Source organism: Necator americanus, chromosome IV (assembly GCF_031761385.1).
Source record: "Necator americanus strain Aroian chromosome IV, whole genome shotgun sequence".
Classification (NCBI taxonomy): domain Eukaryota; kingdom Metazoa; phylum Nematoda; class Chromadorea; order Rhabditida; family Ancylostomatidae; genus Necator; species Necator americanus.
Window position 1 is genome coordinate 20560968 of NC_087374.1, and position 127828 is coordinate 20688795.

At 41.4% G+C, this 127828-nt stretch overlaps 21 protein-coding genes across 28 annotated transcripts; 10 read left to right on the plus strand and 11 right to left on the minus strand.

Annotated features, from left to right (window-relative positions):
- Positions 1-9774: 9774 nt before the first annotated feature.
- RB195_002098 (uncharacterized protein) lies at positions 9775-10143 on the plus strand (the record flags this gene model as incomplete). The annotated part of the gene is made up of 1 exon (XM_064199185.1): positions 9775-10143. The coding sequence occupies one exon, from the start codon at positions 9775-9777 to the stop codon at positions 10141-10143; it is 369 nt and encodes a 122-aa protein (XP_064055066.1).
- A 4696-nt stretch (positions 10144-14839) lies between these two features.
- RB195_002099 (uncharacterized protein) lies at positions 14840-15365 on the minus strand (the record flags this gene model as incomplete). Its single annotated transcript, XM_064199186.1, has 2 exons — positions 14840-15015; positions 15224-15365. The coding sequence occupies 2 exons, from the start codon at positions 15363-15365 to the stop codon at positions 14840-14842; spliced, it is 318 nt and encodes a 105-aa protein (XP_064055067.1).
- A 4507-nt stretch (positions 15366-19872) lies between these two features.
- RB195_002100 (uncharacterized protein) lies at positions 19873-20277 on the plus strand (the record flags this gene model as incomplete). Its single annotated transcript, XM_064199187.1, has 1 exon — positions 19873-20277. One exon carries the CDS (start codon positions 19873-19875, stop codon positions 20275-20277), a length of 405 nt encoding a protein of 134 aa, XP_064055068.1.
- Positions 20144-20590, plus strand: RB195_002101 (uncharacterized protein; the record flags this gene model as incomplete). The annotated part of the gene is made up of 1 exon (XM_064199188.1): positions 20144-20590. One exon carries the CDS (start codon positions 20144-20146, stop codon positions 20588-20590), a length of 447 nt encoding a protein of 148 aa, XP_064055069.1.
- A 23-nt stretch (positions 20591-20613) lies between these two features.
- RB195_002102 (uncharacterized protein) lies at positions 20614-21594 on the plus strand (the record flags this gene model as incomplete). The annotated part of the gene is made up of 1 exon (XM_064199189.1): positions 20614-21594. The coding sequence occupies one exon, from the start codon at positions 20614-20616 to the stop codon at positions 21592-21594; it is 981 nt and encodes a 326-aa protein (XP_064055070.1).
- Positions 21595-21733: 139 nt separating this feature from the next.
- On the plus strand, positions 21734-30343 carry RB195_002103 (uncharacterized protein; the record flags this gene model as incomplete). 2 transcript variants are annotated; one of them, XM_064199191.1, is made up of 17 exons in its annotated part: positions 21734-21769; positions 21832-22624; positions 24109-24225; positions 25893-26018; positions 26091-26189; positions 26345-26553; positions 26635-26772; positions 26901-27022; positions 28259-28376; positions 28466-28544; positions 28619-28727; positions 28936-29071; positions 29149-29317; positions 29406-29506; positions 29636-29750; positions 29840-29929; positions 30147-30343. In XM_064199191.1, the coding sequence occupies 17 exons, from the start codon at positions 21734-21736 to the stop codon at positions 30341-30343; spliced, it is 2754 nt and encodes a 917-aa protein (XP_064055071.1). The 2 variants fall into 2 exon arrangements, with proteins under 2 accessions (XP_064055071.1, XP_064055072.1); XM_064199190.1 differs by having other exon boundaries at positions 24157-24225.
- A 12272-nt stretch (positions 30344-42615) lies between these two features.
- On the minus strand, positions 42616-43545 carry RB195_002104 (uncharacterized protein; the record flags this gene model as incomplete). Its single annotated transcript, XM_064199192.1, has 1 exon — positions 42616-43545. One exon carries the CDS (start codon positions 43543-43545, stop codon positions 42616-42618), a length of 930 nt encoding a protein of 309 aa, XP_064055073.1.
- RB195_002105 (uncharacterized protein) lies at positions 42834-43545 on the minus strand (the record flags this gene model as incomplete). The annotated part of the gene is made up of 2 exons (XM_064199193.1): positions 42834-42843; positions 42926-43545. 2 exons carry the CDS (start codon positions 43543-43545, stop codon positions 42834-42836), a joined length of 630 nt encoding a protein of 209 aa, XP_064055074.1.
- A 2771-nt stretch (positions 43546-46316) lies between these two features.
- RB195_002106 (uncharacterized protein) lies at positions 46317-46742 on the minus strand (the record flags this gene model as incomplete). The annotated part of the gene is made up of 1 exon (XM_064199194.1): positions 46317-46742. One exon carries the CDS (start codon positions 46740-46742, stop codon positions 46317-46319), a length of 426 nt encoding a protein of 141 aa, XP_064055075.1.
- Positions 46743-50120: 3378 nt separating this feature from the next.
- On the minus strand, positions 50121-50543 carry RB195_002107 (uncharacterized protein; the record flags this gene model as incomplete). The annotated part of the gene is made up of 1 exon (XM_064199195.1): positions 50121-50543. The coding sequence occupies one exon, from the start codon at positions 50541-50543 to the stop codon at positions 50121-50123; it is 423 nt and encodes a 140-aa protein (XP_064055076.1).
- Positions 50544-50699: 156 nt separating this feature from the next.
- Positions 50700-66006, plus strand: RB195_002108 (uncharacterized protein; the record flags this gene model as incomplete). 3 transcript variants are annotated; one of them, XM_064199198.1, is made up of 10 exons in its annotated part: positions 50700-50855; positions 52587-52719; positions 55068-55091; positions 55533-55634; positions 56827-57017; positions 57093-57247; positions 57307-57424; positions 58526-58707; positions 65612-65815; positions 65961-66006. In XM_064199198.1, 10 exons carry the CDS (start codon positions 50700-50702, stop codon positions 66004-66006), a joined length of 1311 nt encoding a protein of 436 aa, XP_064055077.1. The 3 variants fall into 3 exon arrangements, with proteins under 3 accessions (XP_064055077.1, XP_064055078.1, XP_064055079.1); XM_064199196.1 differs by lacking the exons at positions 50700-50855; positions 52587-52719; positions 55068-55091 and adding an exon at positions 55377-55470; XM_064199197.1 differs by lacking the exons at positions 50700-50855; positions 52587-52719; positions 55068-55091 and adding an exon at positions 55377-55470 and having other exon boundaries at positions 65966-65993.
- Positions 62680-63024, plus strand: RB195_002109 (uncharacterized protein; the record flags this gene model as incomplete). Its single annotated transcript, XM_064199199.1, has 1 exon — positions 62680-63024. The coding sequence occupies one exon, from the start codon at positions 62680-62682 to the stop codon at positions 63022-63024; it is 345 nt and encodes a 114-aa protein (XP_064055080.1).
- RB195_002110 (uncharacterized protein) lies at positions 63585-64148 on the plus strand (the record flags this gene model as incomplete). The annotated part of the gene is made up of 1 exon (XM_064199200.1): positions 63585-64148. The coding sequence occupies one exon, from the start codon at positions 63585-63587 to the stop codon at positions 64146-64148; it is 564 nt and encodes a 187-aa protein (XP_064055081.1).
- A 3296-nt stretch (positions 66007-69302) lies between the features above and the next one.
- On the minus strand, positions 69303-69686 carry RB195_002111 (uncharacterized protein; the record flags this gene model as incomplete). Its single annotated transcript, XM_064199201.1, has 1 exon — positions 69303-69686. One exon carries the CDS (start codon positions 69684-69686, stop codon positions 69303-69305), a length of 384 nt encoding a protein of 127 aa, XP_064055082.1.
- A 341-nt stretch (positions 69687-70027) lies between these two features.
- RB195_002112 (uncharacterized protein) lies at positions 70028-70459 on the minus strand (the record flags this gene model as incomplete). The annotated part of the gene is made up of 1 exon (XM_064199202.1): positions 70028-70459. The coding sequence occupies one exon, from the start codon at positions 70457-70459 to the stop codon at positions 70028-70030; it is 432 nt and encodes a 143-aa protein (XP_064055083.1).
- Positions 70460-71074: 615 nt separating this feature from the next.
- On the minus strand, positions 71075-74439 carry RB195_002113 (uncharacterized protein; the record flags this gene model as incomplete). Its single annotated transcript, XM_064199203.1, has 3 exons — positions 71075-71166; positions 72193-72378; positions 74397-74439. 3 exons carry the CDS (start codon positions 74437-74439, stop codon positions 71075-71077), a joined length of 321 nt encoding a protein of 106 aa, XP_064055084.1.
- A 1028-nt stretch (positions 74440-75467) lies between these two features.
- Positions 75468-93003, minus strand: RB195_002114 (uncharacterized protein; the record flags this gene model as incomplete). Of its 2 annotated transcripts, none has more annotated exons than XM_064199204.1 (6): positions 75468-75517; positions 75585-75728; positions 77581-77706; positions 78144-78210; positions 82817-82896; positions 92853-93003. In XM_064199204.1, the coding sequence occupies 6 exons, from the start codon at positions 93001-93003 to the stop codon at positions 75468-75470; spliced, it is 618 nt and encodes a 205-aa protein (XP_064055085.1). The 2 variants fall into 2 exon arrangements, with proteins under 2 accessions (XP_064055085.1, XP_013309203.2); XM_013453749.2 differs by lacking the exon at positions 92853-93003 and adding an exon at positions 83829-83970.
- Positions 93004-94198: 1195 nt separating this feature from the next.
- RB195_002115 (uncharacterized protein) lies at positions 94199-101573 on the plus strand (the record flags this gene model as incomplete). 2 transcript variants are annotated; one of them, XM_064199206.1, is made up of 3 exons in its annotated part: positions 94199-94272; positions 97972-98074; positions 101538-101573. In XM_064199206.1, 3 exons carry the CDS (start codon positions 94199-94201, stop codon positions 101571-101573), a joined length of 213 nt encoding a protein of 70 aa, XP_064055086.1. The 2 variants fall into 2 exon arrangements, with proteins under 2 accessions (XP_064055086.1, XP_064055087.1); XM_064199205.1 differs by lacking the exon at positions 101538-101573 and adding an exon at positions 98279-98317.
- On the minus strand, positions 99166-107147 carry RB195_002116 (uncharacterized protein; the record flags this gene model as incomplete). 2 transcript variants are annotated; one of them, XM_064199207.1, is made up of 6 exons in its annotated part: positions 99166-99218; positions 101592-101690; positions 102777-102825; positions 104626-104695; positions 104764-104851; positions 107054-107147. In XM_064199207.1, 6 exons carry the CDS (start codon positions 107145-107147, stop codon positions 99166-99168), a joined length of 453 nt encoding a protein of 150 aa, XP_064055088.1. The 2 variants fall into 2 exon arrangements, with proteins under 2 accessions (XP_064055088.1, XP_013309207.2); XM_013453753.2 differs by lacking the exon at positions 99166-99218 and having other exon boundaries at positions 101584-101690.
- Positions 107148-113242: 6095 nt separating this feature from the next.
- RB195_002117 (uncharacterized protein) lies at positions 113243-115759 on the minus strand (the record flags this gene model as incomplete). 2 transcript variants are annotated; one of them, XM_064199208.1, is made up of 8 exons in its annotated part: positions 113243-113318; positions 113472-113569; positions 113729-113781; positions 114324-114352; positions 114405-114461; positions 114954-115006; positions 115547-115649; positions 115746-115759. In XM_064199208.1, 8 exons carry the CDS (start codon positions 115757-115759, stop codon positions 113243-113245), a joined length of 483 nt encoding a protein of 160 aa, XP_064055089.1. The 2 variants fall into 2 exon arrangements, with proteins under 2 accessions (XP_064055089.1, XP_013291524.2); XM_013436070.2 differs by lacking the exons at positions 114954-115006; positions 115547-115649; positions 115746-115759 and having other exon boundaries at positions 114324-114456.
- A 38-nt stretch (positions 115760-115797) lies between these two features.
- RB195_002118 (uncharacterized protein) lies at positions 115798-126640 on the plus strand (the record flags this gene model as incomplete). The annotated part of the gene is made up of 24 exons (XM_064199209.1): positions 115798-115878; positions 116354-116436; positions 116567-116687; positions 116766-116881; positions 116980-117088; positions 117150-117233; positions 117336-117479; positions 118328-118447; positions 118675-118754; positions 122257-122428; positions 122484-122639; positions 122697-122831; positions 122997-123116; positions 123611-123693; positions 123815-123917; positions 123990-124124; positions 124227-124372; positions 124548-124626; positions 124800-124934; positions 125105-125173; positions 125236-125335; positions 125393-125491; positions 126166-126362; positions 126437-126640. 24 exons carry the CDS (start codon positions 115798-115800, stop codon positions 126638-126640), a joined length of 2871 nt encoding a protein of 956 aa, XP_064055090.1.
- Positions 126641-127828: the final 1188 nt, after the last annotated feature.

Genomic DNA, 127828 nt, shown 5'->3' on the forward strand with positions numbered 1-127828 from the left:
CATCATCAGCCGTATTTGGTAGTTCATTCCCTAAAAAGCTGTAAAAAGGATAAAGTCACTGACGTATCAGTCCACTTGGGATGCTCCAAAGCGTTTACTGGAATTCGTAATCGTTGAGGTTTTGGAACGCATGTTAGCTTATACAATGACCTGCGGGGGCCAAGCGATGATCAAATCAGTGTTTTTATCCTCCAGACAAATCTGGCACCAATTTATCGACCTCGGAGGGATGAAAGGCTTGGTTTGCACTAGGGCGGGAAGGGTGTGGCGCAGTCGGTTAGACGTCCGTTGTAGCCACACGGTCGAGGGTTTGAAAAAGCTGGAAGCTGTGTACAGAAAGACAAATGAGGTGCTTGGACTTTTGTAAGTTCGAAGGGGTCAGATGACGACTTTCACCAAGCAGAATAAAATAAAAATTTGTTTGAAGTTTGGAGTAAAGCTAGTCTAACTTAAGCAGTCATTTGTTCGGACCAGGTCTGCGTTTCTATTTCTGCAGACAACTCCGATAGCGATTTATCAACATCAGAGGAATAAAAAGGTTGGTTAGCTTTATAGCAGTATCGAACCATCTTCTGTACAGTCGCTACCCAACCCCTTGCGATATAACTTGCTTAAAGAAGTTACTATGGTATCCCTATTCTTGCTGTAATGGGTATGCTCTGTTTGCGTCTTTCTGAAATTTATTGTTATTGTTATTTTAGGATAAGAAATCTGGAGAAAGCTTCCATGTATCTTGCAAATATTGTTAGACGGTGCTTTAGCATTGACTCGTTAAACCCGCTTGGAAGTGAAATAACTGAATTTGGTGCACTCTCAAAAACTGCAGCTTCACTCACGTACTGGATGGTAGTCGTCCGACAACTAATCAAATTCTTTTTTTTTTTGTCGAATTTTCTTGACTTTTTGCTTTGGCTTGCCGCTAACATGTTGTTGCTCTCTTCTGTTCTCTAACAAATCTGGGACCTTTTTGCAATTCTACCAGTTTTGCTGAAAGGCAATGTTTCAATTTACAGCTCTGAATTAATGGCGATCACTTGTTGGTACATAACGATTGATTAGGTTGGTGCATAAAAAGGGGTCCAATCTTTATAAGTACATCGTTTAGCGCTCGTTGCTGTGCCATGAACTCCCATGTTTTGTTCGCTGACACACTTTCATTATAGGAGGTTTAAATGGAGTAGATTTTGTTTTTCATAGTGCCGCTGTAAATTTCTTGTATTCTCTGGTTAAGTTTTGAAAGGAAAAGTGTTTGGTCTACTCGTTTTGATGTGGTCTTTCTCAATCCTCATTATGGCTGCTAAAACATATTCTTTCCACCTCAATAATCATTACTTTGTTAAAGAACTGTTTTTTTTTGCCTTCGGAAGTTGAACAAATCGACTTTCAGCAGAGTTTCTCTCCTTTTTTTTCCTCACACTAAGAAACGATTGGGAACTTACATTCTACTATTTCAACGTGCAAACCAATCAACAGGTGCGTAGTATCATGGAGAATACTCCCGAAAACCCGTTTCAGAATTTGCTTTGAAGTTCTTTGAATTTGAAGTTCTGAATTTAATGGAAATGCCTGTTAGAGGCTGGATACAACTCCAGCAAGTTCTTTGCTGAAATTGTGATATGCCTTGATAGAAATGCATGTTATTAGTTTCCCGCGCATGAAATCTCAACGTATAATGACATGATGAGAGAATGCGTTGTGTGCGTGGGAAGCAAGAAACACGCGGAACAATTCTCAAAGAAATTTCATTCGAACAGTCATAGCTGGAAAACTGAAGGATTTTGAAAAATTTTCTCATGAGCTTCTTTTGATAACTTCCGGGAATACTTGGAAAGTGTTATCATGTGGGAACTACTACAATCTGCAATCTTTTTCGTTCTCTTTAGTGAAACTCTCTCGGAAAAAAGTCAAGTTCCTTTTCATCCTTTTTGAAAACTTAGAGAAAAAGCAACAAATAAACTGTAATCTTTCATTCCAGTAAATATATAGGATCGAAAAGTATTTGAAAATAGAGGAATAACAGTATATGAAATACATGTTCTTAATCAGTTTGCAAGAATTTCCGAGAACTTTTTTTAAAGGCATCATTCCACGAAACAGGTAGTACGGATTTCAGGTGGAGTATTCATATACGGGATAGTAGATTATGAAGAGGGGTGTGGTTCCGTCCATTTCTTCCTAATTGGCGTAAAAAACGGCCCGGAAGAAGCGGCGCGTCCACAAGGGTGGTGCACTCCAATCGAACTCGTTGTAGAAAATAATGCGCCGGAACGCTCGAAGCCGTATCTTCCGGGCCGTTTCTGCGGCAATTAGGAAGAAATGAACGGAATCTTCCTTTTCTCAATAATCCCGTATACGAATACTCCACCGGAAATCCGTACCACCCCAGATTCGTGGGTGATGCCTTTAAAACCAATTCAGCAGACCTCTCCTCGGACCGTTCCTCCCCAATTTATTGGCATTGGATGTATTATGTGTACTGCTGATCACTATTTCTAACGTGGATTTTCATTTTCCTGATAAATAACTAGTGAATTGACATGATTTATCCAAAGAAAAAAAACTCGATCGTTTATTGCGGTTACATCCTATGTTTTCCTAATTTGCTTTTAACGTGAGTAGGCAGTATTGTTTCCGATCTATGTTGATTAAAATCACTTTAGATCTATGACCTACTAATGACTTCGCGACGATAGCACCTTTCAAAGACAGGTAATGAGAGGAATTGAGAGAGAATGCGAGGTTCTCCCTCTTGCAACAGTAACACTTAGCTGAGATCCTGTTTCCTTACACAAGAATATATTGTTCAAACATTAAACTCGGTTTCATCTACTTGAATTTCTTACGTTGAGAATTCTTGGAAAAGACACTGTAGCACACATAGTTTCTTCATTATAATTCTTCTATCCATAGCTTCTGGTATAATTCATTCTTTTTCTATTAATGTTTCTAAGAGCGTGAATATAAGGCCCTATTTTCCCGTTGTGACTCTTCTTTAATAGCCTTCAACGATAGATACTTCTTTTTCTATCCTCATGAAGCTAGCAGTTTCTCATTAGTCTGCCTATTTAATGCTTTAGAACGATGTGTTATCGATGTTGTATTGGACTGCTTTTCTTGTGCCGTACACCTCAATTACAGCAGCAGAACTCGCTAGCGTTCACCAACGCTTCGACGTTCTCGACTGCTTTCAATTTATCGCTGTAGGAAAAAGTGAATGAATACGCCGTTCCACAATACAGGGTTTTAGTTTTCTGCCATCAGATCTGCAATTTTTAGAGATAATTCTCTTGTTTGCCTCAACTGCCTGAATAGTCTCTTAAAATATCACTTATGTGTCTCAGATGAACTTTTTTATTCTTTAGGTTCTAGCTTCCAGCTATTTGATTCCAGACTCTAGCCAATTTTTCACTGTATTAGCGTCTCTAGAAGAAGCTGCATATTAATCTTATCAGTCATTCAAGAGTATCCTATTCCTATCCTATTCAAGAGTATCCTTCAAGAGTACCATTTCCAACTTTCCCAAATGCCATGGGAAATTCCAGGGATAGAAAGTAGGTGTTCCAGTTTTCAGAGTCTTACAAATCTCCTTGTGAGACTCTTCATTTTGTTTCATATCTCCTTAAGTTTTTCTTTTGGCTTATATTTCTCGTTTTGTACTCTTCAACATATAGTAACGACTGTATTTTTCGCGCGCTGATTTCGTGTGATGAATTTCGCCTAACTGCGTCCGATAAATTTTGCCGGCATTTAGATTTTCTGCTGCTAGTTGGACTGGGACATAACGAGGTGCTCTTTTTGTAAGCGTTGGTGCTCCTTCACCTTTATAAAAATACTCTATTGATTTATAATAGGAGTCCTCGAGTATGGGGCTTTCGGGTCATATTGTATGTCATGCGTTTCCAATTCCTCCTAGCTCTTTGAAAAATATATTTGTGGGTTCGTTCCTTAAACAAGATTGGCACCGTTAATTTCTTTCTTGTTGTTTTTATGCATCATTTATTTTGACTTCGCTGCGATCAAAGTGCAAGAGAACATCCCACATCACACCAAATTCCGATAATCGGAATTTTTTAGGGTTCATTTTGATGTTCTGAAACTAAACTAAGTGACTTTTCTCGTGTTCGATTCCTTATCAAAGGCTCATTCTTATGGTTGCGTGAAAGTGTTTGCTTTGCAAAACGCGTTGTGTACGCGTCCCGTAACTTTATCCGCATAGACAATTTGTTCGTACGCAGCAACAAAATGCATTTGATTTCACGAGCGTTTCTGCCTTAAAGTGCTTTTCGACTTTTGTCTTCGCAGCGATTGATGTAGTTATTGTGCTCAGGAGGTGCAGTGCCAACCAAGTTATGCAATTATTCCTCAGGTCTATTCGTTATGTTTTTTACAAATCTGCTTTTTTACAATTATTGTCATGATTTGTTGATTATCGTACTCTGGGATATGTTTTGCACCGTGGTAACTGCTATTTAGGGCTCTTCCATTGTTTACACTATTAAAATGCTCATTTCGTGTTTTTTTTTTGCTTGCGATGTAGGTTTCTGCTGTCAGGCAGAACATCAGCGTTTTTAGCTTTGGAACGTTGAATGAATACTGCATTTAATATTCTTCATCAGGGAAACCTCGCATTCCCATTCCCTTGTCCTGTCCTGCTTCTCGGGTGCGTTTAATCAATTCACTTTGTTATGTTCGGTGAGATTGTGGGAGGAGTGAGAAAGGGCCTCCCGTCATTACAGTAAATTATCCCCTTTAGTTATTCCGTAAATTCTAGTACAATGTCCGCGAACGTAGTGTTTTGTCTCGCTCGTTTCTGGATTGCTGTCCATATGTGGCGCTACAGTGTACTAATGTAAATTGCCTTGAAATGAGTTATTGACTGGTTTTCTTGCGGTTATACCAGTAGAATTGGGGCAAATGTCGTTTTTGACTGTGCATTGCAAGAATAATGATCATTTTTATGTACATGGGCGTTGTCCAATCTATCAATGTTTTCTACATAGAATTGCTTCTGTGGCAATTTTCATTTCCCAACTGCTATAAAGACTGGGAGTGATTTGGATTTAATGATTTAATTTCACGGTAACGAGCTATTTGTGATGTTTTACACTTTGTTCTCTAAGTGCAGCAGTGTTGTAAATGTTGTTAGTTGGGTTTGAGTTGAATATCTGGCATTTTTATACATACGCTTCATCTGCATTAGTTTACACAGTCTTTAACACATATCTTAGTCATGTCAGCCATATTAAATAATAATTAAGCACAACGATTTTCAGTCTACTGAAGACTGGTTTTCAAAAGAAAGAAAGAAGGAAATCTTTGTAGAATGAGTGGAGGTATTTTTAGTTAGATATCTACGCAGTTGTGCAGTAATCCAGTTTCCAATTCTTCGTCCTTTTTGCCGAATCCTCTTTCATGCTTCCAACGAGCTTCACTGGTGTCTGCAGCGCTGTGTAGGCGCACGTTTTCCACAAATACATACAAACCCTTGTGCGGAAGTCAGAGTGAACTTTTATGTTTTTGAACAATCACTCACTCATTGACCAGTCATCACTTGTCTTTCAGGTGACTCTCTGAATATGCATTGTTTTGTTGCCTGTTATGATTCAGCGGTAATTTACAGGTATTATTTGGACTCTCTTCTAATGTACCTAATTTTAGGAGATGTATTGATGTATTATAGTGTGATTTCGTTTTGCCTCATTGCTTAAGCTCTGATCTTTCTTTCATTTGCTTCGTAGTTAGCACTGAGAATTTGAAGTGTGTTTTTGTAGTACATTAGTTCCAGTGCCCTGTTTGAGTATTGTTTCAAGCACTCAGAAGAGTGCAACTAAGAAGATTTAGATCTCAGCCAAGCAACTATGAGAGTCACAGTTTTGGCAGTTCACTTTTGGCACTTTTGTCACATAGAATCTTTCCCTTTTGTTTCTTCATCGATTATATAAATTCCCTAGTAAATAGAGAAGTACCACTGCTTAGATGAATTTCACCTGCTCCTCTTAATTATAAAGATGTTGAACCTTTACCGTTAGGTTACCTACACCCTACGCGCATTTGTTAGCGTGTCCTTCTTGCTGTACGGTAACATCAGATCATAACATCATCAGAACACGCATCAATTACAAACTACCTGTGTATTTCTGAAGCAATTACAGACCACATAAGGGTTACTCTCTTACGTCATTGCTCAGTGTCGATTGATTGCAGTTTATGTGCTCTGCTGTGGTCCTGATTACACACCTGGTGACGCTAGGCTCGCTATGAAGTTTTCATTTGTGCTCTTGAGTGCAAGCAACATGCGACGTAATCTCTTTTCTGCCATAATTCACATAGCGAAGCTCTTCAAATAGGGGTTCTTGTTGATGCTTGGTAACTATACGAGCCGAAAAGTGCTCCACTGTTCATTCTCTGTTTTTGTTCTCGTTAAGTTGGCTTTCAGTTTTTGTATGCACGTAGAGGCGAATTCATGTCGCTGCGAAATATAAGTTAAACGAGCTTGTTTCGTGGATATTTTGTAGTGCTTCTGTTCCCATAAGGAGTACATTTCAGTTTTGAACAGTTTTACGGGTATTCTTTGCTCCGTTTTATTCACTCCCACGGAAAAATTGGCGTTCATTTTCACAAGTACTTGGAGTTCATTTCTATTTCCTTCCGCTATTTTGCTTCTATTTTCCCTTCAAAAAGACTGCTTTTTTATATGTTCTTCCATGACGTTTTGAACCCATAATGTTTCCTGAAATTTCTTCTTTTTGATGTCACTTTAGCATTGACTGCACAGTTTTGTTATGGATCCGGCACTCCTTGTATTCCAGTTAGTTGCGGGCATCGCTTTATGATTACTTTTGTGAAGCTGTTTTAAATTGCTTTCCCTGTCATTAAATTAAAATCTGTTTACCAGTGCTACATCTCGTATCTAAATTCGTTATGTTTGTGCACCATTCATGGCCAAAATCACAGAAGTAAATACTTTATCGATGTGGTAGAAAAATTACTTTCACCTTCACGTTTTAAGGGTTCTTTTTATTGCTTTTTCCTCTGAGCGTAACGAAGCATATTGGAACATTTGTGAGACTTGTGCGGTTGGTGAGATTCCTGCATGCAGGAACTCCTCGGATTACGTCGTACACTCGGCGTTTGGAACTTACTTAATCTTCCATAAATTGTTTAAAGGCATCACCTCACGAATCTGAGGTGGTACGGTTTCCAGGTGGAGTATTCGTATACGGGATAGTAGATTATGGAGAGGGGGTGATTCCATCCATTTCTTCCTAGTTGCCGTAAAAAACGGCCCGGAAGATGCGGCGCATGCACAAAGCTGGCGCGCTCCAATCGAACTCCTTGTAGAAAATAACGCGCCGGGACGCCCGAAGTCGTATCTTCCGGGCCGTTTTTTACGGCAATTAGGAAGAAATGGACGGGATCATCCCCCTCTCCATAATCTACGACCCAGTATACGAATACTCCACCTGAAATCCGTACCCCTTCAGATTCGTGGGGTGATGCCTTTAAGAGAGTCTTGTTCCGTTATTTCCCCAATGTGCAAGCTGACAACAGTAGTAAAGGTTGGGGTTGAGTTTTTGAGTGAGGTAGGTAATGTAGATAACAGGTTTCCGACGTTAGTCTAGACGTAGAAAGGGATCTTCACTGTAGATTACGGAGCTGTTGTATTCATTCATGTGTTCTCATGAAACATGATGATTTGTAGTTAGAAAAAATTTATTAAACTACTTGAGCAGAAAGAGAAGCTGCCAACACATATTGTTTCTCAAGTTTACTCGGAAACTCGACAAAATTCTACATTGAGGGAAGATATCTGACCTTTTGATTTGTAAGACTAACTGGTCATGAGATCTCCAAAATTAAAGAGAACTAGATTGGTAGTCACCAGAGTAGAAGAAAATCGTTCTCTCCACAGCCGTTTTGTTTTTCTTCTCCTCGCATTCTTCAACAATTCACCTCAAAAACCCTCTTTACAATTTGAAGAGTTCAGTGTCTAGTTTCCTTAGAGTGAAGTTTTAGACATTGGCCACACTTGTGCGTTGCTGTGTTTGAATTTAATGAATACTTTCTACTGCAAAACTCACATTCAAAATCGGAATCCAATTACAGCACCACTGCGATTATTTGGCCAACTTTTGTCCTCTTTATTTGTTGATTAAATGTCACGAAAAATGTCACAAATCCACTTGTCATTGATGTGGTACTGATGAAGTTAAGGAGTAGGTGTCGAGCAGAGAGTGGGAAACGTAGGAATTGCTGCAGTTCTTGTCATATGTGTTGTCGATGACAGCGTATCCTGCGTCATGCCGAGCATTTGAGTTGTCCTTGAATCCAGTAAACTACTGAAGACGAGCAGTATGTGTGCCTGCCTACGCCACCTTGAGTCATGCGCACCCTGAACTTTGGTTTGTGTTTATAGTCCATCGCAACAAAAAATCAACGAAAAATCTACAATCCCAGCTTGCTGAGACGATGACAACGGATTATTCGCGAGCTATTCACTGAGTCATGCGCAGTTTCCGTGCGAGATAATTTTAGTTTCTGTGATAATCGCAATTATCCACTCGATCAACGGTCACACGCATGATCACACTGACTTGAAATATCTCGACAGACGAATTCACAGTAGGAATTCGTTTGGACACCTTCAGTGATTTTTTGCCTTCCAAGGCATTTTGAAAACTGTACTTTAGACGCTCATAGAAAAATTCTTGAGCAGAATTGTTAGGTTATCAGCGCTTTTGTCCCCACAAAATTTTTCGGCAGAGGAAATTGTCCTAAAGAAGCGCACTCTAGCACTGTCGTCTGTTCGTCTCTTCTCTCTCACTTTGTCGAGCCTGCGGAGCTTTGCCTTTCAATCGGATTCATTAGTTGTTACAATTCACCCGGGGTTCGCTTCGTCGTGCTTACTTTCACCTGTCTACTTATGGGAATTTTTTTAAACTCAGTATTCTTAATAACAACGTCTAAAAGTTGGTTTAGGACAGTGAGAGATTGAAGGGCTCTTGTCGTTAATGACAGCTTAAATCCTTTGCGAGTTCTGTTCTCTATTAATTTCTTTCCCAATTCATTTTGAATGAATTATCGAATGAAATCTTCACCGAAATGAGATCCTTTTGCTCAAATATAACTGTTCATTCACCCCGACTATGCGCTCTTGGTTTTGAATGATTTCTCATCTTTATTACAAAGATTTCATTTTGTCTCTTAAGGGCGGAGTATCACGAAATTGGCAAGTGGTACAGAAACCGAAGGGAAAACGTAGAGTTTGAGCAGTAAATTGCGGAAACGACCAGATCAGACGCAACACACTGCATCCACGTTCAAGCGGGGCTTTTTCGTCAACCTTTTCAGTAAAACCAATAAACAGGCTGCTGATGGGACCATAGTGTGTACAAGTATGTGCGTTCTAACGTTCCTCTTAGGCAATAGAGCGGCTCCCACGCCGTTTTTTAGGACGTTTAAGGGAAATACCCATGCTTACCCAAGTGCTGAACTACGGACGGGTATGTAATTAATAGAACTTCACTTTTGTGAGTTTTAACGTGAGTTTAGGCGTCCCTTTTGAAACCGTGGTTGTTCTCATAACGCTTCTTTCCGCTGTAATAAGCCTAGTTTCTTATTACTCTTACTTCTTTTTGAGCCCTTTCTTCTAGTAGATTTCTAACCTAATCGATTCTGTTATTCTTTTGTCTGACAGTCAAAATTATTCTCACATCGTTATTTCTCAATTGTCACAGTCACGTCTTCTAGTGTTCTTCATCTGCACTGCTTCAGATGCATTCACAGTATCCGCGACAAGCACACCTGCATAGTGTTACCAAATGCCGACCGTCACCCCGAGCACTCATCACCTATGAGGTGGTCGAGGCCCCGCAGGACGAGATAATGACGACAAGACTATCAAGCACGTCTAGTGCACACAACTGTTCTCCGGTACTCGAAAGCAGCATGGATTCGTTTGACTCCGTAAAGACAACTCCACAAATCAACCCGCAACACCGGCGCCCTAGACGAACTCGGCCTCGCAAAGCCCCTGTTCGACAACTCGTCCTTGACGAGGAGGAAATGCTCAAAATACCCAGCCCCGATATGCTTAATAGTATGATACGCGGAACGGTGGAATTAAATGGTAGGTTCTGGTAGATTTTTTGAATGTATTTAATGACAAGTTCGACGTCGACGAATAGCAGCTTCAAACTTTCATCTTGAGATTAGCACTACTGCTTTGTAATTTGCCATCACTTTAGGGAAAAAATCAGACCATTTTGTGATTTCTAACTGCTCCAAAACGCTGATTGTACGTTCTGGTGCCTCGATTTTTTCCGTTGATTTCCGATTTTTCGTTAAGTTCTCCTGTTGGAGATCATATATTACTTGGACATACTGCGAAGTTGGCTAAATGGTCCTCTTATCGATCATTACTGTGCTTACTCACCCTCATCTTTTGTAATACCAGTCAGGGATTCCTTGGGTGGCATAAGCATATGGTGACATATGCATGGAGTTACTAGCTCGCGATATCTATCTGAGGCTTATGCCGAGGATATCCACTCATTGGTTAACAGCAGTGGGCAGGTAGTTGAGTTTGAGCTGGAAAAACTCTTGTCGATATTGAGAAAATTACACAGCAGACTAGAACGTAAGTAGAGTTGTAGTGGAGCTGATCATTAGGAGCACCCGTATACTGTATTATTTGGTCAAGCTAACCCAGGTCATGAAGTGTTCCAAAGAGCCTGAGGCTAATCCTGATTGCTTTGATTTTTGAGCCGCTCAAATCCACTTCCTTTCCAGGGTTGCTGACCACTCCTCTACTGCAAACAAACATCTTCTTTAATAATCTTGACGGTAAAAGTAAGATTTTAGCTTGCAGAATAAGAAAACTAGAATCAGGTTATTGCAAACACGTGATCAAATTCTACCACTTGTGCTATTTTATTACACTCTCACTTTTGAGACCTCAATTCGACATCGTGATCAAACGAACGTTTGTAAACTTTGTTTTTCTCGTCAGAAACCGACTTTGACAGGGACAATTTTGCTGGACTCGCTAAACAAACCGACGGCAGCAGTTTTCTTTAATCGTCAGTACACTGATCTCCTTCTTTTAGCAAAGATATTTATGTTTTCCACTTATTTCTTCATGCGCTTATACTATATAGGAGTTCGTGCTCAAATGGCATGAAAATTCTTACGATCTGTAGATAGTTCCATACCAGGATGTACTGATTTTGCACGTTTTTATGTGTTTTTTTTTTGGGTCGTTTAAAGAAAAATACTTTTTTAACATGAGGTATTGGTTACTGGAGTATCATAGGTCTCTCAAAAAGGCAGCTACGCGTACGCACGTGGATGTTTCATGCTTTTCTCTCACCTTTTATAACATTTGAACTGAAAATTTTGGCCAGAATCTTTTTTTTTTCAAAGCTTTCACTCCATTTAATTGCACATGTATCTGAAGCAATTGTTTATTTTCCTACCTATTTAATGTTTCATTTTATTTTTTTCTACAAATCTCGAAATAGGCTGTATTTTAGTTCTTCTTCTTTGCATCAAAAACGGAAATCAACAGAAGCTCGATTTTTTTTTGAGCCTACTTTTAAGCAATGTCGTTTCTACACAACATTTAGCTAACACTAATAAGCTAACTTAGCGCATGGAGATAGTTCAGGAATTCTTGTAAGTGAACTTCTCTTTTTGCTTTTATTTGCATTTAATTACACATGTATCTGAAGTAATTGTTTAGGTCGTCTTTACATCAAAAACGGAAATCAACATGCTTTTATTGCACTGATCAATTCCTCTTTTATAAAACCTCCCTTTGCAATGTGAAACCCATCACCTGAAAAGTTATTCTACTCTCCATGTTCTTTGAGTTTCGAAAAAGTAACGATGCAGCAAAGGCTATAAAAATATTTCTAAAGTTAATCCTTTACAGATATCTAATCATGACGTAAAAGAAGGAAGTGCGTTTCTGTAGAGAGGCAAGACAAGATTGCTTGTTATAGTTAAATTCTACGTTTTCTCGCGTGTTTGTCTTGTATTCTTCTGAGTTTTCCCGCTACGTTTGAATTTTCTACCTTAATCTGTTCATCTCTGGAAAACATTATCGGTGTAGGCAATTATTTTGCCGGTTTCGAAACATGCTGTGTGCAGTGGCTATTCATGCCTCATGGGAGAGTATGTCATCAAGTGCACTGAAGCATTATTGCGTCTCTGATATTTAGCAATGCGGTTCTCGCTGGAACAGAATTGAATTTGCTGAAGTGTCATTTTCCGTATATTTGCCGTTGAGTGTTTGCGGCTGTAAAATCGCATTGAAACCACATAATTTCCGGAAAATTGTCCAGCCATAAATCTTCTCTTTCCAACTTCTTCACTGCTTAAACGTTGATTGTCCTCGATTAAAAACCTTATGCTTCTTTTCATTATTAAACACTAGAGCAGTTCAAAGCAAATAAAAGCATCAAAAAGCTGATTTAATGAGGTACCATCGGATAATTTGGTAGAAACATATTTGATTAGCGGAATTTTTGCATGTTTTTTTTTTGACCGCAATGCAGACAAAGTGGGGACTTTCGAAATGTTCTGCAAATAGCGAATATATCTGCCACAGCTGTTCTTGCATTTCTCAGATTCGAGTGATTTGAAGGGATCACTTAGCAAAAATTGTTGGTAAGTTTAGATATCTTGCAAATTCCGTAGAAATCTGTTGTGAATACCATATGTTGTCATCACAGAATGATGTGTATATCTGTATCTTCCTATGCATCTGTGTGTTCTTGAACCCTACTATAAAGGATTGAAGATTTTCAAAAAAAAAGTTTTGGCGCCTGTTGGACGAATCATTGGCTGAATGATTCCTAAGGTGTGGAATTTGAACCGATGAAAAACTTTTGATATAAGATTTTAATCGTTATCAAAACACCGCAACACTAGCAACACACTTGACGTTGAGTTGCACCTGCATCGCACTTTTTACCTTAAAAATTCGATGCAGCCTATCCTGGCGTTTATTGTTTGTTACTCATCAGTGAGTTTCTTCGCAGGTGTTTTTGTTTTGCTAATGTGATGTAATTCCGAACATAGTGAAATGTGACTGGGCAAAAACTGATGATGCATGACAAATCAAGAGTCAAAACTCTTAAATCACTTTGAATAAAGTGAATCGTTCAAAGTCAGCAGTAAAAGTACACGGTGCATTCGCTACTATTTTTAACTGGACTGAATTGGTCTTGATTGGCGACCGGAATGTTGAAGTAGATAGTTACAGATATACTTGCAATTTTATGTCTAAAAATTAATTCGGGTTAAAGAAAGCCACTATGGCGACCTTTGGAACAATTAACTTGCGCGAAGAAGAAAGTAGTGTGGTGATAATCTTCTCGTGCGAATTCATCTACAAAATACGTCTCACTTCTCCTTCTTCTTGATTATTCTATTTATTCCTCACTCTCCGTTATATCAGTGAATTGGTAATTCCTCGAAGCAAATGATTTATTTTGATTCCAATTTAAATCTACTCTCATGTTTAGTTTCTTCAATTGATTAATGCAACTTATCAATAATTAATTTCTTGGAAAGTTCAAAATTTTAAAATGAATGTGAAAAAAAGTAGTAAATAATCTGAGGTTGTAACTAATGGTAAGTTTATTAGAAGTGATTCTAAGCATTTTCGTTTGGTCAGCGCTTAGCGAAGGTAGATCATAAAGTTTTCCTTAGTACGATAGGTCATGAGTATAGTACAAATATGCAAGATATCGTCACTTTATCTTTTCATCTCTTTTCTCAAAGCCATAGTTATGATGTTCCATAAATGTGGTAGAAAGCGCATTCATTATCTCCCATAACTCTATTATCTCGAGCAACCAAGAGGACATCAGTACCGTGCAATCTCATGCGTGGAGTTGCCCTTCCTCGTCGTGATGTTTTACGTAGCCAACTATAGATAGTCGAACTGTTGAGAAGTAGTTGCATAGCTGACTCGTTGATGTCAGAATATGCACATCTGCTGCACTTCCTTTGTATTGTTCTACAACTTTTGTCTTTTTGTATTGTTTAGAGATTTAATTTGTCCGTCATTCCTTTCTTCACTTGCTCTCATGCTCGAATGAGTTTGAATGTGGTCATTGTTGGGTATAACATTGATGACTTCTCTAGTTCTGAAATGATATTTGAATTTAGTTAAGAGTACCATGAGAACCATGCAAAAACCTCATTGTGGAACAAATACAATCACCTTGATCACCTTGACTCCCGTTTTTCTTCGAACTGGTCGAGCTGCCGCCAGTAATCCTTCTATTTCTCCCGATCGCGTGCCAGAGTCGCCTAATGGTTTCTCCCTTTACGTGGGAAACGGAGAGCTCTGATATTTTCTTTCAAGGACTTTGTGAAGAAGTCTGACCATCGGGTCGGCGGTCTTCCTGTGGTGCGCTTAATATCTAGAATCTCTAGAAATATCTAGAAAATCTAGAATCTAATATCTAGAATCTGGAATCTAGTCGTTCATGGCGCTGGTCCAACGGTTATCGTTGAAGCGCATTACGTGACCGGCCCACCTTATTTTGCTTTTCTTGGCAAACGCGGTGACGTCTCTAATCTTCGAGCGGTGACGTAGGATAGAACTTCGAAACACTTTCACTTGCGTGAAACGGGATACTCCTAGCATCACTCTCTCAATTGCGCGTTCAATGACGCTCCCCACATTTTCTTTCTGCTTGCGAAGTGTTCGGTTTGGTTTTTGAAGCATAGGTCAGAGCAGGAAGTACTGTGGTATTGAAGAGGTGAGCACAGAATTGGGTGTTCCTACTCTTCTTTCTTCTTCACTACATCCTCGATGCTCTTATACGCTCACCAAGCCGCTCGTCTCCTCCTGCCCAGGGTCATGTCGTTCATCATGTTCAATTCCCGACCCAGATAAACGTAGCCAGTGCATTCGGATATGTTCATTCCATTGGGCGCGAATGGGGCATCCGAGACCTATGTGATACGCATGAACATCGTCTATTGCAGATTCAACTGAAGACCGATGCATCCATATGTTTCGTTGAATTCCATCTGGATTCGTTCCGCTTGGCTGATGCATGTGTTATCAGAACGATATCATCAGCAAAGCGTAAGTGGTGTATCTGCCGACCATCAGCCTTAACTCCCATGTCATCCCATTCCTGCTTTCAAGTTGCGCTCTCAAGAGTAGCCGTGAATATTTTAGGTGAAATTGTATCACCCTCTTGGACCCCTCTCTTCACGTCAATGATGGCATTCTCATAGAATGTAGCTTGTACTCTCTTGATACCCCAGTGAGTTTCGAAATAGTGTGAACTCGGATAATCGTGTTGAATCCCCTTCGAAACCCTGCTTCCTCGCATGGCTGTCCCTCATCTAGCACTTCTTCAATCCTTCATCCTTTAAGCATCACTCTTTTGAAGAGCTTGTAGATGACGGATAGTAAGGCTGCTCGCAGAGTTCACAGCCGCGCGGGCGGGCCCGCTCGCGCGGTTTGCGTTTTGATGGTTAATGAGCGCACTTTTGTGAAGGCTCAATAACCATCAAGCACAGAGCCGCCTCTTCTTGTAGAACAACACGGTTTCGCTGGTCTTCCACTTTTTAGGGATCTTGCATTCCGAAAAATAACTTGTACGGGAGAACTTCTGGAATGTCCATCTTCCCTCAGATGGTGAGGAAGCAAATGGTCATGGCAGTCAAAGAATCAGTATAGAAGTCGTTGATGATTTGGTTATTCCATTTGGGTTCCGGAGAGCACATATCCTCATCTTTCGATTGACGAATTCTCGACGGACGTAGCGAATGAACTTTCCCGTCTCTGCAGCTTCAGCTAACACTTCTGCTCTTCTCACTTTGCGGTCTTTTATCGCCTCTTTGGAAAGCCTTGTGAGCTCGGACATGAGTTTTTGGTTGCCTGAGGCTTGTGCAGCTCCACTCCAACGTTATCAGCTCTAGAGTTTCCGGAGACAGACATCTTTTAGTAGTTTCAGAACTCTGAGCTTTCCTCGTGTGGTTATGAAAAAGTTCAACGAACCGACCGTACTCCTTGTTGATATTGCGTGAAGATCCCAGTTAATGATAGATCTGGGGTTTCGCCCTCTGAACTTTGGGAATTTCTGTTTTCTCCAGGCGAACGAAACCGGAGGAGGTGGTGGCCTGATCCTATATAAAACTGTGGCCCAACAGCGACATTCGTCCGGCAAAACCTTTTACTGAGTATGATTTGGTCAATTTCAGTGTGGTACCTTCTACCGTGTGACTCACGTCTAGGGTAGAGAGGAAGGCTTCTGGAATTGTGAGTTCCCATGAGTGGTCTTAGTCGTCATGATAAACTCTGAAATCCTCTTCCCCTGTTTGCTTCAGGGGAAGGTAGGGAGAAGCCGTGGATCCCGACGTGAAGTTGTAGCTTGATGTTGGTGCGTAAGCAACGAAGATCGTCAAAGCTGGCATTGATCTCATCTTCTCATCCGCAGACGTCTGATTCGGGTCGTAAGTTGTTCGAAAAAGTCGATATTATTTGCCACGTTGACGATGTCCTGCTCCACTTCACTAACTCCTCTACTGTCGCATGTTTCTATGAACAGTTCTTCTTCAGTTCCATAAACGGCGTTAAAGGCATCACCCCACGAATTTGGGGTGGTGCGGGTTTCAGGTGAGTTATGCCTATACGGGGCCGTAGATTATGGGGAGGAGGGTGATGCCGTCTATTTTTTCCTAATTGCCGTAAAACACGGCCCGGAACATGAGGCTTCGAGCGTTTAGAGGCGCAGTTTCCTACAATAGAGTTCGATTGGAGCGCGCCAGCTTTGCGCACGTGCCGCAGCCTTTTTCTTAACGGAAATTGGAAAGGAATGGAGGGAATCACCCTCCTCCCCACAATCTACGACCTAGTACAGGCATAACCCACCCTGAACTTGCAGCACCCCAGTTTTGTGGGGTGATGCATTTAAGTGAGTGGTGCCGTCTCGTCTCGTTCACTCCGAGGACGTCGTACTTAGATTTTCTGGCTTGCATCATCAGATTTTCAATGGCCGCATCCGATGCAAGCGTACAGGCGTTACAAGTAAAGATGGTCACCCTAGTCGTTCTCCGTTTCGGTAGCATAGATGACTCCTGCAACCCCGTCCTTCCTGGCACTACCGTACGAAGCTTTCCTCTCGAATCAGGGATCTTTTTCCTATTACTGTGAGATGCGTATAATTCCAAAACTCATGGGCAGGTTGCGGAACTCTGGTCCCATGAGTTTTTGGGAGAACGTTGCGTTCTCCCGGAATGACAGGTGGAGCTTATTTGTTGGAGGCGACTTCAAACTCCCTCCCTTGCACCTCCCAGTCTCTTGAATGCAGGCTTTTGGCCGGACCGACCTGCGAGTTACAAGGATGTTATGAGTCAGACCTTGCACAACAGAAGCAGGGAGTTCGTACCCCTGAATCCACCTGCGTCTCAATGCAGGCACAAGGTCGTTTTTGGTCTGCGATTGGCCTCCTATCCGCCATCTGCGAACGCGCAAAGTAGCCTCGCCACTAACCAGGTGTGATCTCTCCAGTGATGCAGATCTGTGACAAATACAATATTATATCTAAATAAGAGACAGCCATCTATGGCCTTGTAGGACATCACCAGTCTATCACCCTCTCTATTGGCGCTGCTTGGCCTGGTCCCTTACAAACTCTTTTACACTTTCATAGATATAGCGGATTGCGGGTGCCCCTAACAACAAGACTCGGGGCATAGATGCGATAGTCGGAGCCGGTGCTCCGATCCTTTTCACTTTTGGACGGTTGGCGAACGGGCCCCTTCACTTAAGCAACAGAGCGAGAATGTGCTGTTAGAGCGTGATTTTTACAGCCACAAAATTTCGCTGAAACAAACAGCTAATATTTCCGTTAAGAGGAAAAATCGTCTAGCAGTTAAGGGAACCCCAGAAAATGGTGGATCTAACGGTATACAACACATTCACTGTGCACAGGTAAGCGCTATATACCTCGTTTTACGCGCTATCAGCGCATATATATATATATATATATATATATATATATAGCATACTAAGGAAAATTTTTGTTTCGATGAGATAGAGAGAGGGGGGGGGGGTGGAGCACGCGCAGTTATAGATTCTCCGACTCTTCAATGATTAATCAACGGGAGGGGGAACACGCCAACGATAGCGTGCTCCCCCCCCCCCCCCTCTTTAAAAAAAACTACGCATATTTGCTGGTCAATCGGGTTACCATTCTATGGACTGAAGAATTCTAGAGCGAATATGTACCCTTCATTCTACTGATAGGTTTCCAAATAAACAAGTTATTTTAAAAAAGCCTGTTTTCTCGGCTGCAAAAAAGCAGCGATTTTTTTGTGCTTGGACGCATTTTCTCAACCCAGTCAAGTATGCTCTGTATAGAGCAGAGAAAGTTAGGTGAGTTATGTACCCTTCACTTTACTGTTACTGAGTTGTTTAAGAAGAAACTTACTTTCGAAGATGATGATAGATACAGTGAATTTCTGCAACTTAAAAATTCTGTTGTTCCGGTATTTTGGCAAATACTTGTAGCAAATTCCATGCTCTCTTACGCTATATTGTAATTAATCCACGCAGTTTGTTCTGGATTTTGTAATTATCTAAAATAGTAATTTATGTGCAAGCGCTACTCGTAATGACTCATCACGCCGCACTTCTTTGGGAACTCCGCTGGGAACTATATATAATATATTATATAACATATATGACGTATGTAAGTGATCTTTTTCTTTCTAGTTCGTAATTGAAGTTGCTCATTCGTCCTCGTTACTGCTTATTCGTACTGGTGTTGTTTATTCACTTTCATACTTTCTCATTAAGTACTCATTAAGTACGGCAGAAAATGCATGTTATGTTGTCGCTGTTGTTACTCTTCATCGAATTAGTAATTTCTCCGCTGCCAAAAATGAATTTTTTGTTCTGGTAACTCTTGATTAATATGATTAATCTCCCTTTAATGCTATCTGCTGGCTTAGGAGCCCTTCTCTTGCTAACGATGTTTTAGGACAACTGTTCAACTAATTAAATTAGTTAAATGGTTTTTAGGTATTCTTTTGTTGATGAATACTATGAAACAACCTTTCTGAGTTGTCCACCTTTATTTATACAGACAAACAATTTTTTCTTCGATGAACATCGATATACAAGTGTGACATTTCCCTATTATGTTAAATGATTCGGATAAATCCTATGAAAAATGCCCACCATGTGGATGAAAGAATCCACTTCGTTCACTCAATGCGATTTATTTTATTTACATTCGGCTGGCAGTTCTATTATGAGGAAGCCCACAATGGATAGCACCACAACCTTTATTATCGTATACTATACATTTCAGAATAGCATCTTTTTAAAGTAGTACTCTTCTTCGCCACGGATCTCCCTCACTAGAGGGATCACAGCCGGTTAGTCGCGAGGCTACGTGGCGCGTCCTCGGGTGGCGGATAGGGGGCTAATCGCGGACCAAAAGCGACCTTGTGCTTGCCCAGAGACGCGGGTGGATTCAGGGGATGGACTCCCTGTTTCTGCTGAGCCAGGACTGACTCATGACATCCTTGTAGCACGCACGTCGGTCCGGCCAAAAGCCTGCAATCAAGTGACTGGGAGGTGCAAGAGAGGGAGTTTGAAGTCGCCTCCAACAAATAAGCTCCACCTGTCACTCCGGGAGAACGCAACGTTCTCCCAAAAACTCATGGGACCAGAGTTCCGCAACCTGCCCATGAGTTTTGGAATTATATGCATCTCACAGTAATAGGAAAAAGATCCCTGATTCCGGAGGAAAGCTTCGTACGGTAGTGCCAGGAAGGACGGGGTTGCAGGAGTCATCTATGCTACCAAAACGGAGAAGGACTAGGATGGCGATCTGTACTTATAACGCACGTATGCTTGCATCGGATGTGGCCATTAAAAATCTGATGATGCAAGCCAGAAAACTTAAGTACGACGTCCTCGGAGTGAACGAGACGAAACGACGTCACCCTCCCAACGCCGTATATGAAACTGGAGAAGAACTGTTCTTAGGAACATGCGACAGTAGAGGTGTTGGTGGAGTTGGCATCCTCATGAACACGAGTCGCTTACGCTCCAACATCAAGCAACGAAGGAGAAGAAGTCGAAGCTTTCTATATGGACCTGAAGAACTTCTACCGAGAAGATCATGCCTTCTACATGGTCATAATTGGCGATTTCAACGCCAAGAATGGCCCAAGAAGAACACCGGAGGAACTTCACATCGAGACCCACGGCCTACAATGGAATGACCAGGAGGAGAGGCTCTCCGAGTTCATCATGACGACTAAGACCATCCATGGGAACTCGCAATTCCAGAAGCCCTCCTCTCTACGCTGGACGTGGAAGTCATACGGTGGAGGGTTCCGTAATGAAATAGACCACATCATCGTCAATAAAAGGTTCTGCCTGACGGACGTCGCTGTTGTACCAAAGTTTATACGGGATCGGACCATCGCCTCCTCCGAGGAAGATTTTCCTTCACAAGGAGAGCAGAGAAAGCCGCCAAGTTCAGAGAGAGAAATCCCAGGACTACCATCAACTGGGATCTCTTCGCTACGCTAACCGGCTTTTGGGAAGATTCCGTAATGGACAACATCGACGAGGAATATGACCGGCTTGTTGAACACTTTCAGGACTGCACGAAGAAGGCTGGGAGTTTTAAAACCACCAAGAGATGCCTGTCTCTTGAAACTCTGATACGCCAGCGTGGAGCAGCAGGAGCCGCAGGGAACCAAGAACTCACGTCCGAGCTTGCAAGGCTTTGCAGAGAGGCGATAAAGGAAGACCTTAAAGAGAGAAGAGCAGAAGTGCTGGCTGAAGCTGCAGAGGCGGGGAAAAGCATCCGCTATGCCCGTCGAGACTTCGCCAGTCACAAGACGAGGATGACTGCTCTCCGGAACCCAAAGGGAACAGCAATTGCATCGAGAAGGGGGATGGAGAAAATCATCTACGTCTTCTACTCTGATCTCTTCGACAGCCATGTCTGCTTGCCTCCTCACCATCTGAGGGAAGACGGACAAGTCATTCCAAAGGTGCTCTCTTCCGAAGTCCGACATGCTATCATGTCGGTAAGAAATCGTACGGCACCCGGTTCCGACAGAATAAGACCAGAACACCTGAAAAATCTTCCGCCAGTACTCATCAACACCCTGGCGAGGCTCTTTACACGTTATCTGTCGGAATGCAAGGTTCCTAAACAGTGGAAGACCAGCAAGACCGTGTTGTTGTATAAAAAGGGAGATCCACATGATATCGGCAACTATCGTCCAATCTGCCTACTGTCCGTCATCTACAAGCTCTCTACAAGAGTAATCCTTGATAGGATTGAAAAAGTCTTGGATGAAGGACAGCCATGCGAGCAAGCAAGGTTTCGAAAAGGATTGACCTTTGAAAAAAAAAAAACGATTGACCACGTTTACACTGTTTCGAAATTCACCGAGGTATCACGAGAGCACAAGATGCCGCTCTGTCTCACCTTCATCGACTTAAAGAAGGCCTTCGACTCAGTTGAGGCGGAAGCGGTCGTGGAAGCCTTGGACAACCAAGGGTCCCTACTCAGTACATAAAGGTACTTCGAGAGTTGTACAGTAACTTCACGACCGGAATTTCGCCATTCTACAAGAACATCATCATTGACGTGAAGAGGGGGTCCGACAGGGTGATACAATTTCACCCAAAATATTCACAGCTACCCTCGAGAACGCAATGCGAAAGTTGGAATGGGACGACATGGGAGTGAAGGTTGATAGTCGGCAGCTACACCATTTGCGCTTTGCTGATGAAATCGTACTGATAACACTTAGCATCAGCCAAGCGGAACGAATCCAGATGGAATTCAACGAAACATATGGATGCATCGGTCTTCAGTTGAATCTACAAAAGACGATGTTCATGCGGAACGGATGGGTCTTGGATGCCCCATTCACGCTCAATGGAACGAACATATCCGATGCACCAGCTACGTTTATCTGGGACGGGAATTGGAAATGATGAACAACCTGACTCCCGAGTTGGACAGGAGGAGAAGAGCGGCTTGGGGAGCGTACAAGAGCATCGAGGATGTAGTGAAGAAGATCAGGAACCCCTGGTTCCGTGCTCACCTCTTCAACACCACCGTACTTCCTGCTCTGACCTATGCTTCGGAAACCTGGGCATTTCGCAAGCAGGAAGAAAACGCGGTGAGCGTCATTGAACGCGCAATTGAGAGAGTGATGCTAGGAGTATCCCGTTTCACACAAGTAAGGGACGGGATTCGAAGTTCTCTCCTACGTCAGCGATCGAAGATTGGAGACGCCGCCGCGTTTGCCAAGGAAAGTAACATAAGGTGGGCCGGACACGTGATGCGTTTTAACAACAACCGTTGGACCAGAGCCGTGAGCGACTGGGTTGCTCTTCTGGATATTAAGCGCACTATAAGAAGACCGCCGATCAGTGGTCAGATTTTTTCACGAAGTCCATCAAAGAAAATTATGATGCTCTTCGTGTCCGCGAAAGGAGGAACCACTGGGCGACTCTGGCACGCGATCGAGAAAAATGGAAGAATTACTGGCGCTCGCTCGACCAGTTCGAAAATCAACGGGAGTCAAGGTGATCAAGGTGATTCTTTTTCGGTTTTTCCCCGTCCCACCACATGGTCGACCTCGAAAACCGTAATGACGAAGGAGAAAGATGCTGCTCCTGAAAAAAAAATACCGTAAAAAACCCGATAAAACAATTTCCGTTTCGTTCCTGCCCTTAGACGGAATTGTAGAAAATACTAAGTGCCTTCCCCGGAACTCGTCAGTAAGGAAGGAAGGCAGAATATCCGAAAAAATAGGAAATGGAGAAGGACTGTAAAACGTGTGTACCGAAATACGGTAAATAAATATGGTGAAAAGAAATACAGATGAAAAAGAAATTTGTAAAAAAAAATTGAAGTAGAAGAGAGTTATTTTCGTTGTGTCGCAATTGTTTGCGTCAGTGAGATTTCACGTCTCATTCGGACATCTCCCTGGTCGACGATTTCTTTAAAGTTCATATAAATATATGTCTCATTACCCTTCACTTTCGGCTGCCCGATATGGGCAAGACCCCCTTCACCTGGGAGGCCGGCTCCTCCTTATCGCACCTATGACTCGGGGTCCCACATCGGAACCCCAAGACCGGTCGTTTACAGCTGCGGATTCGCGAATGTTGCCAGCAGCTTCGTGGCCCCCGGAACTCTGTGACTACGTCCTCACGCAAGGGTCCTGAGAAAACCCTTTCGAGACACTTGCGCTTCGTCCTCACGTCTTTCGAGATGTCCTGTCGCTCGCAGTCGAATCTCGGTTTCCCGCTCTTAGTAAGCCGCTTAAGTAAGAAGTAGTAAGAAGGAACAGCTAACCGAGTGACTGAAACTACTGCGGGCAAGCTCTTAGATACAGGGATTTCCCTTCTGACGAAGGCATGTGATTGGCGCGCACGCGATTGTAGAGGTTAATTCAAATTGGAAATCACAAAATTGGGTTTCTTACCAACGAGACTGAGCTTTCTGTTTGTTTGTTTGCATTTGAAGGCATCACCCCACGAATCTGGGGTGGTGCGGCTTCCAGGTGAGTTATGCCTATACGGGGTCGTAGATTATGATGAGGAGGGTGATTCCGTCCATTTCCTAATTGCCGTAAAAAGGATTGCCCGGAGGATGCGCCTTCGAGCGTTCAGAAGCACTATTTTCTACAACGATTTCGATTGGAGCGCGTCAGCTTTCTGCACGCATCGCATTCCGTTCATTCGTTCATCGTCGTTCCGGGTCGTTTTTTTACGGCAATCAGGTATAAATGGGCGGAATCACTCTCCTCCCTATAATCAACGATCCCGTATAGGCATAACCCACCTGGAACCCGCAGCACTCAAGTTTTGCGGCGTGATGTCTTTAGGAGCGATGTCATCCGAAAAAAATCTGAGCGATAATACTGAATGGTATATTTTAAATTCTCCTACAGTAATTCTTCTGACTTTCATAAATTCCCCTTTTAGAGCCGTTCTAGAATTATTGAAATGTTGTCCAGGGTTGAATGGAGTAACATTATAAAAGAACTGACCTTGTAAATTTTGATTTTAAGAGGAAAACAATGCAGTGGAAAATCTCACGGGCTTTGTGCTGATTTCAGTGTACGCCGCAGGCTCTGCTGCACAACCTCACACTCCACAAACGCCTCAGCCACCGTATACTCCTAACGGTTAGTTTCTTTCTGTGTTCATCTTTGCTGTTAGAATTGAAGTTTTTAACTTAGAGAAACAAGGAAGCCGATAGAAGATTGTCGTTAGAAATATCAATTGTTTTCTTCTCGATTTGCTTGAAGAGAGCGAATTTTCTGTCTTTGTTGACAAGCCGTTCACATAGTCCCAAGATTGAACGGTTGTAAAATGCTCATTTGCTCTCTTTGGAACTACTTTCGGCTGGGTTTAACATTTTTGGTTTCTTTCATTTCCTCAGCTCGTCTTCCCAGCTTCATTTAAATTCATTCATTGGGTTTCAATTATTTTTACGAAATTCCACTCTAAAACGGAATAAATTCTGATAAGAAGTGTAGATTGAATGTAATTTTTAGTGTAATCCGTACAAGTAATAGATAAAAACTTGCAAGTCGTGACAAGATTGCTCTGAGATTCTCAAACTATCAAAACTCTTGTAATGCAAATCAAATCTTTTGTCTAAGATGATTGCGATATTTTGTAAAGTCACCTTTTCGTCCTTCATTCCCAGCGACGTTTTCTATAATTGAACCATGAGTAGGGCATTGTACACGAATAGCTTTTACATCTTCACTTGAACTTCATCCATTCAAATACACTCTTCAGTCGTCTACAATTTAAAAAAGCACTCTTCAGAAATTTTCCTGCCAAACCAAAATTAGTTGAAAAATTTTTGAACACTGCAGCCTTCGAATGAATGTTAATAAATTTGTGAGTGTTCACTCGGCATCGCCGTTTTTCAACGTTCTCCAACACTGCACTCGAAGAAGGGGAGAGCTATGCATTTTGAGTAGCTCTGAATCTTTAATTCACTTGCGCCATTCCGCTTTTCAGCTCGTTTCCGTTCAGCTTTTTCTTTCCAGCCGTTCGGCGAGCTGCTCGCCTTCTCCGCAAAGAACGTTGGTTTTGTGATACAGCTTTGTAGTTCTAGGAATTCGATATTTCACTACTTCAAAACTCTGCGGTCTTCAACGCCCTTAAATAAATTTTAAAAAACTTCAATTCTTTTGAAAATCTGTAGAATGGGGTTTTTCATTCGATTTCCAATTTTTCAAGTAAAGGATTTCTCCCTTTGTTTCTTTTTAACAGATTCAAAATGCTAGAAGTCATCGTTTACAGTCATCGTTCGTAGCTGTGCACTTATGAGAAGGATTTCTTTTTTGGTTTTTCCTTCTCTAGTGAATCTAAATCAAATCTGATTTTAAAAAAAGATGATGTTTCGAATTCGTTTGAGTGCAGTTTGAAGTTGAGAAAAAAACGTGATTATCAAAGGGCAGTTATAGTGCTTTCGTTAATCTTTTTGATTTCTTGATCGACAGATGTTATTTTTTCTAAAGATGGGAACACTGCGCAGTTGCAGCAATATAGTATTTAATTAATCTAGTTTCCTTTAACGCAACCTCGAAAGTGGATTTTGAAAACTATGGATTAATAGCAGTTGGCAATTTACCAGGTTTGTGACAAATCTCCGCGCGACGAGTACGAGGAGTTACTTCATGCTTTCAAGAGATTTTTTGCACTTCAGTCAAAACGTGAAGTTAGAGAACGCTGTTGCCAAAACTTTTCCCAACGTGTAGTGGTTTTTAGTTTCTAAATGGACCTTAGTATACCTTCACATGTATTTCGATTAAAAAAAAACATAGATATTCAGGGTCACGATTTCCCCAGCCAACACCCTCTCCACACTACACACCCGACATGCGATCGCCACCGCTGATGTCGCCCACACAAGCACCAATACTTCCACAAGCCGGCATGCCGCGTCCGATGAGCAACGGTGAACTCGGTTTTCCGCCAGGTTCATTTCGCAACTCCATGTGATATTGCAGCCTTTTTACAATTTCTGCAGGAGAAATGGTTACACAACCTATGCGAATGGTGCCGACTCCTCAACAACCTGTGATCCCCAGTCAGTTCTTCACCTACGAGCCGAACGTGTTAATGAGTGGTCGGGTTTTGATTTTTGATAGATTTATTTCCACTCTTGTCCTATGGAAATGTGACTGGATAAATTTGTTCTACTAGTCGTTCCACTTTTTCAAATCATAGTTCCAATACTAATTGGAGTTGGCTTGCTAAAATCACGAGGTGTTTCCATTGCAGTGCATCCGGAAATCTGCTTGGCTGGCTGCGTTCTGCATATGTTTGACATGGATAGAATGTTCACGGACAAGCTTGATCTGCCAAATATAGTTCTAGCGATCAGAATGCATGGCGGAGACATAGAATTTGGAGCGAAGGCTTATGCTGAAAGAGCTGGAGCGATAACTCATGTCATCGTGGAGTCAATTCGAACACAGCATGCTCATCTGGTTAGTATTTATTGTTCGTAGTTTCTGATTATTGTTATTCTATCACGCACATATACAAACGCCTGATTCCATTATTTTCAGGCGTTAAAAGATCGCAAGCGACTAGTTACGATGCAGTGGTTGGTTGATGTGTTGATGAAAAAACAAATGGATGTCCCGTGGAGGCACGCTCATTTGCCGTCTGTTTTCATCGATGGATGCCGTCCATTGCTGGGGAAGGTTCTCGTCTCATTTTTATCCTATTCTTGTATGGTTGTTTCCATTACGTTAGTGTCGCCACTTCGATTCTAGCGTACTTCATCCTGGGTCAAGGATTTCTTGTTTTTTTAAGACTTTTCTCTTTTTAGTTGGTCTCGTTCTCTGGTTTTGATGAGGGTGAAAGAGCAGCAATGAAATTCATGGTGGAAACAATGGGAGCTAAATTCACGCCATACCTGAGCCGTCACAACAATCTCCTCATTGCTAAAGCGTTAGTTTTTACGTTTAACATGTTTTTTTCTACTCGTTTCCTTGCTTTAGATTTCAAGTCTACTTTTGTATCCTTATATAAGGTTGGTGCAAAAATAATGCGTTTTGTGTTGCCTTATCTTCACGACAATTTTTTAAATCGGTTACACCCATTTTTGTTTTATAGCGCATTTCGCTGTGGCTATTAGTGCTGAAGTGATTTTGAACGAGATTCAGCATTTGGTCAGTACCAAGATTTAAAAGATAATATGATCAGGCAAGATTTTCACCAAATCTTCTTCTACGAGTTCAAGCTGGGCAGGTTTGCAGTGGAGACAGCTCGGAATATCAACGCTGTTTGCACATTACTGAATCCACGTACAGCGTTGGTTCCAAAGGTTTCGTTGTGGTGATATGAGCCTCGAAGGTAAGGTCGTGACCAGCCTTCTGAAGTTGACGACCACCTCCTGAAGACAGTCACCAAGGATGATCCGCTTAAAACAACACGTGAGGTTGCCGAAGAACTAGGCGTTGACCATTCAACAGTCGTCCGCCATTTTTAAAAAAAATTGGAAGGGTGAAAAAGTTGAACAAGTGGGTGCTGAATGAACTGAGCGAGTCCCAAGGAAAACGCCGTTTTGAGATCTGCTCAACTGTTCTGTTACGCAACAAGAATGATTCATTTCTCGATCGTATTGCTACGTGCGATGAGAAATAGATCCTTCACGACAACAGGAAGCGTCCTGCTCAATAGATGGACAAATATGAAGCTCCCAAGCACTTCCCGAAATCGAAAATGCACCCAATGAAGACCGTGCTGACTGTGTGGTGGTGTGCTATAGGTGTAATTCTTAACAACTTCATGAAACCTCACTGCAGAGAACTGGACGAAATGCACAGCAATCTCCAACCTCTTCGCCCGACAGAAAGGGCCCCATTCTCCTACACGAAATTGTCCGGCCACACATTTCAGAGGTGACACCACTGAAGTTGAACAAGTTAGGCTACGAGACTCTGGCTCAGCCACCACATTCCCCAGACCTTTCTCCAACCGACTTTCACTTTTTGTTTTGTGAAATCCAAAAGCTTGGAGTTTTATGCAGCGGAAATAAGTGGACTACAACTGTTCTTATTTCGATTGGTAAAGCTGATCTTGAGGCGAGTTACAGCGTTTCGAAGTGCATGTTTGATTAATGTTCTTTTGTGGTCGTAATAAATTTGTATTATTTTGTGACGTTGGAAATCTCCTTTTCTGCAGTCCTGGAGTAGAAAAAGTTGAAAAAGCTCGAGAATGGGAAATTCCTGTTGTTAACTACCAATGGCTCGCGGATAATTATGCTGGACAACGAGTGGAAGTTGATAATCAACGATATCAGGTTTAATTTGGTCTCTGTTTTCTTACGGATTGTAAGAAGAAAGAAAAAAGTCTCAAATCCGTGTCGCGTACGTTCTATTCCTGTTTTAGTTGGGCCAACCGTGTGAGGGAGTATCACCAGGTCCATACGCCCTCGAAATGATTAACGATCAGTTTAAACAATTACTTCGTGAGTTCACATATGAATGCCTTTTTACTGCAGTAAAGAAAATAAAATTCCAGTTCATAAAAGTCGTTTTTAAGTTGCGTGGAAGATGCCGATTATTGTTTCACCCGAGCAGTGGCGTCGTTCATTTGACACGAAACAAACAGTCGAGAACGACGAAGGGGTGTTTCCGAACAAAAAATTGCGGTCAGTTGTTTCAGTTTATCCTTTTTTGCATTCTGTTTTGCAGTTTACATACCCTGTATTCTTACTGACATTTCTTCTGTTACCTGCTTTCGACGTATTGTCTTGATACAATACTGTGCCGAACCTGCCATGTTGGAAGTGTCATGCAACAAATTTGATCTGCACTTGACAAAGACTTCGTTACCACTTCTATTCCATTTCGTTCCAGATCTCAGTCGGCTCCTCCGAGCGAAGCAGAGATTGCAGCCAAAGTTGAGGAACGCAAAAAATCCGGCGGCACCCATCCTGAATACGTGGTCGCGTTCTCTGGCATAGATGAGGAGAACAAACATGTGCTGACCCAAGTTAGTCATTCTTGTTCTTCTGTAATTAGATTCGTTCAATATTTCTTTCTTATTTCTTCATAATATATATTCTCTAGAAACTTCGATTTCTCGGCGGCCGTGCTTGCGAAGAGATCGCAGAATGCACACATCTTGTCACAACAAATGGACGCCGCACAGAAAAGCTCCTGGAAGCGATTTGTCTCGGAAGAAATATCGTGAATCCGTACTGGATAGTGCATGGATACGAGTGTCGGCAGTGGATGGGTAGGTAGCTCGTTTTTACTTTTCTTCATCCATCTCCCTTTAAACTTTGGAGCTTACTGAATTTAACAGTTATTTATTTTCGTTCTAGACACCCTTGACTATTTCTTGCACGACGAAGATCAGGAGCGACACCTCGGATACAACTGCAAGCGCAGCGTGGTTCGAGCGAGACATAGGAAACTGTTTGAGGTTTCTTAGGATTTTGTTCAAATCTTACATTGTGTGTGGTCTGATTTCGGTCTTTTTTGTGAATGATTTTTCCTATCTGACCACGTCGCTTATTTGGGTTTTTTTTCTAAAAAGGAGTTTCGATTCTAGGACGTCCAATTCTACATCACTCCTTCGGTGGAACCGAGCCGGACAATGCTGACGAGGTTGATCCGACTTGCTGGCGGCACCGTTCACGAGGATCGGCCTGCACCTGCCGATATAGGTATGTTTGTGAGAATATAACGAAATCACCATGCTTCTGTTTATCGTTTGCACATCCTGGAGCCGAGTAAAATAGACCTCTTGTTTCAGCTCGATGTATTGAAACTGATGCTCCCTACATCGTGATAAGCTGTGAATGCGATCTACGGATGGTGCAGTACTTGCTCGAGTGCAATTTCCGTGAGTTTTGGCTACTTTTCCTTGTTGCCCTTCACTTGCTCATTATCTCGAAAAAAAAACTGCATGGTTAAAAGGATATTGTTTGGTTCTCTTTATTTACTTTTTATGTCTCTGAGCTATTTTTTCTTTCATTTTCCTTTTTTTCGATTTTTTTTTCGTTGTAGACAACAGTGCACTACGTTTCAATCAATAATATGTTTAAAAAGCATACTTACAGCTGTGTACAACACTGATTTCGTGCTAATCGCTCTTCTGAGGCAAGAATTGGAACCGCATCCACTGTATCGAGTAAACACTGCATCCTTAACGCGACCTTCTGCACCCCAACCGCCACCTGGCCATCAACAGTTCCGACCGATGCCTCCTCGATCAGTAGTCGAACAGCAACCACAGCCACACAGAGTCAAAGCCTAAGATGGCTTACAACGTACTCGCACCATTTCTGTCCATCTTAGGGATCTCCTGTTCTTTTGTTTTTGCTGGTTGCTGTACTTTTGCTCACATCCATTTTTCTTGTCGAAAACCACTTTATTCGATCTCACCATTCTACAGTTAAAGTGGTGTTAGCACGGGTGTTATTGGTGTTTGTACATCGTCAGATTTAAATAAAAATGTCACATGCTTGAAGAGACAGGTATCCAATCAGACAGAATTGAGAACATCCTTTACGTACGAAGAATTTTGCCTTGTGGACAAATGAGCGACAACAGTGGGGAATTACGAAAACACTGCAGAGATTCTTATGAAAGGGTGAAACATGCCAAGCAAACAAAAATAATGATGGATTCCGAAAAAGAATACTGTAAAGTGGATCAGTTGTATCAATCTTGAACTGATTGGCCGAGATTACAGCAGTACAGTCGAGTCAAAACGAAGCTCGTTGCAATTGCGTAAACGGTGCGCTGGAAGCGATGCAATGGAGCGTAGCGGTTAGAATAGAGGGAGGAGCCTAGCCACATTCTTCGCTACAGTTTGCGATGGTCCTACCTCAACCCCAAACGCGAGCTCCTCCTTGCCACTTTGAGCGCAGCCGTTTACACAATTGCACCGAGCTTCATGCCGTTTTGACCCTACCATACTTTTCAAAACACGTTCACCTGAGTGTTTAAACTTCACGGCATTTTCACGTGAGTAGCTAGTGAAAGAGTAATTCTTCAGAATTATGCGCTGTGTTGATTACCTTTGAGTACATTGTGTAGACGCAAAAAATGAGCATGTTAGTCTCTCAGAACCTACGAACCGTTGCATGCGGATTGGAAAAAGAAAGGGAAATTAAACAAAATTGTTGGGAGACAAGTAAACCAATGGTGTTCTTTGATGAAGGGTCGAGAAAGTTCGCGGAATGCTCGTGCCCACCCTGCAGCCCTTTGCCCCAGTCATGAACCGTTATTCACTTCTGCCTATGAAAATTTTTGGCCCACATTCTTCAAAAAGTACTTCTTCGCTTGATCTTGATTTTCCGGATTGACCAGCCTACATCTTACACCGAAATCTCTCTTTTCTCGCTTCATCACTTTTTTCATCAGTGAGCGTACTCACGTTGTAGAAAACTGCTGCAGTTCGCTTATTTTAATTTCGGTCCAACCATGCCCCTTCGTGATTCACACCTGGTGGAACTCGTCCAAGATTTTTAAATTCTGTGGTTCCGCCTTGGATTTGTCGCGTTGAACAACTCAGTAGCAGCCGGCTGTCGGCTAGGTGCCTTTTTTGTCTTATTAACAGCCGGTGATCTCGTTCGCTATGCCCGCCATTCGGTGCTCTCTCGTAACAGAGTAACGTGTTTTTCATTGCTTAAAAGTGGAAATGCGGTAGAACGAAAAACACTGGGATACTACTTTGAAACATTCGAAAGGTCAAGCTACAGTTAAAATTTGCGGAAAAAATTAGGTAGAAAACAAATAAGTAGAATGCGGTGGAGAACATATTACGAATACGAACAGGGCTCGCTTATTGCTTTAGATCCAACTATTCCAAGGTACGGTAGTTGTGACTTCTGAAATGGAGTTATGGGTTGCCTGGGTTTGTTGTTATCTCTGTCCTCGTCAGCAAAACAGAAAATTGTAATCAATTATTTTTAAGAAGACCAGATAAGGTTGACTTTTGCTTATAGGCTCTGTGCAGTTCCCATTAATAACAAAATAACTCTTCTTAATTGGAATCAGAGTTGGGTGGAGAGCTCTACTACAGGTACGAATCAATTTATTTGCTCTCGAATATACGCATTCGACTTGCAGAGCAGCTAGAAATGAGCTAATTTCCAGACGATCGTTATTGTGAGGGAATAAGTAGGACTAAAGATTCTGCTTCTTCGAAACCCCTTCCTTATCAATTTCGACTTTCCTATTAGCTACATATTCTTCAATGCGCTTGGACATCTACGCTAGATCAAACATTCGTCGCTGACTCGAACAAGTTGAGTTCACCTCAGTCAGTTTGTTTATCATAGGAGCAAGTGTTCACCAAAGGTTTTTCTATGATATTAAGAAAAGGATCTCTCGCTTAACTGCGCTCATCCAGGAGCAGCAACGCATGGTCATGTGCAGCTGTTTGTCATATGAAGGTGTTCGGAACATCACGATGAAGTCATCGAGTGCTCGACTGTTTCGTTTTTGCGCTCTTAAAGGCAGCATACCACAAATCTGACGTGGTGAGGGAATCCGCAGGAACAGCTAGAGATGGGTTGTAGACTACAGGATTCGCCGTGGTTCCTCTCACCTCTCCTTAATCATCGTAAAAAACGGCGTAGAAAACGCTTCCTACGTAGTATGTGAGAAAACTCCTCTATGTGCACTTTCCGGTCCCCCTAGCAAGCTTATTCATTGGTTTTACTTGAGTACGCTGGTGAGAAGACATCACTGATCCTCGACCGCACCCACTTGGATGCGGTGAGTGCAGAAAGGTTGCGCGTGGCAGCCAAAATCGTGCAGAAGGGTGGCGCGGTAGACTCCGTTTTTATTTCTATAGAGAGAGGTGAGCGTAACCGCCCGGAACCGTGATCTACAACAGTGTCTCTAACTTTTCAAGCGAATTCCCTCTCCCGTCAGATTCGTGGAATGGTGCCCTTAACTAGCCAGAACGTTTCAATCTCTAACGGTCATGTTCTGAAGATTCCGGAAGTGGTCGGTTGTTGCCATTAGCTAATGCTGCAAGCTAAAGTACTCAATTCATTTATATCCCAGCCAATCCGCTTCCGCCACCCTGAGTTGCCTTAGCAAGTTTTTCAAAGAATTCTTATCCAATGGCATCTTTTTAAGATTTTTCTCAACTTTTAGATCTACCGCAATTAAGTCCGATTTCTCTTTTTAGCTCTTAGCAATGGATCACTGAGGTTGCAAGATAGAAGGGTGCCGCAGAAAAGCGGTCTTCTCACGCTTACTTTTATCTTTCTCCGCTTTCCACCAACTGGAGTGTGTAGCGATGCAATTAGGACATCAAAAAACTTAGCAGTTTTTTTGTTTGAAGTTTGAGGCTGTAAATCTGGAGACAAAGTTCAGATTTTTGAAATCCCAAGTCATGCCAACTGGCTCCATAAATTGACAAGGTGACATCAAGAAACAACTTCGAAAACTATTTAAAGGCATCACCCCACGAATCTGGAGTGGCACGGATTTCCGGTGGAGTATTCGTATACGGGGTTGTAGATTTTGGGGAGGAGGGTGATTCCGTTCATTTCTTCCTAATTGCCGTACAAAACGGCCCGAAAGATACGGTTTCGAGCGTTCCGGCGCAATATTTTCTACAAGGAGTTCGATTGGAGCGCGCCAGGCCCATGCGGCGCCGCATCTTCCGGGCCGTTTTTTACGCCAATTAGGAAGAAATGGATGGAACCACAACCCTCTCCATAATCTACTATCCCGTATACAAATATTACACCTGAAATCCGCACCACCTCAAATTCGCCTTTAAGAACAGGATGTTTGAAACCACTAAATGTTGCAGTTAGTCAGTTTGTAGTGTTAGTCTTCTCTGGGGCCGTATTTTGGGTGTGAAGAGAGAAAGAACTTCTTATCTCTATGGATTTGGCCCCGTTATCTCGGGCAAAATTCTCGTGATTCTTCCAATCACAAACAAAGGCGGACTCATTTTGCCCCCGTAAAACATCCGAATACTACCTGTTTCGACTTCATTTGAATCATTTTTCTTCAGGAATCATCGAAAAACTGAAGAATTCTTGAAACTGGATGGTAGGAGATGATGACGGCGATAGTACATAACAACTGAGATGTGTGCGGAGATCTCTATTGAAATTCTTCTTCCTAACACTTTCACCTCTTTTCGCACAGTAGCTTTGTGAAACTTCAATTACATTCAAACTTCACAATTTAATTACAATTTTTGCAATTAAAAATGCAGGCAGAAAAAAGAGACTTGCACATCAGCAGAGTCTTTTTTGTCATAATGTCTTCAGTGTGAGCTTAAAGGCATCACCCCACGAATCTGAGGTGGTGCAGATTTCAGGTGGAGTATTCGTATACAGGATGGGAGACTATGGAGAGAGGGGTGATTCCGTCCATTTCTTCCTAATTGCCGTAAAAAACGGCCCGGAAGATACGGCTTCATTCGTTTTGGCGCACCATTTTGTACAAGAGGTTCGATTGGAGCGCGTCAGTCTTGTGCGGCGCCGCATCTTCCGGGCCGTTTTCTACGGCAATTAGGAAGAAATGGACGGAATCACCCCCCTCTCCATAGTCCCCCATCCCGTATACGAATACTCCACCTGAAATCTGCACCACCTCAGATTCGTGGGGTGATGCCTTTAAATGCAGGCTTCACGTTTTGCGATACGTACAATGATGCGTTTTGAAAAAATTTGAGAAATAACAACCAACAGTTGCAGTAGCACTATTTTTTTCTTCTCTCTCTTGTTCACTCTTTCATAACGAGATCCAAAATAAATTAATTTTTTCCTTATTTTCAGGAACAATTCCAGAAAAATTGCGACTGATTCTGCCATTTTTTTATATTTACATAAAAACCATAAACCTGATGTTTGCATCTATGAAAATTTGAAACTCATGCCGTGAGAGAGAATATTGTGAAGGTCATGTTTTTCTTAACACTTCTTCGAGATGGGCATTACATAACACTTTTATCTGCTGTTTTTTTTCAATTTTTACTTTGATGACCTTTCGAATTCTCCATTATACTATGAAAACTCGTTCTCGTAAAAATTAGATACCTGAGATGTTTCTCTAAGGAAAATGTTGGTGAATGTTGCAAATAGTAACTAGCATTTGTCAGCTGAATGCAGTACCTGTTTACTAAATTTAGAAGACCAAATTCCGAGAGTTTGGGAGCGAACCTTTTCGATCCTCTCTTAGTGCGAAACCACATTCATATCGAGGAATGGGCTGACAATCGCTAAGTAACCAATTTATACAGCGCTCCATCGCTTACAGCAGCCATTTGCAGCGGTAACTCGTCTTGCTTCCGCAAAGATTTGTCCTTATGTCCTTAAAGGAACCATTCAGTAAACGAGGGAAAAATGTCTCACTCGACAAAAGAGAAAGAATGGATCGATCGTAGCACCTATACTACCCTCCGCACCTTCCGCCCTTTCCGTTTCCCCTTCAAAATATAGAAATAATACCATATAATATATAATAAATATAAAATATTGGTGTATACGGAGAATACGGTGTGAAAATACATATTCAAATTTCGTTCATAAATGCACGATTTCTGAGATTTTTCTGCCGAACAGCAATGAAACATATTTTACAGATACTTCTCCTTATTTGATAAGATAAAATGTTTGTCGCGAATTTTCAGCAAATCAGCCACGGTCAGTGATTTAGTTAGTTCCCTACGGAGCTAATTACATCGTAGAAATCCGTTGTACGAGTTTACTTGGAAAGTCTACTTCGACGACGAGGAAAAGACGTTCAGCAACCACGATACTTCATTGTCCAAAGCATTTTCGAATATATCATCATAGCAAATTCGATTTCCAATGATTCTTCGGGAGAAATCAAAAAACAGCCGCGGGCGCCAAGCACATGTAGTACCGCCTCTGCCGCCCTCATCTGAACGTTCGTTTTAGTGTGCGCGCATGAGGCCAGCTGTCACGATAGCAGTCAATCTACTCTTGAATCGTATCTTATGCGTCCGGACAAATTAGCTGGTCCCAGTATGAAACCTCGGTCCTGTAAGTTAAAAAAACGTTACGGTACGCATACGTAACTTATGCTCTTTTTTTCGCTTCGCGATAGCACCTCTCTCCGCAATCGCATTACACAGCGGGGTTTTTGCAGTCCCACCTTCGATTATACACGTGGAAGTCAATTCTTTCCGTATTTTTATGTGTACACGTGCTGTGCACAGCCTAACGACGGCGATGACGTCTTTGTTTGTGGAATCGGCCCCATTACTTCATTTACGCGCAAAGTGTGCGCTTATATAGTCCTTCTGGGCTTCTTCCAGCACACTATGTCAGGCCCACTCGATTTCGATCCCACAGCTCTTTTTTCTTAAATTCCTCATTATATCCACAAGGCGCTTTGACGCAATGCTTCACACACATTTCCATTTCTTCCATCTCCACGTTGATACATCTCAATAAACACATTCTCGAGATCCGAAAGAATGTGACTGAGATTTGCGTTTGGCAACTCGCCAGAAACTTCCTCTACGTCTCTAGCCCCGTCCTTTCCCCGCTGCAGTCGCATAGCGACGTCGACGTGTGTGATCTGTGCGCACCGTATTGACTTGTTTTGCATAGTCGCCTCGTATGCTTTCGGGTTCTGACGAAAGCATGTGTTGAGAGGACATTGCGTCGTTCGAAGCTTATACGCCGCAACGTGCAAATCACTCGAAACTTCGATCTAGATCTCAGTCGAAAGATTCGAAACACATTACGAATAAGTCCCATTCTTCCGTCCACTTATACATACTCGAGTACTTCGAGTCTATTTTTTCCGCGAATTTTCCGTCTTGGAGATCTGCATGGGGCATACTAAGCGATTCTACCGACTATTCGAACATCTGTTAGACCGCTAAATGGAGCATGCGGCGGACAGCGTAAGAAGCCCGACTATAATAGTTCCCCCCTACTTGCCTTGTCCTCGTCATTTTGAAAGTTTTCCTCTTCATCTGATCCACAAACTGTTCACCGTCTACTTCTCTTCTCACTCCCCCATACTTCCTTTCAGTACAGCACCAAAACACCAAGAATTTCCGTCTAAACCACCCTCAGATGCAACGCATGTACTGTCAGCGACACACGCTCGGGTGGGTCCTGACGTGAAATTACATCGCTGGAGCGTTGTATGCAGTTCTGCTCTAGTTCGTTTCTTATTCCTTGCAGAAGGAGTTATTCATTCCTCGATTTCACTCTTTCTAACGCTTCCAATTCTTTTTAATGTATATGAGGAAACCAAGTTACCAAATAGCAATCGAATAGATGAGTTTCTCAAGTAAAATTTTGTCTAACTATTCGCAAAATCATGGACGTCATAAATCAAACTTCTTGAAGGCATCACCCCACGAATCTGAGGTGGTACGGAGTTCAGGTGGAGTATTCGTTTGCGGAATAGTAGATTGTGGAGAAGGGTGTGATTCCGTCCATTTCTTCCTAATTGCCGTAAAAAACGGCCTGGAAGACGCGCGCACAAGGCTGGCGCGCTCCAGTTGAACTCCTTGTAGAAAATAGTGCGCCGGAACGCTCCAGGCCGTATCTTCCGGGCCGTTTTCTACGGCAATTAGGAAGAAACGAACGGAATCACCCTTCTCTCAATAATCTACAATTCCGTTTATGAATCCACCGGAAATTCGTACAACTCCAGATTCGTGGGGTGATGCCTTTAAGAAAAAATTTTTGGAAGGTTGTGTTTCGTAGTGGCGAATAATGTTTTAAATAAATAAAACAAATAATAGCAAGTGTTCCATATTAGCAGATTATTCGAATAATAAGCACCAGAACAGTACGGTAAAAACTAAATGTAAGTATTAAGAAAATGAAACGTTTGTTCGAATGTTGCTATTGGTATTATATGTTTGAGATTTTTTAATTACTGAAAATTTCACCAATTCTTCTAGTCTAGAGACTTATGGAATACAGAAAGTACGTTTTCCTGGCTTGTTAGCATCTATTTCTATGAGAAGCTCTGTTTCCAGATTGTTAGCGCAATTTTTCATTTCTTCGCGGGACATTTCATTAGCTCACTTGTCTGTTTTTTTACTAAGCAGCTGGAATTTCTGCAGCGCAATTGCAGTGTTCGGTAATGAAATCCGAAGAGATTTTCTTCTTCGAAAGCTCGAGGCAACAGTTTTGCGGATCCATACGTTCATCTTATTTCGTTTCACCTATAATTATTGAGATGTTTATTCAGGAGTTTGTCTAGGTGTCTTGATAACTCACCGCCCGCCTACTAGAACTGCACAACTCTTTTGAAACGCGGCATAAAAATGCAAACATAGTGTTGTAATGGTCTACTAAGCGGCAAAAATATGATATTTTACTGAAGAGCCCACTAAACATATACCAAGGGAAATTCTCGTCTCTTAACGATTTCTGAGAAGACTGAGAGGCTGCTGTTTTTCCCCGGAAATTTCCTCGACCGGACCGATGCACTTTATCCGACTTTCTCGTTTTTCGTTCTACGACCCTCTTCTTTGCCTTCACCGGCGCCATGCCTTAAAGGCATCACCCCACGAATCTGAGGTGGTGCAAATTTCAGGTAGAGTATTCGTATATGGGAGCGTAGATTAAGGAGAAGGGGGTTATTCCGTTCATTTCCTCTTAATTTCCGTAGAAAACAGCCCGGAAGAAACGGCTTCGAGCGATCCGGCGAGCTATTTTCTACAACGTGTTCGATTGGAGCGCGCCAGCCTGGTGCACGCGCCGCATCTTACGGACCGTTTTTACGACAATTAGGAAGAAATGGACGGAATCACCCCCTCTCGACAATCTACTATCCCGTATAAGAATACTCCACCTGAAATCCGTACCACCTCAGATTCGTGGGGTGATGCCTTTAAGTGCAAAACCTTGACGTAGGAGTGGCTAGCGCTCGCTTATTGATCCACAGCGCTATTTTTACCACTACACACTTCCCTTCACAGGCGTTCCTCTGCCGTTCTGCTTTTAATCTCGCAAACATGAAAGAGCAAACATTTTCTCTTCCCCTATCAGCTATCATAAAATGATTACGACACGGTCTGATTCTCTTCGACGTCTTTTTAATCTCCCTTTCTAAACGTGCTTCGTCGAAGATACATAGGCTTTCTTAAGGTTTTTTCTTGCATGATAACGACGGAATCCGTAAAATTCTCTCCGTTTGGAAATATTTACCCTTGTTGAAATGAAAGTATTTAAGATAAAGTATATAAAATGTAAAGTATATAAAATATCCAATGTTGATCAGAATGTCAAAAAACTTTGTTGCGCGGCTTCTTTCGAAGTTATCCTTTTTCTGCGTGAAAAAATCCTAATTCGTGTGGTGAACCGATTGATTATTATTATTAAATAATTGATAAAATAAGGCAGGATCCACATTTCTCCTCAGCCTATTTCGTGCCAATATCCACTTAGCGTGGTTTATGACTGTCGAAAGGATATTTTCATTTGACATTCCCTTTCGAGTTGACGGTTCACATAAATGGACATCTGGTGACCTCTGTGGAGTGAGGTCACGCTTACTGCACAGCGGCTGCTCGTAGCACATGTTTTTATGTAAACGTACCCAACTAGCTATTCGATCATTCACCTTTGATCTTTTCGGGTACAATCTGTGAAACTTTGTGTTTTTGTCTACTCCAGGGCAATTTTCAACCATACACTTATAGTCGGATCAAGACGACATGAATCACGAGTGCAGTCGCGGTACATATGCGTACCCGTTCGAAACGGCACGATGGAGCCAGCAGTGGAACTGAGGTGGGGACCGTTGCAAACTGAGGCGATATGCGGTGCCAGCAAAGGTTTCACAACGCCCGTAGCCGCTACGCTCCACCGAAGCGCATTGGAAGAAGCCGCGTACGCAACTGCATACGTGCTTCATGTCGTTCTGACGGTACTATGCACGCTTTTCGTTTCATTTCCTTCTCGGATATGGATTCCGCTAGAATAACGAAGGTGGGCTAGAACATATGTATTGTTCTTTTTCTATTGCAAATTTAAAAATACTGTTTCTCTTGTCGTTAGAGTATAAGTGTATTTTATAAAGTAGAGAATAAAGTAGAATAGTATATTATAAAGTAGATTATAGAGTATAGTATAGTATATAAAATTCCATCCTAATAGATTTATTAATAATTTGAAGTGCATTGCCCAAAGTGTAAGAAATGTCTCTTGGATGGATTGAACGGATGAAACCCTTCAATTTTTGAATCCTATTAGATTGTTCCACTAATTTCTTTGCATCCTTTTTTATCCAGTAACTAAGACTTTCTAGGCAAAACTGCAGTCAACAGAGTGGTCTGTGATCTTTATCCTTCGATCGGACACATATCCTTCTGCTTACTCTTGCTCAATTGGTGGATTACGATTTAAATGCATTACCCCACGAATCTGACGTGGTGCAGATTTCCGGTGGAGTACTCTTATAAAGGATAATAGATTATGGAGAGGAGGGTGAGTACGTCCATTTCTTCCTAATTGCCATAAAAAAACGGCCCGGAAGATGCGGCGCCGCACAAGGCTGGCGCGCTCCAGTCGAACTCCCTGTAGAAAATAGTGCACCAGAACGCCTGAAGCCGCATCTTCCGGGCCGTTTATACGGCAATTAGGAAGAAATGGAGGGAATCACCCCCTCTCCGTAACCTACTATCCCGTTTACAAATACTCCACCTGAAATCCGTACTACCTCAGATTCGCAAAGTGATGCAAAGTTGACCGTGGAGAAAAATTCACGGCACAATCCGATATTTTCGACCTTTAACAGGCTTCCCTAGCACATTTTAACAAATGTCTCCTTTTTTGTTCATTTGCCCATAATTTTTTTTCTCTTTTTGGCCTTTCTTCCCTGTACGTTTTACTTACTTCCTTATTTTTTTCCAGAAACTCCCGGACCCTTTTCGGGAGAGCGTGTCTAGCGCATGGGATGTAGCTCAAGCGATGAAGATCCCTTCGCCAACCATCCGCTATCGCATGTATGATCTCAAACGCAGCAAAAAAGCTACTAGTACTATATTTCAGTGGTCACCTTCTTTCATTGCATACTTTATTAGCTCGTTTCTCGGCTTGTAGACTCTCTGTTTCACCCTGCTGCTCCATGCTTCTGTGGATTGATCCACGTATTCCAGTGGTAGGAAAGGAAAGGAGAAAAGGGATAACTAAAATTGTGACGTATTTTTCTTCTTGTTTAGAATAACTTTATCCAATCTATTGAAATCAACTGTAAATCTGCATGGATTTGGAGCGAGCATTCTTATGTTCTTTTGGTATCTAGGAATGATAAGCAATGGTAAAAATCACCATTCAGTCGCGCGATTTGGAAAAATCAAGTGTATTCGTGGGGAAGTTTTGACTATTGAAAATAGTCATGACACTTTATACTACTGTACTTGCTGTATGTACTTTAGAAAAAATGGATTCTGCACTGAAAATAAAAGAAAGTGCATCAATGAAACATAAAATTCGTTTAATGTAATCATTTCAAGTCCATTATGTTGTGTTTTGCATCAAATTTATACGTGTGCTGGCTTGGGATGCCGCCCTCCTCCTCTGAGGACAGGCCAGACATAAATTATGAGGAGATATCGGAGAAATCGCTGAAAAAACGAACGCCTCTTCCCAATGCTGGTCACAAATAGCATCAAGTGCGTGTTTTCGTATTTTCATTGCATTTTATGGATCCGAGAAATTCATTACTCAATTCGTTATTATTCGTTTGATGTGACGAATTGCTAGGGATAGATATATGAAATACACCGATTTTTATCGTTGTAGTTCTGTTGACGTATTGGGATAATGCCGTAGGTTTGTTAATGTACCGACATTTATGGTTACATCACATACTATGTTATATTCACATGTCTCATATATCATATTATATATCAAGCTATACTTGCTATGCTAATGGGTCCTTTTTAAACATATTTAAAGAGTACTGATGATATTTCTTCAATTAGAATTTTTCCAAGAAGATTTCTTCATTTTTCATCCATCAAAGTCTTATCTTCAATGTCAGGATCGAATGTCACAATTTTACAATCTCTTGGTTTAAAAAAGTTTAGACAGGTGTACATGCACCAATATTAGCTTCGACCCAAATATTTGCTAAGATCCATGGAAAGCCAAGCATGCTAGATTGATAAGATTGTCGGTACGAGAGAATGCTAAATGTTAAGCGATGCAGAATGTGGAAATAGGTCTGTTAGCCTGATTTCGAGTGCTCAAGAATCCCTCACTGAGTGCTGAACGAAGACAGACGACGAATTGAAGTGATATGGATTAACCCCATTACCATGAGGTTTTATTCATTCAATCCGTCGACTCCAGTGCGCCATTGTAATTCGTTTTTTGACTGTGGCTTTCTGTTGACACCTCATTCGAAACCGGGAATTAGAGGCCTCAGTTCCTCCCACAAATTACTTTTTACATCTATAGGATGAATAAATGAGAACACGCAAAGTGGATTAACAGTGAAACCAATCGATGAAGCAATTATTTATGTCCGCATGAGTACTGATAACAATTTTAACTGGTTTCATTGCTCCGATGTGTAAACAGTTGCGTCGTTGAATTAAATGAAATTTTTGGTGCTCATAGGGCCTTGATCACCTTGATCACCTTGACTCCCGTTGATTTTCGAACTGGTCGAGCGAGCGCCAGTAATTCTTCCATTTCTCTCGATCGCGTGCCAGAGTCGCCCAGTGGTTCCTCCTTTCGCGGACACGAAGAGCATCTTAATTTTCTTTGATGGACTTCGTGAAAAAATCTGACCACTGATCGGCGGTCTTCTTATAGTGCGCTTAATATCCAGAAGAGCAACCCAGTCGCTCACGGCTCTGGTCCAACGGTTGTTGTTAAAACGCATCACGTGTCCGGCCCACCTTATGTTACTTTCCTTGGCAAACGCGGCGGCGTCTCTAATCTTCGATCGCTGACGTAGGAGAGAACTTCGAATCCCGTCCCTCACTTGCGTGAAACGGGATACTCCTAGCATCACTCCCTCAATTGCGCGTTCAATGACGCTCACCGCGTATTCTTTCTGCGTGCGAAATGTCCAGGTTTCCGTTGCATAGGTCAAAGCAAGAAGTACGGTGGTGTTGAAGAGGTGAGCACGGAGCCGGGTGTTCCTGGTCTTCTTCGCTACATCCTTGATGCTCTTATACGCTTCCCAAGCCGCTCGTGTCGTCCTGCCCAGCTCGGGGGTCAGGTCGTTCATCATGTTCAATTCCCGACCCAGATAAACGTAGCAGGTGCATTCGGATATGTTCCTTCCGTTGAGCGTGAATGGGGCATCCGAGACCCATCCATGACGCATGAACATCGTCTTTTGCAGATTCAGCTGAAGACCGATGCATCCACATGTTTCGTCGAATTCGGTCAGCATTCGTTCCGCTTGGCTGATGCTAGGTGTTACCAGTACGATGTCATCAGCAAAGCGCAAATGGTGTAGCTGCCGACCATCAACCTTCACTCCCATGTCGTCCCATTCCAACTTTTGCATTGCGTTCTCGAGGGTGGCTGTGAATATTTTGGGTGAGATTTTTTCACCCTGTCGGACCCCCTTTTCACGTCAATGATGATATTCTTCAATAATTGTTTTCTTTAGTAGAGCCGTACACGAGGTTGTTATAGTCCTTTATTCGTGGCTAACGTTTCGGCAATATCGCCTTCTTCAGAGCCTGAAAGGGGTGAAATCGAACGTGACTAATCCGATGAAACGCCTTATCCGCCCAACAAAGAAAGTCCTACGTTAACCGTTGGGCCTCATAGCTACCAGTGAAAGAAAACATCGTACCTTAGGATCAGCTGACTATCCTGCCACTGCTAGATACCTGATGTGAGGTGACTAGCGCAATCAAATATCAGCCTTAAATAAGGCGCGAGTTCTCGCGTAATGGAGAGGAATTCCTCTTTGCGATTCATATTTGGACTCTTGGAGTGGATCCAAAAAGCCTCCAGAGCCTTGCGCGCCGCAATGCTAGGTTCGCGCGCCAAAATCGTGATCTTAACTTCAAAATCTTCTCCGTTATGACGCCGCACCCTGTGACCACCCAATGCAGTGGAGTCACAAGATTTCCTTTTGCCGTCTAGGTGTTCTTTGATTCGAATACATAGTGGTCTAGCTGTTTCTCCTATGATATGATTTCTCCCATGATTCGTCACCACACTGTACACAGGAAATCATATAAACAACACATAAACTCATGCAATCACCCTCGTTGTTATCCGGGCATATTTTACACTCCGGCGTCGTGCAAATACGATCATATAGGCGATTTCGAATGAGTATTTGCTTAAGGTTACTAGGGGGGAGCTCCACGGTGGCGACAGATTCTTCAAGTTTAGCTTTCCTCAGACACCGCCGAATAGCGCTAACCTCATCGGAAATAAACGGTACGCAAAAGGGTACTTTCTCCATACCAGATTTATTTCGGGTTTGTGCTCTTTTTGTGATAGACCGCATAGGTGTGTAGCCGTTACTGATCGCAATTTTCCTAGCAAGCTCGATAGATTCTCGTCTTTCTTCTCTTCCAGTGCAAACGGAGGTGGCCGTGCCAAACATGTTTCGTACTACCGACCTTTTAACTTGTGTGGGATGGGCAGAAAGAAAATGAACTAGGATATTTTATTACTGGGTTTGCGGTACCACTTTGTCCTGTGCGTTCTGTTTGAAATATGCACTTGGACGTTGAGGAAGGGTAGCCATTCTCCTTTGGGCTTATCCCGAGTGAACTTTATATACTCCGACTGCTCATTTAAAATCTTGAAACAGTTGTCCATCTCTGCTTGAGACGAACAGACAAGGAAACAGTCGTCGATATATCGGCAATAAAGCAAAGGTCGTGTTTCCCAAATCGGTGCCTCAATTTTAGCCATGAAAGCAATGGCGAGCGTTGGCGCCAACCGTTGTCCCATGGCAAGACCCCTGATTTGCGCAAAATAGTTGCCCGACCATCTAAAAACAGTGCATTTGAGACATTCCCTGAGAACAACCATCAACTGCTCCAGGGAAACGCCATGCATGTTTATTGAGGTCCGGTGTTCAGTTAAAAGCTCAAAAACTGCCTGCATAGCCGAGTCGTTGGAGACGTTCGTGTTCAATGCAGTAACATCGAAAGACTCCATTACGCATGAGTTATCAAAATGCGTGTTCTTTAGGTGGTCCAAAAACATATGGGTGTTCGTAAGGTGGGCTGGTACGAATTTCAACAGCTGCACCAACACTACGTTTAAGAACCAAGCGATCCTGTCTGTGGGACCTCCTACGCAGCTTATGATAGGTCTTACCTTAAACGTCAACCGTGCTAAATCCTTTTCGAAACCCTGCTTGCTCGCATGGCTGTCCTTGATCTAATGTTCTTTCTATCCTGTTTAGGATTACTCTTTTGAAGAGCTTGTAAGTGACAGACAGTAAGATTGAACGATAGTTGCCGATGTCTTGTGGGTCTCCCTTCTTATATAACAGGACGGTTTTGCTGGTTTTCCATTGCTTAGGAACCTTGCACTCCGACAGATAACGAGAGAAGAGCTTCGCTAGCGTGTTGATGAGGACTGGCGGTAGGTTCTTCAGGTGTTCTGGCCTTATTCTGTCGGGACCGGGTGCCGTACGATTTCTTACCGACATGATAGCATGTCGGACTTCGGAAGGGAGCACCTTTGGAATGACATGTCCGTCTTCCCTCAGATGGTGAAGAGGCAAGGGTACATGGCTGTCGAAAAGATCAAAGTAGAAGCCGTCTCACGTCCGAGCTTGCAAAGCCTTGCAAGCTCGGACGTGAGTTCTTTATTCCCTGCAGTTCGTGCTGCTCCACGCTGGTGTATCAGCTCAAGAGTTTCAAGAGACAGGCATCTCTTGGTGGTTTTAAAACTCCCAGCCTTCTTCGTGCAGTCCTGAAAGTGTTCAACGAGCCGATCATATTCCTCGATGTTGTCCATTGCGGAATCTTCCCAAAAGCCGGCTGGCGTAGCGAAGAGATCTCACTTAATGATAGTTCTGGGATTTCGCTCTCTGAACTTGGCAGCTTTCTCTTCTATCCTTGTGAAAGAAAATCTTCCTCGGAATAGGCGATGGTCCGATCCCGTGTCCGACTTTAGCACAACAGCAACGTCCATCAGGCAGAACCTTTTACTGACGACTATTTTGTCTATTTCATTACGGTATCCTCCATTGGGTGACTCCCACGTCCAGCGTAGAGAGCGGAGCTTCTGGAAACGCGAGTTCCAATGGATGGTCTTAATCGTCATTATGAACTCGGAGACCACTTGTTCATTTCATTGTAGGTCGTGGGTCCCGATGTTAAGTTCTTCGAACGTTATTCTTAAGACAACTTTGGCGTTGAAATCGCCAATTATGACCTTGTAGAAGGCATGATCCTCTCGGTAGAACTTCTCCAGGTCCATATAGAAAGCTTCGACTTCTTCTTCTTCATAGCCTGATGTTGGAGCGTAAGCGACGAAGATAATCAAAGATGGTGTTGAACCATATCTTCCCATCCGCAGACGTCCGATTCGGGTCGTAAGTTGTTCGAAAGAGTCGATGTTCCTTGCTATACTCATGTTGATGAGGACGCCAATCCCATCAACACCTCTACTGTCGCATGTTCTTAAGAACACTTTTTCTCCAGTTTTATATACGGCATTGAGAGAGTGACGTCGTCTCGTCTCGGTCGGTCCGATGACGTCGTACTTAATCTTCATGGCTTGCATAATGAAATCTTCGATGACCGCTTCCGATGCAAGCGTACGTGCGTTATAAGTATAGATCGTCTTCCTCGTCCTTTTCCGTTTCGGTAGCCTATATGACTCCTGCAACCCCGTCCTTTCTGGTGCTACCGTACCACACCAGGCTTTTCTGCGGAATCAGGAGACTCTTTTCTATTACTGTGACATGCGTAAAATTTCAAAACCCATGGGCAGGTTGCAAGCCTCTTGTCCCATGAGCTTTTGGGAGAACGTTGCGTTCTCCCGGAGTGAACATGTGGAGCTTATTTGTTGGAGGCAACTCCAAACAGCCTCCCTTGCACCTCCCAGTCATTTTATTGTGGGCTTTTGGCCGGACCGCCGACCTGCGGGATACAAGGATGTCATGAGTCGGTCCTGGCTCAGCATAAACAAGGAGTCCACCCCTGAATCCATCCGCGTCTCTGGGCAAGCACAAGGTAGCTTTTGGTCTGCGATTGGCCTCCTATGCGCCATCTGGGAACGCGCAACATAGCCTCGTGACTAACCGGCTGTGATCCCTCTAGTGAAGGAGATTCGTGGGTCTACAATAAATGAATTTGCAGTGGGTGTTCCGCGTTTCTGTTTCATTCGTCTGATTTTCATTACCGCTTCAATTCGTAGTTTTCCTACATAGTAGAAAGGAACGCCAACAACCCAAAAACTTCCCCGAACGCCGTCTTCAAACCAATTGTACTGATAAGTACCAAGAGAAGCTTCATGTTCTCACATCAGTTTCAGTTTTTGTATGGGCAGTTTTGAAATCGATGATTCAAGACGGCTACTCATTAACGGTCACGCACCATCAATAACAACGGTTTGGCAAAACAAGTCAGTTTTCTTATCACTGCAGTCGCGAAAAAACGCTAAACCACCGCGTTAGTCCAGTCGGGAAAAGGCATTAGAATCCCTAGATTCTAAGCAGGCACTTTTGAGGGATTAAGTACGAAGCTGTAGGACACTGAGTAGCTCACTTGTTTCTGTTCATTCAAATCTTCATATACTGAAGATTTTATTGCTATTTGTTATCCAATGTTTACAGTTAAAGTGGAACAAATAATTTATGCTCATGAGTGATTAGTTTGCTGTCGTCGTATTGACGCCCGTGGACCAAATGATTCCAAATAATGATAACGTGACCAGCTTATTTTTTGTCTTGGTCTATTCGCCACCAGTTCCGGAGTGATTTTTTGATATTTGATGAATTGCAAATTGTGAAATTGTATAAACATCCTGTAATCTTTACAATCTCAAACGATGGCCTAGCAAGATCGTCCGATTATATCTCAGAATCCAATCCTGACCCCCCTCCTCCTTTCTAACGTTGGCTTCAAAACAGGCCTCTTCAGACCTGAAATTTACTGCATAAGCAGTCAGCAACTCGAGAAAAAAGATAGTTCTGGCCTACAAAAGGAACCTACTAAGCGATATTTACAAACAGGGCGTCTTCTAAATCTACAAAATTTGCGGACGAAATCCATTCTCATCTATTTTAGCTCCAATTTCACTCTGCTTCTCTTCCAGCCTCGTGAAACTAAACTGCCATATTATTATCATATTATTATTATTATTGTTATTAATTCGAATGTTCTTTTGTCTTGAAACCTCGGTCTATTCTGTCTGTGTTTTCTTATAGTGTGCCTGCGAGGTTTTTAGATGGAACCTTTATTTGCCTGACGTTTCGGCTTTTTCGCCGTCTTCAGAGGCCTAAATAGAGGATGACTGGAGCAATGCTACGTTTATCCCGTCAAGTGCCACACTACCCTGGGTCAGTGCTTCGATAATCGTTCAGGGTAGTGAAAACAGAAACCCATCTACATTGAAAATGGTCTTACGTTTTGCTCCACCGGATGTGGCGCGGCTGGTTGCACGCACTTGTCACTCAGTGTACCAGCGAATGAGTATTACTGCGTGTGGATCACCAGCGACGATATAGATGATTTGATCTACACACAGAATATCAGGCAGTTATAGGTCACAGAGCAGTACAAGTGGCAAGAACTCATTCGTTATCGACAAGCATTTATTCCTATTATTCATTGAAGGGTTTCTTTTAAGAATCCAAAACGCCTCCAACGTCTTCCTTGCCGACATTTCTGTTTCATGAGCCAGTAAAACGCATTTCACATCGTAATCGTTTCCGTTTTGGGCCTCATGTCCGTGCCTGAGTTGCATTCCATGTCAAGCACTCAATCTCATATGTCACCCCCATTTTTGCGCACTCGCCTGTTTTTCCGTAAGGACAAATAACACATCTTTCACAGATGCAGTATCTATCATATAGTCTGTTTCTAACAGGCTGGCTTTTGATGTTTGCATTTGGGATATTTACCAAGATCACGTCATTTTGTAATTGTGCTTGGACAATGCTGCGCTGAACAGCGGCACTGACACTGTCAGGGATAAAAGGAAGACAAAGAGAAATTCTGTTTTCGCGCGGAACACTGCTATTTACAGTGCGGGTTCTTCGGTAATGCGGACGTACTGTATGGCCATTAGCACATGCAATTTTCAGGGCTAGTTCTCGTGATTTGTGTCGTTCTTGGTTGCCAGTGCATACTTCACCAGCGGTTTTGAACGTATTACGAATCACTGCGCGTTTTACTGCAGTCGGATGTGCAGATTTGGCGTGCAATATGATGTTCTTGCAACTTCCTTTGCGATACCACTTTACTCTAATAATGCCGTTGGAAGTACTTACTTGGGTGTTAGAGGTGAGGAAGCCATCCTTCTTTTGCGGTTTCTCGTGTGAGTCTTATATATTGCGATTGTTGGTTGAGTGAGTATTCGGAAACACTCGTCCATTCTGGACTGTTTTGATGTTATGATGCAACAGTCGTCAATATATCTGCAATACATTATTGGTCTACGCGAAAGCACTGGTTCTTCGATTCTGCTCACGAAGCAGATCGCCAGTACTGGTGCTAATCGTTGACCCATTCATTGCTAGCAATCTCAGTTGCGCGAAATAATTTCCTGACCACCTGAAGATATTACAATTCAGCCATTCCTTGATAAGTGTTATTATGCGAGATTTATTTAGTCCTTATGTTTCCAAGTTGTTACCATATAAATCTATCATCTCAGAGGGAGTTTGCAGCGCCTCACTGTTTTTTACATTCGTGTAGAGTGAGATTACATCAAAGGACTCTATCACGCAGTTGCCCTCAACTCTCGCATTGCGTAATCGCTCAAGGAAATGGTGCGTGTTCGACAAATGAGATGGTATTTTAGGCAAGATTTGACTCACGATTTTATTGAGGAACCACGAAATTCGATCCGTTGGTCCTCCCACACAACTTATTATTGGTCGGATTTTGAATGTTGCCGCTGATGTTGAGTGGTCGGTTTGTCAAGCTATAGGCGGCTTACAAATCGTTCATCTAGACCGGCAGATTTTCCCATAGACATCCATACATGATTCAAGCGTTTGCACTGCACAAGGAATTCTTTCTCTGTTACGCGGCGATAGATCGTTTCATCTTGCAAGTGAAGGTTTGTTATTTCCCGATCAAGAGCCTGTGACATGACTACGAATTCCCCACCCTTATCGCTTACTGAAAGGCGCATGTTCCCTCTTGTAGTCATTTCGCGGATTACTGTGAAACCCTGCCACTGCTCGCGCGTGAGATTGTTAAGGGTGAGTCGTCTATGATGGTTATAAGCGGACAACACCCCAGATAGTAGAATTCTAAATTTTGTATCTCTTTCGCGAGCTGGTTCGGGTTCCTTATAGAAGTTGCGCGGAAATGGTGTTGGGGGTAACGCTCTTCTGCTCATAGGTGCAGCGTGTTGACGGTTACTTTCATTCCTTGCTCTGATTCGAATCGTTCGAGACCAGCTTCGAAGTGGTAGGGTTTCACAGAAATCCGCAAAATGACTACAAGAGGGAACATGCGCCTTTCAGTAAGCGATAAGGGTGGGGAATTCGTAGTCATGTCACAGGCTCTTGATCAGGAAATAACAAACCTTCACTTGCAAGATGAAACGATCTATCGCCGCGTAACAGAGAAAGAATTCCTTGTGCAGTGCAAACGCTTGAATCATGTATGGATGTCTATGGGAAAATCTGCCGGTCTAGATGAACGATTTGTAAGCCGCCTATAGCTTGACAAACCGACCACTCAACATCAGCGGCAACATTCAAAATCCGACCAATAATAAGTTGTGTGGGAGGACCAACGGATCGAATTTCGTGGTTCCTCAATAAAATCGTGAGTCAAATCTTGCCTAAAATACCATCTCATTTGTCGAACACGCACCATTTCCTTGAGCGATTACGCAATGCGAGAGTTGAGGGCAACTGCGTGATAGAGTCCTTTGATGTAATCTCACTCTACACGAATGTAAAAAACAGTGAGGCGCTGCAAACTCCCTCTGAGATGATAGATTTATATGGTAACAACTTGGAAACATAAGGACTAAATAAATCTCGCATAATAACACTTATCAAGGAATGGCTGAATTGTAATATCTTCAGGTGGTCAGGAAATTATTTCGCGCAACTGAGATTGCTAGCAATGAATGGGTCAACGATTAGCACCAGTACTGGCGATCTGCTTCGTGAGCAGAATCGAAGAACCAGTGCTTTCGCGTAGACCAATAATGTATTGCAGATATATTGACGACTGTTGCATCATAACATCAAAACAGTCCAGAATGGACGAGTGTTTCCGAATACTCACTCAACCAACAATCGCAATATATAAGACTCACACGAGAAACCGCAAAAGAAGGATGGCTTCCTCACCTCTAACACCCAAGTAAGTACTTCCAACGGCATTATTAGAGTAAAGTGGTATCGCAAAGGAAGTTGCAAGAACATCATATTGCACGCCAAATCTGCACATCCGACTGCAGTAAAACGCGCAGTGATTCGTAATACGTTCAAAACCGCTGGTGAAGTATGCACTGGCAACCAAGAACGACACAAATCACGAGAACTAGCCCTGAAAATTGCATGTGCTAATGGCCATACAGTACGTCCGCATTACCGAAGAACCCGCACTGTAAATAGCAGTGTTCCGCGCGAAAACAGAATTTCTCTTTGTCTTCCTTTTATCCCTGACAGTGTCAGTGCCGCTGTTCAGCGCAGCATTGTCCAAGCACAATTACAAAATGACGTGATCTTGGTAAATATCCCAAATGCAAACATCAAAAGCCAGCCTGTTAGAAACAGACTATATGATAGATACTGCATCTGTGAAAGATGTGTTATTTGTCCTTACGGAAAAACAGGCGAGTGCGCAAAAATGGGGGTGACATATGAGATTGAGTGCTTGACATGGAATGCAACTCAGGCACGGACATGAGGCCCAAAACGGAAACGATTACGATGTGAAATGCGTTTTACTGGCTCATGAAACAGAAATGTCGGCAAGGAAGACGTTGGAGGCGTTTTGGATTCTTAAAAGAAACCCTTCAATGAATAATAGGAATAAATGCTTGTCGATAACGAATGAGTTCTTGCCACTTGTACTGCTCTGTGACCTATAACTGCCTGATATTCTGTGTGTAGATCAAATCATCTATATCGTCGCTGGTGATCCACACGCAGTAATACTCATTCGCTGGTACACTGAGTGACAAGTGCGTGCAACCAGCCGCGCCACATCCGGTGGAGCAAAACGTAAGACCATTTTCAATGTAGATGGGTTTCTGTTTTCACTACCCTGAACGATTATCGAAGCACTGACCCAGGGTAGTGTGGCACTTGACGGGATAAACGTAGCATTGCTCCAGTCATCCTCTATTTAGGCCTCTGAAGACGGCGAAAAAGCCGAAACGTCAGGCAAATAAAGGTTCCATCTAAAAACCTCGCAGGCACACTATAAGAAAACATTATTATTATTATTATTATTATTATTATTATTATTATTATTATTATTATTATTATTATTATTATTATTATTATTATTATTATTATTATTATTATTATTATTATTATTATTATTTAGTAATTATTTTATTATTATTATTTATTATTATTATTATTATTATTATTATTATTATTTATTATTTATTATTATTATTATTATATTATTATTATTATTGTTATTATTTATTATTATTATTATTATTATTATTATTATTATTATTATTATTATTATTATTATTATTATTATTATTATTATTATTATTTATTATTTATTATTTATTATTTATTATTTATTATTTATTATTTATTATTTATTATTATTATTTTTATTTTATTATTTATTATTTATTATTATTATTATTATTATTATTATTATTATTATTATTATTATTATTATTGTTATTGTTTATTATTTATTATTTATTATTATTATTATTTATTATTTATTGTTTATTATTATTTTATTTATTATTTATTATTATTATTATTATTATTATTATTATTATTATTATTATTATTATTATTATTATTATTATTATTATTATTATTATTATTATTATTATTCCAATATTTTCTCAGCCTCTATTTTCACCTCAAATATTCATCAAAACATTTGCTCTGAAACCCGTTCAATAACGGCGCTGTGGCTGTGAAAAACAATCCAGAAAAGTCCGGAGAAATCTTCTGCTGACAAGCTGACCATCTAGTCCCTAGAGGGCTTAAAATATGTTGGAATCCGTCACACATGGCTGACATGTAATCAGGACTAAATCCCCACTGATATCATATCCTCCAAGAATGTTTGCGAATGAATCAATTGGTCGGGAGGACGACCCTCAGCGCCCAAATTGATGTCTGTTTCTTCACATGCGATGCCTCGCATGTGAATTAATCCGAGAGGGCGTGGTTTTGATGACACATTCGAGTCGTGTTGATTTTTGTGGTTGCCGTTCTCGGCTGTGAATCTCATCGAGACTCTTGTCACTCGCTGTTTGTTCCTTTCAGTCACTCCTAAGCGACCACGATCTTCCAGGAATGCCCTCGTCGCTGAATACAAACTGTTAGCCGACGCCTTTGTGATGCTTTTATTGATCAAAGAGCATTCCTGATACTTTCAACGCATTTCAACACTCGTTGTTGGATTTCTCCTCATTCCTTGCCTTGGTCCATAATCACTTTTCAGGGCTTAACTTTTTGTCGTTTTTTTGAATTTACATATGTACACCTCCTGCAATATGTACTTCAACAACCATCTTCTCCCATTGTTATCTCTATTCATTGTTTTCTTTCTCGTTGTAATGGCTGACGTTTTCCTAACGATTGTTCAAACAATGTCCCCATTCTTTGTACCATAGCATTTTTGGATCTCCTAAAATCTTCATATCTGTTTTTTTTCGGTCTACTAGAAAGCGGCATACATTTTACGTACCTCTATTATCAGTGCAATAGGAAAACCGCAAGAGTTTTTTTTCCTCTGAAATCTGTTGGAACTTTGTGTGGTTGGAACTTTGTGTGGAGGGGAGTTTGCACAGCCAGCTATTTCATCCGATAACGTGATAATGCGACCCTCAACGAAAGCCATTCTTTTTTCTATTGTTGACTGAAGTTAGATATTACGCTCTTTCCTTAAAGGGGCATTTTACAGCAACGTTCATCTATAGGGAAGTGAAGCAGCAGCCAGCATACGTACGCGATTCCCCTTCAGTTTAAAGACAGCATTCCACGAAATTGACAATGTGTGGATCTGGCAAGAAAATATAGGTTTATGGATGTAGATTACGAGTGTTATCCTGTTCACGCCCATTTCCCCCTAATCGTGCCAAAACACTGCGTGTGAAACGTACTTCTTGTACGAATTTTCCTGCAATCTCAAGACAATCAATGTCGTGGTGTGCTGCCCTTCACTCTTAACGCAGACGCTGAGGAAATACCGCATTACTAAGTTAAATCAGCATATCCTGTAAAGGAGAGCTGCTATGTTTAGCTTGTAATTTGTATTTGCGAGGGTATAAGACTCCTCCGCCGAACTCATGCACTTCCTTTGCCTGACACATGCTTTGCTATCTAGACAGAGACGACAGGTCTTTATCGTAAGTAATGCTTGTGTTTGGCTCAATATTTATGTAAAGAGTAACCTATTGGACCTCTATGGTTTCATGTGGGTTCCATAAATAATGTTGTTTCAACGTTGAGACATCGTGCTTTACCTATTTATTTTTTCTATCGCACCGCAAGATTTCCCATTTATTGCAGATGAAAAAGGTGATTGTATATCCAACCAAAATTCACATTTTACCAAAAAGATGATTACTGCTAGAGACCAGTATGCCTTATACTAATTCCATACACGAATTTGTATATCCAGCGCATAATGACACGTCCAATATTTCCGATGCGTCACCTCAGGATCTAAAACGAGAGTGTAGAGCAATTGGGACGTCGAGCAGCAGGTAACCAGAACGGAGAAAACAGTTAAATAGTATGTAATTTGTAATACATTATTACTCGAGAATTGGTAAATTCCCTGTGTGCTAACTAATTCCCTGCGTTCCGGACGCCAATGGAGACTCACATGCCTTTCTTGGCGCTTCGCAGCAAATAGAATGTGCGTCGCCGATGCTTTCCGTATTTAGTATCCACATAAGTATTATGACAACTATGAGGTTTCATATGTATTGTTTCTCTGGTCATTGCGATATTGGATAATTTCGAAAAAGAAGTGAATCACGCGTAGGATGTTCCTAATGCTACAGTATATTATATTCTACTCTTGTTCCACACTAGCTTCACTCTTGTGCATGGTATACGAGATGCTGAGCAATCCAATTGGTCAAAATTTTTGTTTGCGGTACTGCTGGCGGAGTTGTGGGTCTAATTTCGATTCGTTTCAGATAAAACTATGGATACAAGCATGCCTTTTATTCCGGGTAATTTCTACGCTAAACCATTCCCAGTAATTGTGGTCGATAATCATACTGAATTCGGGGAGAAAAGTAAGTTCTACACATTTCCACCTCCTACACTTAAAATTTGCCGTTTTGTTCGCCTGATACAATACAGGCATCACTAGAGACACAAAAATTATTCGTGAAAAAATCGGCCCTATCGATCTTCGTCAAATACTAACTCGTTCCACTGCTTAAAGGCATCACCCCACGAATCTGAGTTGGTACGGATTTCAGGTGGAGTTTTCGTAAACGGGATCGTAGACTACGGAGAGGAGGGTGATCCCGTCCATTTCTTGCTAATTGGCGTAAAAAACGACACCAGCGCCCAGTGACACCGTAACGAAGGACGTTGGAGTAGAAATTTCTAAAAGAGCGCCTAACTGTGTTGATATATGCTTAAAGACAGCGCACTAAGAAACTGACGACGTTGGGGTCCCTGTGGGCAGGTACAAGTACGGGCGCGGCCCACTCACTTCCGCTTAACTGCCTTAAAAGCATCACCCCACGAATCTGAGATGGTGCAGATTTCAGGTGCAGTATTCGTATACAGGATGGGAGACTATGGAGAGGGGTGTGATTCCGTCCATTTCTTCCTAATTGCCGTAAAAAACGGCTCAGAAGATGCTGCGCCGCACAGGGCTGGCGCGCTCCAGTCGAACTCCCTGTAGAAAATAGTGCGCCAAAACGCCTGAAAGCGTACCTTTCGGGCCATTTTTTACGGCAATTAGGAAGAAATGGACGGAATCACCCCCCTCTCCATAGTCTCCCATCCCGTATACGAATACTCCACCTGAAATCCGTACCACCTCAGATTCGTGGAGTGATGCCCTTAAAAACGGCGTCTGTCCCTACGGGTACGTTGGTGCGCGCCCTTGCACATGCTCTGGCTCTCTCAGCAGCCTATGCATTGGTTTTTCCATTTTGAATAGGCCGCTGAAGAGGCGTCATCGATCTTCGACCGCTCGCTCGTAAACACGGTGAGTGTACAGGGCGCCGCGCTATAAGGTGCCTCGTAGGAAAATTCGTACAGGCAAGCCTTTTCACACTGTTGTTTGCACTACGTGACCAGGCGAGCTCGTCCGTTTTGAACTGCGGCATCCGAATTTGTCATTGCACGGCGTTCAGTCGACAGTCACCAATACACGTTGCGCGTTTGCGCTTCGCTAGTGTGTGGAGCTCTGCTGACAGCCTGGCTTTATGATTTGTCGACGGTATTCCGTTAATTGGGTACATTTAGACGATGCAGAGTGGCACGTACCAGATTACCGGTTAATATTTTCTATGAATAACGTGGTTCCATTGATTTGCTATGCACTAATTTGGTACTGTGTGAACCTATTGGTGAATGCGTACTGTTGGACCACATGGAAAGAAGGATTCCGAAGACGTCGACTCATTAATTTGACCACGTCACTTATTCATTCAACGGCAAGTCTGTTTACTTTTACTGCTTTACGGTACAAACAGCAGTTCACTATCACTAAAATTTATCATTTTTTTAAGATTTCGGGTGGATTTCTACTTGTTTATTTCCTTCGAAATGCTCGTTTAATGTTTGCATCACCGATGCACTACTATAGCTACCTAGAGCTACAAGTTGTTCTGTTCTCTATAGGATATTTTGTCTACGATTCAGTCGACATGGCTATAAATGACACGTACGTGATAATGTTACGATTTGTCGTCATCGCAAGTTCCTTTACAATTTTCACTTCAGAATAAATGTAAACAGCGTTGTGCTACTATTCCATCATCTTTCTTCGGTGTTTTTTCTATCTGTTTGCGTGAATACACATAAATTCCTGCTTTACTCTTACTGGGCCCTTTTGATGGAGGTTTGTCGACTTCCTATTTTCTGTAATAATAACATCCATATGCGTTTTGTCTGTTTCCATCTCAGAATTGGCAGCTATGTGCCTCGGTGTGAGATGAGGGGTCAGAGTTGCGGTTTTCCTTAAAACTGAAGTTAAATAAATACTGCACTAATGAAAGATGTTACGAGGAAAAAAAAAACAAAAGCGAAAAGCTTTCTTGTTGCTATTTCGCGATACTCAATTTTGGTCATCATCCTTGATACCCTCCTTGAGGCACACTGCGCCAAGAACTGTTTATGGAGTTGTGGCAATAATGTAGACGACGAGGCATTTGCTATGAAAAATGGAAAATGTGTAAAACACCTGAATCTTGGTGCAATGGCGCGGTACTCGAATTGGCGCCTTGCAAAGATACGTGAGGCGCCCTCAGATAGCTTTGCAGGGCACTGGAGCTCGCGGTGAGGTCCTAGTTAGCTCCAGCTCAGGTCGTCTTAACTTGGCTATGACCGCAGATATAGGCGGTTCAAAACGACATGGACCAAAACCCGTTGCATAAACGCGCTCCAAGTGACGCGGTTGCTATCGAGGTGGGACCATTGCGAACTGCAGCGATGAGATCCCAACCGCTACGCTCAACCGCATTGCTTTGAGCGCAGCCGCTTACGCAACTGCACCGTGCTTCATGTCGTTTTGGCCATACTATATAGTAGGGTCAAAACGACAGGAAGCATTTAGGCGATTGCGTACGCGGTTTCCCTCAAGGCGCGCCGGTGGAGCGTGGTGAAACCTTGGCACCACCCATCGCTGCAGTTTGCAATCTTCCCTTCCCGCTTCCACGGCTGCCTCCGTCGCGCTGTTTCGAGTGCGTACGCAAATGCGCCGCGACTACCCTAGTGAATCTTGTCGTTTTGACACGACTATACCTATGTTTGCCTAGATGACCGATGTGTTTTCGATGGAAGTAGGATAGAAGTAGAAGCAAATGTATGTAGCGTGTATCATGCAGATAAAATATTTGGACCTCTGCGAATGCATCACGGTGACTAGAACAAGCAGAAGTAACAATAACTTTGGCTAGAGCAGAAAAGAGAGATAACACTAGTGAATAAATAACTACTTCAGGTTTCCTCCATCTTCCTCCACTGTCGTTCATTGCTGAATCAAAGCAAGCTATCCACGTCATCGATGATTGGTCTGTACAAAGCGATCTCCTACCTCAATATCGCTGCCTTTTTGCCTTTTCGATTTTTTATTCAACTGTTTCTCATTTTGTGGGCATTCACGAATATCTACAACATGCACTGGTGAGTTTCTCTTTTAGATTTGCAGGTTGTTAGCTAGTGACATTGAGGTAGTGATGAAACAGTGATAACGTTGGGAAATTTAAAGGAGTCGTGCTACTAAATTGACGACATACAGAACCTCCAGGAAAAGATAGGGTCAGAGGTGCAGATTACGGGTATAGGCGTGCTTACGCTTAATTCATCCTGATCGTGCTGAAAAGTAGCGTGGGAAACTACATTCTCGTACTAGTCTACGAGGCCGCCTATAACGCTCCACTTCGCACACGCATCGCGTCAGCGAGTGGGCGGAGAGTGATAAACGGGGTTTTCCTGGCGGCCTGTTGAGAAACAACTGGTGGATAGGCTGCTGAGGGAACCAGCGCGTACACAAAGCTAGTGTGTTATTATGTGCCTCGTAGAAAAATTGTACGGGAAGGCCGTTCTTCAGGACGATTAGGGGAATTGAGCGCGAACACGTTCATACTTTTTAATCTACATCTATCTTTTTATGGGAGAGATATTAACATCGGCAATTTCAAGGTATGGTGCCATTGAAGTATTAAATCTTTACTCTGTGTTAGTAAGCTATTGGAGAAAAAATGTAGTTGGGGGTGGGAGGGGCGGGGGAGGGGCGGTGCTCTCAGTGCCGCCCTTATTACCCGACGCTCTAACTTACTCTTTTCTCTTTGTAACTTTAGTTTACATGCCATAGATCCTCTAAGACTAATACTTAGGCCCTAGACCCCTCATTGATTCGATCATTTACTTCGAGAAATAAGGGCGCCACTGAGTGCCTCCCCCCACCCCAGCTACATTTCATCCAGCCATCGGTCAATAATGATACTTTCGGGGAGGTCTGAACAGCGATAATCTTATTGGACTTTTTTTTTCGAAGAATTATTTGTTATATTTCGTACTAAACGTGAAAGTGGATACATATTTGGTTACTAGAGTGTCATTTGGAATTGGATCCTGGGAATTCATATGAATGCAAAATCATTTGCTTTGAAGAAATACGGTCGCTTTTGATTTGAGATTAAATTTCCACAGTGTTAGACACAACGGATGAAATTTCTGTCACTTCTATACTTCGGTTGGTCTGATTCGTAGCTCAACATGTGTAAAATTGCTGAGTTGCTGATGTCACAACCCTACGCAGCCACGACATAAATAGATCGGCTGGAAGCGGTTATGAATTTCAGTCAAATTCTTATGATTCTCCATTCCTAGCTCCTTTTTTTATCCAGACAGAAAGATAACAACTTTTAGGGAGCTACTGAAAAGTGTTAGACTATATATAAAATGCATCTATCATTGAGGATAATTTACAGCGCAGTGTCAAAACCGCAAGATTTTGGCGATGAATCTCATTGTCTATATTAGACCTTCTGTATTAGACTTACCGTTTAAATCTGCGAAACCATTCCAATCACGTTTAGTCTTGAAAAGCAGCTAAAACAGTTCTACATTTTACGTAGCGATATGTAGCATCATAATTTTCACTGATCTGCACTTGGGGTGCGCATCAGGAGGTAAATAGAGCGGCTGTCAGAAGATATCCTTGGGGACGCGTGGGTCGATGATTGCGGTGCGGGCGGCAACGACAATAAACTTTTTCGTGCGCATGCAGGATGCCTCGCCCATCTACTTTCTTCAGTTGAGCCTAGGCAGATTGACTAAAGGTCTAAGAACTCCGGAATGCGATGATGAACGTTGCAATCAGTGTAGATGGTGGACATGAGCATGGAGTGGTGTAAAACTCAAGAGATAGCTTACTTCTTGTCGGATTCAAAACTTGAGAAGCTTAGAGCTTGGTTTTATTTGTTCTTGAAATCCTATTCGTGATTGCTTAATTTTTCTAGCCAGTCTGAACGTCCGGCTGAAGCAGGAATTCAGACTTTCTGTGGTGTTCGCTCCGCTCCTTCGATACTAATGTGATATAGACACAACTTGGAATCATTACTCAAACTATAGGTTTCCCTCTTGTTTTCCCCACCACTAATCGCAGAATGATGTTTCACATAAAATGAAGCGAAAGACATCATCGTACTGATAAAGATAGCGTTCCACATCAGATCATGTAAATAGTTGGCTACTATTTAAGCAGCAGTTAGCTTTCGTGTTTCCACTTTCTGAAGAACGGAGGAGTCGTAGAGGTGGAAAGGAACGCGGAAAGTGGATGCGACTCTGAAACGTTTCCAACGTCCCATATACCTTTTGCGACATGCACACGAAGTTACTGCGCGATACTTCTACACCACCACAGATGAATTCGACGCCGGTGGACCCGTCGCACTCCATTTTAGGGATATCTGGCGTTGGTGCACCACCCCGACGGCGGTGGACCGGTCGCACCCCCTTCTATAGGTAGCTGGCGCCAGCGCACCAATCCGACGCTGCGGGACCCTTCACATCCCCTACTATAGGTAACTGGCGCCGGCGCACCAATCCGACGCCGGTGGACACGTCGCAATCTCTTCTATAGGTAACTGGCGCCGGCGCACCAATCCGAAGCCGCTGGACCCGTCGCACCCCGCATTATAGCTATCTGGCGCCGGTGCGTCAGTGTGACGCCGTCGTACCCCCATTTTCGAATTTCGTGACACACACACCTAAACACACACGCGTGACAGAATAAGCCCGTTATTATATAGTAGATCATGATAGTATGCATTATTCTCGCACCCTTCTAAACATGGTTTCTTTCAGTTTATTTGTTTTTTATTTGCTTTAGTTTGTGCTAGATTGTTTATTGGTGTTCGACTGATTGTTGATGCTATCAGCCGTCCTCCACGGATCTCCCTCATTACAGGGAACACAGCCGGTTAGTCGCGAGGCTTCGTGACGCGTCCCCAGGTGGCGGATAGGGAGGCGGTTTGGAGTCACCTCCAACAAATAAGCTTCATCTGTCCGGTCTGGGAGAGCGCAACGTTCTCCCAAAACTCATGGGACTAGAGGCTTGCAACCTGCCCTTGGGTTCTAAATTTTTATGCAAAACACGGTAATGGAAAAGAATTTCCTGATTCCGGAGGAAAACCTGGTACGGTAGCGCTAGGAAAGACGAGGTTGCAAGGAGTCATGTAGGCTACCGAAAAGGACTAGGATGACGATCTGTACTTATAATGCCTGAACGCTTGCATCGGATACGGCCATTGACGATCTCATGATGCAAGCCAGAAAGTTTAAGTACGACGTCATCGGACTAACCGAGACAAGGCGATGCCACCCACAGAACGCCGTGTATGACACTAGAGAAGAACTGTTAGAACCTACAAGGTCATAATTGGCAATTTCAACGCCATAGTTAGCCCAAGAAGAACGTCTGAAGAACTTCACATCCCACGGCCTACAATGGAATGACCAGGGGGAGAGGCTCTCCGAGTTCATCATGACGACTAAGACCATCCATGGGAGCTCGCGATTCCAGAAGCCCTCCTCTCTACGCTGGGCGTGGGAGTCACCCGGTGGAGGGTACCGTAATGAAATAGACCACATCATCGTCAATAAAAGGTTCTGCCTGACGGACGTCGCTGTTGTGCCAAATTTCTATACGGGATCGGACCACTCCTTCTTCGAGTAAGATTTTCTACGGAGAGGAGAAAAAGCCGCGAAGTTCACTAAGCGAACTCCCAGAACTATCATAGACTGAGAGTTCTTCGCTTCGCTCGTCGGCTTTTGGGAAGATACCGTCATGGACAACATCGACGACGAGTATGAACGGCTTGTAGAACATCTTCACGACTGTACGAGGAAAGCGAAGAGTTTCAAAACCACGAAGAGACGCCTGTCTCTTGAAACTCTTGAGCTGATACGCCAGCGTGGAGCTGCATGAGCTACAGACAACCAAAAACTCACGTCCGAGCTCCCTAGGCTTTACAGATAGGCGATAAAAGAAAACCTCAAGGAGAGAAGAGCAGAAGCGCAGGCTGAAGCTGCAGAAGCGGGACAGACATTCGTTATGCTCGTCGGGACTTCGCCAATCGTAAAACAACAATGACTGTTCTCCGGACCTCAGATGGAACAACTACAGCATCGGGAAGGGGGATGGAAAAAGTCATTCACGACTTCTACTCTGATCTCTTCGACAGCCACGTCCCCTTGCCTCCTCACCATCTGAGGAAAGATGGATATGTCATTCCAAAGGTGCTCCCTTCCGAAGTCCGACATGCTATCATGTCGGTAAGAAATCATACGGCACCCGGTCCTGACAGAATAAGACCGGAACACCTGAAGAACCTACCGCCAGTCCTCATCAACACGCTGACGAAGCTCTTCTCTCGTTATCTGTCGGAATGCAAGATTCCTAAGCAATGGAAAACCAGCAAAACCGCCCTGTGAGACCTACAAGACATCGGCAACTATCGTCCAATCTTAGTGTCTGTCATCTACAAACTCTTCACAAGAGTTATCTAAACAGGATAGAAAGAACATTAGATCAAGGACAGCCATACAAGCAAGCAGGGTTCCGAAATGGTTCAGTACGATTGACCACATACACACGGTTTCAAAACTCAGGTATCGCGAGAGTATAAGATGCCGCTATATCTCACTTTCATCGATTTAAGGAAAGGCTTTGATACAGTTGAGACCGAGGCGGCCATGGAGATCTTGGACAACTAAGGCGTCTCTACTCTATACGTAAAGATACTTACTTCGTGAGTTGTATAACAACTTCACTACCAAAGTTTCCCCATTCTACAATGATGTCATAATCGACGTAAAGAGAGAGATTCGTCAGGGTGACACAATTTCACCCTAAATATTCAGTGCCACTCTCGATAACGATATGTGAGGATTGAAATGGGATGACATGGGAGTGAAAGTTGACGGCCAGCATTTATACCATCTTCGTTTCGCTGATGACATCGTTCTTATAACGACACGCATCAATCAGGCGGATGCTAGCCGAATTTGATGAAGCGTGTAAAAAGATCTGTCTTTGGCTGAACCTAGACAAGACGATGTCTATGAAGAACGGATGGGTTTCTGATGCCTCATTCACGCTCAACGGAACGAACATATCCGAATGCTCCAGCTATGTATATCTAGGTCGGGAAATCAACACGATGAACAACCTGACCTCTGAGCTGGGCAGAAGGAAACGAACGACTTGGGCAGCATTCAAGAGCATCAAGGATTTAGTGAAGAGGACCAAGAACATCCGGCTCTATGCTCACCAATTCAACACCACCGTGCTTCCTGCTTTTACTTACGCTTCAGAAAAGTGGTCGTTTCGCAAGAAGAAGGAAAATACGATCAGCGTCATAGAACGCCGAATCGAAAGGGTGGTGGTAGGAGTAACCCGCTTTACGCAAGTGAAAGAAGGGATTCGAAGTTCACTCCTACATCACCGATCGAAGATCAGAGACGCTGCTGCATATGCCAAGAGAAGCAAAATTAGGTGGACCGGACACGTGATGCGTTTCAACGACAACCGTTGGACCAGAGCTGTAAGCGAATAGATACCACGCGACATCAAACGCACGGCAGAAAGACCGCCGACCCGATGGTCAGACCTCTTCACGAAGTCCTCCAAAGAAAAGTACGACGTTCTTCGAGTTCCTCGCGAGAAGAGATGCCACTGAGCCATACTTGGGCGGGATCGGGAAAAAATGGAAGTATTACTAGTGCCCGCTCGAGCAAATCGATGAACAACGGGAGCACAGGTGATACAGGTGATCAGTCATCCTGGGAAGTGCGAAAACTGTCTTGCAAGTGCACAATATCCCTGCAGGCATATCTCGCGGATAAGACCGCGCATAAATGCCAGTCAACGATTGTTTTCAGCCATGTCGATTTCTTAATCACGGAAAAATGTAAAAAAAAAATTTATATAGTGGTACATACAATCTATACATACATTGGTTTTAGTTGGCTTTAGTTTTTACTTGGCTATGTATACATACATAAATATATATGTATAGATCGCCAATTAAAAAGGGTACAAATCGAAGACAAATTTTTACTCGTACAAAAAGATAGGAATCGTAACTATTAGAATATATTATAAATATAGCTGTTATGTAGTCTTCTCCTTAACGAAGTAATGATATTTACTCGTCGAATTCATATAGAGCGAGCTTTGAGATATGTCATTCAGTTTGATCTCAAAATGCGCCTGCGGCATATACTTACCTTTGCTAACTTTATTTGCCTTCTCGAACCATGAAAGCCGTTGAGTGAGTACCTCACATTATGTAGCTTTATAGTGGGTGTGACTTTAAACAAGATCAACGGAGGTCACAGCTAGCATTGCATTTCGTTGCCTTCCTAATAAATAAGTCGGTTTTACTTCTGCATTCTGTTATTCCATCGTGCTCTGCCATTCTTGAAAGTAATGTATTTTCCGCCATTTTTATCGAGCAATCTTCATTTACAAACGGTGGAGGGGAGCCTAAGGATGAACAGTGCGCCTAGTCAGGCATAGCAGCGATTGCTGCTGCAGGCACACACTTCGGCTGCACCCAACCTGCTTGGGTACCTCCTGAGTGCCTTACAGGCAGCATACCACGAATCTGAGGTGGTGCGGATTTCAGGTGGAGTATTCGTATACGACATAGTAGATTATGGAGAGGGGGGTGATTCCGTCCATTTCTTCCTATTTGCCGTAAAAAAACGGCCCGGAAGATGCGCGTGTGCATAAGGCTGGCGCGCTCCAATCGAACTCCTTGTGGGAAATAGTGCGCCGGAACGCTCGAAGCCGTATCTTCCGGGCCGTTTTCTACGGCAACTAAGAAGAAATGGACGGAGTCACCTTTCTCTCAATAATCTACGATCCCGTATACGAATACTCCCCCGGAATTCCGTACTACCTGTTTCGTGGAATGATGCCTAAAATCTCAAAGCGTGAGCCTAGCCGTTGTTTGTTTTGTTTGCATTTTTGTTCTTGTTGCATAGATGGGGCATGAAAATACATACCGTTTAGGTACTACTTCGCAATGTGGATGTTAGGATCTTCATGTTTCATTGTAATCAACGGTGGGCTCTTCCTGAGGATACTTCACAGCGATGGGTTTCTTTGTTCAAAGCTTTCCAAGGAACAGTTGGGAGGATTAGCTGAAGATTCGGAATACAAAATAGTTGAAAGAGATGAATTACTTGAAAAAGTCTCTCCACCAACTATTGCAACGTAAAATGATCTGTAGTTCGCTTCCTATGTTTTCATGATTTTTATAATACATTACGTTTTTAATATAATATACACTTCACCTTTCAGTTCCAAATTTAGTATTGTATATTTAATGCTTATTTTCATTAACACACGTTTCCTGCAGTTTAGATTTGAGCTACACTTCTTTTGGAGCTGAAGGGTTTTGGTAGCGATTAGGAGGAAAGGAGGTGGACGTTGTTCGTCTGACTTCTCCGTTGCATAACCTAATTCTTCGTTAATACACATGGTGGGTGGCTCTTGTATTTCTTGGCATAACCGTTACGGGTCCCGCAGCATTCCTCTATGTCTGCTGCACACTTTATGTACTTGCGACCCTTTTACAGTCGAACGTGCGTCGTGGCTGTCCAGAAAACATAGGTGCCAGCGCCTACAACCTTGTTGTACCTTGCCTTCACCAATATTGCATTTTGCTAGGCATTCTTTTGTACGGACCACGTGGTCCTATCTAACTGACAGAGACTTGTTGGTTTTTTTTTGTTCTTTTGTATATTTGATTATTTTGGTGTAGAGGTATAGTCGGGTCAAAACGACATGAACCACGAGCGCAGTTCCGGTGCATTTGCGTACGCGTTCGAAACGACGCGGTGGAAGCAGCAGTTGGAACCGAGTTAGAACCGTCGCACACTGCAGCGATGGGTGGTGCCAGCTAGGGCCTCACCACGTTCCCAGCCGCTACGCTCCACCGAAACGCCTCGCGAAAAGCTGCGTATGCAATTGCGTACGTGCTTCATTTCGTTTTGACCCTACTATAGTAAGAGATTAGTCTGCACCTGCACAGTCGATGGTTCGAAATCGTTTTATGCGAACCAAGAGTTTCCTCCCTCTAAAGATAAATTGGTACCAGACTTATCTGGGAGAAAAAATCGATTAGATACATCGGCTAGCTTCCGTAAGTCATTGTATGTGTGGGTACGCATGCGTTCATAAACCTCAATGCTGGGTTGAAGTCGAACGTAATCCCAAAGGGATTGATTGGCACCAGACACCTTCTTCCTTTATTTGATTTCTTTAGCCAATCCCAGAAATCTAAACAGGTTCCATACTGTTTTAATTTCGAGAATACTGCTGAGTTAGGAAATGGTGCAACTTCTTCTACACTTGCCATATTGTTCCAAGTATTTGTCTACTGTTCATTTAACTTCTCTCATGTTTTCTTGAAGTTCCCTTAAGCACTTCTTAACGTTGTTGTCGATCATAGTTGATGTTGTAATTAGCGGATGTCATTCACGTAAGCGTTCTCATATGTTAGACTTGCTGTTTTTCACATATCGTTAGCTTGAAGACCACGATTTCGTTTTTGTTTTGTGAAAATTCGTCGATGATGTATTGTAATGCAATGGAGATCGCATTACCGTTCGCCCACACCTCATATTGCTGTCATGGGTGATTTTATAATCCATTTGTTAAAGTTGATCCTCAACAGATGATAAAGATGAAGATTTCATCGACCTTGAGTTGTTTTTTAGTAAATTCCATAAGATTCCATTACATAGTTCTGAATGTATTGTTTTCCGCTAATGGAAATAAATTTACAGTGAGAGCAGGACAGCAACTGTAGCAAGATACGCGTCTCCACCTTCTTTCTTTGTTTTCCATCTTTAGAAAAAACGTATTTGTTAATGGGTGAGAGCCCCTCGCTTTGCATGTAAGCTTTTATTTTCTTACGTTACAATCCAAGATCCAAACAAAACTGTAGCTATAGACGTTTATGACCAGTGATGTGCATTAATGCAGAATTTCCGCATATTTTTGCATAGTCAGTTTGTGATTGTGCACGCGAATCGAAAATCACAGATTTTAAACCGACATTGACAAAAATATCCTGTTAGCATCCGCAGAAATAGCTCTCAGATAGAGTGAATGCCTTATTCCTAATGAAATGGAAAACCATACATTACTTATGTATCTCCTCTTCCATTTACTTGACACTTCTGAGAGAATGAGCGAAGAATGCAGGAAAAAACATATGCCATGAGTTCATCACGGGAAAAAAAAAACCAACAGGGAATCATCGGGTAAACTGGGTTTCCTGGCGATTTTAATTGAGTCGTAACCAAACTGTCGTCACGCTTTACACGCATAACGTTGGGGTTTACTGGTCTACATCAAGAACTTGAATGCTATCAAGCACGCCTTCCATGATCGTTTTAGCAGCAGGTTATGAATTGTTACTTACTTACTTAGACTTGCTTGATATGCGGACCCCAGCATCTTTTCCAATCGTTTAGTTCCCTTGTCATTGTCATCCAGGACGTTTTCAAGTTTCGTGGGCGACGTTGACGAGGTCCTTTAGCAGTATCCAGCTGAGCTCTCAGCAATTCCGTTTATCGTCTCTCAGGATGCACTCTAGCGTTATTTTACTGTCTATCGTCGATTTTTCTCCTAATGTGACTGGCCCATCTATGCTTTGCTTCCGATACATATTCCGCTAGGTGGCTAACACGGGGACATCGCTATTAAGTCGGGGCTGCGAAGACCGGCTAGGTGTTGTGGCGTTAAACTTCAGAAGACATCTCTCGTGGGCTCTGTGGGTAGTGATTAGCTTCTTAGACGTGGCAGCGGTGTCGTTCCATGTTCCTGGAAGAACTGTCAAGTCGAACAGATGGGCACGGAAGCACGTACGCAATTGCGTACGCGGCTTCATATCGTCCTCCTCCCTCGCAGTAGACGCTCTTCATGAACTGTATCTTTTCTCGGTTTATTCGCTGTACCATTCTCTTCACTGGTTCGTTCAACTCCTTGAGTATCTGCTTCATTGGCACTTCTCGAAAAGAGAACAATGTCGTGCGCAAATTGAAGGTTCGAGAGGAGTCTCCCGTCAACACATATATCCTTTTCTTCCCAAGCAAGTGATTTCATTATTCATTGTAATGCATCCGTGAACAGCATCGACGATATAGTACCTTTTATCATGCCACCTTTCCATTAGGTATAGTGAGGGGTGTTCCGTAGTGGTGCATCGATCGTAGCAATTGGCTGATATCCTCAAATACAACGCTTCCACACCTTGATCTACCAGCACTGACATCATTGCATTCGTTTCTACGTTGTCGAAGGCTTTCTCGAAGTCCACGAAGGTTAGGACAAGGGGCGGGAGATATTCCCAGCAAAACCCTATGACCATCGACGCGCACCGGATGAGGTCTTCCACTGCTCTGGGATCCTTTCTTCGTGATGACAGGACGTCATGAGCGCCGTTAGAATTGAAGCGACCAGCTTCAATTCTAACGGCGCTCATGACGACGGCGAAGAAAGTCTACTGGCGTAAAATCAGGTCCGAGGGCTGTGCCATGTTTTGTTCTCTTGATAGCGGCTCGTACTTTCAGAGGCACAATCCGTATTGGAACTTCTCCAGTGGAAATGATCGAGATTAACAACGGAGTTGGCGAACAGAGGAGGTTCGAATAAAACCTCTCCGTGATCATTTCCATCTCAGGACGAGGCTTCATCGTTCACCTTTTCCCCAACAATTCCTTGGTGGTCTTTGAAATTCAAGTTCCAATACAGGGAATTCGATCCAAGTTTGTCGTGCGCAGCTTCGAGGCGCGTTCGGCACAAGATCGTAGTACTCTAGGCTAGTAAGTATTAGTTCACGCTTGGGTCCTTCTCGATGAGCCAGCCACCTCGAGTATGCAGTCGTCACATATAAGTTCTTTCCTCTATCGTTGTCGATAGCAGAGGTTCTTTTCCATCGTATGGCTAAGCCGTATTGTCGCACGAAGGAGACGATGATCAGAGCCACCACAAAAATACTACCGAGACGTGGAGTAGACACACTTCCGGTTGGTGAGTATGCGGTTGATCTCGCACTCTGTTGGGCGATTCCCATGCCCACTAATGATGATCTTTCTTCACGAAGAGAGAATTTCCATGAAAGAGGCGAGCGGCGGGCAATAGGCCGGCGAGACGATTGCAGTTTTCATTTCTAGTCCAAACCTCCCTATATTCCTTTTCTGTTACCCTTCCTAATTTCGCGTTGATGTCCCTGTCAACGAATTTGCAGAAGGATATCTCGTTGCAGATCATTTGTCGAGCTCCTCATAAAACGCGTTTTATTGTGATTAATCAGCTGCTGATGTTGGTGAATTTTAGTTGATGATGCTTCTGGGTGTTTGGCGCAGAGGGCGGAGGCAAGGAATGGCCATACGAGGTGACAGGATCTCGTGAGAATCAAGAAGATGGACGACATGCGCGCACAACAAAACAGCCTCCATTTTGCGACGGGACCCTTTCTTTGCGAACAACGAGTGTACTGTCATTCATCTGTCGTACGTCTCTCCTTCTACTCTTGGTCTCCTGCACCTGAATCACTTGAAATTTTATACGTTCTGCAGGTCCAAGAAGGGCATGTAGGTCAGTGCTTGTGGATACTGTTCTCGCATTATCAGTACAAAGTCTGAGACAGTCTCCATGGCGAGTAGTGCACGTGTCTCCTTGGTCCAGAATCGAAGACGTCCTGAGCAACCTGAGATTTGATTGCTTCTCATCAGTCTCCATGCCGTCCATCGTCTGAATTGGCAGGGCCCAGTGTGCAGGGTACTGAGGCGGTGTACATGCTGGAGTGGTAAGAAGACTTTTCCTCAAACTAAGCAGCCCTGCCATGGCGAGCTTAGCTTTCACTACTGGTCGTCGCCCAACCTATATGATCAAGGAGGCGCCTTGCTACATTTTGCTATGACAGTGGTGAATCTTAGCAGTGGTGGTGGTGAATCTTAAATCTCAGTAACGGTGGTGAATCTTACTCTAAGCTGGCCTTCTCTTTCCGGGAAATCCGAATGTCGGATATGTCGACTTCCTTCTCAACTTAGAGCCTGCCAGAGGACGTAGCTCCGCTGTGCATCACAGTTCGATGCCTAGAGTCACCTTCACGCTAATATCAAGCGGTGTACCGTTGTGGAGGTTATGAATTGTTACGAATGAAAAGAATTTATGTTGCAGCACAATCAGCATACTTCTCCACTTATGATTCCTGTTAACCTATGCATAAGATTGAAAGACTATCAAATTAAATAAGGAAGGATTCTTTAGATAAAAAAACCTTCTAGTTATTCCAGATACCTTAAACGACAACTACTATCTTCATAAAGAAGATTAGTTGAAAAAGAACAGACGATGGCGACGTTCTCGGAAATGATTTACTGTAAATCCATTCTTCAATTTGAGAATTTCTGAAAGACAGCGAGGTATTCTTTTATTCATTGAAAATTCTGTCACTTTTCAAATTCTGCTGAATGTGCGATTCTCGTTCGTCCTCCGATACTGTAGCCGCTTATCCCCGTATACGTTGACAATTGAAACAGCAAATGAAGCTGAAAATGAAAGTTATAGTATGTTCATAGACGATTCCGTGGTTATAGCTTTATTTGTTTCTAAGCATTTCTGAAATGGAAATTTTGTATTCAGTGACACACAGTACCGGGTGAGGCGTCGAGTCCTCGGTGAGCACGGTGCTCTCTCAAAAGTGAGTGGCGAACTTCTCTCAGCTCTCTTCTTTTGCTTTTTATTGGGCTTATCTTTCTTTTTTCATACGGTATGTGAATAGGATTACATAGTCTTAGCAAAGTCTTTCTATACGGTGTTCAGGAAATTGGTACAAATCTAAAAATCCCGCTATTTTCTCTGACGATGGTTGGCAGTCTGGTTTTTCTATTCTCATTATTTCTCATCTTTGCCACTTATCGCCTGATATAGTCGGGACAAACCGACTTGAAGCTTGATGCTGCTGCGGAGAGGGTTGCCGCAACTGCACCGTCTGTGAGCGCGTTAGGTCGAGATCCAGTGAAAGTATAAGTCAATATTACGCTGCCTTGGGTTGCCATATCCCCGATGTCATATTGCATAGCCAAAAGGCATACCCTAGTTGAAACTTCTGTATTTTTTTTTTCAAATTTATGCGTTCTATAACATTATTAATTCCATACCAGCTTCTTGAACACCGTTAGCATTAGTTTGAGGAGATCTAATTTACATTAACCTAGCCGTTTGTTTTGCTTCAATGTGCCTCTATGAACAGTTTGTAGGACTCTAATTTTTGTTCCATTTTTTTGTGAAATTGTGCCTTCCTTAGTACAAAGGAATACTTTTTTGCTAGTTTATTAGTATACCAGTCTGAGCGTCCGGCTAAACCTGGACTTCAGACTTTCTGTGGTGTTCGCTCCGCTCGCTATCACTGATTAATGAAAATAAATTAATAATAGTGACATTTTCTGTAAAATTAGAATTATGGCTTTCTGACAATATTTTCTTCTTTTTTTAAAGGAAATTTAGAGTAAAGATTCATAGTTTTCTTTGTAAACGCGTCAGTTCTACATTTGGAGAAAACTCAAACACTTCACCTTTAAGCACTCCTTCGATACCAATGTAATATAGACACGACTTGGAATCATTACTCAAGGTATAGGTTTTCAATCTTGTATTCTCACCACTAATCATTGAATGATGTTTCACATAAAATGAAGTGAATGGCATTGTTGTACTGATAAAGACACCGTTCCACATCAGATCATGTAAACAGTTGGCTACTATATAAGCAGCAGTTAGCATTTGTTACGCTTTCTGAAGAAAGGAAGAGTCGTAGAGGTGAAAAGCAACGCGGAAAGTGGATACGACTACAAAACGTTTGCATCGTCCCATTTACCTTTTGCGACATGCACACGAAGTTACTATGCGATTTTTCTACACCACGGCACAGGATTTCGACTCCGGTGGACCCGTCGCACCCCACATTATAGCTATCTGGCGCCGGCGTCCCAATCCGACGACGGTGGACTCGTCGCACCCCATTTTAAGGATATCTGGCGTCGGGACACCAATCAGACGCCACTGGACCCGCCGCGCCCCATATTATAGCTATCAGGAGCCGGCGCCCCAATCCGACGCTGGGTGGACCCGCCCACCCCCTTTTTCGAATATCGTGACACATAGACAAACAAACACATACACACACACACGGACTAAGCTCGTTATTATATATCGTGATTCTGATGTCAGCCCATTTCAAAGACTCTAGCTTGTAGGACTTGAACTTCTGATCAAGTGCAATTGCACACAATTGTACAATTGCAAACAATCCGTGCAATTGTGCTTATTTAGTGTTCTTCTGAGACGGATTTTGGGGCTTCAAAGCGGCTATGGCTACAAAAAAAAAACCCCTGATCAAACAGCCGCACAAACAAATAGACCAGAAATTCAAGTCCTTCAAACTAAAATCCGAGAGGCGCCCTAATTGCAAAACAATCAATAAAACTGATGAAAAACAACTTTGGTAGGACTAACCTCATTCATGTTCTATAATACGAAGAAAAAGATTTAAAGAAACTTTTGAAAATTAGAAGAGAAGAGCTCTGCAGAGCTTACTGAGGTCTGCGGAAAGGGATCAGTGCGCGCCTTCGCCGAGGACGCGATGTATTTTCCTGATACAGCTCTTTTTAGACCAACCGTGCACCTCTTGCACTTGCAGAAGGGATTGCTTAGAAACGAAGAAGAGACGAGTATTTGAGGACAATCCTCAAAGAAATGACGCTCTTTCTTAAGATATTTGAAAATGAATTATCAATTAGTTTGCACTAATCTAGAACAGCTATCGTCGGGTCAAAACTACATGAAGCTCAGACCAGTTGCGTAAAAGGCTGCTCTCGATGCGGCACAATGGAGTTAGCGGTTGGGACCATTACGAGCTGTAGCTATAAGTGCTACTACTAAAGGGGAACCACAGGAAATGAGAAAACGAATGATGGCGGATGACTCCAAGTGCATGAACTTTGAGCAGTAATTACCTTAGGGCGCTATGTGAGTAGTAAAAGGTTGAGGAAGAACTATGGTAACGCACATTTATTTAAAATGAGCATCGTTTGCTCGTGCGATGTTGCTAATTTCAAGAGGAGCTGTCACTACAGTTTCATGTCTGTTTTCTATTGTTAATCATCCTGCTTTTCCTTTAGATATAATCAAAATTCATTAAATTCGACTTAATGTGATCGTGTCAAGTTACGATAAAAGTGAATTAACTCAAGTGGACAAAAAGCAAGTCCTGTAAACGCCATTCATTTTTGGCAAAGAGTAAAACTTAAAGCTTTCAAAATAAGAAGAAAGTCCGAAATCCTGGAGAAAACGTTGATAAGTGTCTTTCTCACAGATGTGATTCGAAGGAGGATTGCTGATATTTCCGCGGAATCATGAGACCGTCGTCATGAGACGGCCAGTGTGAGAACCACTGTAAGTAATGACGAGAAGCGCCTCAAACAAGAAAGATGGAGTAGACGGCAAGAGGCAGGTCGGAAAGGAAGAGCACAGCTAAGTCATGAGGAGATGAAATTGTCCTTGGAAAATCGGGAAACCTTATCGAGATGTTTGGTTGTCTAAGTTACTTCTAACGGTGTAACAGACTGCTCTCTAAGAAAGTCAGTGGGACAGGTAACAAGTTGAAAATGAAGTAAAAGGTTGGAGAGGGGCGGCGAATCCATGTCCGTTCATACGAGACTTTGGTGGTGGTGTAATTTGGAGCAAAATTAGCTAGATTTCTGAACAGAATTAAGCTTACCTGTCAGCAATACTATCAACATGAAAATACACAGCCACTTCATAGTCGATGTGTTGAAATCGATGTCGACTGTGGTGGTGGGTCACACGACACGAAAGACGAACCGGAATTGGACTCGTCTCGATGTCGCATCATCTCTCAAGGTCTCGGCGGAACTCGGCGTCTGTTTTCGAGCGAATTTCGACGCCGAATAGCATTTTTGATAGGTCTAGAAGAATTGCGTATGCGGTTTCCGCTCCAAAGTAATTCTTCCGATTTATGTTTCATACGCGGTTTCTTTGTCAACATAAATGAAAAAGGCATTCCTTGTCTACGATACACGTAGTTGCATAGTTTACTTATACATACAGATCGTATATCTGTTTGAAGGCAGTTTACAACGAAATCAAAGATATTGGGATCGCTAAGCAAATAGGTATGGGTAAGGACCTCACCGTCTATCAATTCTCCCTAAATAATCCAAAAAACACACACAACTGCAACTTATTACGGGCGCAAGTGGAGCCAAGGGAGACGCTGCGCGTTACTAGTTGTTAGTTGCTTGAGTAAGGCAGCTTTAACTGCTTATTTGAGTTATATTCATTGGATCACCTTGGCCGACGACAGAGTTGCCCGCATTTTTTTTTCGTAAGTGGAAGCCGGACTCAAATACGGTTATTATGGACGCCTTTTCTGTCTTACTGACATCGTCAGTTCCGTGATGCGCTGCCTGATTAGACGGTAGTACATGTAGTGGTTTCTATCTGCCCTAACAATGAGAGCAAATAGGAGAGAGGCTGTGACTACCCAAGGGAAGTGCGTGAACAGCTGCGCTACGGTTGCCCGAGCAAGCATAAACAACGGGTAAGTGAGCGTTAAAAATATAGGACTTATACAGGCTGTTTCGTACCACAAAAGGTTTCATTGGTGAGAAAAACATCTTATGTAATATCTTCAGCAAATAAAAAAGAATCCATTGATTTAGTTCTACGTAAAACTAATCACAAAAGAGAAAGCTACAACATGGCAGTGTAGAAGAGTACTATGGCAGCACAGATCATTTAAGAAAGGCAGTTCTGGAAAAGCAACACTTCACAGACGATGTTTCAGATCAATCTTTTCTTCGTCGTCGAGGTCGTTGGCTCAAATGAACGATTTTATCGCGTTGAACATCTACTGTACTGTACACTACCATATCCCAGCGCTCACCATATTGTCCGCAATCCGGAAGTTCTCCTTTGGTACGTGAGTGATCAAATTCACGTCCGTATCGGTCCACACACCAGCAATAACCACTGTGACATTGTTCTGGACGATAGAATCCCTCTAAGTCACAACGAGGAAGGAATACTCCTGAAAAGAGGCCAAAAGGTGAAAGGCAAAGATTTCATTTCGCAAAAGGAAGGCCTTTTTATTTCATTGTAGGAATTTGCTTCACAAATCTTGCCGTTAGTTACGTTCTAAATTACACGAACGATTGCAAAAATAAGAGAAAACTGTAGAAATGTTTCCTTTCTGGTGCATGCAACAAACACCGGGTAGCCGTAAGAGCTATAATTTTTTTTTTCGTTTTTGTTCTACATTGTTCTTCTTTAACGGAAAGATGGGAAATTTTGCGAGTTTCGACAAGTACGATGTAATCTAAACCCACTTCACAAGCCTCGTGATTTTCGCCATCTTTCGACGAACATTTCAGATTCAGGAAATAAATTTTAAAAACACTGTAGTTGATATGGTTATTCCAAGTTTCTCGTCGAAAACTTAGAAGGATAGCAAAATTTAGAAATTTCTCATTTAGAAATTTTAAGAATAAGTTTGAAGGTCTTGACATTTTAACTTAATGAAATCACCACTTCGAGTTCTTTTTCAAACATAAGCCTATAAAATTGACTGTAACAATGTTCGAAGTCCTAAGTTTACCTTCCTATGGAGGACCTCAGCTAATAAATATCGAAAGGTTGGAACATTTTTGAGCGCCAGCACTTGCTGAAGTTCTTTAAAATCTTCCCTATTCACAAAAAATTGGAGGTGCTGTGAATCAGCAGAAAATGATTTCAATAAAAATCATTTATAAAATCTCACGCACTAATATGACTGTCATTTTTAACGTGATCCTTTCATTTTGAAGCAAAATTTATATGTTTTGTCGATCCTCTAGCTTGCCCGGTTGACCAGGAAAAACTGTTACCCGCTTAACCAACGAAACTCACTGCGTTGAAGTCGTTGGACATTAAGAGCGTGGCAAATCACACTCTCCCTTCTCCCTCCTCCCATCCCGCATTCCTCGTCCCCGTTTACCCTCATTTTATGAAAATCTCGTGCCGATCTGTTGTGCACTGTAGTTGAGAGCGGTACGCGACCGATGTGAACCATCTCTCATACGCTCACCCGACTGTCATGTTAATCGCCAATCCGCGATTAAATCCTCGTAAAATTCACGACACTGCCGCTACCGTAAACAAAGTTCATCACACGCTTGCACTGTACGGATCCTAAAAGAATCAGAGGCCAGGTCTAAAGAAGAACCGCAGGATGAACAATTTTTAGGACAAATTGTGGCGATAGCTGGGCCGGAATGATTGGTCATGAAGCATCAGTTCATTTGAGAAATGGACGACGAAGGAAAATCTGAATTTTTCAAACCAATAGGAAATGGTGGATGGATCAGTAGAGTTCCCATATCGATACAAAATCAAGAGTAGATCTCAAGCGTAGAAGCGTAGAAATAAAAATTACTGGACGAGGATTAATACGATGGTTTTGGTTCGATAGCTTGATTTTACGTGCTATCTCTACCTTCAGCTTCTTCAAGAAAATGTGTTCACTCCGATGCATTCCGATGTCTGAATTAAAGCTGATCGATTCCTAAGATTATCCATATTTTTCGATCTTCGCTGTTTGCTATGCACCCTCATGCCCTATCCCTCATGCTTCAGCTTAAGCCAACACCAGAAAGCACGGTCAAGAGTTTGTAATTAGGCTCAAAATTTAGATGAAAAGATAATTGGTTTTCAAAATTTTTCAATATAAATGAACTGTTCTAATTTTCTACGTCTAAATGTGTAATCTTAAAGATTCAGGGATAAATAAGAATCACTGCTAATTTCTGAGCTCATTTTCACGCAGATATTATGTAAACAACGTCTTTGTACAGGCAGTCGATGACTCTGAGTTTTTTTTAATCAATGGAGGGTTGGCTGCTCACCTGCCATATGCGGATCCACGGAGTGTTTTGCCTTATGGCAAGGAGGTTCATGACGCAAATCATCGGCAAAAGAGAAGCAGTCGCACCATTCATCTACGGAGATGCTGCCATCGACGACCATATCATCTGAAATAGAAGAAGTTTGTGAGGAGCACTAGAAAATGGTCAAAATTACAGATGTGCCTATTCAGCCCTAAATCCTCAGACGCTTATGAATATAGGCTGGGTAAGAATATTTGGGTTAAGAATACGGTTAAGAAAATCCTGGTCACGTAGCTACCCGACCAAACTCAAAATTTGCACCGACACCCTTTCAAGCCTATTGTTGCGAAGTGTAAAAGGAGAAAAAACATTCTCCGTTTTTTTCCGTAGATTTTCCAGTTCATTGGACTATTGGCAAGTTGAACTTTACCTTTCGCAAACCAGAATACGTCTTTGTGGAACTATAGCTAATGTTGTTTGTTGTTGATGTTGTTGTTGTTTTCCTTTACAGTATTAATAGTTTTATTCTGCTGTCAATTTCCAGTTTTGCAGCTGCAATCGGATCAAAACACGTAACTGACCACACATGTCGATGAACTGAGCCAAACACACTTCACGGCCGTTCCCTTCCAGTGGCATCAGCTCGTCCTGAAATCTACATTCATTGAAATTCCCTTCATCGTGTCCTTTTTAAGTCTGAAAAGTAGTGGTTTGCTATCGAACACCGCTGGTTCTTGTACGAATAGAGAATGCCGAAATCGATCCACGATTTGAGCTTCGCTTTGAAATAGGAATCCTTTGAAATTTTATGTTTCAATGAGCATTTCTCCGTGTACACTTTCTGCATATGTGCATATGAATCTCAGCTGATCACCTCTAGAAAATAGTGCTGGAAATGTGTCGCTAAGAATTCCTACTCTTCGAAGAAAGGCTTTGAAATGCGCTCGTTTTCTTACAATGAACTAGGCGTACCGTAACACTATTTTCTCTATAATTCTGGTTCGATTCCTTCGATTTCTGATCCCTAAGAAGAATATTAAATTGTTGTTATGGCTAGATTAGTTGGTCGTCCTAGGTAGATCCTAGATCGATAGGTGGCCATCTTGATGACCACCTATCGATCAGATCTGAATCAATAACAAACGGGCAAGCAACGCTAAACAAATTTGCCGACGTCCTGTCTGTTGCGGCTGCCGTTCTTATATGATTTGAATCCTGGAGCGCAGAACCTCGATTTTCACGTACTCCTAAAGCTTCATGCATTCTTTTCAACCTCATTTTATGTCTCAACTTTCGGCAAAAGTATTTTTTTCATTGACTGTCCGGTGAGTTTCGCAATCCAAATATAACAATTAATGTAATAAAACTAATGTTCCAAAAATAGTTTTTTTTCGATACTTGCACCATTTTCTGGTGATTTCATACGTAAAAGTTCTTGTGACGTTAACGTCAACGAATTTTTTTTATGAAAGCTTCTAAGAGAGTAAGTGGCTTTGTTCGAATATTTTTAAATCACGACCTATCCTTTTTCTTGCTTTGTGCCGAATAAATCTGCTCCTTTTAAATCCTCTTTTTATGAACTTCCTAGTTCGGGACTTATTTTCGTGAATTTCTTCATAAAAAAGATGTTATTCGGGCATTTCAGGGTGCACATCTCTAAAACGATAGTTAGGGTTTTTAAAAATCATGTGAAATTTCGAACTCTGCTTTGTACAAGAACAATAAAAGGATGAAGGATAAAGCGTCTGGCGTTGGCGGTTGAGATCCGCCACCACATTCACTTCAATTCAGAATCGTTGAGGTTAACGAATGTGTAACTCTGAATATACAGTGACTGGCGGGGCTAGCCGATGTGTCAAGTCTGTGTTTTTATCCCTCCAGCAGGGTGAAGCGTTTAGTTGGGAAAAACACTTCTGAAAGTGACCCCCTCTCCCGCCCTCAAGGAGACCCTCCAGAAAACGACCCACTCATCTCGTTACCTCTATTATAGCCGCTCATAGCAATGAAAAATTAGGTATAATACACAAAATTAAAGAAACAAGTTAGACGCTCAGCAAATAGATCAAAATATTACAATATAGTAAGTGATAATCACCACTATAACGGATATTAATATAAAGTGCTACGAGTGAGAACAACAGAGAAAACATTATAAAATCACTTTCACACTATTTCCCACTATTTCCACGAAATTTCACTCATCGACAATGAAACGAACGGTTGAGAGTCTGATCCCTGCAGGAACTGTTCCATTTCTGCAAAGTTGAAACAACAACTAATACCGAAGCAGAACGCATTTTTAAAGCATTTCCCAATATTTTATTCTTCCTTCACAATTTTACTCATTGACAGTGATGACAAACAATGTTCGATCCCGCTGGAATCACGATTTTTGCAAAACCGGGAAGAAAATTACTGAGAAGAACATTCCACCAGCAATGTTTCAGAAATTGTATTAAGTGCGCTGTTCGCTGCATAGAGTTGTTATTCAGAGGTCATTTTAGCAATTAGAGCCAGGCCTGAATTGGAAAGCACTGCTGGACTGGTCAGATTTTAGTAGCTTGAAATAAATATAATAACGAACTACTGAAGACGCGGACGAAAACAAAGGTCGCTGCTTTCTGTAAAGAGAGATTTGCGCTATAAAAAGGTTAAAATATCTTTTTCAGAGCCCCTCTATGTTTTTTTTTTGAAACTTACTTGAGAAAAAGTCGGGAAATTTAGCGTTTTTCTCAATTTTCCCTTAACTAACTTTTAAGAGAACGAAAAGTACCTGGAAAAAAAGTAAAAATGAATCATGATAGAAAAATCCTCCTCTATAACATTTCAAACCAAATTCTTCTTTACAATCTACGACCCGAGTTATTGGACTTTGTATGAAGCCCCAGAGATTCTGACGCGTAGCCGAAAATCCGAGATTTCGCACTTTTTTCCGTTGTGAGACTACGGTAGTGAGGCTAAAAAACTCGACGCCACATTTTGATAGAGCGTCAAGGAAAACCTTTATATGCAAATTTTGGTCTCTGTAGATGTTATAGTTCTCTCAAAAGCAAGTTGAGAAGAACTCGAAAATTTGAGGCCAAATCTAGAATTTTTCCCAACTATGTTGCAAAATAACTAGGAAAGCTGGAAGCACCAAAATTTGTAGAAATATAGATGAAATCTCTCTGCAAATCGCAGCCAACTTTATTGCATAAAATTCACTTTGAGCGTCGATCCTAATTGCGCCTGCAGCTTTTTTTCGTTCTGTAACAGCACACAAATTGCTTTTGCGAGTAAGAGTAATCACTGTCGGGTGAGAAATGTGCTCTTTTAACTCTCGTACATTAAATGAAAAGAACCCCGCTTTTGTCAGGGATTGATCCCTGACAGTCGCAATGAAACGGCGACACATCACTTTGCTCAATCGAACGGCAGTGGTATTTTGCATCAACTGGCTTTTCCTACGGCCTCTTAGTACTCAATACGAAGTTACCTCTGGTTAGCTCCATTTCTTATAAGTAATAATATAGAAATTTGCAATACATAGATTTGATGGTTGATGGTGCAATACTCATATCCAGCTAAATTCTTAGGAGGGTCAAATTTTTTATCTGGTCATGTGTATTTGAAACACATTGTTTTTCATTTCGTTACTTTTATAACTTCTATTATACTATTCACAATGCGCTGTATTTACTTCGTTATTTGATGGTTTGTCCTCAAATTGACAGCTGATTGTGGATTCCGGATACTCCTTTGTTTTGACTCCTTCTCTGACTCGGTATTTTCTACTTTCTTGATGGAATTTTTCTTAAAACAATTTGATTTAAAGCAAGGCTGCAAGATAGTTAGTTAGTTTAGAATGCACTGTATTATTTACATTTATTTTGCCTACGTATTCACAACCAGTCGTATTTATCTTGATCTCTATGTCCTTCTCTCTTTTGTATTTTCCCAAACTATGTAGTCCTAGACCAAAAAGTGCGGAGTTGTATCAGCAAAATCTTTGAAAAATACTTCACGCCGTTTATTTCTTCAACATTTTGCACCCCTTGATATGTGTTCATCTAACCTAGACTACCGCCTTGTCTTTTCCGCTTGCTCTCTTCAATTTTTCTCCTCCTCTGGCAAGCCTTACGACCCCCTGCTTCTCCGACGCTCCTCTTACAACCCCCTGTTGAGAAATTCTCAACGCACGCCTAACGCTGCCTCCCAGACAAGTCTGGTACCAATTTATCGAGCCCGGAGGGATGAAGGGCTTGACGGGCACTAGGGCGGATTCAAACCTCCGATCGATCGTCCAGGCAGCGGATCCTCTAACCGACTGCGCTAGACCCGCTCCTACAGGAGCAATAACGGAAATAATATTAGATAAATGAATGATATCGTTACTCATCGTTTCTGACATCGTGACATCGCCGTAATACCTCAACCTAAAATTAGAGGCTACGTAACAAACATCACGTAATTTCGTTTGTCCAAGAGATTTCCCGCTAACATTTTCGCTGTTAATCCGTTTAGAGTGCTTTGGTACACACTTCGGGGAACTCCTCTCACTATTTTCCCGCTGTTGTTGCTGTAACACAGGTACCCAAATACAGGATTTCAAGAAGAATAACAGTTCGTCAGAATGTGGTATTTTCCAATTTTCAACCGTGATGCGGCACCGGTGAGCCACTGAGGACGCGGTTTTGAGCCTTATGGCACACCGGTGACACAATCACTCAGATATGATCTCTTAACTGTGACAATTTGAACTCTAAAAAGCGAATTATTCTACTAATAGTTTTAAAGGAGTTTTAGTAGCTCAGGCGAAATTGGAAGACTTTCCAGCAATTTATCGTGTCCTCATCCTTCCAGATAACTGCAGTAGCTATTCTATGGAGGCCTTGATTAATCTTGGCGGTTTCGAACCATCGACCACAGAAACGTGGTGTTGATCTCTTACCACTTTGATGATGCATACGTTCACTTCTACATTCAAGTAAAGCAGACGTATATAAGAAAATGAGTACGATACAACTAAGCTACGGTAGCAACTCGCAGAGCCTTCATCGATATGTTAATGATTTCTCGAGACACTATTTCAGCATGAATGCAAGACGGGATTTTTGCAAGAAAAAGGGAGGCTCCCTCGATTGTTCTCGAAAATGAATAATTTAGTTTGCGGCCTTCATTTAATAGATGACGCATTGGATTCTATTCTATGCATTTTTGATGAGAATGGATATGAAAAGGCTTTAATGTGGCATAATTGAGCCATTTCTCGCACCTTTGAGAGTAGTCCGTCATTATCGCCATCCCACTGTTGGAACATCCATGCCACGTCGTTGCGACAAGCGATTTTATGTGCTGAAACAGATGGAGTCAACTTGAGAGTGGAGTATCTCCGGAGAAAAAAGTAAATTCGTCCATTCATATGGGGACGACACTTTTACGCTCTAGTCGCTTTTACGATTGTAAAGGAAAATGGGTCGAGTTGCCCCTGGTCATACATAGAGAAGCCGTTAAAGGCATCACCCCACGAATCTGAGATGGTGCAGATTTCCGGTGGAGTATTCTTGTAAGGGATAGTAGATTATGGATAGGAAGGTGATTCCGTCCATTTTTTCCTAATTGCCGCAAAAAACGGCCCAGAAGATACGGCTTCGGGCGTTCCGGCGAGCTATTTTCTACGAGAAGCTCGATTGGAGCGCGCCAGCCTTGTGCACGCGCCGCATATACGAATACTCCACCTGAAATCCGCACCACCTCAGATTCGTGGGGTGATATCTTTAAGTTACTCAGGTAAAATTCTGCTTGAAGAGGCGAGAGCATGTGATAGAAGCAGGAAATTCCAAATCCTCATCTGTTACCTGTGTAATAACTTGTAATTATTTATTTCGACTAGGAAGATGGTAATTATTTATTTGTGTATTTATTCATAAACTCATAATTGTTGATTTTAGATGGCTATGTACAGACTGCGGAGATTCGAGTCTTTTCTTGACTAAATTTCTGAAAAATTAGGATTCTTTTTTTTTGCTGTGTTCCAGCAACAGATGGAAAAAAATTGAGCGATAGTTTCAGGAATTCTGGATCAATAGTTGAAATTAATTTCACAATAGTTCATAATAGTAGTAATGACAAAATGATAATATAAATAACAATAAATAATACTCATAATAATGGTTTTTCACTGACGATAGCTGCACTGGTTTTTCATAGTTTTCTGGTTCCAATTTTAGCAATTTTCCAAGAAATTTCTGGATTTTTTTTTGGATCCCAATGCAGCAGGTCATTACCGTATACGTTTCGATTGATCATTTCCACGTCTACTTCGGCGAATTCAATCTTTATTCCATTTTTCTTTTCTTTTGTTCTTTCGTTTTTATATACATGATGTTCCGCGAAAATTGCTTGTTCCTCCTTTTCAAATCTATACATGAGCTTCCTTTTTTGTAGTTCTCATGAGCCATTAACATCATTTTTTTTCCATCTCAATTTTGTAATGGATGAAAATTACCACATTTCTAATAAAAAACCTTAAGATTATTTGTCTAGAATCCTCCTGTCCACATGTAACATGTGGCATGGGCATGAGTCCAAGGGATTACTAGACGCATGAGCTTCACGTGCCACTTTTACGTTTGCTGTCAATATAGGCGTAAAATTCTTCGTGAGTTTCTGTTTTATTTAGGCCTTAGGGTCTCAGGCAGTTCTTCTTTCGTATCTTGGTGATAAGAACCTTCCGATTATCATCATGTCAAGGCTTTTTTTTCTGAGCTATGAAACTTATAAATGGAGTTAGCATGTGAAGTTTCTGCAGTTTTCCTGAGCTAACTTTCGTTTTGGGCAAAATTCCTTCCAGATATATGTGTACTCCCAAGAAAAAAAAGTTGACAACGTTTCATCTACATCTTCTCTTCCACTGATGAAAAATGACATTTGTTTTGCATATGTGACCTTCCCACCACCTCCTCCTCACGTATTCCCATTACTTACAGGTTTCTGCCAAAAAAATCTACCATAAATCTTTAGAACACGACATCGTTCCCACGGCTCTACTCATAGAGAGTAATCACTGTCAGATGGCCTTCACCCCCGTGTGCTGACCGGCCACCGGCCGGCCTTCGCCAACAGTCGGGAGTCGAATTCGTGTGCTGCACCCTAAACTTGAAATGGGTGTCATCTACCTTGATAACAACCGATGACCGATGACTACCTCTGACTCACGCATTTCTTTGCCCAGAAAAAGCGCGTGGGCGGATCACATGTTCAAAATGTGGTTTCTTCACTAAATATGCAACGTATCGGCAATTTTCCAAATAATCCGGTGAAAGTAATCCCGTAAGATGAAAGTGGTCGTCGCGTCGATGCGGCAGCAGGTGCGGGGACCGAAAATACTTCAGCTATATCTAATTTATTATCTCTAATGGTTGAAAACGACCCTACGGCAGCCGTTAAGTTATGGATTACGCATTCTCGTGAAAATGCTAAACGCAAGTCTCATTTCATATCAGTCATGCCTACTACCTTTGAACAGTATACGACATCTCAGAGCGCTGGCAGCGGTCTCGTCTAAGTGTGGAGAAACTCGAATCTTTCTAATATTTGAGTTTTTGGGAAAGGATTCATGAAATTCCTAGCTTCTTCAGCGCATATTTATTACACTCAATGTTTCCACCAGAACTTCTGTGCACAGAAATGTCAAAACTTGAAACCAAACTGGAGTACGCCTATAATTTATCCGTGGATAATCATGTGAGAAATTCTAGAAACCGCAAGTCATCAACAACATTACAATTATGCGATGGCGACTGCGGCCTTAAATTACATGATAATTAGTGTGCGCCGTGAGCGAAAAGGAAGGAAATTATGTCAGTCTGAAATATTTGAACAATTATGATTTCGTCCCTGTTTCAGATACGGATTCTACAAAGAAATTAGAAAAACAGAGCGAGCATTGTTGCACTAGCCAATAACCGCTGTGACGCAATTTTACGGCAGTTTCCACGTTTCTTTTTCCTGAAAAGGACGTAATATCGCGCAAATAATTGGGGCCTGAGTAAACAGCAAAGAACTACTAGCACATATCTACGAGGCAAATATTATTGTTGATGTGTTTGAAGATTTCTGTTAATAACCGCTGGATAAATATCTGCAGAAATGGTAGAGTAGATTTTCTTCATTTTCTAATCTCGTAGTTTGATCTTTTCCCTTAAGTCCTCAGTTTAAATTGATACTGCGGGATTATTGATCGATTGAGCTGTGACAAGACAACGGCAACGAAACACTTTTACATACCCAGTCTGAAAGCGATGCAATTTTTACGCTCGTGTGTATCCAACAATTTCGAATTTAAAATTCTATTCCGTATTAAGTAAAGCGATCAAGTGTGGCATGCTGTGTCTTACAGTCCCTGTAGTCCTACAGGGGATAACAAGGGTCCCACTTCGAGTGGAATCGGGTATGTAATAACACCAAGTTTCAGGTCGTTTTGACCCGACACTATGTGCACAGATAATGACACTTATGTCTACCTGCACTACTGCAACAAGAGTTCGACTGGGGCAGAGCAGTGGTCATAGAGAGTAGGTATCAGGATCAGAATTTGAAAAGAGTGTCGCGGCTCCCGAGGTAAACGTAGCCACCGCACCCTGTTTAATCATGGAGCAGAGCCCTTTTAGACCATGATAATGAGCTATGAGGACAACGGTAGTCTATGATTAGAAACAAAACACCGGCGTGCCAGACCGAGCCCGCCTGTTCGGGGGATAAAGTGTTCATAATCGTCTTTGTGGGTGAACAGAGTGTTGTTCTGGGTTTTTTGTTTGCATTTTTATTTTCATTAAATTACGTAAAAGATAGGTTCTCTGTTTGTTTCTTCACTAAACGTCCGAGAAAAAGTGTACAAATTTACATTCTGGTCACTTGTTGGTACGAAGTTTCGCGAGAAGAAAAAAAAAGTTAAAGTTTGGCAAAGTTTACCTCTAGAATAAAACTTTGTCGTAGGCTTGTGTTTTTTTTCGGATTTTTGACTTTTTTCGCTGTCATCTAGTGCACAGCTTCTAAAAATTAATTGCACTTTGAAACTGGTAACGGTCGGATTGAACTACTTTTAAGCAAGAACTTAGAAGGGGAGGAAGAGTGAAAAACCTTAAGCTTTTTTCAGACTTAAAATTCCATAGGTAAATTTTGAAGATATTCTTGGCCCCGTGAATGCGGCATCAAAACCGAATCCAATCAAGCAGAAGTCATCAACAAGGGAATGATAGCCGATTTAAAACTAGATAGTTATAGAAAATGGTGTCAACCATACAATTTGAAATTATCTTCAATGGATTCCATCCAAAGAAGTCATTAAATTCCTGTTTTTCAATCGCTTCGCTTGAAGACTTCGTTGTTAAATGGCAGCGTACAATACAAGGGTCAATGTATGTCTGCATGACTGAGGTGACAAATTTAAACATTAAAAAAAATGTATTGAAACCAAATTCTCCCAATTTTTTAGCACTGTGCTTCTAACACTTCTTATCTTCGTTTTCCAATTTCTTCTGTTCTGAGAAAAATTGTCGGTAGAATGGTTGGAGCGATTACGTTATCCCTTACGCATGCTGATGTGCATTGAACGAGCGCCTTGCGAACGAGGCTCATCCTCGACGTTCGACTAGTTCGACGCTGTGGGTGGAGGTTCGAAACTAAACCCTATCATATTTGTGTGTGCTAGTTTTTGAGCGCTACAGCTTCATAAGAATACGTGTTTCGTTTGAGAAGAGGAGGAGAGTGAAGAAGGTGTACGTCACGAGAAACGTCGAGAAAATCCAGTAGTTGCGACTCCTCGGAGACGCGTCGCGGACGGAGCCGCTGCAAACATAAAATAATAACGTAACCGCGACCATAAACACATAGGAAAGTGAACCGAATATTAATTTGTAGCGGAAACGATTGACGATACGTAGCGTAGAAACTATCCTATATCTGAAAATTGAGCCATATTTTATCTTCATGCTGTGGTGCTTTTGTTGTGCTGCGCTCCTGTCACTGAAGGTCTGTCCTCCTCCCGATCTACACCCTTTATTTATCAAGTGGAATGTCTTGACAAAATGGTGCTATTATATCGCTGATTGTGTTAGAATTTCTTAACGGAACCTTCACTGGCACTGAATAGTTCGGTAGTTCGATCCTGTATTCCACAACTAGACAGTAACAAGAGCATAGTATCCTTATTTCTACGAATTGCTGGTTTTGCCTTTATATTTCCTTCGTATCCTATTACTAACATAAAGTACTCATATCCTTAGGGTGGTGATCCACAATTACAATTTTTTTAGCATAGTTAATATTTTATGCAGTAAAAATTTGAAATTCAATACGTGAATATTCGAGATTGGGTGACCCGGTTTTGGTTTTTTAGTTGCATCTATTCTCCTCAATTTTTGGAAAAAAATACTTTGTATTTTTAACGTTTTCAACTAATTTACTGAGTGCGAGTTTTTTTTCAGTCGCGAAAAGGTCACCTAAATTTAACTCCATTCCGAAATTTCCGCGGCTTAATTTGGAATTCCAATTACATCTTCATTACCTCGTTGCTGTCCCTCTTTTGTGCAGACGAAAATTGGTAAGGAAAACCCATAAAACCAGTAGATGCTGCTGAAGTATCGGTCTTATCTACATCTTCAAAAAAGCGTGAGAAGTATAACTGAAATCTAACTAGGACTTGTTTGAGCTAGAAGATTTATTATCCATTTCTTACCCTTATTCGAAAAAAGAATTCCCAGAATTACTGGATATTTGTCACTGACCTTTTCCTTCTTATTTGGACATCTTGGTTCATGCCGTCGTTTCACGCGCATGTCCTCACATTGTCACAGCTTCGCGACTCACATTCGTACTTATCTTAATCTTTGATCTGGAGAAGTTGCACTCTCTCAGTGAGAGTAGATAATCTTTCGATAAGTATCTGGTGTGAACTTTCGCGTTTGCGGGTTTCATACTGGTTACCAGTCTAAATTCGCAGCGAAACCATCACATTCTGAGATGCTTTGTCTGTTAGTCATTTTTCTTTTTTGAACGACGTTTCGCCGTTTATTCGGTTGCATCACTCATTTGTTCAGCTGATTCGATTTGGGATGAAATTTATCGCTTGTCAGTCGAGAATTCCACTTAGTTTTTAGTTTCTTATCAGTTCTACTGTATCCATAAATGATCCTCATCATGCATCCATTTCGACCCAGCTCATTTATTCTACTTTTCTCGCTTTTAAAACACGAACAACACTTCCATTCTCTAAAGTGGATCAATAAATTTTGTGGTTAGGGAAGTTTGAACAGTCCTTTTGTTGGACGATGCAAGAGAACTCGATGGAAGCGTATGAAAGCAACTATGAAGAGCGATAAAGTTGATATACTGGTTGAAGTAGTTAGCTGAAATAGTCAGAATGGAGAACCGCCACTTTTTCTACCAATCTCTCTATTTTTCCCACTTTGCTTTTCAATCCGGGCACGATTTTAAACTAAGTTTTGGAATAGGTTTTTTTCTCGCTTGCTCTTTTTCTTATTTTCGCAGCGACTCACTGTAGAATAAGTGTAGCGCGAGCGGGTTAAGCACAAGTTCGCACCTATGCATTACTGGCCAGTTCTTAAGCGCGAACAGAACCTTGTTGTGGCTAGTGGTGGGAAAGAGTAATGTGGTGAGAAAAAGCTTATGAAAAAAGCTGAGAAAAAAAAAACAGGATTGGAAGCAAAATGGAGTTGTTGAAGGTGGATATTTCCCATAAAAACAATATAAAAAGATGAAATGAGATAACAATAAATAAGATAACAAGAAAAAACTAACAAAAACGGAAATTGAAAGGGATTTCTAAACCTTTAGAGGAATTTGCTGGAATTTTCGCACTGCATTTCTAAGTAGCGGATTTCACGCAATCTCCTATTCTTTCAAAAACCTCCAAATATTCAATTTTGATCCAAGTGCCATTGTCATTTCTTATCAGTCTAATGTGCTCTTTGCTAAAGTTATTGATTGATCTAGGAGACAGTGAGGTTGATCGTTGGTATTCCGTTCCGCGCCGATTTTCCGACGAATTATCTGTGTTCCCGATATTTTCCAGAAGATCGAGCAAACATTCGTTAACCGGCCGCTATCGCTGTTCTTCAGCCAGTCCACTGCACTGGCTTCTGTTTGTTTTTGCTTGTTGAGTCGTTTCTTCTTCCTGGTCTGACCCTCTCTCAACGTATTTCTCTCTCCCTCTTTTGGGTCTCCCACCACCTGCTTCTCCACTGTCCTTCGCCCCTCAAGTTCGTCCCCGTACTGAGTTCTCATTCGGTTCCCGCCCTTCCTTCACCTTGCCGGTGTCCACCCCCCGTGGTGTTCGGCCCCTTCTACTCAGTGAGCGGGGACTCCGCCCCTTCACTGAGAACCGACCGCATCCTTGCGCACGCGACTTACGCACGCTAGGATTGTGAATTGTTGCTATGTGCTTATGGGACGCATGGAACGTTCATCTTTCTGGAGCATATCACTGAATCCTCCCTTTTTGTCCTACCTCTATAACATGAAGCGTGATTTCAAGTTTTATTTAGTTATCTTAGGAATAATCCTTAATATCTCGGCTACTCCGGTCTAGATCCCCTGTAATTAACCTCCGCCTACTTGAAAAGGAGCGAAAAGTACTTATTTTTAGTGCCCAAATTAAGTGAGCCTCTTTGGTTCACACTTTAAATTCGAACTTTTAATTTCTTCTTCATCTAAATTAAATTGCAATTTTTAAAGTTATCTTCTCACTATTTCTTCCATCCATTGTCATTCTACTTCTTCTTTCCAGCTTAAGAGAAGATTTCTACCTTCCAACTTTTACTTTCCAGTTTTTTTTAAGTCCTAGCAGGATTTTCCTTTAAGAGATATAATTTATTTCTTTTAGAAACAAACCAATACTATTCCATTCTTCATTCCTTGCTCATTCATGCTTCATTCTTCTACGGCATTAGGAATCTTCGGTGCAATCCGAAAAAGGAAGTATTTGAAACTAAATTTTAAGAAGCCCTCCCACAGATCTTAACGTAGAATTAGAAAGGAAGAATTCAAGAGATCTCATGAATTCGTTAATTATTTGGAGGAAGGTAACTGATAACTCTACTTATGTGCAGGGCAACTTTTTCCCTAACGTTAGGTTTTTATATCTTTTAGTTTTCTTTTTCAGATTTTTTCTTCTCGATAGTGCTTGCTATTAATTGTTACATTTGTTTCTAAGTGTCTTTTTCTCAGAACTCCTCGTTCTCTATTGACTCTTTTTACCTTCCCTTTTCTCTCCTTTTCTGTTATATTTCTACTTAACTACAAACAATCTCAGTTGAAATTAAGAAAAAGAAGGAGTACACCTAATGTTTTGTAATCGGAAAATAGTGCGAGTGTACACTTCTTTTCAAAAGAAACGCCAATTCATTTGATTTCTTGAGAAACTGACTTTCTTGCTTTCATTTCGTTTATTTAAACTATTCATAAAAGCATATGCAGTTTCTCGCTAAATTTCTTTCTTGCGCTACTACATTTCTCTTCCTGGCTCTTTCATCATTTTCCAAATATACGAGGGCAGTTCGAACGGCGTTCCTTATCTTTCATGCACGAGCGATTTCGAGATTTCCTTGCATTTTCTACGAGGCGTTGTGTTATTTCCGTCGAACACTACAATTTTTCATCTTTCGCGATTTTTGATTGCGGTCATAAATTCGCTTCACTGTTAAAATAGCTTTGAAAGGGGTTTTCTTACGTACATTGATGTAATTTTGTCCAATTTTTCAACATTTTAACGACATAATTACGGTTGTTGTCGATATTTTCGGAATTTTTCTCTAGTTGAGATATTATTACTTATTACTATTGAAAGTTTGGTAGTTTTCCGGCTTTTAAATCAGAATCTTAAAGGACATTAAACGAATAGGGAGCGTCATATCTATAGCCAAGTTGTTCAAAGACAAAAGAATGAGATAGCAGCGAATTCGTTCGAACAACTGCAATGTCTTCTCAGACAACGTAAAATATAAAAGTGACTAGGTTTTCTCGACTGCTTTCAACATTTTCCATCTGCTAAACTGCAATTTAATGTGAACTTGCATCGTTCACATTTTGGCTCATCTTCATTCCATTTTTCACTTATATTTCCATTATGTGGCGAATTTTTAGTCTTTTCATAAATATTGTTATATTCGCCTTGGTTACAGCCTGGGAACGCCGGTGGCTGACTTGCCCCACTCCTGAATGAGAATGGCCTTTGATGAAACAAAATTACTGAGACTTCAGACTTCGAACAAAGTTCAGAAAAAAGTCGTTGGCAAAAACAAGAAACCACATATTCTGTAAACATTATCCTTGTTCCTCATCTTCTACATGGATCTATCTTCTACCATTCTTTACACTTTTTAAATTTTTTACAATTTGGGAGCAAACGTGTTGCGCTTAGCCTCCGCTGGCCCCCAAGATGTTTTCGAGAGCGTTTTCTGCCCACGATGTCGAGGTGAGGGATTTAACGTTTGCATCGTTGGTTGGGTACGCCTCATGGTTGCTCCCTGCACATTTCACGTGGAGTTGCCAGATTCCTTTGTTCTGTATTTCATTCTGCTAGATCTTATAGAATAAAGAGGAGTTACGCTTAATTCTCAGTGTCCTGCTAGCGTAAGAATTTAATCTCAATTTCCAAAGAATTATAATTGTATGAATTTACTAAAAAAGAATTTTATGGGAGTTTGCTCATGTAGGCTGACGTAGGTCTACATCCTTCGTTCAGATCGCTGTAGAACATGCGCCGTCTCCCAGTTTAATGACCTTTTTCATCCGTGATTTGAAGGGTCAAGCGGGTCATATTAAAGTGCTAGATAAAGGTCGTAGATGAATGCTCTTTACAACTATCCGCACGTTTTGTGAAAAAAAGTTAGGACTGGTAGATCAAGACTATCATCAAATCAAATCTCGTCCAATTTTGAAAAATCTAAAGATCTGAATCTAAAGATTAATCGTGATGTCATATTCTTATGATTTCTATCGCTTTCTCCAGCTTCAATTTTCTCCCACTTTCAATAACTTTGACTCATCGATCATCTTCGAATCTCACAAGTAACTAGACCCGTTGAAAACGTAAAGTCTACATTAGGGGTTTCATTGGAAGGTGAAGCAAAGATATGAACCTACTTCTATTCCAATTTCCATATGCTCAGAAATTTCTTGGTTATTCTGGATCTGCATTCTTCCCGTACAAATTGTGTTTCTGAGGATTCATTTTTGCAATGTTTTTTAAATGGAAATATTGCTACAGCTCCTTCCAAAATGTCACTAACCCACATTTTGGAACAATCCTTTCCGCTTGTCACCAAATTTACCATCGTTCTCGAGTTTTCCCCCGTTTGCTCCAGGTCTATTCCTCATCCTTATTCTAGTTATCCTGTCGAATTCTGTTTCCAAAACGTCTTCCGACATTATATCCGTCATCTCTCATCATGTAACAGCAAAATTCCCCAGACTACTGTAGACCTCTCATTTTCAGCCATAGTCACTCACAGTGTCTCTTGTTTTGATAATCTACTTGAAGAGTTTCTCTCAATGGTTTCTACACGGGCTCCCGTTAAAAATACACCTTTTGCCCCTGAGAAATTTCCTCGCCAAAAAAAACCTTCAGATTCTCAGGATTTGTTCCAATGAATTCCAGAAATCACATTCGCCGTAACAACGTTGTCAGCGCTATAGGAAAGATTCAACACAGTGAAACAACATCACGTTGAAAACCTTTGGTCATGGTCACGATATGGTAAACACGTCCTTTGGTCACATGACAACCAAAGGACGTGCTCGCCACCACGAAGTACTAAGATTAATTGTCTTTGCATTAAAAACTACCCATTTGGGGCTTTATTGGAATAGCGAACAGCATTACAACTCGCCCTTAGGCATCATGTCGACTTTCTATTTCTAAAGCTACCGGTGCGTCAAATATAACAAGTTCACCTTTTTCCGTACGAATTTGAAAGGACTTCTTGTTCTACAAGAATATCGACCTTGGATAACTCCATTTTGGCCTCCTGCCAGCTCTTTCTGAGCTGTTATCTCTGACATCTTAAGCCCATCTCCGAATTTCCTTCTTCACTCTCCAAATTTGAGCACTTCAATATCCAAACAGCTAGTCAAATACCGCTTATTCCTTCCTATCGAGCCATTATAACTTGTAATCCTTCCGTAGGAGTGGTGGGATTTTTTTTCCAGAAACGCTTTTCGCTCTTCCGGGATAGTAAAATCTAACTCTTTCATCTCTCCAGACAATGTTTTCTTTTCAGCGCAGAGAAATGTTGCTATCGTTTTCCCGCTGCTACTGTGGGCAGAAGGGGAATCTCATTATTTAGAGTATCTTAACTCTAGTATTCTTTTTATCTATCACTTCAATTTCTTTGTTTCTTTCTTCTTTCTTTCTTCTTTCCTCTTTCTTTCTTTTTTCTTCTTTCTTTCTTCTTTCTTCTTTCTTTCTTCTTTCTTCTTTCTTTCTTTTTTTATTTTCCTCGCTAAAGCAAACGTTCTGTAAGCGCATCTCTTCACCGTTTATACTTCTTCGTGTTTCAGTGCGTATGTGCTGCTAAGGTGCGGTTCTATAAGTGCCTGTGTGACGTGACGCATTTGATCCCCTCGCCTCGTCGTGATGTATCGTGAATCGATGGCAAACGGCTTCGCCGCCACGATTCTCTTCCTGATATTCCTGTTTCTCTTGGCCAGGTGAGACAACCTAATCAACATCTCTCTTGAATGTGGTAAAAACGGCGATGCTCTTCTCTCTGGCCCTCAAAAAAAAAGAGGAAAGAAAATGCTGTAAAAATATGAATGGTGGACTTCTCCACCACTAATTCCCTTGGAAAACTAGACTCGTTTTACGATGTACATTTGACAAATTAGGTGTGGGGGACCCATAACATGTTTTCCTCTTATAAAGATGGAAATAGGCTTAGAACATGAACACTTGTCGAAAACATGGACTAGTGCTACATATTCGTTCCATTCGTATTCGAATGAAAGATTGTTCGAATTATTGATCATGTGTTACATTATAAGAAATATTGTCGACTATTTGATGTCCGACTTAGCCTTGTATCTGACTAATTTAAAGAACTAGGACTTTTTCAATGGGAGACTTTGGAAAAGGGTACAATAAATCAAGGATTCGTTTAATTCGGAAGTTCAGAATTCGATTCAGAAAGATGGGAACTCTTGATGTGACGCATGGTAAGAGGGAAGAAAGTGATCGAGAAAGAGAAATTAATCGCAACAACACATTTGTATTCGAATGGAAACCCTCAGAGCAATTCGAAACTTTAGTTATTCGATTAGTTCCGAATAATTTGAACATAAGCCATCTTTATAATTGGTAGGATAATGGTCCTTTTGAATAAACAATACGCTCCCACGAAATATTTAGTATTTCTCTGTCGTGTATTTGATTGATTTGAAGAATTAGAAAATTTTGTCAGATTATTCGGGAAAAGAAATAGGTTTCAGAGAGTAAAGGAGGGCCACAAAACATCATTTGAACCAATACGTACAATAAAATTCGACCAAAACTGAAAAAAACGACGAGAGAGGGTCCTTTCTGAGAGAAGAAAGGAAGTGTTCTTATTTTGAGAAAAAATTCATAGCGGGACTAAACTGACATTTATCCTTCGCTTTCCACCTCCGAAACGGTTTGTCTGTGAATGCTTTTGATAGTTATTTATTCGTTCATTTATTTACTCGCTAAATGCTGCACAAGTGAAAAGAACATTGTCAGTAGGTTTTCTTCCATCCTCCTTCAAATTCCAATCAATCTCCATTCAATGTCTCAATTCAATCTCCAATTTCAATGATCGCATTCAATAGAGGAATAATTAAATGGATGAATACCGCAGCGTGCCCTTCTGTAACGATGGATATGTATTTCGTGTAAATCAGCCAGCACGGTCGTTTCGATATAGTTTGACCTTTCCATCATTCCTCTATTGCAACCCACAAATTCACACCTTTTCACACCACTCATTCTGTCACATCCTCATTTTTTCCGCACAACATCATCTGAAGTCCAAAATCATGACAGCAAATTTGAGAATTTCGTAAAGATCGATTTTTTGTCATATGATGTCATAACGAAAGAGCAATTTGCTTTCATAAAGGAGTGTTGTCGACCCATATCAGAGGTCAGCATCGACCTCGATCCAAGTTCATCCAGTCATCCACCTACGCCGAACCCTGGCGAATCTCTTTGAGATAATGATCTACATGCATCGTCGTACATTGTTATCGATCAAGGCGACTCCCAACTCGCCCTCCGGAAATTTCTCGAACTTTCTAGAAGGCCCTCTAGGTGACATTTTTTCACGAGTCTTCTCTCAATGTTTATCTTTCATCTAGACATTGAAATGTTCGGCGAAAAGAAAGCGCTAACAAGAGAGGAATTTTTGTCGAATTTCTGATAGATTTCCCTGTTCGGCGTACTCAGAGAAAATCGGCAATTTTCAAGTGCAAAACAACATTTAATGATCAAAGACTGAAGATAGGGGGACAGAGTCAATGTTTCATCTGTTTTACACTAACCACAAACGTTAGAAAAATCAAAATAAACCTAACTTTCACGTTGAGAGCTAATTTTTTTTATTTCGAGAATCAAAATGTTTGTGGGAATATTTGTATTTTTAGTTTCGATAGAGATTTTTAGCTACCTTTTTTGCTGGATTTTTAGTCAGTCTTTAAAACCTGAATTTATTTCTTAAAAATTTTTTTATTTATTTTTATCTTTTATTATTTCATTATTATTATTTTATTTATTATTTATTATTATTTGTTTTATTATTACTTATTAATTTTTAAAATTATTTTTATCCGAAAAGTGATAAATATCAAAAACCTAATGTCAGTGCTGCTTTTTTGCCCTGGAATAGTGACTTGAACAAAATTTCTGAATTTTTTTCTAGTTGCTCACTGCATTATTACTGCGGTCGAACCGAAACAAAAACCTACCAGATTTGCACCTTGGAAACTCATTCCGCTAGAATCTCGAAGTGTTCAATATTCGGAACTACCGCAGTAAGCCAAGAGCCGGGACGCTATGAGGAACCTGTTTCAGAAACATACAGCGGGCCGCGCGATCTGTGAGGATACGAGCTCTGTACCGAGGGAATGTCAGAGTGCAGTTGTACATTACTTGTATAGAAGACACAACTGTTATAAATTTCTCTGTGCGTTCTTGGAAACAAATCCACATGTATGTCATGTAGGTCTTCCAAGCTTTTTTGTGACGCTGCAGTTATTCCGAAAATTCGTGGAAAATAGAATAAACAGAAAGAGAGTGTCGCTTGTTTGCAGCAAATCAAAATTTTCAATTTCATCCTTTTTGGTCTACAACTATAAAACCCATAGAAGTTCATAATTTTAAAAAGTCCAAATACAAAAACCTCTTAATCGAAAGTCGACTACCGAATTTCGAACTCAGGATGGTTTTCTACAAGCTTTGCTCGGCTTGGGCCTCGGTTACTGTCTTGACGACTGAAAATTCTTGTCTTAACAAATTAGTTGTTCTGAAAACTGGTAGTCATGCGTTCCCAATCGACTTGAAGTGTGCCACAAAAAACAAGCCGAAGTGACTTGATGGCGGCAATTTCCTGTTGAATGGCGTTGAGAAGAAAATTCTGGACTTATTTTAGATAAGCAGGGGTGACAAACACCCTGCACGAAATATCCGTCTAAACTTTGTTAAGTTTGTCGTAAAAACCTCTTAATCGAAAGTCCTTTAATGGCTCCCTTTTTGCTGGAGAGTAGCTCCCTTTTCAAAGCCACGCATTTGAATTATGTGCTTTTATAATGTTTCGTGCAGTGGAAATAACCGTACCTTTTTGTTCTTTCTTTCTTTCTTTCTTTCTTTCTTTCTTTCTTTCTTTCTTTCTTTCTTCTTTTTCTTTCTGTTGCCTCGTCGGCGCTATCAAAACTGACATCCCCTAGCTATGTAGGCCTCGAAATTCATCCTGAATCTATCGTATGTTTGGTAGCTCAATAAAATGTGCCATCATGTTGTGTTTTTGGTAATTAGTCAATGTAAGACCGATATCGATCAATATCTAGTATTTGGGCTTCTGTTGCTCATTAATAGGTGTTTGCACATTTAACGTTCCTATTTAATCGCTCAACCTCTCCCCAAATAGCACTTTAGGGAATATCGAATGGTAAAACCTTACCTAAAAATTGAGGTATTCATTTTTCATCCAGGAAATTAAAGTTGCGATTCTTTTGTACTACAATCTGTAGCTGTAACATTGCGGCAGGAATAACGCGTCACAACTAAACAAGAACTGTTTTTCTGTGTCAAAATTCGAAGCTGGCCAATAAAAAAGACCGTGGTCGCGCACACGCCAACATGGGGAATTGTGTAGAAAATATAATTTTTTCTGAATTTAGGCATATTCGAAAGTTGCGAACAGTGGAGGATGAATTGCCTACTGTGAATCCATCAGCTGGATTACCTCCGCCGTATACGATGCCACCACCGCCTAGCTATTCGGTAAGTCTCATTCAAAATACGGTCACACACCGTAGTTTTTTCCGCATGGAAATTTTTCATATGTTTTCTGTATACGTAATAGACTGTGCAAAAAGTAGAAAAACAGATAAATAAAATCTTCAAAAAGTGCTAACAATTGGAAGCAATTCCACACTTGGAAAATTAAGAGAGACTAGCTTGTTTAGGGGCTTTTTTTAATTTTAGATTTCCTGGGAACAAAGTGCACTTTTACAACGATTTTAGCACGTCATTTTAGTTGTTTCAGAAAGTTCACTTGCCCTTTAAATGACACGTAGTTAACAAATGCTCGACGCCCTGCACACACCATTTCGAGGTCTTCATGATACGCGCCAAGTTCCACATCCGTCAGTGGTTTCGGTCATTTCGTCGCGCTGGTTACGATATCGCCGGTGGAGCGTTAAATTGGATTTAATTAGCGGCGTCGAATTTCGCTTTTCGATCACGAACTCGCTAAACGCAAACGCACCATTTTTAGGCTGTTTCAGGGGTCTTCCTGGGAACTTCCTTGTTTTTTCTCTGGTCTCAAGGACATGAGATCTATCGGGGAAAAAGAAACTTGAAATAAATGTTTTGAAAAATACAGAAGATTGGACGATGATATGATAATCGTATAGAGTTATAAAGCCTTTAAAAAAATGAGGGAGAACGTGGTTTTCTTGCGGTCACAGTTTTATTGGCCGCTATAAAACAATTTTCTGATAACTGTGAACCGTAAGAAACCACAAAATGATATTCAGTGAAAAAAGAAATCATCACGAAATTATTGTAATCCGACTGTAAATTAGTATTATCCTTCAGTACGCAAGCCTTTAAAATGCTTCTTTCCTATCAGAAACGTCTCGGAACGCTACCGCTATATGTAGATGAATAATAACCAGCCCCTCTCCTCTTTTATCATTCGGCTACAAGATATGAACTACTTGTGGTGCAACTTTCAAAGGTTCCTAAACCTCATACGACTAAGAAATTAGAGTTGAAAAACATCTACGAGGATCCCTAAGCTAGTTTAAACAAAGCTGATTTGAAATATTTGTTCCTTCACTTTTCTCCCTTCCCCCATCTTCTAAACACTATGTTTTGCCTATATTGTGCATATCGTAACCTCTTTTATTCCTTGTTTCGCCTGAAAATAGCAGCACGTTTTGCAAAATATCATTAAGATGTTTTCCTGTTTTTGTATGGGACGGTGCAGCGCAGTCGGTGAGAGCTTCCGCTGTGACCATAGTCGATCGGAGGCTCGAATCTGCCCCAGTGCAAACCAAGCCTTTCATCTACCCGGGGTCGATAAATTGGTACCACACTTGTCTGAGATGATAAAAACACTGACTTGACACATCGGCTAGCCCCTGCAAGCCATTGTAAGGCTGCACGGGCGATGATAAACCTCAAACGAAGTCTGAGTTGAAGTCGAACGCTCAGACGTATCTCCATAAGGATCAGTCAACTCCGTGCACTTTATCCTTTACTCTCTCCTGTTCGTATTGTTCCAAGCATATGAGGTTTAAAAAGCAACAAAAAATCGCTTCTACGTCTCCACACAGGTTAATTCACTGTTTCTCTGTTTGTCATTCCGTTTTTTCAAACCTTTGAAAGGATTTTTTGTCATTTTTCCGCACAGAAACAAGCCGTGAATTTACACTGAGATGTTCTTAAGGGTTGTAAACAGTTAACTCTATACTACTCCCATGTATGCGTTTGTATTCAATGGAGCTCATATTTCAAATAAAACGTGCATAGAGCCATTGACTTGAGGGCTTGGAAGATTCTCAACTTGGTAAGTAGCTTCTAGATCCTTGACAAACAACCCCTTCTACATATCAAACCGATCGATCGCCCCAAACATGGATCACTTTGGTCCTGATGCGACTTTGTGAGATTGCTGATGCGTCAAGCGTGTAATATGCCTCCTCTGCAAAACTTCGTCTTCCTCATTGTAGGACATGTCGAGGCGCGATCTTTTTAACAGCCTTTGTTCAAGTAAATAATTGCCGGCAACCTGAGTTGTACGAACTTTTTTCGGCAGAGAAAACATGTTTTTGACATCTGTCACCGGCGGTTCTTTGTCAATCATCGACATTGTCCATAGAACGAGAGCGGGCGACCTCGACGGCCCGGTCGCCTCGGCCGCCATCAAACAAGCGCTTGCAGCTTGACGAACAATGTCTGTAAGGGAGCAGTTGTCCATTTTTCCCTCTCAGGAGTGTGGTAAAATTTTGAGTTCATAAATGTCGGCAAAATACATGGATTTCTCCTTTGAAGCATCCACTCCATAAGGTGTTCCTCCTAGACCCGCAAGTTAGGAAAATCTCAACCCTCTTATTTCCGCTAATCCCCGACGATAGTCGAAAATAGTCGTAACTCGTCACTACGACAATTCTCTCTGTCGTAAATAGAATGGTAAATCCCACTTTTTTTCTTCGAAATACTGCATCCTCATAAAATACCGAGATGAGAAGGGTGATAAATATTATAAGAAAAATGAAATGGGAAAAATCATCCCAAATACCCCTTACCTCTAATTTTACGGTTTTTTTTTTCCTTTCACACTACTCACATAACTGAATAACATAACTCACATCTAATCTTCACCTTCGAAGAGTTCTGAAGAGATCAAGCTAAAATTGGCTTTTTAGGTGCAATTCTCACAGCGAGCACATATCAAAAATTGATTAATTTAGTACCGTACATACAAACAGTACCAATTAATCGCCAAAATTAATTTCACACACAACACTATGGCCGGAAGTTTAACCTGATTACTGCAATGGACTATTCATTTCGTTTGAAGAACACTGAATAGAGCTGTCCTATGGCAAATTCCTAATGAATGAAATGTGAAGTAAGGTAACGAAGTTAAAACATCTGGGGATTATTTCAAAAAAATCTCTTCGAAAAGCGTAAAAACCGGAGCTACCGGACACTATTGACTACTTTGAGAAATTTTATGCTAAACGCGGTCACACAGCTGGTGAAAATGGATCTAAATTTCGAATAAACCGAATATTGCCGTCACCAAATTAATGCGCAATCGCAGAAATCAACTGATCGAGCCGCTCTAAATTCCAGTTTAAAAAACTCATTTTGGAAATTCCATACAAATGAACATGATGAAAATGCAGTGCTATCCTGGGCACTTTAATTTTGGTTTGAAAACAGTCATGTAGATAATTCACGCGTTTCTTAAGCGCGCCAACTTAACAAAGGATTACTGTACAAAATGAATGACCTCGGGAACTTATTGGTTAAAATCTCATTAGTACCGTATTAGTCGATGCCATTGTAACATTTGTTCACTATTATTTTCCACAAAAGCAATCTTTTCATTGTTTATGAAGAGGAAAACAGACACCGAAAGGAAAACTTGAAACACATGAAAAAGAAAATATTGCGGGTGCAAAAGAATATTTCTTATTTAATAATCTGACGCTCTTTTTTTTTGCAGGAAGCAGTAAAAATGGGTCAAGCGCTCAAGTATTGATCGATATGATCTACGTACCTGGCAAGGTTTTCTCACGTCCGGAGTGCATACGATGCATATCGGTGAACCATTGCAATAGACGGCCACCCATCGAGATCAGCTCCTCATGAGTACATCCTGAACGCTTACTATATACTGTATGTTGAAGTTGGAGTGGTTTTAGCCATATTGCCATCTTTCATCACGTTTGAGACCAATCAATTATCGAATGGATCTTTTTTCCGAAGTGCCTTGTGGACACACACATTTTTTGGCTGTTTCACATTTCTTTTCTTAAAATCCTTGCCAGTTATGAGTCTATTAAACGGGTTTTTTTTCTTATAAAAGTGAAAGGAAGTTGTTCTTGTGGTCAGAAAAATAATAAAATGAGATAAAACACTTACAAGAGTTCCCTAGTGTGGTTGTATCGGTACAATTTTTATCTAAATCTCTAGGCTTCTTCATTGAACGCATCAATAGTGAAGAGAGGGATCGATGGTTATCCTCTAATTTTTAGATAGTAAATTTTCTTTGGGAAAAAGTTGAACTGAATTAGAATTTTTTTAATGACACTTCTCTTTCTCGTCTTATTCTTTGTGAAACTTCAAAGAGGGAAGTTTTCGACAGACCCAAAAATAAATCACGTTATGAAACTGTGAAAGTAATCAGGGAATTTATGTCTGCTTTTCTGCATACTACACTATCCAATTAAGCCTTCTTAGATGGAAGGAACCAGGCTGACTGCAGTACCGCTAATATCCAAGTTCAGCGAGGTGAGTATGAAATTTTTATGCAAACTCGAGAATGCTAAAAAGCATGAAATGCGTTAGACGTGCATCGCGAAATGAATCAGCGGCTGCAGATTCAGATTAGTGTATCAACTGTAATTCACGCATCAATGTTTTCAGAACAGCGTCAAACAGTTCAGTATTTTCGTGTCAGTTTGCTAGTCTGTGTTTCCATCTTCATTGTAACGTAAATTCCATTTTAGACTTTTATGAACGCTGATTTCATTTCTATGATTTTATTCCTGTGACTCTTAGTCCGGCAAGCTTCCTACCCAAGTTTGTGCCTAGGTTAATTTCTTCTAAAACATTAATTCACATCCTCAAAGGGTAAATTGGTTGTAAAAATTTTTTTGCATGTGTTTTCGGGGGAAAAAAAGTTAGCTGCATTCCACGATTCTTCAATAGATTAGCAAAAGATACACAATTGATCGCTCACTATGGTGTCCAAGACGGTCGTGTTGCGCGTGTTCCTCGTGTTTCTGGTGCTGAAACAGACTAATATGAAAGTGATGAACTCATTCTATCATGACTATTTTGTTAAGGAGGAAAAGGTTGTTGAGAAATAAAAAAAAAACTGAAAAATTAGAGAGATCAAGATTTTTCCCTCTAGATTAGTTTAGTTTGGAGTTTTTTTTTTTTAGATTTTATTCTGTATTTCTCTTATAGTTTTACACTACAGTATTTGATCTTCTGCAGTACGTTTAACGACTACAAAACTCTCCACCCTTCGTTATTCCCAATTTCACACCCCACATTCCACTTCCTCCAGTGAATCCGCTTTGATTACTTTTTAGGATTGACCTAACTTCAATTTACTGATGCCTCTCGTGTTAAAAGTAAACATTGGACTGCTAAGTCATCATTGCCTTACAATAACAACACTCACAGAAGTGGTGCTGAAAATCTTCAAGAATTTCGTAAATAGCTGGAGCTTAGTCGAGTCAGACAAAAGACCGCATTTAGGTTACCTTTCTCTCTGTTTTTTTTTATATTTTTGTTTTTCAGTTAAAAATAAAACAATCTATGTGGGTTCACCTTAGATGTTCTCACTAATCGGAGCTAAAACGGATTTCTTTTTGCCGCACCTGAATCTGCCATTATAAAAGTGTGTCTCATTGAATACTTGAAAATTATTTGTTTTTGTACCACCACCTCAATACTGCTCTGATGAGTCATAATGAAGTTTTAGAAGTTTCCACCACGGAGCTATAATTTACAAGGCGTTTGATACGGTAGATGTGTCCGATTGTGTGCTCTTTTGCGCTACCGCCGTCATAAATTTCCAATCACCATTAAGGAAAAGACCTACCGCAGCGCCAGCCGCCAAACTGTTCCCTGTCTGATTGTGGTGGTTGAAGATCTAACCATAGGGGTAGCGGCACGAATTTCTTTCAGTCAGAAACTATTTACGTGATAAAGATAACTTATTTTATTACATATTTATATTAATTTGTTTTGTTCGCTACATGTTATTGTTAAAATATCAAAGGGTATATAATAGCAGGTGAGAAAGGTCTACCCTTTCTTGGCGAATAAAAATAGTATTCACAGAATCCACTTTCCATTCCACTAGTGGCTACAGTTCAATGCGGAGTTTTCAAGACAACAACCTTTAGAAGCTCAGAAATCGGAGCCCTTAGGAGTGCATCAGGGAGCAGTCTTCCCAACGAAGCAACTCTTTACGCTTATGCGAGTGATAAAGTGAAAATACAAAAATTAGATCCCATTACTCGTACAAGTGTGAAGACTTGCTCAATCGATTACTTTAGCTAATAAAACCAAGCGAGTTGTTTTCACTTCATCTGCGCTGTGTAAAAAATTGCCTTGTGAGGTGTTTTGGGGTCTCCGGAGCTTCTGAGTCCTCAAATTCTTCCCCTATTACTTGTTTGCATTGTCCGTTAGTCTCCAAAGATATTTCACTTACATGCCTACCACAGTGAATATCCGCTGCGATTAGATACTTTCCTTTTAACTGCTTATTTTCCCATTTTTATTATTATAATGTTTTCTATTGTTGCTTTTTTAATTTCATTTTCGAATAACTGCGAGATTTTCAATCAACGGAGAATGAAATATGACCAAGTGTTGTAGATTCAAAAGTAAGCGGTTTAGTCATACGAATGACATTTTTTATCTGTGTGATTTACCTCTCGATTCAAAATTACTGAAATTTTCGGACGGTTTTGAAAAGAAAACTATATGAAATCTAATTAATGGTCACTAGGGAGCTGCAAAATACTCTTTCAGCATGTCGCTTGTAAATTCTACCAAATAAATTTACATACTTTTTGATGGGGTTGCACAGGATGGTGCTTATTGCCATGGTGGAGTCCATGCTTCTTTGCCAACTTTATTCTGGAAATATTAGGATTTTGTGTGAAGTAAAGAGGAATTAGACCCAAAACATTTCCACCGTGACTCACAGTTTTTGTTTTGAAATGCATTGCGGTTCACCATTTTTCACCACACAAACCTCGGAATCTTGGCATCTGGCTGCGATGCACAACGGATCTAAAGGATGCATATCAAGCACCGTAACCAGAAAGTTACTCGAAGAATGCTCATCTTTGGTTACGACTACAGGAAACGAGGGCGATTAAAAATATTGTAGAGAAGAGTTGACTTTCATAAAATAATTCCTCACAATACTACAAATGATTTCTCTAAGACTTCACAAAAAATTTCGTTCTATTTTTAGAGTACTTCTATCAGAAAAATGTTAAATTTCAACTAAACTATCAACGTTCATTTGCTTTTACATATAAGAATTGATGTTAAAAAAGCTATACAAATAACTCAGTATTTTTTCAATCATCCGAAGAAGTTTGTTCAGAAAAAAAATAAGAGCAGGGTGAAAACAAGGAAATTATGGAAAGTTAAGCTACCCAAACAACTTCCCACATGGTCTCCTTAATTAGAGATACTTTTGCTCAAGGAGAGTATTCTCTATTTTTTGTCCTTTATTTTGTAAGCGATTACTCCGGACATGAACAAGACGTGTGTTCAAAGACAACTAAGCCTTGTCAAATACAATGTAGCTAGAACATAGAAGAATACGCGACATTGATTGCGTTCTGTACTATGAGTCTATACTCGAAGGTGATCAAGAAACCCGTACGAGATTTTGCGACCAAAGTAACTTGCTGCTCCTTCTTTCGATTCAATTGCTTTTTAGCCGAACTCTGAGCCTAATAAATTACTAATTATGAGTATTGGTCCGAGTTGATTCTGGATTGTCAGGGATGAGCTCACGTTACACTACATGACGTTGACCATATGTTCATAACATTGCCGTGGAGCTTGGGCGCTTAATCATAGCTGCAACGATGACTGTTTTCTGGAAAAATTTTCGGAGCTACTTCTTGGAAACAACTGAACAACTGCTCATCAACCAATTCCGTGTACCCAGTTTTTCATAGGAGCAAACAAAAGCGAATAGGAGAAACTTTTCGTTGTAAAGCCTAGCTATTCGCATTTTCAGGGAACAAGCGAACAAAAAGCTAGTAGCTGACTGTGTTGAAAATAAGTGCCTACGCTAGGAGCTCTAAAATAAAAAAAAAACTGGAAACACTATGTAGTTGTAATTTTTTCTTCCTCGAGAGAGGAGAGTACACGCATAAAAGTTTGTATGTACTCTTTTTTTTTGCTTTCTCTACGATTTATGGCTATGAAAAATTGAATGGTTGCAATAACTGACGAAGGATTACGGTAACCCCTTATGCAAGGTTAATTTTTCGGCCTGAACAGTAGGATTTGGAAGAATCACTGGATAAGCCAGAGGTAATCAACAAAATAAGAACCTCCCACCTCTTGAAATGGGCTCAAAGAAAAAATTTGAAGTAGAAGAAGGGTACGTTAATAACTGTAAACCGGGTTTATTCACCGGACTGGGAAAATGGGGCGCGCTTCATAATTCTGCACAGAGGGACGCGGCAAAATAATTGCTTGAAAAAAAGTCAAAGATAAGTTCACAGACAAGAAAAAACTGAATGCATGATATAATTTTTTCATTCATACTGAAATCCCCAAAAATTACACTGCCGTAGCCAAACAAGTTTATAACCTAGAAATTAGCCTATGTAGAAAGTGGCTGACCTTCTTCACGATCCACATAATTATTGACTAGACATTTCTCAATTTAAAAAAATGTGTTAGGGGTCATCTAACTAGGTGAAAACAGAACAGTGACCGCGAAAACTTCGCACATTCTCCAATTCTCTACGAAAGAAATATTAGGATTCTCCTTTCTCCTTTTTCTTCCCTACATTACAGAGAATATATGTAAGGAATACGTTACATCTATTAAACGCTACAGAACGGAACAGAGATGAATGATGCAGTGATTCAGCAGATTCGTAAAATGACAAAGAAAGTCTGCTACAATTTGGTTACCGAATATTACAATCACCGAAAATGAAGTACCGAAATTCGGTTTTCTTCTCGAAGGCAAATATTGTTCCAATTTCCGACGTGCACAGATTGAAAGGAAAAGTGCTTTTACACATGCCATCCGGCATAGAAAAGGCTTTAGGGGAAAACAAACAGATCCGGGCTGCCCTGGCTATTAGACACCAAACCTACTACCACCAACACCTATTAAAAAGTAGTGTTTGGCGTTTGAGCAAAGTACACGTGCAAAGCACTTCCAAGAGTCTGCGGATCAACCGTAGCACACGTGAATCGTGCGACAAACATCTATCCAAGACAACTCACCTGTTTTCGGTCTAATCTCGGTATGAGCCACGGCTAAGACCACCAGGAGGAGAAGTCCAGCAGCGCCAGCAGCCGCCGCTCGACAGCCGGTCATTCTCGGAGACTGCCAGCTTCCTCGGCATCGATTGATGGCTGACGGCTCAGTGAGTAATAGAAGCAGCTAAATGTTCCTCCCACGTTACGCGCTTCATCCCAAGAGCAATGGCAGGGGTTAAAGCTGCACGCCTCTACTTACTACTCCAGCCTGTAGCAGTAGAATCCAACCAAACCAATAGAAAAGATATTTGAACAGAGAAATTAAAGAATTTTGAATTGGGCATAGATCCTGTAAGGAATATGAACGCACTACTTTTCTCATAATCTTTATTTAGCATTTTTGAGGTGAATTCTAATAAATCATCAACCTCCAGGCATTTGTTCATTCCTCAGAGACTTCAACTCTTTGTTTCTCAAGAAGGAGATTACGGAAACCTTTTCAAAATCAACAAAACACAAATTCTCCTCCAAGGAAAATCTACCCTTTTCCAAGAATCACTGTCGAACAAATACCCTCATGTGTCGGTGAATGTTTTCAGTAACTGAATGCACCGTCGCTGGAAGATGCATATCTCGCCAGTCGAGTCTTCCGGTGGACACATCAAAAGATGGGTCGAACGCTCAGTCGACAATCCACGCAAAAGTACCAGAAAAGCACCTTTTCGGGAGTTTCCTAGTCCTTTGCTACAAAAAAAATAACTAGCGTAGCGCACAACTATTGTGTAACTACCCTGCCGTAGGTGGCAGTGAGGCGCTAACCAGGCTTGCATCTGTCCTTAGAAGTGATTTCACTTTTCCTTTGAAGCAACACTTTCAGAAAAGTAACTATCAGACTCATCTAACGACATCAGCAATTCAGTAGATAAAAGAAATGATGAAGTCGAGCGAACGCTTACACCAGGGACCACACAGGTCTAGCACCGCTTCGTTGACATCAGTATAAATCGCAAGGAGAAATCAAGAAGACAAATTCCTCACTACATTCTACGAAATGAATGCGATTAAACAATTTCCCGCCAAATTTTCCATTAGTGAGGATTTGCTAGTAAGTAATCCTTAAATAGAAATAAACTTGAATACTGTGCTTTCAAGAATGTCATGCGCGGGCGTCGGCACTCCATTTGTACGTTTCTGCTGCAACCTAATAAAAAAACTAAAGTTAATAATGATTAATAATGTTAATGATTAAATTCAACCGTAAAAACTCTCGAACTCCAATTTAGCAATACGTCGCTGATTAGATCCCGCCCGAGATCATCACTTTCAATCAGGAAATAAGGGGTTGACCTTCCTTTTCCTCCTTTGACCGTCCTTTTAAACTAGGAAATCAGAGGACGGTTCCACATCCAGTGCTCCTTAATGAAGTTGCTAACTAAGAATGACGGTTTTCTCTGAGGTAGAATCAAAAACGTTAACGCCGCGATCTCGCGGTTTACTACTTGTAGCATCTCTCTAGCACACAGAAGCGCCCAAAACTCAACACTCGGGATCGCAGAATGAGATGAGAACGCAGAATGAGACCCGGAAGTACAGCTTTGAACGTTCTGGGGCGCTATTTTCTACAACTAATTCGATTGGAGCGCCCTAGCCTTGTGCACGCCCTCTTCCGAGCCGTTTTACGGCAATTGGAAGAGATGGACGTAATCACTTTCCTGCACATCATCTGTGACCCGGTACAGGCATTGCCCACCTGAAATACGCAAAGTCGAGAGAAACTCTGAGAGAAAATTTGACGATTCAGGAACCTGCGAAAATAATATTTAAACCTATTACCTCTCGAATCTGTAGTAGAATGTTTTTCAGGAGGGTTATGCATGTACGGCGTCGTAGATTGTGGGGAAGAGGGTGATTCCGTTCATCTCTGAAAAAAAGGGCCCGGAAGATGCGGCGCATGCACAGGGTTGGCGCCCTCCAATACACCTCTTCGTAAACAACAGCGCACAGGAAAGCTCGAAGCCTCATCCCGTTTTTTACGGCAGTTAGGAAGAAATGGACGCAATCACCTTCCTGCCCATCATTAACGACTCCGTATAGGTATTGCCACCTGAAATTCGTACCACCCCAGATTCGTAGGGTGATGCCTTTAAAAAAAAGGACGCACACACAATCGGCGTTTAGATTTCAAAAAATATGTGTGATGGGTGTCCATTAATGTATGTAGACATTCTGCTATCCCGTGCATTTGGCAAAAAAATGACATTTGGGAACTAGGAAACGCTTCTTTTCTTTGGAGGTTTAGCGTGACCTATACTCACGCTCCCGTCAACAGCTCATCCACCCTATTCCGCAAATCTCGCCTCATCAGACTTCCGCGTGTATTGGACGTTTTAAAGGCATCATTCCACGAATCTGAGGTGGTACGGATTTCAGGTGGGGTATTCGTATACGGGATGGGAGACTATGGAGAGAGGGGGGAGGGTGATTCCGTCCATTTCTTCCTAATTGCCAAAAAAACGGCCCGGAAGATACGGCTTCATTCGTTTTGGCGCACCATTTTGTACAAGAGGTTCGATTGGAGCGCGCCAGTCTTGTGCGGCATCTTCCGGGCCGTTTTTTACGGCAATTAGGGAGAAATGGACGGAATCATCCCCCTCTCCGTAGTCTCCCATCCCGTATACGAATACTCCACCTGAAATCTGCACCACCTCAGATTCGTGGGGTGATGCCTTTAAGGCATCGTGTTGCGAAATTGGTGTGGTATGGAAGACCTAGCAAAACCGTTCAATTCATAGACATATGTACGGATTATAGATTATGAAAACTAACGTTGTTTCGTTCATCTTCCCCTTATCGTCGTAAAAATGGCGTGGAAACCGCTATAGTTTCACCGAAGTACGTTAGAGCGCGTTCCCTTGCACACGCTCTGGCCCGCTCAGCAAGAAAATTCAGAAAGGAAAAGCCTCTAACAATGATGATAAGAAATCTGCAATAATCATAATGAGAAGAATACATCATTTGTCTGCGGGAACATAAAGGAATACAAAGAAGGGATAACAAGGAAGTGTGTTCTTGTTATAGTCGGATAAAAGCGACTTGAAGCTCGGTGCAATTCTCTATGGAGTGCAGCGGAACGGCTGGAGTCCCACGGTGACCCTCGTGAGCGCTTTCCATCGCTGCAATCCGACTGACGCTAGAGATGGTCCCACCTCGATTCCAGTCGCGCCGTTCGAACGCAGTCACTTACGCAACTGCAGTGAGCTTCACGTCGTTGTGACCCGACTCTATGTACCAGAGATTGCCGACTCCTCGAATGGAGATCTCGCGATGTAGTGGTTATACTAGTGGTTCGATCTCAGCTGAGAAAAAACGCTTTACAATATGGAAATTTGGAGGGAGGAATGACTAGAAGGAATCGAGTACGTCCCGCTTGAAACTATTGACTCATAAACGGATAGCCAGACTACTTTTTGGTTTTTTTTTTTTTATTTGAGAAAGTAGTTTCTGACAGAATCATTAAAGTACTAGAGAAGGCTATTGCATATTGATTTAAATCACATGTTGAGTTTTTGCTTCCCACTGACAGTGTTCGACGATGCGAAGAAATTTTCCAGAACCTCCACGAAATAGGTGATATCGCTCACGGGAATAAATGAGAAATAAAAATAAATGCGCAGTTGCCGGAAATCCTTCAAAACTGCGCTTGTGTTATGTGAACTGAAGGAGGATTAGTGGATTTGTGAACAAATCGAGGAGCGCACGAGAAAAGAGCACTGGGAAGTAGACCACGATTACTCGGTTTCCCTTGGCGACTCCGCACACGTCCAATTCATATGCATGGAAAAGTGGCGCACCGCTTCTCATCGAAACAAAGCCACTTCTCAAATTCTACATCACCTTGAAATTAATTGATTAATTAAAAAAATAGCTTCCAGTTTCCAAAATTTCCATAAAATACCAGCTTCATTATGAAAGAAGCAGAGGGGTGTAGTGTAGCGATTAGAGGTTTCGCTTCTTGCACGCTCGATCGGAGGTTCGAATCCGCCCTAGTGCTCACCAAGCCTTTCATTCCTCCGGAGTCGATAAATTGGCACCAGACTTGTCTGGGAGGCCAAAAACACTGACTTGACATATCGGCTAGCCACCGCAGGTCATTATGTGGGCCAGTTACACGTTCGTAGACCTCAAACGATTCTGAGTTGAAGTGAACTTGGGGGCGCATCCCAAGCGGATTGATTAACGCCAAGAATTTTATCCTTTATCCTTTTCATTATGAAAGAAACGACGGAGAAACTAGTTTACATAAAAACCCGTAGAAATTTACACGCTTATTTAGAACACTAGTGGTTGCGGCGTCATCACTGCAAAACCGTTCAAGCTGTTGAGAAGCATAGATGTGATAGTCGGAGCAAGTGCTCCTACTCCCTTCACTTTTGAACGGTTGGCGAAGGGACTCTCATCATTTAAAGGCATCACCCCACGAATCTGAGGTGTTGAGAGTGTTGGTGAGACTATGGACTTCGATTGGGGGGAGAGGGGGTGAGTCCGTCCATTTCTTCCTAATTGCCGTAAAAACGGCCCGGAAGATGCGGCGAGGCACAAGGCTGGCGCGCTCCAGTCGAACTCCTTGTAGAAAATTGTACGCCAGAACGCCTGAATCCGTATCTTCCGGCAAATAGGAAGAAATGGACGAGATCACCCCCCTCTCCATAGTCTCCCATCCCGTATACGAATACTGCACCTGAAATCCGTACCATCTCAGATTCGTGGAGTGATGCCTCTAAGCTTCACCCCATGAGCTAGACCCTTTCACCAGAGAAAGGTCCGGCTCATCACTATCGCATCTATGTTGAGAATGAAAGGTGGAAGTTGTTACCGATCTCCAACATCATTTAGTAATATTTTTTGAATCACAACCTGTTTTTGTGCTGTTATTAGATTCGGACAGAATTCTCTTACTACGTCAAAAAACTGCATTTAAAAAAATCACAATTTGCACACCTTTATAGTTGGGTAAGGGCGGGTGTAGCGCAGTCGGTTAGAGGTCTGTTCGATCACATCGTTAGACACACGATCCGATGGTTGATTTGATCGATTTTCGATTTGATCGTTAGACACACATTCGATGGTTCGAAACCGCACCAATCCAAACCGAGCCTGTCATCTCTTCGAGGTCGATAAATTGATACCAGACTTGCTTGGAGGATAAAAACACTGACTTGATCATCGGCTGGCACTTGCAAGTCATAGGCCAACACGCGTTCCAAAACCTCAACGATTACGAATTGCACTAAAACACGTTGTTGCATTCCTAGTGGATAGATACCCCAGTGACTTTATCCTTTTTTAATCGGGTCAAATCGACTAGAAGCACAGAGAGTTGCGAAAGCAGCTGCGCTCTAAGCGGTGCAGTGGAGACAGTGGTTGGAATCGAGGTGGGACCATGGCGAACTGCAAAGATGAGTAACCATTGCGAAGGTCCTTACACAAACCCAACCGCTACGCTCCACCGCGCCGCTTCGAGCGTTTACGCAACCATCCCTGCTTCATGTCGTTTTGACCCAACTATACTTCGATCTTGTCCTCATGTTCGGATACTCCTCTCAACGGTTCACTTGCGGCACCCTAAAAAACACTCTGAAATAACAAGGAAGTTTTCTTTCTTAACCTTCGGAATGCTATCCGAAGTAATTCTCCGCACAACACTACAATTGCGGAAGTGAGGCGGGTCGGAGAGGAAAAGAAGGCGGGAAGATGGGACGAGTTAACATAGCCAACTCATTCTTTCATTTTTTAACATCAACTCGTCCGAATATAAGAATCGAATGATTTGAATAGGGTGTAGGTATGTCGATTTCATCCAGTTGGCTAACGAAACCAGGGTTAGTTGCCATCGGAAATGGAAGAGGACGAAATATCATTTCTTTAATACTGTCAAAAAATGGGATTTACCACTACATGCGGCACCTTTTACTATATCATCTAAAGATTTCAAAACAGCTCGACACTGCCCTTGAAATTTATGTCAATTCGACGAAAAAAAAACTTCCTAAACAATAAGAAAGAGAATACCTAAGAACGTTGAGGAAATGAATGTGGGGTTGAACATACACAATAAATTTGTTGATAACGATGTGCACAACAACAAAAAAATCTAACTCAAATTCGAAATGCGAGTAAAATTAACAAAAACAACAACGAAAAACTAATCAGCTACTATCGCCTGCTCTTCGTCTTTAGCAACCTCTTCTTCTTTGCTGCTTTGTTCTGCTTACTCAATTTATTTTTGTGGCTGAAATTAATGTAGTATAGTTCTTGACTGAAGCTGTGAAATATTAAGTGGACACCGGTAAAATAAACCAAGCGAGGTGACTAATTAGCAAAACATAAATGAAACCTAAATGAAAGGTGCTGTCCAGTGAATCATCTTAAAAAGTCTACTTACTTTCCAGTCATCCAAGGAGGATAAGTACCATCGGCTCTTTTCATCGTCTTCACGTTGATTGTTGCCGTCTTGACAGTCTGAGGAGCAGCATCGTCCATCTTTAAGAAAACTCGTGGAGAAAAACTTCGAAAATATCGAAAGGTGAACAAGAGAAAAAGATTTCGCTACACACCTAGTCTCAAATGAATACTGGAGTGAAGTGAATAAAAATGGAAATAAAATGCTTTTAAAAAGAATGTAACCCATGATAAACTAACCGATTCGACTTTGTCAGATCCTGGAACATTTTTCACAGTGTCAGTTTCTTTTGCTGAAAGAAAAAGGGATAAAAGTTGCATAAAATAAACATACAGCAGGGTCTATACGGGCTGAAACAGAGTGCAGTTGCGCAAGCGGCTGCGCTTGAAGCTGCGCGCTTTCTGGCGGAACAATCGTGGGGCAAAATGCATTTGCGGCCCACTCAGTGGCGCGCTTATTTCTCGAAGTAAATAAGTAAACCAGTAGGGGCCCTAAGGCCTAAGCATTAGTCTTAGGGGAACTACGACATGTAAACTAAAGTTACTAAGAGAAAAAGTAAGTTAGAGCGACGAGAAATAAAAGCAGCACTAAGTGCGCCCTCCTCCCCTCAAGTACATTTCCTCTCCCCCCATTCCGCGAACTGCAACAAAGTGTGGTGCTAGCAAGGGTCCCCCTCGGTCCTAACCGCTACGCTCCATTTCACCATTTTGAGCGAAGCCGCTTACGTAACCGCACCGAGCTTCATGTGCTTTTGACCTGCCTACTATCTGCCTACTTGTTTGATTCTTAATTAGGAGTAAAACCCGAAAGTAAAGTTCCAATGGCTAAACAGACCTTCCTGTTCTCGTTCATACTCTACCCTCCTAGCAACGGCTCCTTCAAGAAGAGTCAGCTCTTTATGAGCCTTTTTCGCACGAGCTATTGAGCGGATCTTCCGTTTGAATTTGGATCGCAAGCTTTTTGCCATTTAGCCTAAAAATTCACAAATCGTACACCAAATGGCTAGCAGAGATGCGGTGTTCGAAGTAGGGACGAGAGAGGGTGGAGGTGGGTTGCAAAGTGACGCTCCTCTGTTTTTCGCTTTCATTCCCATTTCATGATGAAAAAAAAGAAATGAAGATGTTGCGGAGTGATGTGAAAAGTGCAAAGTATGAAAATAAAATCTTATAAAACTTCACTGTGCAAACGGAAATACAAGAATATAGAGCAGAAAAACGATATAAACGTATTTGGAACTGTACGACCTAGCGACCAATTAGCCAAGAGAGGCAGTTTAGCAGTTTCCGCAGAACTTCGTTTCTGCTGAGAATTTGAAGCGCAATGTTCGCCGTTGGAAATTATAGCGCTGTCATTGCAAAGACCATATCTTCGTTGTATGAAAGAGACGTAAAGGTATCATATAGTGGTACAATGTTGAATTTCATGTGGGGAAAACTGTGTATCTGGTTTAAACAGCTTAATTACCTCATAGAATAACTATGCATCAGCAGATCAAGTTGATACCGACCAATGTCGTACTTTACAATGCATCATCTTCCTACACGACGAAGTACACAAAGACATCTACTTGTGACAATCGTTGATTTTTGGGGAATAGAAATTCGTGGTTCGAACGGTGACGTTACTACAACTATGTACTCGAGCTGACAAAAAATGACTGGTGCAAAAATCCCAGCTCTCGACTTCTTCTCAAAAAAAAAAAGGAGAAAGGAAAATCAAAGCAGGAATACATTAGTTTATTGTGTCGTAGAACTTCGGCCAATGTGTGTACATGTACACGCACAATATATCCTACGCCTAATTCGAGCATGCTTTTTCGTTTCTTCCCGTTATTTGCATGCTGCTCTTTTCGGGACCTCGCTCCGTTATAGCACACGGGCTGCATCATGTTGTGTAATTCTTTCAGTGTGTTGTTTCAAAACACTGAATTGTTCTCTTTCTTTACATATTTCTTGTTTTCTGAAGAGAGGTCGCGTCACGGAGCGGCTTTTATAGTTCTCCGATTGTGTTCCCTTGTTTGCTATTTGCTGTGTTTCGTACTCGAAACCTTGTCGAACCTTTTCCATTTTCACTTTTGTTACTGCGTATGCTAACATATTCCCTTTTGGAAGGTTACACGAACTCATGAGCTTTAGGACACCCTCAGATTGAATGCTATCGCTGTAAGTTCTGGTTTTTTCGGACCGGTAACTGGTAGTATGCTGCATGAGCTACCAGATTTAAGTTCGAAGTATCAAGAATACAAGTTGTTGTTACCGATTCGCTAGCATAAGCACCTCAACACACGAAACTGTCGAAGTTTGTCGGAATGACCGCCGTTAATACTGCACTAAACGGAAATCCATTCGGAGCTCCTGGTTCTATCAACGATCCATCCAAACAAACACAGGTGGGTGATTGTAATTTAACGCTATGTAATTTTGCACTTTCATAATTCCCTAGAGTTATTATTTTTGTGACTGTCCACTTTTCCAACTTCAATTTTATGCGCTTTGCCGGATCTTTCATGTATGCTATGCCATGCCATTTCATATCATGTTTGAAAAAATCCATTAGAAAGTGAGTGGTCAATGAGGTAAGGAAAAAATGTGAAAATTTTCCTCAGATTTCCTTGTTTTGTTGCTTGACAATGAATGACTATGAAAGTCAGATTCTTCTGTGAATACAGCCTTACTTTTGCTATAAACTCATTTCAGCAACAACTACAAATTGCTATAGACTTGTTTGTTCGGGCATAAAATGTGATAAAATCAAAGACACATTTTCCATACAACAAAGTAGTTTTTCCACGTTTAGAAAACTAAACCTACCTAACTTTTAGAAAACTAAAACTAACTAACTAACTAAGAGTACTAACTTTGCAGCTTTATCACTACCTCGAGGCCCTGAAAACTGATGAGAATGGTTGGCGGAAGTCCACAGACAACATTGTTGCGAACAATCTGAGGTGAGTCGATGTTTTGATCTGTTACTCTTTAAGGGATTATTTTCTAACATATTGCTCTGAAAACTTTGTCTTCAATCAACTCAATCCACTGTAGCTTTCGATGCATTCTAGTAAAATGTTAATATTTAAGCACTGACGAAGAGCATTTTTTGCTTCTGCAAGTGATCGAGGACTATCTTGCTCGACGCTATGTCGAAGCAGATGCGGATAGTGTTATGTGCATTCGTAATCTGCTCTCTCATTGGATTCAGGTACTTCTTCCTTCTATTTTTTACTCTCCATTCCTGATTTCCTTTCATTATTTTGCTAGACAGTTCATTTCGTTTCAGAAGCTTTGTACTCGACCAGACCAACCTGTTTTCCTAGTGAATAAGATGGCGCATATCTTTTCATTGGTGTTTGCTGCGGATTTCCCGGACAGATGGCCAACTTTCATGAATGATATGTCAGTTTATTACTTTCTCAAGAAGTTTTCGCTTAAATTTGTTTACTTTTTTTTCTGAAGAGACAATGCTGGTTCTTTTTGTCATTTACTCATTTTAGTTTCCTTTCACATGGATTAGATAGTATTCCTGTAGTTGTGTTTTATTTGAAGACACTTCTGGCAATCGACTCAGAAGTAGTTGATCGTGACATTCAGAGGTCGAAAACTGTAAGCAATTTCTCAACTGTTGCATGCTTTTGACTTTACGTTTATGTTTCCTCCTCTGTAGGTCTTCGATCGGAATACCAAAATCAAGGATTTTATGAGGGATCTATGTATTCCACAAATTGTACAAAGTTGGTGGACGATATTGGTACGTTCTGCATAATTAACAACATGTCTACCTTTGAGATATCTTGCATTCGTAAGAAATTCTATTTTTAGAAGGATTATTTGCAAAATTATTTTCATTCAGGAACGCTGCTCAGATACAACGGCACAGTGCCTGTGCCTTGACGCAGTAGCTGCTTTCGTGGATTGGATTGACGTGGAGCTTGTTGCAAACGATGTTTTCGTCCCACTTGTAATTGCAAGACTTGGAAACAAGGATACATCGGAGGTGTAGCTTCACTCTCATATATCTCTAATATCGCGTTTATTTTACCCAACCTCTTCTTTCCTCTATTTTTGAAGAAAAAATAATGAGGTACTCCATATATCCATGCATCCTATTTGTCATCCCCAGAACTGCCTCAGTATTATTGAAAATTGAAAAATAATGTAGACCAGATAACGTTATTCGTTCTGACTCATTCAAGTGTAAAGTACTCAAAAACGTATAATGTACATGCACATGTGCTTTTCATAGTCATAGGTGCGGTAGGGAGACGAGGTGACGCTCAAATGATGAGGATCTCCTCGCAAACCGTCCAAAAATGAAGGGGGTTCTTTTGCCAACCGTCCAAAAGTGAAGGTGTCCCTCCTCCAACCTTCCAAAATTGAAGGGGGTGGGAGCACCGGGTCCGACTATCGCACTTATGTTCATAGACTCGTCCACATCACTCAAAAATAACTCGTCCACTTCACCCAACTATAATCCAGTCAAAGCGACAGGTAGTACGGAGCAGCTGCATAGGCGGTTGCGATCGAAGCAGTGCGGTGGAGCGGTCCCACCTCGATTCCTGTCTCTCTACCGTGCCGCTTCGAGCTCAGCCGCTTACACAACTCCACCGTGCTTCATGTGGTTTTGACTCTGCTATAGTTCTACTTTGAAAGCTTTTTTTTTGCAAAACTCTCAAGTCTGGATCATAAATAAGGAACATCCCTACATTTGATATTGTTCATAAGTTTTAAATTAAACTTATTTGGATCCAGGAGAGCATTCTCTTTTTAATCCTGTGAGAAAGTATTCCTATAAACTAAATTGTAAGTCTTTTTTATATTCTTTTAAAAAATTTCATACTGTAGGCTGCTGTAAGAGCCGTGTCTGCGTTAATCCAGAAAGGAATGCCACCGTCCAAGAAACTCTCACTTGTCACGGCTCTCACCGACGTCATGCGCAGCAATCACCTGATTTCTGTCAATCCGGTCAGTGTTACTTGTAATTTTCGTCATTGAATTAGTTGCGAACATTTTTTTCTTAGTTTTGTCTTCTATATTTGTCTGATTGATTTTCATTAATTCACCTTACAAACGTTTCTTTTTCGTATATATTTTTTCATTTCTTTACAAGCAGTGCTGACGCTGTCGACTTCTATCTGGTTCTTAGATTAGTGACCTCCCTGACACAAATTTTTACTGGTATATATCTTCAGAACAGCGACTATGAGGACGTTCTGAGAGCTGGTTCACTACTGAGTGCCGTTGGCAGCGTACTAATTGACACTTATCACAAGTAAGTTTTCACAAGCTCTATACAAATCTTTATTGCATGTTACCCCAATAGTCGGAAAGCTTTCATATTGTGTATTTCATTTTTTTTTCTCTATCCTCGTCTTAAACATGCTTGTTCACACTGCATCTTGCTTGGGAACCTGTTGAGATTTCCGCATCCACTGAAACTGAAACGTTCGCATCTTCCTGTTTCAGTGTCGTAGTACCTAAAATAGTTTTATGAGCTTTGAAATCGTGCTAATGAAATGCCATTCATTCTTCTCTGTCCGGTGTTCTCCGTTTTAAGATAAGGACATCTCCTATTTACTATGTCAATTTTGTTCTGCGCTTTTCGTCTTGTCATACCACATAATCCTGGCTCGGCTGCAGCTCCCTGTGAAAGGCGGAAGACTGCAAATGTCCACTGGGGGTATTGTGGTGGTAGTCGGCGGAGGTGGAAGTGTAGGCAAAGTGATCGCTGGTGCGCCACCAGGGACTGTGCCGAATAAATTCAGAAGAGGAGCCAGAGGAGACTCTGTGGTGGTCGTTGTTGACTCTGAAACAGTGTTTTCAGTTATTGTTGAAAATGTTATAATTTTATCAAAGTTTCCTTGTGAAATCTGATTTTGGTTGTTTTTATGAGTTTATTGCTCCTCTATTCACTTTCTGGTATCTTGCCGTTTAATTGGTACATTTTTACCATATTAGTTGATTTTGGAATTTTTAAAACCAATTTCTTATTGTCATGACCGACAAGTTACTTGTAGTGCAATCGTTCTTTTTTTTTCGAGAAGAACATCTCACGTGATAGAGTAGCAGAAGGTGCGAAGCCAGGGAATATTGGTGATGGTGGTGCCTAAAAATCAAGTGAATGATGATTTATTTTGAAAATTCCTTTTGATGACGGAACTACTGTGTGCCTTCAAGAAAGGAAATTTTTCTTTTGCTCGAGAAGTATTTCCGTAAATCGTGAACATGATGCGTATAAATAAAGTCGTAGCAGAAATGACTTACAGAGTATACCAAATACACGCAATAAGTATACCTGTGTTCCTTGCGTTGTAGAGAATTGAGGACCACCTGCGAAACTCGGTTGAGAAGTGCCCGGCGTAGGCGCGACCACAAGAAGACATTGTGCAACCTATGAGATGTAGTAATTTTCTTCACATGAGTGGTAATTATGAAACAAACTGGACTTTCTATTGCAAAGTCAAGTTTAAGTATTTTCTTCATTATTATCTCCTTGTAACAAGTAGCTACAGTAATTTATAGAATCTTACTTGAGTAGAGTTTTAATCGGACTTGGTACTGAATTATTCGAAGCGAAACGCGGTTTCGAAGAAAAAAATAATTTTTCAAAACTATGAAATAACTGGAAGAATTCTTTCAAAATGCCTGTTAGAAAACTTGCGTTTCGGAAATGATGAAAGTTTTTGCACTTGTAAATTCACATAAATTATGAATGGACGAAAAAAAGTTGTGGTACAATTATCTAATCTACTTGTTATTTTAGTACCCTTGAAAGAGCTACCATATTCTGCAGTGAAGATGGAGTAGTGTAATTTTTGAAATGAAATGCGATTTATCAGAAGATTTTTCATCCTTTAATTGCATATACCTGAGGATTTCATCACTAAACAGAACAAACACTAAAGAAAAAGAAAGACTTATATGCGATGCTTGGTTTAAACCAACTAGTGTTGCATTTATGCAAAAAAGTCCCGTAAGATTCTTCAAAAATGCTATCTACGTAATACATATGAGGAACAGAACTATGAAGCGTAACTGCCCTCACTCACCTGTTCCTGGATTATGCACATTTTTGGTGGATCACATATCAAAGATTCGCAAGCGTAGACCAGATCGTGTTGTGCAATCGATAGCGGGGAAATACATACGAGCATCAATAGATTTCGTAGAAACATGATGTGAGAATGCGAACCGCAAAGACTGTAGAGAAGGTGACGACCTGTTCCTGGCGGATGACCCGATTATCAGTGACAGACGAGACGGGATAGCGGTACAGTTCATCCCTTGTTTCAAAGTGCTCACTGCTTCTTATTTCGATCCCCAAGAGTGCGAAATCCGCCTTATTTGAGGATTCGCTAATGTTTTGAGAATCAGAAACTTCCGTATTAGAAGAAGGTTTAACTTAAGACTTTGTTCGCTTTCTCCGCGTAGCAACTGCATATCTTTGCTGAAAAATTTTAAAAGGGTTGAATTTTGAAAAAAGAACTAGTGAAATAGAGAGTTTCAAGTATTCTGAAGACTTTTTCAGTTAAATCCGCCTCCTGGATGAGATTATGATACATTTTCTTTTCATCCCGCTGATAATTTGCGTAAATGAATAGTGAAAACATTTCAAATCCCTGAATTCTAGTCAAACTCTATATTATGTATAACCCTGCATGTTGTGATTTCTTTCGACGGCAATTTTCACAAGAAGAGAAGAGAACTCCCGTCAGTAATAGTTTTTGCTCTCCAAAGAATCTACTTTTCTCATTGCAAACTTTATTATTGACATTATTACATCCCTTTACGATATATGTACACCAAACGATTGCCTGTTCGGACAAAGCACTTTATTGACAGTTGATAGGCACGTGATTAGGTGGCGCCGCTGGTTGTATCGCAAGGGAACAACGGGAAAAGCAGGAAGGAAGAAGTCAGTTTTTCCTACATTTTTTAACATTACAGAAAAATCTGCACCCGAAGAGATAAGAATCGTAGCGAATTGAGGTCAACTCAGACTAGCTAAACGGCTGTGTATTGGACTATTTTATGGAGTACTTCGTTTCCGTGAAGAAATTCATTGGTTTCTGTGGTAGGATTTTTATATCCCAATTCAAAAGGACGCCTAGTTATTTCTAGAACGACATAATGAAAACGCCTGTAGAACAGAAAAGATTGGAATTGCTGAAAACTTTTTATTGTTAGTACGTGCACGGATACATGCTGTGCCATGGTTGGTACTGCTACTGCATCGTCATCTGGTGGTTTTTGTTGCAATGAGTTTACAACACAGCCTCACTCTCAAGAGGTTCCGCTACGTTTTTTCCCCCTAAAGATGTGCCAGTGATCTCGGTCGGAGAACTTTTCGGAATATTCGACGCATATATAGGTCGATTAGACACTGACATTGGACTTGTCTCCTTTAGACATTGGTTTCTTATATTACTATAGTCTATTTATTACTTCTTACATTTCCTGCCAATTCTCTGTCACATGATGGTGCCTAAAAACAATTAAACTATACTTAGTGTATTTTTATTGTTCACAGTTCCGTCACTCCTTATCAGTAGATGCATGTTTGGATTCACATTGTTTCTTTTTTGTTACAATCTGCATCTGCGAACACATGAATTGTGACCGACGTGGGTGGTAGTTCTGCAGGATTTGGGTCGTATTGATGAACATGTTTAATCCTAAAATAAGAGCGGGAGGTTTTGGAGAGAGGAGATTGATTCTTTTTGCATTGGTGTTGCAACATTTGCTTTATACACAGAGTACTGGAGAAATTCTAGGTTCAAAGCAGAAGATGCCGAGGAAGACGCACAACGTTGCATCAAAGCCGTCGAGTCTGATATGGATTCGTTGTTGTTGGTGCTTGACAATGAAGATCCAGAACTAAGTGATCTTGTGATTTACACTCTTCGTTCATATGTGGCGCTTTTCAAGGACAACTCCACGGATGAGGTAATAAATTTGTTTCCTGGGTCAGACTCCTTCAAAATTAACACCTGCACTCCAGAAAGCAACCAATGTACTGACAAGAATTGTATCGGTTTGCCTGCGGCGCTTTGTCATCAGCGAAGAGCTAGACGTAGACGGGTTGGGCGAAGATGAGATCGAATTCGCTGACTATCGCAAGGAACTTCGCGGAATTCTTAATACAATAGGGAATATGGTAAGTCCATCGATGATACTTCAAAATAGTTTTGGTGATGGACTTGCGCATCTTCAGAGAACTGATTTAATCGTGGCACCTTTGGAAGCACTAGTCGCTGAGGTAGCAGCCAGTGGAGGTGGAACTGTGATGCCCATTGCGAGGCTTGAAGCGATTGTACAACTGGTACACGGACTGGTGGAAATTATTCCGGTATCATCCATCTGCAATAATATTTGGAAGCTTTAAAGTTTTTCATTAGTTATGTTCGATCAGTATAAATACAAATTTCTCTGTGCTTTTCTGAAACTACGTTTTGAACTCACTTACCAAATATTTTCTCCCTCTTATGACTAAGATTTAAATTATTTAGTTCAGGCCAATTTTGTGAATATGAAAGATGGATGGATGGGACGTGGTGCGCAACTACCAGTTGACCTTTTGACGTCAATGCAACTTGATGGTCGCTCCGCTTCAGTGCACGTTTTGTATTTCGAGGTATGCTCCAATCTTTCGCTTTCGGATCACTTGGTAACTGGATTTTTTGCTTTTACTGTACAGTTTCTCTCCTAGTAGCTGATTTTTCGAGTTCTCTTCTCTCCTTTTAAATTATTACACCTTTCTGGTTTTTTAGTTTTAATAACTGAATTCTTAGTTCACCTACATATCTCAAGCGTGTGATTGATTCTGATTCATTCAAATGTTCTTTACCAATATATGTACCAATATAGTCCAAAATATGTTCATTGCTTAGAAACCGCACAGTACCTCTCTTTTCCTTCTTTTTGGTGTTTGACTGATGGAACTCCTATTGTTCAATGAGGAGTCCCCTAGAAGGATGATAAATTCTTTTTCAGTAATCATCTAAACATTATGTTCCTTTCCCTGCTTCTCTTCTCTCCTTTTAAATTATTACACCTTTCTGGTTTTTTAGTTTTAATAACTGAATTCTTAGTTCACCTAATTTAGGGTACGAATCCTCCCCTTTCCAGATCGCTTGCCGCTATGAACGACTGTTAGCAGCTCGTCCACAAACGGTGGTACCGCAAGTAGCCGCGGCGTTCTTGGACGAGAGGTGCTCAGTCTTTGCGATCATATGTTTATATTTGCTAGCGTGATTTTTGTCTTGCAACGATATCAAGTTGCCTCGTATTTTTCTGTGACATCTTTCTTTGTAGATGTTCGAAATTTTCTAGAGGAATTGCATTCCGGGTTGCTCGTGTTCGTACCCGCATTGTCTATTTGTTCTGTCGATTTGTGAAGGCACATAAGATCGTGCTCAGTCCACTAGTCTCCGAGGTGATGGAACATTTCTTAAATTGCGTATTTCGATGAAATATTCTGTACATGTGAAATTTATATTCGCTTTAGGTCATCACACGTCTAGCTCCCCTACTAGCAATGTCGCCGCAATCCGATCAGTTGCTTACAGCCGATGACCAAGCGTTCATATTTGAAGCTACCGGGACATTGATTGTGTTCGGTGAGCTCGGAGTTGAACAGAAGGCTCGTTGCTTTTTAACTTTTTTTTCTTTTTTTTTTTTGGGGGGGGGGGGGAGGCGGAGGATACTGTTCAGGACTAGTTCTTGAGAAACCATATGCTTACAGTCGAACTACATCGGAGAATTGGCCAACAAACTTGGTGAACGCTTCTTGGCCGCCATTACGGAGCTGGAAACAGCTAAATCAGCTCACGATGCTGTGAAGACTCAGATGATTCAGCAGTACATGGCCAATATTGTGGGATATTCCAGGTAAGGAAACTGGCGAATATTGTAGAATTGTTGTAAATATTTGACTGAATTACCGCAAATTATAGGAGACAGACTCCGTAATAATGAAAAACCTCCACCGCGTGTTGAGAAAAACGTTTTTGCGTACCTTGATTAGAAAGCGACGGTTGACAGAATGAGAAATGAATGTTTTTAGTCGCCTCTCTAAAGCGTTCAACAACGCTAATTCCATGCAGTCGTGCAGGTGTGTCGATATCTACATGCGACTGCTCAACGTAAGCTCTCCTTCGTTTTTTTTTTTGTTCATTTCATGTTACATGTTGCATAGGTGCGATAGGGAGAAGCCGGACCCTCCTTAGGCAAAGGGGGTCTAGCTCACGCAGTGAGACTCAAATGATGAGGATCCTTCCGTCAATCGGATCTGCTTTCTGATTGAACTGAATTTTAGCTTTTCCTGGGCCATCTCACCGCTGAGAATGCATTTCTGCTAGAGTCGGTTCGACAGCTCGCACACAGACTAGTTGTGTGTCTCGATTCGGAATTACTTCCCATTCTTCCTTCTTTGATGTCTGCTCTGGCAGCAGTAAGATTTTTTTTTGCTGAATTTGAAGTGTGCTATAGCTTTTTTGGTAGTAAACAATTGTTTTCTTTTTTCTTCTAGTTCAAGTTTGTGCTTATAGCACTAATGTTCCCTGCACTAAACGAGGTGTTTTTGAAAGTAGGACTGAAATTAACGACATTTATATTATTTAGGTGTCTACTGATCTTGACAGCATGAATCACCTGCTAATCCTTAGTCATCAAATCGTCGCAAAATTCAAGGTGAGTGTTTTGCTTCGAATTTCTTGTTTCCTTTTGCCTTCTTTATAATATTTGCAATAAAGAAAGAATCTTTGCGATCTGGTGTCGACTTTGGCGCTATTCTTGCTTCTGCAGCTAGGCTTTCTGTGGAAACTGAACCAACTCCAGCGCTCCGTGCTCAAGGTTTGGTGATACAGATGTTCTTTTTACTTTATTTTTCTGAATGACGTTGATTCCCAGATGAAACTGTCTACCGTAATTTAATCTACGTGCGGCGAGCATTTTTGCAGCTGTTTTACACATCCACAACGTCTGATATGCTGTCGGAAGTGGCAGCAGGTAAGTGTTATCTGTCTATCTAATGAATGATGTTGATCTAATGACTGATACGATATCTACTATTCGCTTTGTATCTTTGTCTATCTAACGAATGATAAAAGTAGTGAACTTTTTTGTTGTTCCTACGATGCTATCTTATCATATAGAAGGTGAAATTTCGATGATTAATTATTAAGTCACGTCTTTAGATATTTAAAAACAGCATTTCACGAAATTGATGATATTGGAGTATTTGTGGGACAACACAGAGTTCGGGTTCTAGGTTAAGAACCACGCTTAATACACTAATCGCTCTAAAAAAAGAAGTGTGGGAAACGGTTTTAGTTCCTCGGAGGCACGTAAAAAGCGTATGCTCTGTACACACGCCGAATTCACGAGCAGGTGGTCGAAAACCAATGAGGTCTCCTCAGCAGCCTGTTCAAGTAAAACCAATGAATAGGCTCCAGAAGGAACCTGAGAGTGTACAAGAGTGGCACTTTCTAACGTACCTCTTAGGAACTAAGGCGGTTGCTAAACCGTTACCGTTCCTAACCGAACGATTAGGGGGAACTGAACGGGACCATGCTTATTATCGTAATCTACAACCATATTTCTATATTATTTGACAGAGATACCGACATTGTCAATTTCATGATATGCTTCCTCTAACTTTTTACAAGCTATGCTGTTGTCAGGCGAACTCCTCGATAGTCTTCAAGAGGCGGCCACACGTTTGGCGCTCAGCAATGACCAGTCTTGCCAGAAACTAGCGCTAGCCACCCTCAGTCGAACGTCAGCTGGAAATGCTCAATGGTGGCAAAGAACGCTGCGCACAGCTTTAGAAGTTCCTTCACTACCACATATCAGTTCTTCTGATGCAGGCAGCTCAGTGGTATGCGCATCTCTGAGCATGCTCTTCTTTTCCAGTGGTTCCTTAAAAGTCTTCTTCACGCTCGCCAATTCCAGGTGGTACATGAAGTGGCATCAACGCTACTAACACTTCGACAAATTCATCAGGAGGAATTTCCAGTTGCCGTACAGTCGCTAATGCCCGGTGCATTAGGGTTGGAATTACTGTCCATTCTGGAAAACTACAAGTCTCGAGCATTGGACAAACAACTGCTGGTAATGTACGATAAGATTCGGGTAGCGCATCAGCAGCAGCCATAGCAGAATGAAAGGATTTATTTTCTGGAAATAATTTCCTTCCTCTGTGTGCTTCTTTTCATTAACACAAAATGTTACCTAAAGCCCTTAACCTGACGGTTTCCTATATGTTCTAATGAAAATGATTTACGGCGAGGAGCTCAATCACGATATCAGATGCGGAAAGCGGATGATTGGAAATTTTCTGGAATGGATGGGGATGTCACCGCGAATTCGTACAAGAATTCTGGAGCTACTACTTCTGCAGAAGTAAATTATGGCAATAGATCCCAGAAAAGATGTGTTTTGATACACGGGTAGTACAGTAAACAGCAGAAACCTTTAAACTCTTTGGAATGAAATAGGAGCAGAATAGAACTGCGCGTTGTGGTTTTCCTTCTCTTAGACCCGTTTTTTGCCATTGTGAGCAGATACAAGAGACAAAACATCTGTTGCCGCAGAAGCTGATGTCGTGACGCAACTGTTTCTCTTCCATTTTGGACGTTCCAGCATATTTAGTTTGCGGATTTTCCACGTGTTAGAAACTCTAGTTAATGTCTGCACCTCTTCAATGAATGCGAAATTTTTTCTCTGATGTTAATCAATATTTTCGCCAACCTATTTTCATTTTGCTGTTTTGCCTGTCCCTTCTGCAAATTCGCAGGCTGTTTGCCTTCCAACACGTTTTCTTCTCAATTAGAGAAAAATTGGGTAAATGAGCACTTTCTTCATTTCGATAAATTCTTGGGCTTTTTGCTAGGTGATATTTTTTTTTCCTATTCATTCATGTATCCCGTGAACAAAATATCGATTGTTATTGTGCATATGACATTGTTTGGTGTATTCTCTAATCCGAGTTCTTTTTCCACTTTGTTGGTTTTGCTTCTCTCACTGTTCCCTCTCCGCTTTCTTCTACCCTTTTCTTCGTTTTTCATTATGCGATGTTTATTGTTACAAGTTGCTAATTCTATTGTGCCTTACATTGGAAATGTTATTGTGTTTTTCCTGCACATCATTGTTACATCGTTTTAGTTCTATATATCATATATATCATTTCAAGTGACCCTTTCTAGCGTATTTTACGAATTACGGTTGTGTGAAAGATATTTACGCTTTGGAAGAAAAAAAGAAAAAAAAAACACCACTGTTTCAGAAAATTTGGCATCCTTATGTTAAGTAGGGAATCCCGGTGGTCGCTTTATCAGCTATGCA